Below are 144,179 nucleotides of genomic sequence, written 5' to 3' on the forward strand. Positions count from 1 at the left end.
CATGGGTTCTAAAAATTACGCTAATCACAATGGTGCGGACAATTCTAGTTTCTGAAACCTCTACGGTCTTCAATTTTCAAATTATAATAGTAAGTTGGACATATTTTCCTACGGTAAACAGATATAGTTTCAAAAACATGAATAATCACATAATTACTACTAAAAATCATATTAAGCATATAATCACAATCATAATTAAGTTCAATTAGCATATCACGGGACAAGGTTATCACAATCTTCCCCCATTTAGGAAGTTTGGTCCTCCAAACTTATTTTACCTTCCTCCGAAAACAAATGTGGATAGCATAGTCGTATCTCATCCTCTTTTTCCAATGTGGCGTCCTTCCCATAGTGCTCTTTCCATTCTACCTTCACCATTGGGATGGACTTGTTTATCAACTGTTTCACTTGCCGATTAATGATTCGTTTTGGCCATTCTGCATATTTCATATTTTCATCGAGAGCTATCCGGTGGCAATCAATCACATGAAATGGGTCTCGAAGATAACCTCTCAACATTGATACATGAAATACATTATGCATTTGTTCGAATCCTAGTGACAAAGCAACCCTATAAGTAACTAGACCAAGTCTTTCCAGAATTTGAAACGGTCCAATGTAGCGAGGTGAAAATTTGCCTTTCTTACCGAAACTCAACTAGCCTTTCATCGAAATCACACGAATAAACACATGGTCGCCAATCTCATACTCAAGAGGTTTCTTTCGAACATCTGCATAATTCTTTTGCCGGCTCTGTGCTGTCTTGAGCCTTTATTGGATTATTTTAATCTTTTCCGAAGTGTCTTACACAATTTTGGGTCCAAGTAAGGCCCTATTCCCGACCTCCGTCCAACAGATTAGTGATCTACACTTTCTTCCATATAAAACTTCGCATGGTGCCATACCGATGCTGGAGTGGAAGCTGTTATTGTTTACAAGCTCTGCTAATGGCAAATAGTCCTCCAAACTCCCTTGAAAATCTAAAGCATACATTATGAGCATGTCCTCCAAGGTCTGTATGGTCCATTCTGATTGCCCGTCTGTTTGTGGATGGAATGCAATACTGAATTTCAATTCTGTTCCCATAGCTCTTTGCAAACTTTTCCACAATCTAGATACAAATTTTGGATCTCTATCCGAGACAATGGACACCGGAACCCCATGTAGGCGAACAATCTCATCAACATATGTAGTAGCTAGTCTATAAGCATCAAATGTAGTTCTAACAGGCAGAAAATGTGTAGATTTAGTCAGCCTATCAACTATAACCCAAATAGAATCCATACCTTAAGGAGTTCGAGGTAGACTAACAACGAAATCCATAGTCACATGCTCCTACTTCCATTCCGGAATAGGGAGATGTTACAGTAGACTGCCTGGTTTTTTGTGTTTAGCTTTAATTTGCTAACATTGAAGGCATTTAGACACATACTCTGCAATTTCGTTCTTCATTTTGAGCCACCAATAGCTTTATTTCAAGTCCCGATACATTTTGTTATTACCCGGATGCATAGCAAATACTGACTTGTGGGCTTCATCAAAAATTATTTTCTTTAGTTCTGAAATGTTTAGGACACACATTCGATTTTGAAATCTCAACACATCACCGTCGATGCTAAATTTTGATTTTGAATTTGCTTCAAACTCATCAATTATCTTCTTGAGGAACTTATCCTCTTTTTGTCTTTGCTTGACTGCATTAATTATTGCTGGCTCAGCTGAAATGGCGGCCACCAATCTAGTTTGTTCACGTAACACGACTTCAATCTCGTTTCTCTCAAAGTCTAGCAAAATTCCCTTCTGTTCAGTAAGTAAGCAAGCTAAATTCCCCGTCGATTTCCTGTTCAAGGCATCAGCAACCGTATTGGCTTTCCCAGGGTGATACTGGATTTGAAGATTATAATATTTTATCAATTCAAGCCATCTTCTCTGTCGCATATTTAGCTCTTTTTATGTAAAGAAGTACTTCAAACTTTTGTGATCCGTATAGATTTCTCATTTTTCCCATATAAGTAATGCTGCTAGATTTCCAAAGCAAATACAATTGTTGCCAATTTTAAGTCATGTGTTGGGTAGTTCTTCTTATATGGCCTCAATTGCCAGGAGGCAAAAGCAATTACTCGCCCATTCTGCATTAAGACACAACCCAAACCTTTATAAGAAGCATCACTATATATCTCAAAGTTTTCCATACCTGAGGGCAATGTCAAAACTGGTGCAGTGGTTAGTCTCGTCTTCAACTCTTGAAAGGCAGTTTCCCTCTCATTAGTCCACTCAAATGGTTGTCCTTTGCGTGTCAGTTGGGTAAATGGTACAACTATTTTCAAAAAATCCTTCACAAATCTTCTGTAGTACCCAGTTAAGCCCATGAAACTACAGACCTCTGTTACAATCGTCGGTGTAGGCCAATTCACAATTGCCTCTATTTTCTGGGGGTCTACCGAAATTCTATTTCTGTTGATCACATGCCCTAAGAAAATAACTTCATCCAACCAAAATTCACATTTCTTTAATTTAGCAAATAATTTATTCTCTCTAAATGTTTGCAAGACGATTCTCAAATGTTGTTCATGTTCAAGTCTATTCTTCAAATATATCAGGATATCATCAATAAAGACTACAACAAATTCATCGAGGTAAGTCTTAAAAATTTGGTTCATAAGATCCATAAATGCTACATGGGCATTAGTTACTCCAAATGGCATAACAAGAAATTCATAATGACCATACCTCATTTTGAATGCGGTTTTCTTAACATCTTTTGCCTTTACCTTTAATTGGTGGTACCTAGATCTCAAATCAATTTCAAAAAATACTTGTGATCCCTACAACTGATCAAACAAGTCATCAATACGGGGTCAGGGATATTTATTCTTTATCGTTACCTTGTTCAGTTCACGGTAGTCAATACATAGGCGTAAGCATCCATCCTTCTTTTATCACAAATAATACTGGTGCACCCCATGGTGAAATACTTGGTCGAATAAATCCTTTGTCAAGCAAGTCTTGCAGTTGTTATTTCAATTCTTTCATTTTAGCAGTAGCCATTCTGTAAGGGGTTTTAGAAATAGGCTGAGTGCCTGGCACAACTTAAACTCTATCTCTCTGTCAACCAATTCCCCTGGCAATTCATCTGGGAATACATCTGAAAACTCGTTAACAATAGGGATACTATTCAATCCTACGTTCATAGATTGTTCAGATAACACACAACACAAATAACCCTGGCACCCTTTCCTGATCAATTTATATACTTTCATTGCAAATATCAAATAAGGTGGAGGCACTACCCCATTACCCACAAACACAATTTATTCCTGCCCCGGTGGTCTAAATACAACCCTTTTTATTACACAATCAATGGTGGCACAATATTTAGTTAGCCAGTCCATGGCCAGGATTACATTAAAATGTCTAAAGTCCAAGAGTAATAAATCTACATTGAAGGTAGTATTCCCAATACGTATATCACAAAATCGACATACAGATGTACACAACACAGATTCCTCGGATGGAGCAGATACACATAACAAATATGGAAATGATTCTAAAGGTCTACTCATTCTAGATACAAATGCATAAGTTACGAAAAAGTGTGTTGATCCGGAGTTAATTAATACGAAAGCATCCTGATTGCATATAGAGATAGTACCTGAGACAACTGCTTCTGTGTTCCGTGCATCGCTTAGAACCAGCGCAAAGACTCTCATTTGCCTCACAGTATCTACGGTGGTAATAGGCCTTGTAGTGTTTCCTGGTTTTGGGATTGATGCGGTTAAGCTAGTAACTAACTTCCCACTGCTTTGATTACAATCCCTGGCCATGTGCCCTGTTTTACCACACTTAAAACAGGCCCCTGATATATGGTAACAAGCCCCACGATGCCTTTTCCCACACTGATTACACATTACGGATATATCTCTAGAAGAATTCAAAGTACTTGAGGAGCCCGTATTCTGCTTCTTTGAAAAGAAGCCTTGCCTTATACTACTTTTCCAATCAATTGATGATTTGGCCTGTCTGGCTATATTAGCTTCTGATATTATGGCCCGGTTTAACACTTCAATATAGGTTTCCAAATTGAGTACATTCACTTTCTCTAAGCTATCATCCTGAAGTCCTCTTTCAAAATGCCTCACTTTCTTATAGTCGATATCGACCATATGTGGTGCAAATCTAGCCAATTCAGTAAACTTGGCCTCATACTCAGCTACGGTCATGCTATCTTGCTTGAGTCCCATGAATTCTGACACTTTCCTGTCACGAACGCATTGTGGAAAGTATTTGTCATAGAAAATTTCCAAAAATCGTGCCCAACCAATATCGTTATTGCTCTCATGCATTAGCATCCACCATCTTCTTGTCTCATCTTTGAGAGTAAAAATGGCTAGCAATACTTTCCGTATCTCTAGACAAGGGAACACTTCAAATAACTTTTTTATTCCAAGGACCCATGCTTCTGCCTTCAATGGATCCAATCCCCCAGGAAACTGTGGCGGTTTCATTTTCTTAAACTCTTTGGTGAGAGCTATTGTTCGGTCATGATTCTGTAGGTCTGGTATAGGAGGTGCCGGAGGTGGAAGTGGAGGGTGTGGCTTTTGCCATTGTTGTTGCCTCAATATTTCTGCCATATCCTGTATCAACCTTTCCATCCTGTCCATTCTAGCAGTAGAGAACTTCTCTATTTCAACACCTCTTGTTCTCACCATTATCTGATTAGACTTGCATTATTCTTTATACAAAAATGTTCACAAGTATGCATATTCAAAAGAGCATATGTATTCAAATAATTCACAATGCAAGTAAATCACAAAACATATAATACATAGTCACTTATTTCAAAATATTTAAGCATATTTTCAATATCTTCAAGTTCATACTTATCACATGAATCCATTCTAGTTCTTTTCTAATTGTTTACTGCTTATTTGGACAAGTGTGTGAGTTATTAACTCGTGTTCTGATACCACTCTGTCATGACCCAAACCCGTCCCTATAAGTTAAGGTTATAACCGGCTAGTAATTAAGGGATTACCTACGGCCTCAAAACAAATTAGACATATTTTATAACGACAATGGGGCCGAATGGAAGCAGACTTAAAAAAATTTTCCGATGAGCTGCGTTTACATGATAAAGCAAACATTCCATAATAACTCACACATATATACAAAATTAATATCTTATATGTCCAGGAACTTTCAAACATACAGTCAGCCAAACAAAAAGCTTATGTACATGGTGATCCAACATATTTACTAAGATAACAAAGAGAAAACAAAAGAAACAAAACAAGTCTCATGTGTGAGATGTTCGGGCTGACTCCACAAAAACTTAACTTCTCTCATGTCTCTCACTGAGGCTGGGATTGGTCATCTCTTTGCTCACCTACACACATATAAATGAGAGTAAGCGATAGCCCAGTGAATAATATCAAAATAAAGAAGTCACGTGAACGAAATTGTAGCAGATATAACAAATGACCATAGGCACATTTATATTTCTATCTAATACATCAAACGGCCTCAGGTCCAAACCTATTAAACGGCCTCAGGCCCAATTTGATTATGTCAAACGGCCTTTGGCCCATTCATTCACGTCAAACGGCCTTTGGCCTGTTCATTCACGTCAAATGGCCTTTGGCCCGTTCGTTCATGTCAAACGACCTTTGGCCTATTCGTTCATGTTAAACGGCCTTTGGCCCAATTTGTTCTCATGTTTGCATTTATGTGTATCTCATACTCATGATCATGATCATATTTGTATTCAATTAGTCTTATGCAAAAGACTAACAGTTAAACTATTCATCCATAATTCAAGATACAAATCCACAAGGCTTATATAGTAGTAACGTTCGGAAAATAACGTACTTGAACATATCTTTACTAAGATATTACTCGAAATGATTTGTCGAATGATTTGCCCTTGCGCTTGACCCTACATATATCATAAACATAATGGGTCACAAGCGATTCAATCCATTCTTAATTTATATATTCCTCTTAGACCTCTTTTTTATCTTGTTAGTCTATTTACAATGTTTAATGTATGCCTAAGAGTGCTTAGAAATGAAAGAGAACGAAAAACAAAACACAAAACCACTTTTCAAAGTTTCTGAAACAGGGTTCTCCGCTCGAGTGCAGTTTCGGTCGCCCGAGCGGACCCCTTTGGTCTACAAAAGTGCTGGTTGCCTCATTTTTGCACTCGAGTGTGACTTTGGACGCTCGAGCTGAGAGTCAAAAATATGACTGGGCGCTCGAGCGTAACTCCTTTCGCTCAAGCGGATATCAATGTTTGCAAAACTTTTGGGAGCTAACATTTTACGCTCAAGCGGTGATTTTCCTGCTCGAGCAGACTCAACGAATTTTGGAATTTCCAAAACTGTATTTGAAACTCAAACTTGATGTTGAAAGGCCCAAAACTCATGTTTTTGGTACAAAAGTATGGAAAGACATTATGTAACACAAGAACATAAGTAATTTGGAATCGATTGTCTAAAATCATGATCCATCTCTCAAATCATTTCAAATCCTTCTTGTCAATTTCAAGACTCAAATAATCAAGCTCCCTATTTGCATGAATCATGCATGGTAAATTATCGACTTTAATTCCATTTCAAAGGGTACAAGTGGTATTTAAAATCATAAAGCTTAACAAAATTATGCATGCATGTGAAATTTGGTTTTTAATTCTTCATGTTCAACATGCCTCACGCTTGATTATGCAAATTCATGGCAATTCTATGCATGCATGTGCATATAGACCTCAAATTCATCATAATCAACTCAATTCTTGCTCTTAATTGTGCATCTTGCTTGAATTCACTTATTTATGGATTTAAACTCACGAAGTTGAGTTCAATCACTCACCTAGAGGCTCCAATCTTCCCAATTATAGTTAAACTTTGTGTTAATCTACTTGGCTCTCAAATTCTCTTGCAAAATCTTCCATGTTGGCCTCTTTCTCTCTCTAAATTTGGTTCACTCTCTCTCTAGAGTGCCTATTTTAGATTTTGGAGCTCAAGCCCAAAATGAGTATAAGTGTAAGGGGGCCCTTATATATGTTTTCCTTAATCAAGTTGATTAAGGCTAAGTAATCATCCTTAATTAATCGGTTCAATCTAATTATTTTGATACAAATCAATTTCTAATTAAATTTCACCATAGGTTCTAAAAATTACGCTAATTACAATGGTGCAGACAATTCTAGTTTCTGAAACCTCTACGGTCTTCAATTTTCAAATTATAACAGTAAGTTGGACAGATTTTCTTACGGTGAACATATATAGTATCAAAAACATGAAAAATCACATCATTACTACTAAAAATCATATTAAACATATAATCACAATCATAATTAAGATCAATTAGCATATCATGGGATAGGGTTATCACACGCCCATTTTTGTCAAATTGAGCACCAATCTTCTAGGGTAGAACAGAATAGAATCTAAGGTGAAAAGATTTCCACTATGCAACAGAAGCATTCTGGCAGTAGGACAACGGGCTTTTCGGGTGGAAATTAGCGCATGCATGAGCATCCCTCGCTCCCCAGGGCTAATTAGTTAATTTAGTTACTCTATTTCATGTTGTATTCATGTTCTAATTAATGCTAATTCGTACTTAATTAGTTAGATGTAACTAATTAGCTAGAATAGTTCATTAGTTGGTTTTGTAATAGCTAGCTAGAATAGTTAGTTTATTCGGTTTGTAATAATTAGTTAATTTGTTGTTGTAATAGCTAATTAGTTTAGCTAGTTAGTTCATTCGAACCCTCCCGTGCAGGGGCAAACAATGTAATAATGTGTATGTCTTTCAATCCCACGTTTTTCTCCCTTTTATTTACCTGCTTATGATGGTTAGTTTAAGGCATCATGTTTTGTTTAACATCCCTTATGCCTTGCATCCACTTGTATTGCATGCATTAAGGCTCAGTTCATCATTCTAACTTGTATTGTTAGTTTATGCTTCTTTGATACGTGCTTAGACCACATGCTATCAAATTGATTCACATGTTATGTTAAGTAGCCGAGCCTATTTAGATTGCGTATCGCATGCGTTGCATTAGTCATATTGCATAGTTAGTGAGAGGGTAATTTATGATCTGGGGTTGGGCCGAGATATTGACCGATCAGGTTGAGAGCCCAGCAGCGCACTGGGCCGAGATGATCCACTGTTCGCCCAGAGAAGGGGAGCCAAAACTTGGGCCGGCCAGAGTTTGGATCGAGCGTGTGCCACCCCGGACCGTACAGAAATTGCTCGGCCGGGAAGCGACCGGTCAGACCGGGATGTTCGGTCCGAGGATGGTCGAAGCCAGGCATGCTGAGAGACCGGCGCCCGGAAAGGCGCGGTCAGCCGAGGTAGTTGATTGACCGGCAAGAAGGCCGATCAAAGTAAGTATCCGGGCTAGGCTCGGCCGGGATGCCACTTAGCCCGGTCCTCCGTTTGTTTATCCGGATAGGCGCTTAAGGTATGAAGCATGGTACGACCGAGGTAGGGCAGCTCGGCTGCCGAGCTCCAGCTGTGCTGACAGGCAGTTGAGGGCAGGTGATGAATGGCATGGCTTATGCTGACAGATGGGATAGCAGAGCCACGTGTCAGGAGATGACAGGGAGTGGATATGGGGCTCAGAAGGTATATAAGCATGTCTGCGCCCCCCATACGGAATACACGAACACATCTGTAAGGATTTCTTACACTCAAACACTCTCTCCCTTCTCTCTATTCCCTCTAAGGTGTGTGCTAACTTGACCGTCGGAGGGTTTTTCCGGCCACACACCGCCGGGTAGCTCACCATTACTTGCTCGCAGGTGATCGGACATCGACGGAGCTCGGAAGAAAGGAATACGGGCACGCCGGAATATTTGCTCCCCGTACAGTTAGGATCATGCATTTTTCTAACGTTGTCATCTTTTTGGGCTTGGAGTACTAGGTGAGCCTTTACTTGCTTTAGCATATTACATTGTATGTTAGTGTTGTCATGTCTAGAATGCTTGCCATGAGACTAACTGCTTAAATGGTAAATTGATTGAATGCCTTAGGATGAAGGCTATTTGCTTAACTTGGAATAATTTGAGTAATGTTCATATGCGATCACTTTTTTCAAGTGGTACGTATTCGAAACAATTTTTCAAACAAAACATGAATCAAATGTTCCAACTTTGGCAAATTAGTCTATACTTGTGTGCGCATCACATAGTAAAATTAGTCTAATAATCAAAACAAGAGCATATAATGTAGATACGATTCATATCATGAGCGGGGGTGCTCAATTCATGACCTTCCTCTCTCGTACCTAAGTTCCCGAGCTGAGACAATCTTGGTGATGACGGACACGTGGCCTTTGGCACGAGTCATAGGTTTCCTAAATTTCCTAAAAATATTTAGGTGGCGACTCTGTATTTGGCAAAGCAGTCCATTTTTGACAATTTAATTCAAAATCGATTTTCTAAAATATTTGCCAAATTTAGACTCTTTGGTGTTTATCTATTTCACATTGCACTTGTGAGATCAGATTCAGAACCACGAGAGTTCGATATTGTAGGGCTTATTCGTCTTCCAAGAGGGAGCATGAAAAGTCGAGCTACACACGCCTCTCTTCCTCTCAGTCAATCAAATTTTACAAATCCCGAGGAATTCCTCTCTCTTTGTTTTCACCACAATTTTGGAAATAATTTGAAAAACTTTGGTCAATGCAATGATTTAAAGGCACATAAAAGTATGTGGAAATTACTGTCGTTTCATTTAGAATTTCTGGCTCCATGATTGAAATAGACTCAAAAGAAAGAGTTAGAAAAAAAACAAAAACAAGATAGTGATGTCCGAGTTAACACTTCCGAAATCACCAAACTCTGACGCAACAAGACTGACTCAACACGACTCAACACCCAGTTCAAAAAGTAAAATAACCAACATTCTCAAATTACTAAACTCAGTTTGTGCCATCCACCATCCCCGGAGTAAAATGAGCGCCATCAGCAGGTGGTTCATCCTCAATCACAGCTCGAGTCACATTATCTCCCAAATTCACTAATCCAGCGCCGATAGACTTTGTTGGACTTGGTGAGGCGATGACTTTGTTGTCAATCAGATCTTGAACTTTATGGCAAATGTGAAAACAACGGTCAGTGTTATGGCCGAGTTACTGATGGAAGACGCAATACTTGGTAGCATCAGGCCTGGCTGGAAGGCGGTCAGGGAGAGGTTGAGAGCCAAGGGATTTGAGATAGCCTTGTCCTATAAGGATTTGGAGAGCTTTGGACAAGGTCATGTAAAGGGAATTGAAGGTGCGACAACCAGCCCTTGAAGGATTGACAGAGGGGTTGGTAAGTGTTACCTGGGTTTGGAGATCTCTTATAAGTGTAGGATTGGAGCTGAAAGGGGTGTTTTTGGAAAGGCATCCCTTTTCATGGCTTACCTCCTGGTTCAAAATGCCCCCAACCTGAGCGACAAAAGTGTCATCTACAGTTTTTGCAACAACTGCAAGCACTTGTTGTTTGTTCAACCCTTTGACCTTTAAAGTCTAAATAGCCCACCAAAGATGTGCATAGGGATCAATACTTGCCCCAGCCTTATTCTTACCACTTGCTTCAGCTTTACTGAGGGATTGGATGACTAGGCAAGGCCCATTCATTGTTGACATGTCATCACTCAGGCTCAAGATAGCTTCGAGTTGGCCCTTTTCCAATGGTAGTTCGCTCAAAGATTAGGGAGCTTTTTTACGTGAAATTTCTGGCATGTGATGTAGTCGATGATAGAGCCAAAATCCCAAAGGCTAAATCTACCACAATTCTTTGAAGATTTGCAATCATGCTCAATAGCTCAGAAGTAGTGGGCTCGGCTATTGGTGCCTGCGATGTATTTGATAGGGTTTGAGATGATTGGGGTTCAAGTGCATCCATTATACACAAGTTTGTGCTTTATGGAATGAACACCTCAGGCTTGGGTAAATGGGCTGGAGTGATATATATGTTGAGGTTAAAGGTGGTTGGCAGCGTATGGTATGGAGGTAATGGGTTAGTGGTGGCCTAAGGTCTTTTCGGTGGAGTTATGATTTCTTCGTCAATAAGATCTTGAATCTTATGACGGAGGCGAATGCAACGGTTTGTGTCATGACCGTGTTGTTGATGATAAGCATAGTGTTTAGTGGGGTCATGTCTTCGTGGAAGAGGATTTGGAACGGGTCGGGGTTCTAGGAGCTCTAGGTGCCCCTTTTCTAGCAGTGTTTTTAAGGCTTGAGAGAGAGCCATATAAAGAGGTTAGAAATTTCAAGCTTGGGGGCGAATTGAAGTGGTTGGCTTTAGGCTATTACTAGTATGGGAGAGTGTTTACTTCTGAGCATTTTGCAGCTGTGCTACTACTGGTAGTAGCATTGGAACTGCGAACAACATTCTTCCTCATAGGCTCATTACCCTCCACAACGATCCCTTGTCTGATGGCATCCTCGATTTGAACCTCGATTTCATAGAGGTCTTTAAAGTTGAATATCATGTTCTGCAATATCCCAGCTTGTTGAGCTGTATCTTACTGGAGCGAATCTACTAATTACTAAAAACGGATCAGTAAATCCTCTAGTTTTATCAAAGGTTGAGCCATGATAGGAGTAGATGGTTGTGCTTAGGATGAACTGAACAAAGTTGATCTAATTGGCGACTACGAGAACCAATGAACCCTGTCTAGCCTTCCTTCGTCTGGCCACTGGTGATGGCAAAAAAAACACTAGCTGCCCCTGAACATAAATCTTCAACCTGACAAAGACTATCGACACGAGTCCAGAGTACTTGGGGGATATCAGAGCCTTTTGAAGCTATGGTTCCAAAACTACCTTGAAAAAGAGAAAAGAAACAGCACCTCAGTCTCAATTTCACTAGAACGGATATGATCATAGTTGAAGGATTGTAATCCTCACTGAATGCTACCTTACGAACCGAAATCAACTGTACCACTGATACGAAGCACCCCTTGTACATGTTTCACTGTAAAGCACATACCAGGTAAAGAGAGCCAAAACACCCCTATGACGGGGTAAGGTTACCCTATCCTAGCTTTGGCATGATCTAGGGTTTCGCTATTTCAAGCAAGTAGTTTCACAAAATCCTGCATACGGGTGAGCATTCTGTTCTTAGTTGGAACAGTCACTATGGCTTCACTATATGCAGCTAGGCTGATTGGTCAAAAGGGCGTAGCTTGACTTTTCATGCCCCCTTTTCAAAGGCGAATAGCCCTACAGTTCAAACTCCACTTATGGTTCTGAATCTGATTTCACAAATGCAATGTGAAATAGTGAAAATACAAAAAGAGTCCAAATCTGACAATTCTTTTTGAAAAATCAATGTTTGAATCAAATGTCAAAAATGGACTGTTTTGCCAAATTACAGAGTCGCCACCTAAATATTTTTGAAAAATTTAGAAAACCCCGAGACTTGTGCCAAAGGCCAGTAGTCCATCATCACCAAAGTGTCTCGGCTCGGGAGAAGAAGGTCATGAATTGAGCACCCCACTCGGCCTATCAAAGATCGGCCTCTACTAATCATGATGTGTTTTTTATTTACATTATATACTCTTGTTCTGGTTTTATTAGCTATTTTTACTATGTGATGCACACACGAGGTATAGACTAGTTTGTAAGAATTGGAACACTTGATCTCATGTTTTACTTCGAAATTGTTTTATGTACCACTTGAAAAAGTGGGCTAAAATGGACATTAATCAAGCCATCCCAATTTAAACAACTAGCCTTAATACATAGGCATTCAAACAATTATATCATTTAAGCAATTAGCCTCATGGTATTTATGCTTTGGATTTGGCAACACAAACATTCGATGCAAGATGCTAAAACATAGAATTTATTCAAGTAGTACTCCAAGCCAAAATATAGAAAAATAATTAGAAAAATATGCATGCTCCTAATTAATGCAATATGACTAATGCAACGCACACATTATGTATTTTTATAGGCTCGGCCATGAGCATGGCATATGATTGCGTTCAAGACATGCGAGAGAGCACGTATTCAAGTAATGAGTTTGAACAATTTGATATTGGGTTAGCATGATGAGTCGAGCCTTGGATGCATGCAAGACAATGGATGCAAAGCATAAGAATACTAATGAAACGTGATGCCCTATACTAACCATCGTAAGCGAATAAGTAAAAGGGAGAAAGATGTGGCGTTGGAAGACATACAACTTATTACAACATTGCCCTCGCACAAGAGGGTGCGAATCAAAGCCCAAAAGTCTGAATTAAACTAATTATTACAAAACCGAATGAATAAATAAACGAGGCTAATTAACTAGCAAACTATGCTATTACTATAGGGATAACTTTGATAAATAAACTAACTCTCTAAGCTAAGTAATTACAATAATTAAAAAGGGACAATAATAATAATTACAACACTTAATAATTAATGAGACTAATTACAATACACAATATTAAATTAATTACAGCAACAATCATAATACAAGCGAGGATGCGCAAGAATTGCATGTATGCATATGCACAATGTTCAAGAACAACTCTGTCTACCTTAGGCTTGCTCTATTTCACCTCAGCCACTGCCTTCTGTTTTTTTGCAAAAATACACTGCTGACCAAACATTGAGGACCGACCGGCCCTCAATAAAGCTCGGTCGGGCCTAAAGAAGGCCAACTGTGCCTTAATTTTGTGCAAAACTCTGTTTTGTGTATTTAAATGAAAACAGTGCAGACGGAGTGATTTGGACTCTGTTTGTCCCTCTCACACTTCTCTGTCATGGGAAAGCCTCGAGAGAAGGTTAGAATTGTTTCGAAAACCATCAATGAGCAAATTGATTGTTTCTTGATTTCGATGCACAATTTTGGCCAAAAATCAATGAATATAATGAACAACAACCCCCCTCCCTCCTATCATAGAGTAAACTCAAAGAGGGAGGTAGAGACGCTTCAAAGTTCATCAAAACATTATGAGTTGACGTATGATGACCCTTGACACGATGGACTCGGTATAACGTTCGGCCGAACCCAAGCAATATACCTCATTTTTTTTATGTGGGTTGGTTCATTTTAGTAATTTTCTTAGTCCATTCCATTCTTTAGTCCATTTGTCCAAAGTGATAATTAAGTCCACTAAATGAGAAGCGTGTCAAACGAGAAGTGATTCTCAACATGAAATAGAAACTATGCCGTTGGCGATGAACCTCCGTAGAGATTAAGCCATTAAGCATAGATTTCTAGCTTATGTTTTGAACAACCGTCAACCGATTGAAACAACTCTCAAATTAAAGAAATGGATGATAGGTTGATTATTAAAATGAGGCTCTTAACATAGAAATTAAATTAAAAAAAAAAGGCTAGGACAACATGCAACAAGCTATATATGCGAACTTATGAGACAACAAACAAACTAATCAAAGTATGAACTAATTAAATAAATTAAAACAGTCCTAAAATAACCCTTAAAGTGTAAAAAATAGTAGCTAAAACCATGTTAAAAGAGCACAAAAAAGATAGGCAAAAACAAAAAGATACAAAGCTAGTAAACAAAGTTAAGGAGTGGTGGCTAACCCCTCCACTTTTGGGACTTCTAAACCATATCTTAGCCTCTAAAAATAGTCCAAAAACTACCCCAAAACAATGGCTAAAATCAGAGAAATAAGTGGGAAACACAAGGATATAAGCATGGAATAAGGTTCAAGAAAGGGTAGTTAACCCCTCCACCTTTGGTGGCTCTTAAATCACAAGTTTCAGCCCACAAAATAATCCCAAAACAGTGTACAAAGCATGGAAAAGAGTAAAAGAGAAATAAGGAAGAAGATGCAAAAATTATGCCTCTTGAAAGAAAGGATGCTTGTAGTTAAACAATCTTGATTCCAATCACCCTCAAGTTTCTGAAATTTAGGTTTGAAACTTCAACAAAAGCTTCAAGAACAAACTCTAATGGTGCATGTATTGTGTATGTATAGCTAAAGAAGGTTTGAAGGTCAAGAAAGCTTTTGTAAGGAAGTTATGTCTAAGCTTCTATAAATATCTTCTAGAACAATTCTCTAACCTCTAGGTTCTAAAAGTATGCCTTGAATTCTCTATAAGAAAGCTTCAAATCCAAGCTTTAATGGTGTATAAAGGGTGAAAGTTGATTTGAAGAACAAAAGAAGTTTGAAGGTTCAAGAGCTCTCATCAATGGCTAACCTTTTTGGAAAGTTTTTCTCATCTTAAAATCTGAAGTAGGAGGTCCTCTTTGTAGAGTTTGAGCAAAAAAGATCATAAATATCTTCAAACAAAGATATTTGTTCAATTCCCACCTCAAAACCCACGGTCGGGGCTAAAAACACATTGCCGGGCCTAAAAAGCAACCCAAGAAAAGTTTTCATTGAGGCCTGGTTGGGCCTCAATGAGGCACAATCAGTTCTAAATAGACCCCAGCCGGGCCTTAAAAATTTTCATTCAAGCCCGACTTCAAACGGGTATATCTCTCTCATCCAGACTCGGTTTTAGGTGATTCTTGAGTCTAAATTGAAGCCCCGGAAGTCTAATTACCAATGGTAGTGTCCTTACATCTAAATTATAAGTGTTCAAAGAGATATGCCTATTTTAGTAAAGGTTGCTCATTTCTATCTTAATCAAATAGATGCCTAATTCTCCGAACTAGTTTTCCTCCCTCCCCTCTTATTTTCTTCAACTCCAAGCCTCTACATAAGATGTTTTACATATTTTTTTCAAAGAGTTCACCTCCCTTTCATGTATCTCCACTTTGTCCTTACTCGGTTTACCGAAAAGTGCAATGTTTTAAACAAAATACGAGTCTCGGAATATCATAGAAGCATTTGGAAAAATATTTTGAAATGAGGGTTTTAAGGTCTAAAATAATTTGGTCAAAATGGGGAGCAAGGTTTGGGATTAGAGCTTGAATCCAAATTTCTTCGCTGAAGATTCGAACGATTGCACAGTGTAACTTTCATCATTGGGTGTTCGGAATAAAGCGCCCAAGTCTTAGGGGCAATTAAAAATGGGGTGTCTACAAACGGGTACCTCGGCAAGATCACCTAATATACTTCTCACACCTGACACCGAGAATTGAAAGGAGGATCAAGCGGTACGACAGTAATCCAGATCCGAGGGTTGTGTTTCCAACATGGCAGAGCCCACGATCGACCAGCCTTTTGGCGGGCTTTTTGGGCAAGCCTCCTGCAAGCCGTCCAAAAATAGCAAATAGAAAACATAGTGACTTAGAGTAACAATGTAGATGCAAATGCAAAGAACATATATCAGTAAATAAAAATCACATCATGAAGTCCAAGTCTAGTTCCCTAATTTCCCTAACGAAGTCGCCAGAAACTATAGCTGGCTTTTCGTGCTCCTCGGAGGGATTTAGTCTCCTTGGATGCGGCAGTCTTACAGTTCGGATTCTCATGGTTCTGAATCTAGTTCCACAAGTGCAATGTGAAACAAAAAAACACAAAAGAGTCTAAATCTGACAAATCTTTGGAAAATCAATTTTTAATCAAAAAATGCCAAAAATAGACCACATTGTCAGATTTCAAAGTCGCCACCTAAATATTTTTAGAAAATTTAGGAAACCCGTGACTCGTGCCAAAGGCCACTTGTCTGTCATCGCCAAAGTGTCTCGGCTCGGGAACTTAGGTATGAGAAGGGAAGGTCATGAATTGAGCACCCCACTCATTCGATCAAAGATCGGCCTCTACTAATCATGATGTGATTCTTATTTACAGTATATGCTCTTGTTCCAATTATTAAGCTATCTTACTATGTATGTCACGACCCGACCCCAAGGCTTAGGGTTGGAAATCGCAACTTACTAACTCATTCTATTTGTAGTAAATTAAACTGCGCAAGCGGAAATAAAAAAATAATTAAACAGGAAATTAGTCCATTTTACTATTTTAATAAGAGAAAATACATTTATAGGGCTTTTATCATTTTATTATTCAGTGACCGGCCCCGAGTAGAACAAAAGCGAGCAAAAAAAAAAAAAGAAAGACAAAATAGTAGTTCAACATCAATCCACGTGCGAGTTCCATTTCGTGAGGTTATGGGTTTCCTCTACATCTCGTCACCTGAAAGATTAACAGCTATTAGCACACAGCAGAGTGAGAAACATTATGCCAAGAATATAGAAAATACAAAATAACCATGGATAGTTAGTTAAGCCAAAACATTTACATAACTCAATTTGGTAAATAAATCATTAAAGTGGCAGAAACTGAAATACGAAAATTATATGAATAAATAACCATAACCACGATACAGAATAGAACAGAACAGAGGTTACAGAAGTGACAATCAGAAAAGAGGTCAATGGATCCATGACAAACAGAAGACCACAAAGTAGTCAAACAAAGGCCAATGGTTATTTAAGTCTCCCAAGGCGTGGGACTGCTGTGGTGGTACTTACAAAACATAATTATTTATAAGGTCATAGTCAAATATTCTTTAAAATTTAAACAAACATATCTTTTGGTTTCATTTAAACAAATAGAGTTCATAAATTAATCCACGTAACTGAAATATTTCTAAAACATAACTTGAATTAATATAACTTATAAAATATAACTTGTATAAAATAAATTATGGTAAGTCAAAACATACGTAAAATATATTATGGTACCTCAAGGTATAATATAACTCACCTTAATATTGATCTTTAGCCTTACTTTACTATCACAACCTTCCTACTATAAAATTTCTTACTTTCAGTACTTACGTGCCTCTCTTTCTTTTTTCCTTTCTTTTTTTTTTCCTTCCACAGATTTGATCCACTCCTCTCTATTTATAGGGAGGTACGAACATCATTAGCCAATACGTGGCTAATCTCGAATCCTCCTTTGGATTTGCTTCATAACTCACCTGGAATTGCTCATTATAACCATAGATTAATACTTATCTTAATAAATATTTAAGATAATTACACTTTGGCCCAGTTTCCTAATATGACTATATAAACAAATTAATCCATAATTAAATTATACTTTATCGTATACCAACAGAAAATTAATTATTTATTTTACTACCATACTCACTATTATTATTGTTGTTATTGTTATCAATATTATTATTTATTTACTCTTACTTTTATATTTATTTATCTACTATCTTTAACTTTAATTTGGCCCAACTAGTATTATAATTTTATATTTCTGTTAATTTGGCCCCAAATAATAATCTCTAGTTAATCTCATATTTGATAACCCAATGCCAAATTAGATTCTGTATTTATTATTATGTATTTAATAATATATTATCACATACACTTACAATTATATGTATAACTATAAGTTTTTATGTGATATTTAATTAAACGTCAGGGTGTCACAATATAAGGAACACAAGGCACACAAGTATAGACTATTTCGCTCATTTTGGAATACTTTGATTTCATGTTTCTTTAAAAATTGTTTTGAATATGTGTTTCTTGAAAAAGTAAGCTCACATTTACATTAATCAAATTATCCTAACTTAAGCGAACTAGCCTCCATCCACAAGCATTCAAGAGGTATATCAATTAAGCACTTAGTGTCATAGTAAACATGCTCAACATGCCAACAATCGCACGCATGTAATATACTAAAGCGAAAAAATGCTTACCCTAAATCTCCGAAGCGAGCCAAAAGAAAGAAAATAGTTAGAAAAAATACATGATCCTAAACAATGCAACATGACTAATGCGAAATTCAAAGCATGCGACAAAACACGTATTCGAGTAAGTAATTTGAAATTAACATTGATTAGTATGATGAGCCGAACCCTCGTGCATGCAAAACGAATGGATGCGAGTCATGGAAAATACTAAGGAAAAAATGATGCTATACAATCACGGTAAGCATGTAAATAAAAGAGAGAAAGATATGGGGGTTGGAAGACATACACAAATTATTAAATATTTGTCCTTGCGCGAGAGGGTCCGAATAAATGTCCTAATTAAACTAACTATTACAACACCAAATTAATTAACTAGCTATTACAAGTTCTGAATGAAGCTACTAATTAAGTACAACACACTACTATTAGCATTACTTTAACGGACCACAGGAAGTGAAGAATCGCACATGCATGAACGAGAATATCCATCCGAAAATTCCTCTGTTTTGCTATCAGAAACTATTCTGTTCGCAGTTAGAAAATAATTTTGTTTTTACCCCAGCTTTTGCTCTGTTCTGTCATGAAAATGACATTTCTTGTATAAAATAGAGTGGTCGGCCAGCCACTGTTTTGAGGGTCTGCCCTGTTGCTACATAAATGAAACAAAGCAAAAACAGAGTGTTTCTAGGAGGTGTTTGTCCATTTTGTTGCCTCTCTCTAGCATGAAACTGATCCAGGGAAGAGTAGGGTCGATTCACAAACCATCGATTGTCTTAAAGTTATTGCATGATGATTTATGAATCGATAGGAAAAAGGTTCAATAAATGAAAATAAAAGACTAACAAAACCTCCTCCCTATCATAGAGTTCCCTCAAGAGAAGTGGTAGACATTGATTCTTGCCTCATTATCATCACTAAAGAGTATGAAATGACTCAAGACTCAATGGGTTCAATATAACGTCCGATTGAACCCAATTCAATTTTATTATCTTGTGTCTCTTTTAGTCTAATTTTATTAGCCCTTTTTATTACATTTTCATTCTTTAATAATTTTGTCCAAAAGTGATAATTACATCCACTAATGAAGACAAGTTTCAAACAAGGAAGTTGCACTTAGCATGAGAGAGATGTAATGCCCTAGTAATGAGTCTCCGAAGAGATTAAACCATTAAGCATGGAAGGTCTCTTTCTCATGCCTTGAACAACAATCAATTGTTTGAAACGACTCTTAAAAAAAAAAAAAAAAAAAAAAAAAAACCAAGAAACGAGGGAGGTTGCATGTATGAAAAATTATGAAATAAAAGCTATCAACTCAAATAGATTGGTGTCTAAGGCTTAAACCACCAAACCTATGAGGACTTACAACAACACAAGCCTAATATGCAAAGCATAAACTAAGTAAACACATCAAAACAGTCCCAAAATTAGTAAAATAGTGTTGAAAATTATCTTGGAAAAGCTAAAAAAAGTAAGCAAAAAAAAAAAAAGATAATTAAAGCTACTATGCAAGCCTAAGGAATGGTGGCTAACCCCTCCACTTTTTGAACCTTAAAATCACATATTTTAGCCTCTGAAAACTCTGAAAATCAGTGGCCAAAAGTTGAGAAACAAGTGGAAAGCACAAGGATAAAAGCTTATGGAATAAGGTTCAAAGAAATGTGGTTAACCCCTTCACCTTTGGTAGCTTTAAATCACAAGTTTCAGCCCACCAAAATAGTCTAAAAACAATATGACAATAGCAAGAAAAGATAAGAAAGAAGTAGTGTAAAGATGGCGAATGTTATACCTCTTGAAGAGGAGTTACTCTTTTGTCCACAAACCACAAGGCTTTCACTCTCAAGGCTAATATTTGAGCTCAAGAACCTCAGCAAGGAGCCTCAAATTTTTGGTCTAGGAAGTGTTTGTGTAGTGTATGTGTGTTTCAAGATAGCGAGTGACAGTGTTTGGCAAGATTTTGAGCTTTGGTAAATTTTTCTAACCTAAAACCAAGAGGGACGATCAGGTATATATAGAAAAATAAGTTGCTATCTCGAAAATATCTATATTGAGCCAGCTGGTGCAGTGCATACACATGGAGAGACAGCTGGCAACAAATATATGTTCTGCCAGGAAACCTGGCCGGTCGGCCAGATAGGGGATGGCTGGCCACTTGTTGGCTAACAGGCCTCTAAGTGGTCAGACTAGAAAAAAAGTAGGTTTTGGTTCAAAGATGGTATAAGGTTCTAGGCTCTGAAACTCAAAATCGAAGCTTCTTGCTAAAGACATTGAACGTTTGTACAGCGTATTATTTCATCATCGAGTGTTCACCTTGAGGCGTCCAAGTCTTAAGGGCGGTCAAAAATGAGGTGTTTACACATATGAATTCTAGAATATAGATAAAGAAACTGTGATTTTAAAGTGTTAATTATCATTATGTAATGGTGATATTAAAGTTCATATCAAAATTACATTGCTCACAGATCACATTAAACCAATGATTATGTGTACACAACTGTAAAACAACTGACAATAATCTGAATGCTTACATTGATTTTATAATCTCTAAAAATATAACACATCAACATTGCATTAACTACAAATCATTATTTCCGTGTGTATACAAACATGAAGTATACATTTATTCACAATTAGATTATTGATGTGAATGTTAACATCACGAATAAAACATCAAATAAATTAGTTTAGTCGCATTAAGCCAATGGTTATGTGTACACAATTATAAAGCAACAAAAACCAATGTAAATATTAACATTGTTTCTGTAATAGCAAACATTCTGACAACATATATACCAGTGTATCTTATTAGGCATAATTTGAATAACTAATTCTAGTTCTTTTTTCTTATGTATTTCAATATTTACAAAATTGCAAAGGATATGAAGTTCGTATCTATTGGTAGTGGGTACGTTGATTTTGTATGTCAGGAGTTTTGTATCAGAGAAAACCATAATATTCACATTAATAATAATTTGTGATGAGCTTGTATGTTTCCAACACACGTATGATGACGTCATCAAACTTCATGCATTGGTCGATCTTAACATTCATCAATACATCAAATAATATCCAAAATGGTGTTTGCCTCTAGCAGTCCAGCTGAGCCTTTGAGAACTTGGTGCTCGTCGTCAGTTTAAGTAAGCTCATAATGTTCGATCGGTAATTGACATAGCGCATGTTGATGTGGGTGCTTCTCTTTACATGCATGTTCTCATTTTTGACATGATATTCCTTCCTCTTCCTTTTTATGCAGAATTTAGGTACAATATCTGTTTCATGAACATGCACAATAGTGAATGTCTATATGAAACATTAAATTTGGTTTCAATAGAATTGTGGGGCATACGTGCACATTGACATCACCACATCATTAGTCAGTGTGAATGTTCACATTCAACAATATTCATGAAATCGGAGATGTAAATGTCCACATTGCTAATGGGGCATAAATAGAAATGGTCACACACGTGAATGGTAATATTCACACACTTATGTAACATTGGGTGTGACTAAGTTTTGTAGAAGGGGAAACTCATTACCACTGCCAATGTTAAAGTTTACATTAACATGACATTTAAAACGATACATATTAAGACAATGGTTATATACACACATTTATAACCAGATAGCACTAATGTAAATGTTCACAATAACTACATACTACTAAACATTGTGACAATATCACCAATTCATTAGCTACAAACTACAAATTTTTGCATCCTACCCAAACATAATATTAAGTTGACAAATATGGACAACATTAAGCAGGAATGGATAATTGTCAATGGTATTTTTCACATTATATCCACATGTACACGTTAAATCACAATGTTAATGTGAAGATTGACATTAACATTGTATCATATTATACAACCACAAAAACAAGCCTTGTTTTGAATATAAGAATGATGTAGATGTTCACATTATAACTTACAAAGTACAAAAATATGACAGTATTAGCAATGCATTAACCACACACCACAATTTTTGTGGGAATCAAAATATATTATGAATATTCACAATATCATAAAACAATAGTTTTATCCATATATCACATAAAAAGTCCAAGAAGGAAGGTTTTTCATAGGTATTAGCTTGATGTGAATCTTCACAATGTAACATATAAATGAATTGATCCACAACAATCATGTAACAATTTTATGCATACCATAGTTTTTATGTGAATGTTTACATCATGGGAACAACAACAACAATTTTTTTAAAAAAAAAATCTAAAAAAAAGCAAAAACTTTAGGGGGTTTACATTCATTCAAGGATATCATCAATATCAACAACAACGTCAAGAAAGGGAAAATAGCAACAATAATATAAACATTAAAGACCAAAATCATATCAATATAATCATTGGGGTGTGTGGAAGTTCGCATTGGGACAAAAAATAGTTAGGGTTTAGGATTTATATACAAAATGAGTGAAATCACTTATATTTGGTACCCATTATGGAACAGTTGGATTGTTACTGATAATCACTGCGAAGATTTATAGCAAAAACGAAGGATGACAATGGTGATTTCGACGGCCGATGACGCAAAGAAGACGATGAAGAAGTTGAGGCGATAAAACGATGAGACGATGAGATGATTTTACAAGTATGGAATATAGGATTTTTGCAGGATTATTTTCGCTTTGCCTGGTGGTGTTCCTATATTTTCAGATTCTGTGAGTTTGAATGGCAAGAGACATTCAAAAAAATTTAGCAGGGGTGTTTTGGACAAAAAAATTAGGTATGGGACTTATTGGAATAGTCAAAAACAATTTTGGTTAGATGGAATAAAACACTTAGGAATAAGATTTATCAAAAAATTGCCCTATTAAAAATCATGTCTCTATAATAATTTGCTATATAAGAAGATATAATGAGATGAATTTGTTGTATTTACACATTTTATAAAATTTAGCTTAGAGAATATTTTAAAACTTTAAAGTATACTTATACGGTTTTTGAAACATTTTTATAAATTTAATCAATATTTATTTTAAATGAATAGTTTATATATTGATAAACTTCTACAAATATGGTAGGAGTTGGTTTGGTTATTAGTTTGTCTTAAAACAAAACCAATCCAATCCAATCCAAAATTCTATTGTGAGAGCTTGTTTGGGTATACTAAAATAGTATATTTATTATCTTTTTATCTTTTTTTAATCATATCATCTTTTTTTTTTTTTGCATATTTTTTTTATAAAAAATCAAAAAGTACACTTATTTAGATTATCCTAAGACTTTATCAACTATTAGTAAATTTCATTTTATCTCTCTCATTTATGAATTCTTACATATTGACCCCTTTAATTATGAAAATCGTACAAATACACTCATTTGGAAGATGGTCTAGAGGGGATTTGGAGAGGATGAAAGTGATAGGTTTTTATAATTTACGGAGTCTAAATGAAACGGTTCATATATGACTAAGTAAAGTGATATTTGTTGATAATTAAGGGTCTCGGTGTAATGGATGTAAAATCAGCCTGGCCCGTCTAGCGTCAAGCTCCTACCAAAATCGGTCTGGGCCAATTTCCAAAAATATAGGCCCAAGCTTCGAGTCGGGCCTCGGTTCTGGATTTGGACCAAGCTTGACTTTATATATATATATATATATATATTTCACTAAAATAGCCTGCATGTAATGTTAGATGTCGGGCAGGTCAAGCCTAGATCAGTCCTGTCGGGCTGGGTCAAGGCTAAACATACTTGACCTAGGCCCGGACCAAGGGGTCTTGGTCCAAGTTGGGCCTTTGGCCTAGTCAAACGGAGATCAAGTCGGACACGGAAGGGCCTAAGGCCCGCAAGCCAATTTTACATCCCTAGGTGCAGTTAACCAAAAAAATAAGAATAAATATAATACTCCCTCTGTTGCACAATAATAGCCCCGTTTGAGGATTTTAACTTTTTAATAGGAAATGTAATTATTATTTTGAAGTCAAGTAAAATATATTAATTTACCATATTGCCCATTTTATTCTCATTATTAAATATTTTTATAATTATTTTTAAAGGATAGTTTTGGAATTCTCTAGAGTTTTATGTTTTGACTTTTCAAAAGAGGGCTGCTATTAGCATATATCTTAATTCTTTGGACTCGCTATTTCTTTGAAACCCCACTCTAAATCCTAAATTTCAATAACATTTCTTTTAACATTCCATTTAATACTAAATTTATCCATATTCATAATATGATGACACCCAAGTGCACACCTACCTAATTTTGCATACCCTCTCCATTATGATTGAAGATGATCCCCCTCCTTCCCTCTCATGTTGAAGGACAATGACGATGATCCGTTTCTTGTAGAAGAACGAAGACAACAAAAGTCCCTCTCTTTGATTTATTCAAAATCAATTAACGACGGTGTCTATTTTGTCAAAACCATTGCATCATTGTTGTAAAATTGAGCCAAAATCACACCAAGAGTTAATTACCTAGCCATCCGACCAGTTGTCTAGCCGATCGACTGCCCAAGGGTTAGTTTAGCACTGTGTTATAGAACATAAACAATTTTGTCATCATTGTATTGCGGAATAGAAATTATTTGTTCAACATTGTATTGATGAAAATAAATGATTTTTTCAGCACTGTGTAATGTAACCGTCAATTCACTATTTTCCATTCCAATTCAATGTAACAAACAAAATAACAGACATCTGTTTTAATTCAACCACCGATTTCCAATTCAAGATTTAGGATTGTGATGAAAAGAAATACGATTAGGGTTTAGAATGGTGATGAAAAGGAATACGTTAGATTTAGATGGGTGAGCAATATGTTTAAATGAGAGAGATGAATGTATAATACTATAGAGTTTTTTTTATTTAATGAGTAGACATTTCATTAAAAATTATTTTTTAATATAATTTTACTTCAGGATATAATTGTAATATGTAAAAATAAAAAAAATAAAAAGTAAAAATTGAGGGATTGATAGAAATTATATCCTCTTTCAAAATGGACAGATATTTTGGTACATCTAAAAAAGAAAGACCAACCAAGAGCATCTCCAATGGTTTGTCATTGGAGTTGCCATTGCTATAATATAACAGTTGTGTTAAAAAATAATGCTCCAATGGTTGAATATGGCAGCTGTCAAATTTGAGAAATGCCAAAGCTTGTGTCAAATTGACACAAGCTTTGACAGCTGCCATTTGTGCCAACTCAGCAAAACCAACTGTTTTCCTCCCTCACTCCCTCCCTCCCTCCCTTCCCAGCAACTGTTTTACCATTTTTTTTTAATAAGAATTGAACAAAAAAAAAATTTCAATAATTTTTTTTTTAATTTACCCAAAATCAACAAAGGTTTTTGTTTATAGAATTAACAAAATCAACAACAATCAATAAATCATGCTCAAACAAAGCAATAAATATCAACAAAATCAACAACAATCCATAAATCGAACAAGAAAAGTGACGAAAAGGTACTTGAACAAAGAACCGAAAGTGGAGAGAGTCGGAAAAGAGTGAGAGACAGAGGAGTCTCTTCGATCGTCTATCTCTTGATGAATCGTCAATCGTCGATCTGGTGGTCCTTACTTATGCCCATTCATTGATCTCAATCGCTCCCTCTCCTTCCTTCCTTCAATCGCTCCCTCTCTCTTTTCCCCAAATGCCTTTGCGAAACCCCTAAACTCTACCCTCATTCGGTCTCCAATTCGAAGATACAGAGAAGATAGAGTCGAAAGAAAGTGAGAGACAAGAGTCTCTTCCATCGTCTATCTCCTGATGAACTGGTGATCGTCAATCTGGTGGTGATCTCACTCGCTCTCTCTCATTCCTTCCTTCATTCCTTCCTTCCTTCAATCGCTCCCTCTCTCTCATCTCCAAACTCTACCCCCATTCGGTCTCCAATTCGAAGCTAGAGAGAAAAGAGATAGGGTTTTTAAGAGATACAGAGAGTGATAGAGTGATGGGGTGTAAAATCAGAATGAGGAAAAGGAAATGAAGGAGGGCAGTGTCTTGGAATGAGAGAGAGATAGATAAGGTTTGATCACAGCCGTTAGATCTATATAATCCAACGGTAAAGGTACTCCCTTGGAATGTGTAACATGGGCCAACGGCTCTATTTCAATCTCTATTTCAATTCAAAGTCATTTTAATATTTTGTGATGAAATTTTTTTTATTTATTATTTTTGAGTATTTTTTACAATAGAATGTAATATTATTTTTGTAATGTATAATGTTGACTATTTTTTAGTATAATTTAAATTTTTCAATAAAGTATAATGAAAAAATAAATATATTTTTTGAAATGAAGGCAATAAAAAGATAAAATACATGATATTAAATGAAGATAATTTTATTATAATAAAAAGACATTAAATATATATTTTTTTCTAAATTTTCAATTTTTTTTTCATTTTTACATTTGTCTAGTTAAGAATAATATAAAAAATTATACTTTATTTATAACAATACTAATTACCATATAGTGACTACCGTCGGAGATACTTTAATAATATGGATAATGAGGGACATGGGCCTACAAAAATGGAAAATTTTATGTCGGGACGACTTTTCTGGCCATTGTTCTCCCTACTTTCCTTTCGCCGCCTTCAATTTGTGAACAGGGACAGGGACAGAGACAGAGACAGAGACAGAGAGTACTCGTTTATTAACAGTAAAATCACCAAAAATCTTCACAACCAAATTAGGGTTCTATCAACCAAATTATCGATTCTGAGTTTCAGTTCTCTGAATTTGCTGAAATATGGAAACAAAAATTTGAGGGTTTTGGCTGGGTTGATTACTATTCATGAATGAATATTGTTATATGACAAAAAGACATTGGGAATTTGAAGACTGGAGAGAGAGAGAGAGAGAGAGAGAGAGAGAGGCGATGGAGCTAAAAGGGAAATTTGTGACACAGTTTAAAGTACGACAACAGCCTCAATTGACAACTTTGCTGCTATCAAAGCGCGCCAAACGCCAATCCCTGGTTGTGCACAGCATATTTAGGTAAACCCTTGGATCCATATGTGTTTATAACAACTTTTATGCATTGAAGATGAATGGTCTGTTTATAATCTTTGACAGTATGTTTTGGCTATGAACACCATGATTGTTGAGCTGTGAATTGAATTGTGATTTTGTGAATTTTGTCTTGCAAGTCTATGGGAACAATAAATATTTGCATAAGTGAATGTGTCTGAGCTGCATGTTGTTTTCCACTCTAGAATCTTTTGCCTACTTAGAATGTTTTCAAATGTGGAGGCTCACTTTTATTACTGTTATTTACTTTTGTCAAGTTCTTGGGACTACTTTTAAATTTACAAAAATTTTCAAATAATTGGTTGTGATTCAGTCCTAATTAAGGGCATCTCCAATCCTTAACCCTTATTTTTTATTCAAATTTAAATTTGATGAAAAGGTGCTAAAAAAACCATCTCCAATCCATTCATTGATTGTTCATCAAATCAATGGGGAGACATTTTTTCATGAAATTGAGAATTCATCAAATTATAATTTGCTAAAAATTTAAAAAGATGAAACATTTGGAGATGATTGTTTTTCATCAAATTTGATGAAAATAGAAATTTGGGATAAGAGGGTTTGACAAGATTTTGATGAAAGGATTGGAATAGTTCTTATCAAATCAAATTTTTTACTCAAATTTGGAATCAAATTAGATGAAAAAATTGATGAAGTGTTGGAGATGCTCTAACGTCCCCATCAGCGGTGTTTCTGAAAATCCATTGACAACCAGAAAGCCAAAAGTGTTTTCCCTGCAAAATCTTAGGCAAACTAAAGACTAAGTCTGTGCTTCCATCCTTTTAGCTGTTTCTAGGTATTGACAATGGAGAATAGAGACTAGAGATTAGTTTTTGGTGATTGTCCCTTGACCAACAACAATGCTCTTTAATGACTTACATGATGAACTACACCGTTTTTATGTTGTTAATTTGGCTGAAATGTCCTGCCAAGCCCACCCCATTATGCAACTGATGGATAAGGCTTTTACACGAGGACTCTTGAATGAAGACGTTATATGAATGTTTCTCTTGGACTGAATAAGTAGCATTGAAATGATGCCTCTTTCTGTCAGCTTTGGATACTTGATGTTCATAGTGAATGGGATTTTTGCATCCTTCAATCCTTTAAAAAACTGTCAGGGTATTTATTTATCAAAAAAATAAAATAAAATAAATAAATAAAATAAAAAACTGTTAGGGCACAAACTTGATTTTATGACAATCGTCACAATAGTGCTCTTAGTTCATTCCAAAGTTCCAAACTGTGTCTATGATTGTACAGTCAAGGTTTATTGAGCAAATATGATGAGACTTGGGTGGAGCTAAATTGTACCTGACTACATTTTGTAATCATTCACAGTGGAGGACAAACCATTTGGCTTGGATGGCTTTCTTCTTCCTCCTCAAATGTTTTATACTTGATCCAACTACTCGGTTTTCAATTCTAACTTAATTGACCGTTATCAATGTCAGTGAAGTTAAATTCCTTTTCCCCAACCAAAGATAATGTAGAGTGTAAGGCATGGAAGACCACCTCAGTCTTATTTATTTGTAGGACTTTGGGTTGTCGCTATTCTGTGGAAAACTATCTAATGCAGGCTGCAGCACATGGAGACCTGCAGGAAAGGGAAGGAGAAGAGAAGAGAAGGAAATAGATAAACCGAGCCAATATAGTAGAGGAGAGAGAAGAGGGAAAGAGGCAAAAGAAGAGAATGGTTAAAGAACATCGGGAGGAGCAGTGCAGAGTGAGAGTGAGGTAGGCCAAGAAAAGTAAATATTTCCAAATTACGCCAATAAACTCTAACAATTCAATAAACTATATAGACAAACACAAATAAAGGACCAATCCAAAAGGAAACAAATAATAATTAAATAAAATACTAAAGTAGGAAACTAATATTAATTTCCTAATTGAACTTGAACTCCTAAGTAAGCTAAATTCTCGGTGATTGCCTCCTTCATGATCCCGTTAACTGTCCCTTTAATATTTGCTGTCATAGTTACATGCTCCTTATGCTCCATGATCATGTTATGTGAACTTAACATATGGCTGTTTATTATGTTCTTCGTCATGGACTAGGATTATCTGATTAGGGGGTCACTTCAATTAGATGACCAATATTATTACTCGTTTTCTACATTATTAGGACAACACCTTTCTACTTGCATCTCCTGTTTCGGTCAAAATTGTTACCCACCACACCAAAGTTGCTTTGTTTAGCTTGATCATGACAATCTTAAAGAAGCACATCTGAGGTCAACAACCATAGAATAACTTCTTAATCTATTCATTTCTGTGATTCTAATTGATTGACCTTTTGAGGCTTTATTTATATGAAAGGTAAAAGCTTTGGTTGCGTTTGGTTTACTTTTAGAATCGTGATTCTAATAAAAAACTTTCAGAACTATTTTCAAAATTCATAACCAAACACACAACTCAAAACTCAATTCAAAAATTATTTTCAAAACTCATAACCAAGCACACAACTTAAAACTCAATTCAAAACTTATAATCAAACTCTTTTCAAAACTCTTTTTAAACTCCATTTAAAAAATAAAATTCAAAAAAAATAATTTTTTTATTTTGTTTTTTAAAATTATTTTTTATTTTATATTTTATTTCAAAAAATATTTTGTTTATTTTTATTTTTGAAGACAAATATTTTTATTCTTTTATTTTTTCAAAAATATTTTTTGTTGTTTTTTTAAGTATTAGCCAAATAATTTGTTATGCTTTAGATATATATGGGCGATCCAAAAAATTTTAGAATTTAAAAAAAAAATTAAGGCCTAGTTTGGGAAGACTAAATAAGTGCACTTTTTGACTTTTTATGAAATATGGGTTGGGTTTGGGTTGGGTTTGAAGTGATGTGTTAGAGAGGTGATGTGACTTAAATAAGATGATGTGACTTAAATAGGATAGTGACTTTTTGACTTTTTGTCTTTTTTGCCTCATGCCAAACTTGGTCTAAATATTTAAAAAAAAGTTAAAAAATATTTAATTTTTTTTAAAAAATATTTAAAATATTTATAAAATAAAATAAAATATTTAAAGTAAAAATTTCTATACTTAAAATTAAAAAAAAATGAAATTTTCTTAAACATTTTTACATATTAAAAAAATCCAAAAAATTTAAAAATACAACTCAAATTTTTTTTCAAAACTCAAAACTCAAAACTCTTTTCAAAACTCATAACTAAACAAATCTTTTCAAGACTCAAAACACAACACCACACACAAATCATGATTCTAAAACTAAACCAAACGGAGCCTTTTTGTTCGATTATCCAATCTCTATCGCAATTCTTATACAACCTCATTGTCAAAGGGACAAAGGTGAAAAGATTGAGAAGTGAAAACAAAGAGGAAGACACAAAACCGAAGGAAATGTGGAATATGTCTTGTAGTGTTACTATTTAGTCTGTGTTTATCAATTAGAAAATTCAGTAATCTTGTATAGTAATTTAGGAACAAGTCTATATATATAAGAAAATGGGGTTGATTTGCTTCTACTCCAAAGAAGGAAATATTTGTACTTTGACTGCTAATAAAATTCTCGTCATAGTAAAGACTCCAATAAAAAAACTCAATTAATTAGTTGGAATAATGACCTATGGGCCACTATTACAGCCTACCAAAATACTGTTCTCTTAAAACTTGAACTTGATAAAACAAGAATAAAACTATGGCAACAATAAACAACTATAGAAGACATCAAATTAAGACTAAAAATGAAACAAGCATTCACTTAAGCATATTTCATGTGAAATTCCATATTTTCTCCCTTTTTGGTCACCCTCCTTAAAATTTCTGCAATGGTTGTTTTGAACAGAAAAAAGGTCAAGATCAAGAAGTTGACAGTCAAAAGTGTAATACATGATTATATTGATGCCTTTTGATTTTGTGCACGTGCCAGCAATTATGCTTGGAATGGGCCAGACAGTAGAGATTAAAATGAAGGGTGACTTATTTTCCTACAAAAAAGAGATTGATGTGAAGTTAACTAGTTTTAAGTTATATAGCTAGTATGAGAAACCTGAATATTCTCTCATCCCACTTTATTTTAATTTTTCATTCGTGTACAAATCTTCCAGGGAGACTTTTCCTGTTTCAAATTCTAGGTGGAAAACTCTTGAAGTGCATTGTGATAATAACCAAAGCATCTGGCAACCAGCTGTTTCCAAGAATGATAGCTCAAAACCGCCAGAACTCTCTTTCAACCGGTTACAACTCAGTGACCAGGAATATAATGGCCTACAAAGGCGAAATTTTGGCCGGTTTGTTGCCCGTGAAGCTGTACTAGATGAAGAATATTGGGTTGGTATTGACCGTTCTTGTGTACTTTCCATTGGAGATTTATGTCTTTTCCTTCATTTATTTTTTTGAAAGTACTTCAGTTTAGGTTCCATGTCTGACTTCACATTGCAGACAGCAGCATGGCTTCGAGCAGAAGCTCATTGGGAATCTTTATCATGTATGAGGTTAGTACCCTGCTTCCATTTTGAATTTTATACTTCTGATTCTATGAACTCACACACACTCGCTCAGACATGCAGATGTTTACACCTATGAAGCATGGATACTTCGACAAACATGTCGTACTTGTACCGGGTATTTACTGGCATATGATACTTCGTATAGTACCTCTGCATACGTATCGGGTGCACAAAACATGTACTCAAATTTTTTCTTCTTAATGTTTGGCGTACCCAGACTTACCTAGGTATATACCCATGCTGTACCGTACCTTAATCGAAACAATATTTTCTTCTACTACAGAGATAAAGACTTCTTTTTTATTTATAGTTTTATGCTTGGCATGATTTTAAAATTAAGTTATTTAATATAATGACATTTAATTTTTATTTATATCGTTACTTTTGGTATTAAATATTAATTGCAGGTTGGATCTTAACAAATTAAATCATTTAGTTAATTTTTGCATTACTCCAAATTAAAAATAAATATTTTTTTGTGAACGTAATAAGCCCAACTTGTATCCGTACCCGTACCCTACTTTTTTTAGATTTTACGGTATTGACGTACCCGTATCGTACAAGTACCCGTACCCGTGCTTCATAGGTTTACACCCAGGTACCAAATCTTACTCTATACATATAGACTTTGATTTCAGTTCAGTGTATTAATTATGACAAGTTATCATTTTCCAGGCATGTTGATAGTTATAAAAGAAAGTATGCTGAACAGGTAAGTTGTGATTGAACAGTCCTTTTATCTTTGACCTGTGGTGGGTTAAAGTGTAGGAATCACAAATTGAAAAAAATATATAAGAAACTATGGGGCTTATCATTTTAACAATTTTTGAAATATCATCCTGAACTTTTCTCTGTCCATGACTTATTTGACTTAATGAAGCTTACCAAAGACTCAAATTACAAGCATTATGGAGTTAGGAAAGTGGAGAAGACAGGCAATGTGAGCTGCAACCTCCTGCCTTGATTATAATACCCTGATCTATGAATCGGATGTAGGGTCCTTTAATTTTTAGCACCAAAATAAGGGTTTAGATTTAGGTTTAGCTATGGAAAAGTGATTATGGATGGTTGGAACAGGTTAGTTAAGGGCTTTGGAGTTCAATTTAAGAAATTTTCTTTTGGATAAAAAAGAGAAATTATAATATCATGAAGGACACCAAGGGAGCATCACCCTGTACAAAGCATCAAGGAAACAAACAAAACCCTCAAGGCAAACTATATATCCTCACCAAAATGTAACTCCCCCAAAAAAATCTATGAACAAGAAGGAAGACTCACAAAACTCTCCCTTCAACCAAAATTAAATAGCTCTCGAAATATTTAACCCCTGCCTATGTATCGGCAACTGTACATCTTTAAATGTTCTTCTATTTCTCTCTCCAAATGCACCACATTAAACACAAGGGAACACTCATCGAACCTTCTTCACTTTCTTCTGCTGACAGCCAAAGTCCCTATACTCAAAGAGATCAAACACGGTCAAGCATATCATCAACACCCACCAAACACCAAAGATGCAAAACAACATACTCACAAATCCCTTGCCACCTCACAATGAAGCAAAAGATGATGAACTGAATCCTCGAACTTTTTGCACATGCGGCTTTAATTAGGCAAGAGAAAACCTCTCCTGCCCATATTATTGGGCATGATTTGCCGATCAAGGCAATTATTTTATGCTTAACCACAGGTTATGTAAATTTGCTGCTACCTCAAAATGGACCTGCCTCTCCAAATTTCCTTTCCAAATATCCAATGAACAAACCAACATTCACATGCACCAAAAAATAAAAAGGAAAAAAAAGATCATGACACCGATCTTCATATCTTGCTAAGATTCTGGTCATTGCAGTTATATTTCATCTGTCTCTCTCTCTCTCTCTCGTGCATATTACAGGAGTTCTATGCTTTGAAGCGAAGATGTATGGGGCTGCATGGAAATTCTCTCAAGTGCTCTTGTTTTGTTGCAGTATGTCCAGTACTCTTACACAAGTGACTCATGATGAGTCTTCTGTTCTTTTTTCTTTTTACGGCTATTGATGCTTTAAATTGTTTTCAATTGCAAATTATCTTCAGTTGGTTGCCTGATGTAGTTCTTGACTTAGTCTATCAAATTGTTGTGTTCTTTAGTTTTTAAGTTCTGTTTTGTTTTTGTCTACCAAGTTTCATTGTTATGCTTCAAAATTTGTTGTAAATGATAATCTGAGGTATTTTTGTGTAAAAGAATTCATGTTACATTAAATTCCAATACTATTTTGAAGATGGCCAATGTTCTGCTTCCCTTTCTGGAAGTAACTTCTCTACTGTGACAAACTCTTCTAGTCTAGCTTAATGAAATCCATCTGCTGTCTCTTAAAAAAAACAAATTTTGCTTCAATTGAATGTTATTCACATAATATTGTGTAACAATTTTATATATGGCTTTCTTTTTTGATCACCAATAGAAGAAAAATATTGTTAAAATAGAAAATGGAAAGTGTAAAGAGAAAGTAGAGGACAAGGTATCCTTCAAAAAATAGAAGAGATTAAGGCTTCATTTGGGAACAGACTATTTTAGTAACTTTTTGGTTTTTTGACTAAAATATGAGGTAAAAAAAATTAATATGTTTGGAATGACTTTTTGATTTTTGAAGAAAAGATGTGAAAAAAGTAAAGAGAAAATGGAATCTTTGACTTTTTTGTATAGGTTATAGGCCTTTTGGTTTTTTTAGTAACTTTTTAGCTTATAGGCTAAAAGTGTTGTATGCCAAACGACGCCTAAAACGAAATTACATCTGACAGACTGCCCTACTAATAAGAAACAAAGGAAATCTTATAAGAAGCATGGACACGGACATGTTGACATGTCAATTTTCAAAAAATGCAAGACATGGCATGTGGAGGACACACAAAACATGTGGTTTTATATATTTATTATATGTTATATATATGAATATTTCATTCAAAGATTATAAAAATGCAACATAACACTAATTTCTAAAGTTTAAACGAAGAGAGATTAATAAGAATAAATCTATATATATTATCATCGTATACGCCAAGTTATTTTGTTCAAAATTATAATGTATTTCTAAGCAATGGACATGTGTGTTCTTGAAGTGTCCAAAAAATGTTTGGGTTTAAAAATAGTGACACATTTGGATGTGTGTCCAACACACAGTGAGAAGTGTCTGATGGATGTTGGTGTGAACGTGGACACAACATGGACATGCCCCTTCTTAGAAACGCCCTTGGTTCTTAGGAATTTAAAGCCGAAACTGGCACTCAAAAGGAAGTCAAATAACACAAACTATTTCTGAAACCCCACATTATCTGATTTATATTCTAAGTTTCTTGCATCTCTCTCAAGCCACAACACTCACAACACTGCACAAGCCCACAAAGCTCTTGATTTTCGTATTTAAGACAAAGCGACTAAAGGGAGTAGTGAACAATTGATCAATGGAAGATGGAATGTGCCAATTAATTATTGCCAACTGGATTAATCTCAAGCACTAAGTCATAGCCACTAAGCAGTGGGAAAAAAAAGGTGGTCAATACACTTTGCACATTACACACCACTGTGGAGACAAATAGCAACTAGGACTTCTCCTCTGAAGTCTGTACTATATCATTGTTTTGATTTTCTTATGAACTATGGATCACACAAAAACTTCAACTTTAAGGGGCACATAGGCAATCCAAATCACTCTGTGGAGCTTAAAAATAGGAATATTAGGATCATCAATTATGGAATTAAAAAGATATTTACAAGAAAAAAATTCTTGAAGACTGAATGGACCACACTTTTATCAATGGCCTCCCTTTTCAACTGAACAACGTTAAGAATAGACATCAAGGAAACTAATTCATCTTTCTCTCGATCATAAGGTTTGTACAAAAATTGAAGTCCCAAGAGACCGGAAAGGAGTAGGAAGAAACCATAGAAGTAATAGGAGCACCATGAGAACGAGATAAATGATACAACTAGAATATAAATGAGCAAAAGAATTCCCACCCCTCCAATCATCTTCCCAGATATGAACATTCTCCTCATTACCCACAATGATCCTCATATCATGTCTAGAGAAAAGAGAGTTCATGAGATATAATATAAATTTTCCAGTAGATCGAGAGTTTCCCCCATTAATTTGATGAGAGTCCCAGCCATTTTCATGAATCACATATTTACTTTTAATAACAACATGCCACAAAGAATCACACGCGAAGGGAAATCTCCATAACCATTACCAAGCAAAGTAGTATTTTTAGCAACTATATTCTCTAACTGAAGACCCTCTTTATTCAAAGCATCTGGGGTCAAAACATAAATGCATGGAGTAGAACAAGGACAAATTTTTCAAAAACAACTTGCAATTGGCAAATAAATTCAAATTAATGTGGGTTGAGGAATTTTGTTTTCCAACCACATGCATACTGTAACCCCTACATATGTGCATCAACCCAAGATGTTGCAGAAGTTTTAATACCTCACTGCTTGTTGCGTGAATTTCACTTATAGCATTTACTGCATCTTGCAAGTGCTCATATTCTAATTTATATATGGATATTTATACTTACCATCATGATGCTCTGCTGGTTTGAAGATTTGTCACTGGCATTTGTTCTTCTCAACATTCAGGTTAAGAAGGAAGATAAAAACATAAGAAGAACTGTCATAAACAGTGTTGTGGGAACTCTAGACCTTAGCATCCGGCAATTCTTGAGTGGGGAAACATACCCAGGGGTATGTAACTGATTGTATCTTAACTCATTTCTTGCAAACTTTAGAATGGCATGCTTGGTTAAGATGTAAATATTTTATAATGATTTACTTTTCTTGATCCATATCATAGATTCTTAGGGAAGATCCCAGTTGCAATGAGCATCCTAAGAAAGGTGCCAAAGGCCCTGAAGTCTCTATCTGATTCCCACATTTTGTTTCCTTATATATTAGTTATTTATGTATTTTGGGTTTCAACATATTTACCTTAAGAAAAAGGTTTTGCTTTTTGGCTTTCCCTCTTCCCTCCCTCTCGCTTTCAGAGTATAAGCAGCCTATTAGTGGGCTCCCTTGTATGGATCCTATATCACCTTGAACCCATTGGATTTTGTTTTCAGGAGGTAAAAAGACCGTCTGCTATCTTGGCAAGTCGAAAGTATGCTTATGTTGCAAATGTTTGTGTTTCAAAGTTTGCTCGGCGTCAGGCAATAGCTTCAAATATGTTATATTTGGCCATTGATGCTGCCGCCTTAGCAGGTACTAGGTTTTGACTTTCAAAAATTTAAGGGTAGTTTTCTTTTCTCCTAATGTCATTTTAATTCTCTTTTTTCTCCTTTTTGGGTATCCCAACAGGTATGAAGCAACTATTTGTTCATGTAAATGCAGACAACAAGCCTGCCCAAGAATTGTACAAAAAAACTGGCTTTAAGGTTTGGCATCTGTTCAACTCATATTTTGGTTGAAGAGACCTGAAATGTTACTAGATATTTTTAGTATCTGATTTATATTCTGTTTGGCTTTGCATGCATCACCAAGCATTCTTATTCACATGCCTTTCCGTTAAGTGTTTGAGATAAAAAAATTTTTGGCATCAGTAAGATAATCCTTTGAATGTTTTAAGTGCAAAAGAGCTATATTTGTCAATTTTTTTTTTTTTTTTTTTCCTTTTATGTTTGGTTCTCTCCTGATGGTTATCTCAGATTCTTTGCACTTTCATTTTCATATTGATTTTTTCCTTCTATAGACAGTTTATCTCTCTTGGACTCTGGATCAGTTGCCCTGCTGGTGTTGCTTTCAATATTTTCTGTCATGAGCTTTTTTTCTGTCAAAGACAATCCTAATTCTTTTGAAATACTTGTCAGAATTTTAAAGTTCATTCATCATAAATCTTCTTAAAGAATGTCAGACATAATCTCTGATGTCAAATAGAACCCTTCATACAGTTCACAACAAATAATTAAATAGAACCCTTTATATAAAATCTTCAAATTGACCTATTTGCTGCCTTAACAGACCACTAAAGGACATGTTTTGCAATGTTAAGAATTGCTATGTTTGTATAAACTACAGCCAGTTAAATTAATACCCTGTGAGAATATGAACAATAGAAGGTTCAGTAAGTTACATTTGCAGCACCTTTATGCATTAAATTGTACACTTTGTTACTATTTTTGATTTTATGTTTATGTAATCTTTCTAGTGTTTTGCAATTTCATGTGGAGATTTTCAAGAGGTCCTAAACACCTTCAAAACAAAACTGAGATTTCAATTCCTTTGCAATTGATCTTAAAATATTAAACTAATCTTAAAATTTGCCACTTCTGAGCCGGAGTTGAATATTTTCAATATTTTCTTTAAGGATGAAAAAAATAAAGTATTTACTTCTTGCAATGTAGCACTCTTATTGCGTGTTTGTGTTCAGCAGACATATATATATATATATATATTTTAATATGTATTCATGTTCGGCTATATCCTTGATGGGTTGTTCATTTCACCTTTGCAGATTATCGAAGCTGCATCATCTCCTCTGTTAGAAGATCAGAGGCTACTAATGTCCATGGAATTGTAAGTAAGATATGACCAAGTGCTGGTTCACTTCCAACATGAAGAGTGAAATTAAATTTTACTGTTTATATACACACAATATATAATACATGTGTATTCATTCTGGTATCATCCTGTTGTTTTCTGCATGTATGCTTGGCTTGTCCAGTTAAGTTGTAAGGGCATACAAATATTGTAAATCAATTATTATATAATGTATAGTTTGTGCTGTTTTCAGGATCCTTACAAAATGTAGAATGGGATTGACATTTTTTCTCTTTCAAACCAAAACAAAAAAATGATACCTACTTTCCACAAGGATTATATTCAGTTTACTACTAAAAACTGTCTAATAGATGTCAGAAGATGCACAATGATTTTCTCAGCAAATGATTCATTTATTTCTAAATATAAAGGAATGAATGTTTGATTTGATATATACTTTTAAATCTTACAAAAATAACACATTCGCACATCCACATCAAGGCAAAGGAGTCTTTTGGGTAAGCAAAGGCAAAGGAGTTCAAATCCACACACAGCACACTAGAGGGCCTAATTTCTAGAGAAATGTTGGAGACTTAAAAAGGTTCATAGCGCAACACACAATCGATGTGGAATACACTATTCTCTTTTATTTTAGTAAAAACCAGTCCCAATGCATGAGGCTCTAGCCATTATGGGGTTTGGAGAGGATTAGAAGTACATGTACACAACCTTACTGTAAGAGCTGTTTTTAGGTAACCGCTTGAGTGGTCATTTGGTTGCTCGAGCAGAGATTTGTAGCTCCCAGTATTTCGCAAGTTTGCAGGCGAGACCGCTCGAACAGTCCTTTTGCATTTTGGTACTTCGCTCAAGCAGTAGAAGTTTCGCTCGAGCGGTCATGTCAGGATAGCAGATTTAAAACTCGATCCAAATACATTTTTGACACACTTTTCTATCTCTTCTCTCTCTCTCTCTCTCTCCCCGTTTTTTCGAAAACCCTATCCTTAAAACTCGGGATTTCATCTATCAATAGAAAGAATCTATCATTGTGTCTTCATCAAAGTTGTTGCCCTTGCCAAAGGCTACGATTTGAACCGATTAGGTCGCGTTATTTCAGAAGTTCATTGCGTGGATCTTCATCTCTCCCTCCACAACTTTGAGGTAAGAATATCTTTAGCCTTGTATATTTATATTTTGATCTAAATAAGTGTGAATCTTGTGATGTATAGTACTGTGGGAGCCGAATATTGGAAGTCGTAGAGATTCCGGAGAGTCGAACTGTAGTGACCCTCACCCCCATCTTAGTCATGTTCATGTGCATTTGCACGTTTTGTTTTGTTCAGCTTGCATTTGTAGTTTTCAACTTGTTTTGCCTTAAGTAAGGTTTCCGTCTTATTTTGTGCTTATGTAATTTGGCTTGCGTATTGTTTGTGTGTTCCGCCTCTTGCCCGGCGTGTAGCTGAGGTCTTGTTAAGCCTAGGTTGCACCTTTGAACCTCTTACACTTAGTACTATCTTGGAACCACTTTGTTTGACCTCCACCTCCACCTCCACCTCCACCCTGACATATTGACCGAGATGTCATCATCTAGGTCAAGGTGTACTCCATCGAGGCTGAGATATGAATCATCTAAGCCGAGATGTTACCATCTAGACATCCTTGATCCTTGCACCTAGTGGTCTTGTTCTGGACCGGTATAACCTAGGCCGAGATGTGGCACGTCTAGGCCAAGGTGTGGCACATTTAGACCATGCGTTATCCATCCCTGCCGAGATCATTGGGACCCCTCTTGCCGAAGCTCTGTCCTTAGCCGAGATCATTACCTGCCGGAGTGCTAATGCCACCTTGTTTGTTGAACACACTTTGTCATAATCTTGTCTTTTCACTCAGTCACCTTTTTGAGAAGAGCCAACCAGCCGATGCCACGTGTTCCAGCAGAGGGTTAAGTTAGTGAGTTGTTGAGAAACACATCATTTTGTATCATATCCTTGTCTTTTAGAGAGAGAGACTCTAGGAAGAGAAGAAGGAGTTCTTAGAGAGGGAATAGATTTCCAAGCTTGATCTTCACACCTTGAGCCGTTAGATTCGTGTCTTGATGTTAGAATCTTGATCTACTCTTGTTGTTCTTATTGTTCATCTAGCTGCATTGCATGATCGAGCATGATTTGTAAGCCATGTATTGATTTAAAGTTTGGTTTTAGAAAGAGAAAGTGATATTCATGTGTTCTTGAATAAAAGCCTTGTTTGATCCGAATGCTTGCATCAAGATTCATGTTTTTGTGTTTGTTTTCATAAAATCTTCAAGTATGGGTACCCAGGTCCATGTTTTCGAACTCATCACATGAAATTCCAGATTTCGTAATAACAAGTTGTGATTAAGTATTCATGTTTTTCATGTTCTTCATGTTCTTCAGCAGAGGGAAATCCAGATTTTTCCGACTTCATTTCCTTGAATGTGGCCATCGGGACCACACCTTGGTAAGAAGGTGTGGGACCTCGGCCTAGACCTGGTTGGTGCCCATTATGTTTTCCGAGATGAGAAGCAGTGTTTTGTTTTGGTCCGACTTAGTTTTGAAGGAATGCCGAGATCATTTGCATTCATGTAAAGCTTGTTTGAGAGTGCATTCAATAGACTTTGCCATGTGTTTGTAGGACTTGGACTCTTGCTTTGACCCCAACGTTCGAAGAACTATGTGAGTGGTATTTTTAATAAAGCTATGTTATGACATTTGATAAAGCTTTGCCTTTCTTGTTTTGGAGAAGTATTTGTTAAGCATGAATGACTATTCTTATTTTGTGTATCAAGTATTAGCTTTGATTTTGACAACATTCTTGACAAGTCCGTACGTGCTAAGGGACTATAAGCATTTGTAGCACAAGTCCGTACGTGCTAAGGGACTATAAGCATTTGTAGCACAAGTTCGTACGTGCTAGGGGACTCTAAACTTTTGTAGCACCTTTGTTAATGCCATCCCTTGTACTATATTGATGCTAGTAAGCATCCCTTGAAGTTTTGAAGACTTGTTAGATGGACTTGGTTCATCACTTGATTTCGTATTAGTTATGCTATGTATTGTATTGTTTAGAAAAGAGACCTCGGATATCATTCATGCAAACTCCTTTATTGATTATATCATTCACTGAGTATCCAAGCTCACTCTCTCTCTATATATATAGGTGATGAGTAGGACGGCGGTGATGCCTAGATACGTTTGGCATGATGTTTTGGATTCGTACTTTTGATAGCATCTTGAAGACTATGCTTCTTGGCTTGTGACTTATTGTATTTTGCATATGTCGGCTTGAGAAGCCTTTTGATCAAGATGTATTATGTATTTATTCATTTGTATTCAAGTTGTAAGACCTCGATATGATGTATGCCATTCATTTGATTTATGCACGGCTCTTATGGACTAATCAGAATTAAATTATTGCTTCCGCACATGTAAGCCCCATATGTATACTCTGTTTGTGTGTGAATCTTTCCAAGTTGGCCCTTGGCAATCTCGAATTACTGGCCATCATGGCACCATTCTACTAGGGGCGGAATGGGATCGTGACAGATTGGTATCAGAGCCCGAGTTTCTTATAGTACGTTATTCACACACTTTGAGTCATAAAGAGCTTAGGATTTCCCTTAGAAAGATATTAGGATTTGCATCATATTGCTTACTACTTGACAAGATGTGCATCATCTCGGCATAACTATTTGTTATTTGCATACGTGTTATTCGTTCATTTTGTTTTAAAGTCATATTTTGCATACTCTTAGCATCATGAGAAGGGGTAGACCTCCAGTTGGCCGAGATCATTCTGAAGACAGATTAGACAGACTAGAAAGGTTGGTCGAAGGTTTGGTCCGCGAGTTGATACAGCCTAGGCCACAGGATGCTAGTACTACCTCTACCCAGGCTGAGCAGACAAACAGCCGACATACAGTCCCACCTCCACCTCCACCTCCTCCAGTGCCGCAAGTGCCTCCACAGCAAGCCTTATATGGAGACGGCACCATAGCCTTGATCAGAGAGTTCAAAAAGATGAAACCGTCGAGGTTCCAAGGGGGTATAGAGCCGATGAAAGCCGAAGCATGGGTCTTGGAAATGGAGAAGTTGTTTGAGATTTTTCCCAGTACTGATGCTCAGAAGGTGTCATTGGCAGTATTCACGTTAGATGACGACGCACGAAGATGGTGGATAATGGTCCGAAAAGGTAACCCAGGTTTGACTTGGGCTAGATTTTTGGAGTTGTTCTACAGCAAGCATTTCCCCCTTAGTGTCCGAGACCGCAAGACCACAGAGTTCCAGACTTTGACACAAGGCAACAAGACGGTGGCGGAATACGACCGTGCTTTTACCGAGTTGGCAAGATATGCGCCCCATATGGTCGATGACGAATATAGAAAAGCTAGGAAGTTTGAAAGTGGGCTACGTGGATTGATACAGGATCGAGTTAACATGCTTAACATGCCGACTTACGCCGGAGTGTTGGACAAAGCCATCCTAGCAGAAGCTAACCTAAACCGATACCAGAGATCAGGAGAGAACCAGAAGAAGAGACAGAATTACGACAATCGTCGATGATCATTTGATGCTAGGAAGAAGACGAGCATAGGCAGTTCAAGCAACTCAAATCAGGGAGGAGATACTAAGCCGACGTGTGTGTAGACACCCCATTTTGACCGGCCCTAAGACTTGGGCGCTTTCTTTTGATTACTCAATGATGAAAACAGGAATATGCTATCTCACAAAATTCTCAGTAAAAAGATGGAATATAAACTTTAATCTTAGTCTTACACCTGTTTTTGCCAAATTATTTTAGACTCCTTCTCCATTTTCTTTCCTTTTATTATGTATTATATGTATATATATATATATACTATGTTATATTATTATATAATATTTTATTAAATTTATTCAGTACCCTGGTTTCACCCACGCACCATACTTTTGTATATATATAATATTATATTATATAAGGGTATTATTCCTCCTTTGAAAAAAAATTCATTACACTCCCATCGTGCGTCTTTTTGTTTTCTGTGCCTTTAGACCCGCTTTGGTCAAATTATGTTGCATATTTCGCCTACTAAAATATATTTTATTAGTCCATGTATTTTAATTTTACGTATTTGTGTGTTTTTATATATTTTTCTGGGTATTTGTACATGTATTTATGCTAATAATCTATTTTATATATTATTATATTGTAAAGTGTATAGTAATTTTACTGTGCAATGCACAGTAAAATCACTGTGCATCTTTTGAAATCAACTCCTTCCACCACCGTTTCTTCTTTTGTCCTTTTCTTACAATTATTTTCTATAAAAGGGGGAAGATCAGAGAAGGAAGGAAGAATTTTTTTGGCAGGGGAGAAATCAGGAGAGTCAAAAAAATTGGGAGAGAGAATAAAAAAAAATGGGGATTGGTGCGAGGGAATATTGAGAGAAAAAGAATCAGAAAGAAGGAACTGTTAAAGTTGTAATTCCAAATTTTAACTGAGAATTGAGAACACATTCCACAGACTTGAGGGTAATCAAAAGAAAGTTTGTGAATCAGAAAATTCATCATGTCCCCGAAAGGTGAGTTTTTGCAAACTTTCATTTAATTTCAAAATGTGATATAATTTGTTTAAGTACTTTATTTATTGTTTTTCATAATATTTTTTTTTTCGCTTTAAATGGTCGGTTGAACCACCTAATTTTACTACTTTATCTGCTGTAATTTACGGTTGTATATAAACTGCTGTAATTTACATAAAATGTTGTAGTTTACTATTTATAAATTGTTGTAATTTTATCGCTTTAAATGGTCGGTTGAACCACCTAATTTTATTACTTTATCTGCTGTAATTTACGGTTGTATATAAACTGTTGTAATTTACATAAAATGTTGTAGTTTACTATTTATAAATTGTTGTAATTTTATCACTTTAAATGGTTGGTCGAACCACCTAATTTGTTAAAAGATGTGACCCCGCCAAATGAATAGTGATCGGTGGTGAATAGTAACCTCCGACGGTAAATAGTAACTTCCGGCGGTGAATAGTAACCCCGACGATGAATAGTACCTCCGGCGATGAATAGTAACAGCGGATGAAAAAAATGCCTGGTAAGATGAATAACGATCAAGAAAGGTGAATAGTAATTGTCGTGATGAATAGTAACTTCCGGCAGTGAATAGTATCTCGGGATGAATAGTGCTCCCGCAAAAATAAGTTTTCCCGAACAGAACGGAGCAGTCTTCCTACGTCAAGCAAAATATTTTCCGGCGCACATAAAGTTTCTTTATTTTATTTTATTTTATTTTTGAGAGTTTGTGAGGTTTTTATTTTGTTGTAATATTCCTTTCTCTCTCTCTTATCTGGTTTGTAATAATTTATTCAGAGCGTTGTAATAATTCCCCGCCCCGCTTCTTTCTATCCCGTTCTTTTACTTGCTTTCTTTATTTGTACATAAACATCATATTTATTTTTCATCATAGTTATGCTTCGCATCCATGTTTCATGCATCTTGATTCGGCTAAGTTTGCATTTGTGGATTTAATCAATTCCTATGTGACTATGTGCGCTACCTCATGTTCTTGAGATGATTCACATATCATATTTTAGAGGCTGAATCTTTAGTTGCATCTCATGAGTGAATTGCATTAGGATTTTGTATATAAGATCATGCATGTTTTACTAACTTTGTTTTGTAGCTTGTTCGCGGGTCGTCAAACATGTAAGTTTTTATGCTTTAGCATCCCGTTTGTGTATGTTTTTCTTACTATGTTTAAGCATCCTACCATGTGGCTATTTGCTTATGTGATATAATTGTATGAATGCCAGTGGATGGAGGTTGTGTCACTTAATTTGAAATGATATTGATTTTCATGTTTGTAAACTCAATTTATTTGAGTTATACATTTTCAAAACTCTTTCAAAACTACATGAAATCAAGTTGTTCCAAAATGGGTGACATAGTCTATACTTGTATGCTTCACATAGTAAATTTTAGGATTTATTAACTAATCAGAACATGAACATATAAATAAAATAAAATTCATATCATGGTTAGTAAAGGCCGATCTTTGATCGGGTGGGCGGGGGTGCTCATTATTGACCTTCCCCTCTCATACCTAAGGTTCCGAGCCAAGCATCCTTGGTAACGACGAACAGTGGCCTTGGCACGAGTCATGGGTTTCCTAATTTTCCCAAAATAAATATTAGGTGGCGACTCTGAGATCTGATGACGCAGTCCATTTTTGACAAAATTGTAATAAAATGGATTTTCAATAAAAGTTGCCAAATCTGGACTCTCATCTATGTTTCACATTGCACTCGTGAGAATAGATCAAAGAGATCTCAGGGGTCCGAACTGTTTAACGCGCACGGGTACCCCCTGGGCATGTTACAGTTTCTGGCGACTCTGCTGGGGATTTTATGAAACCTTGACTCGAACTCCATGATATGACCTTTATTTTCAATTATATGTTCATTGCATTGCATTCATTGGTGCACTTCAAGTTCTTGTGTTGCCCAGATACTGGTGGGAGCACAGGTAAGCTTTTTGTGACACTACACCTATTTTACGATACTTTAGAGGCCTTGTGTTGTAACCTTTTGAGATTTGTCAAAAGGGTAGCTTTGCTATGTAGCCCTGCTATCTAGCTTTGCTATCTAAGGTTCTCAGACTCCGAAGAGAGGCTATTTGACTCTTCTGATTTCCTGGGATCTTTATTGGTTATGACCCAAAGGGCTCTTTGGTAACGTCACCTTGGCTTCAACCCGTAAAGTAGAGCCAACCTTGTACATATAGTGAGCTATAGTATCTTTCAAATTAAGACAGAATGCTTTCCCATTTCTAGGATGTATGATACCACTTGTGTGAATAGTGAAACCCTAGATCATTCCAAGCTAGGACAGGATAACCCTACCCTCTTTAGGGGTGTTTGTTCTCTTTCCTGCTTTATGTGTAATGTATTGGATCTACACAGGGGTTCTCAAATTCGAATTAGTGGCTCAGGCTGTTCAGTTTAGCACCATTACTTCAAAATCAAAAAAAATAACAAAAACATAAAATCAAAAAAAAAAAAAAAAAAAATTTTTTTTTGTTAAAAAAAAAAAAAATGTCGATATCCCACAAAGTCGACCATCTCTGTGATTGGGGAGTGACCACCTGTTGATTGCATGAGCTTTATTTTGAATGTTGTGGCTGGCCCACATTTTGACTAGCAATTTATTTTGAATGTTGTGGCTGGTCCACACTTTGACTAGCAAAATTGAGAATGGTTTTATTCTGAGTTCTGAATTGAGTAAGTTTGTAGAGTTAGAGTCAGGCTCGAGTCAGCCTAATGAGTCAGAGTCTGTTGATTTCGATAGTGCTAACCTAGACATTTATGTCCTGTCTAGGTCCTCTTTGTCATTTTCTTTTGAGTATGTTGTCAAAAGTCTGTTGCCATTGCTGAGTCATAGTCTCTTTTCAATAAACAGAAAAATAAAAAAACAAAATGCCATAGAGTCTCTGTGCCTTAATTCATTGCATTGACCAAAGTTTTTCAAAACTTTTTCCAAAACTCTGATGAAAACAAAGAGGAAGAATTTCCTCGGGATTTGCAAATTTTGATCAATTGAGAAGAAGAGATGTGTGCTAAGCCTTTGATGAATAAAATCATTTTTGTTAAAGTGGGTACTGAGAAAGATCCTGGCTTGGTCCAAATTGGTTCTATCTTGTCTTCGCAAGAGTACGAGTGATTAGTCACTTTGTGAAAAGATTTCAAAAAACTATTTTTGTGTGGTCCTACAAAGACATGCCTGGAATTGATTATACAGCATAGGATCCCTCTTGACTCGAGGTCCGACCTCCTTAGCTCCTTAGCTTTCAAACCTTAATTCGAAGTATTCAATGATCATTCAAAGTGTAAGGCTTGCGTAGCCGAATTGGAAATATCCCTTGAATTAGGGGCCATGATGTGATTCAAATGGAAGCAGCCCTTCAACTAGGGGCAAGAAGGTTGAATGTGATTCAGATTTGAAACAGCCCTTGAACTGGGGGCAAAAGTATGAGGCTTGCATAGCTGAAATGGAGGTAGCCCTTGAACTAGGGGCAATAAGGTACCACCCTTGAGAGGCTCGCTGGGCCGAAAACCCAAAAGGGCGACCTAAGCAAAAGTTAGAGCACAAAAAAAAATAAATAAATAAAAAAAAGAAGGAAAAATAAAAAGAAAAATGAAAAGCTCGCAAGGTTGAAAACCCGAAAGGGCGGCTTTGGCAAAAGTTAGAGCGTAAAATGAGAGTGTCAATACCCGAGTGAACCTTAGCCAAAACTATGTAGGGCCTGTGATTCAGATTGGAAACAGCCCTTGAACCAGGGGCAAGAAGGTCAGATGTGATTTAAGATTTGAAGCAGTCCTTGAACTAGGGACAAAAGGTTGGATGTGATCAAAGAGTTAAAACTGAATCGTTTCCCAATGAAGACCACCCATAAAGGCAAAACCCAGAATTTGAGAGAATGAATTTTATTACACTAGGGGCAAATTCAGACCCAATTAGCCTAGTTCCTACATCATCATATCTACTGGTCAAGTGTAGCAGTCATTGGCCTAGAGATTTCACACCCAATCAACATGGACAAGCTAAAATAAAAGTACCATCCTTGAGAGGCTCGTTGGGTTGAAAACCTGGAAGGGCGACCCAAGCAGAATTTAGAGCAGAAAAAAAAAAAAATCAAAAAAATAAAAAAATAATGAAAAACAAAAAAAAAGAAATGAACAAAATGAAAAAAAATAGAAAAATGAAAAAATGAAAAGCTCGCAAGGTTGAAAACCCGAAAGGGCGGCTTTGGCAAAAGTTAGAGCACAAAAGGAGAGTGTCAATACCCGAGTGACCCTTAGCCGGAACTACGATGGCCTGATTCCTATCTTGAGGATACGTAGGTAGCTTCATCTTGAAGTTCGGCCCTAATAATTTTTCAACTCATTCATCTCGTCCATGTTTGCTTGGTGTGTCTTTAGTCGACTTGGTTGTCCTATCCGTGTTTGATTGGTGTATCTTCGTTCTGCTCAGTTCAATTGGTTTGATTTAACTTGGTTCAGTTCGGTTCGATTCGATTTGGCGGTTCGGTTCGGTCTGGTCCAGTTTTGCTCGACTTCATTCGGTTCGGATTGGCTTGGTTCAGATATCACCTTTGATTATCTGGTTTGGGACTATGCACCCCAATGGTTGATTCCATGTTAGTTGAGTAGTGGCCATTTGCAAAAATAGGTTTTGATTAATTTGAATGAATCTGACTAATTTTTCTCAAAAATTGTTCCATTTTTTGCAAAACTTAGACCATTCTTTGGATTTGAAAAGGGAAAATTTACAGTGCTCACAGTTTAGCTTACATGATTTTAAACAGAAAATGGAATAAGTATGCTAATCTAACTGTCATGTTGATCAAAACATTTTTATGAAAAAAAATAAATAAATAAAAATTTCAAGGAAATGAATTAGGGACATAGTCGAGTTAGAGATTCTGTCTTCTCCACCACTCGAGTCAACTCGTCGGTGTATATGAGTGTGTATTCATACCAGTCAAGGAATTCATACCAGTCAGTGTATATAAGTGTGTATTCATACCAGTTAGTGTATTCATACCAATCAGGGTATTCATACCAGTCAGTATATATAAGTGTGTTCCTTTCATACCAGTCAGTATATTTATACCAGTCGGTGTATTCATACCAGTCAGTGTATATAAGTGTGTTCCTTTCATACCAGTCAGTTTATTTATACCAGTCGGTGTATTCATACCAGTCAGTGTATATAAGTGTGTTCCTTTCATACCAGTCAGTTTATTTATACCAGTCGGTGTATTCATACCAGTCAGTGTATATAAGTGTGTTTGGATTTTTTTTTTTTGCTTCGTTTTTCTTTCATTAAGTCATTCTTTGATTCAGGTCAGTATAGAATCAATGTTCAATTCAGAGTTCAAAATTCAATCACTCTCAAATTCAATCAAACAAAAATGTTTTCAAGTTCAAAGTGATATGCCAGTTACGCCATCGATGTGCAAAAATTAAACTGATTTTATTGCAGTCAGGGGAGGACATCCCCGATCACAGAGACACAAAACAAAACAAAACAAAAAACAAAAACAAAAACAAAACACAAAAAAAAAAAAAAAAAAAAAACAAAAAACAAAAAAAAAAAAAAAAGAAAAAAAAGAGAGAGTAGCATTTTCTCAGTTTTCCGGCAGTAACCCGGCGGCGAAGATTGCAACCGGCTTCATTTGCACACAACTTTGTTGCCTGACTTTACCGTCAGCTGCCTCGCTTCATCTTTACTCCTTCGAAGCTTTTGAAGACTCTGCCTCAGCCTTGGCAGAGTTTCCAAAGGAGATTATTCCCCGCCGGCCATCAAATTGGTTGTGCGAAGAAACTCCGAATCGAGTCACGGAGGTCGTCAGTCGTTTCAATTCTTTGTTCTGCTTTTTCAGCACACCAATTTCTACCCGAGCGTCTTTGTACATACGTTGGAGGAGGGAGAGTTGTGCATTTAACCGATGTACCTCACACAGCCTGTTCTGCAGCCGACGGGACAAGTTGGAGACCGCTGTCACGGTCTCTACACATGACCTCAGCGTATACGAGTTTGCCTCGATGTCAGACTGTGCCGCCATGATTTGATCAACTGACATCGCTGGAAAGTTGAAAACAGGGGAAGGAGGAGGAGCCCGTGGTTGAGGTTCAGGGGAGTCAGAATTGGTCATCTCTATCGTGGACTCGTTCAGGTCTGGAAAAAGAGTGAGAGAACCATGTGAAGAGGCCATGACAGAGGAGAGTAATGCAAAAGAAAGAGGTTGCAAAGTGGTGGCAGAGAAAGTTTGCAGGCTTTGGCTCTGCTTCTCTCTCGCAGGCCTCAACTTAAGAAGAGAGCGAAGGAGAGGACAAAGAGGGAAGAAGGCTGAGATGATCATTGACAATCGGGGCACGATTGGATAGCCTGTCGATCAGGCGCCGCGATTGTTGAAATCGTGTGCCAGACACAACGCTCGAAGAAGATGACGGAAGAGAGAGTGAGACAAAAACAGAGAGAGAGGCGGGAGAATTGTATATTTATACATATATGTATACGTATTGTATATCTATGTATTATATATATTTGTTTGAACGTTTTGGTCACAAGAGTGGCTTAGGTTTAGTGGTCTAATTCGATGTTTGAAGGATGAAAGGCTGAGCCCGAGGTCAGGGGTTCGAATCCCATAACAAATGTTTCTTTTGTTTTCTTTTGGTTATATATATATATATATATATATGTCTCGTATACCTACATATATATATATATATATATATTTGTTTGCATATTTTGTCACAAGAGTGGTTTGGTTCAGTGGTTCGGTTCAGTGGTTGAGGACTAGGAAACTAAGCTTAAGATCAGAGGGTCGAACCCCCGTATCCATGCATTTTGTGTTTATCCTTTCTTTTTGTGTGTTTTGCGTACGCACGCTGTCATATACCGTATATATCTATGTATATATCCGTATGTCTTTGTATATGTCTGTACATATCTGTATATTTATATATCCGTATATGTATATATGTATACCGTATGTACATATCTGTGTGTATTTTTGTCTGTATATGAATATATGTATACCGTATATGCATGTCTGTGTATATTGTCGTATTTGTATGTACTTTGTCTATACATGGTATATGTATATGGTATTTGGTTCGAACATACAATTCCTTCTTTCATTCTGTGCATCTATCGCACAATAATCTCACTTCATGCACCTATCACATAAATCATCAAATTCAATCGCCCTGTCTTGGGCATCGCACTGTCTTGTGCATCATCAAATTCAATCGCCCTGTCTTGGGCATCGCACTGTCTTGTGCATCCAATTCAATCGCACTATCTTGTGCATCCCTACATCGCACTATCTTGTGCACCCCCCACTCGCATTGTCTTGTGCAATTTCAATTTAATCGCGCTATCTTGCGCATCACACCATCTTGTGCACTCCCTATGTCTAGGAGACCTTAAATCCTCTAAAGGTGCAATTCCTTTGGTGTTTGTCGTGCCCGAATGACTTCAGATGGTCTGGTATAGCCACCTGCCTGTGATTGCAATGAGTTCCTAGGAGACCAACTGCGACGGTGGAAACTAGAGTTCGAATGGCGATGCCTAGAACGCAAAAGGTTTGGAATTTCCGAGACTAAAGTCTGGTTTAAATACCCAGGGGTGTATCCCCGGCTTGAAATCTGTATGGCAGCCCCATAGGTTGAGGCAGCGTGTATGCGCCTCAATTCTGGATACTGAACCAACCTAGTCTGTCACCCCATTGGAGAATAGGGAAAGTTGTGAATATGATCAGGAAGAAAAGCAGCATCGGTGGCTTCTACATGTAGAGGTTACCCCTTGTCATTCTACCATACCTTCTTCCACTTGCGTGAGACGCGTTTGGATTTCGAATCCACCTTTACTCCTTTCACGTGAAACGTGATGTTTACATGGTTAAAACCTTCCCCCTCTCCGTATAAAATACGGATAGGTACGCCTGTTGGTTACACCATTATCATTCTCGTTGGTTAAAACCTTCCCTCTCTTCGTATAAAATACGTTGAGATACGCCTGTTGGTTACACCATTGTCATTTTCTACTTGGTTAAAACCTTCCCCCTCTCCGTATAAAATACGGATAGGTACGCCTGTTGGTTACACCATTATCATTCTCGTTGGTTAAAACCTTCCCTCTCTTCGTATAAAATACGTTGAGATACGCCTGTTGGTTACACCATTGTCATTTTCTACTTGGTTAAAACCTTCCCCCTCTCCGTATAAAATACGGATAGGTACGCCTGTTGGTTACACCATTATCATTCTCGTTGGTTAAAACCTTCCCTCTCTTCGTATAAAATACGTTGAGATACGCCTGTTGGTTACACCATTGTCATTTTCTCTGGTTAAAACCTTCCCCCTCTCCGTATAAAATACGGATAGGTACGCCTGTTGGTTACACCATTATCATTCTCGTTGGTTAAAACTTTCCCTCTCTTCGTATAAAATACGTTGAGATACGCCTGTTGGTTACACCATTATCATTTTCTTTGGTTAAAACCTTCCCTCTCTCCGTATAAAATACGTTGAGATACGCCTGTTGGTTATACCATTGTTGTTCTACTTGGTTAAAACCTTCCCCCTCTCCGTATAAAATACGGTTAGGTACGCCTGTTGGTTACACCATTGTCATTTTCTCTGGTTAAAACCTTCCCTCTCTCCGTATAAAATACGTTGAGATACGCCTGTTGGTTACACCATTGTCATTTTCTCTGGTTAAAACCTTCCCTCTCTCCGTATAAAATACGTTGAGATACGCCTGTTGGTTATACCATTGTTGTTCTACTTGGTTAAAACCTTCCCCCTCTCCGTATAAAATACGGTTAGGTACGCCTGTTGGTTACACCATTGTCATTTTCTCTGGTTAAAACCTTCCCTCTCTTCGTATAAAATACGTTGAGATACGCCTGTTGGTTACACCATTGTCATTTTCTACTTGGTTAATACCTTCTTCCTCTCCGTATGAGATTGTTGGTTATACCGCCATTCCTCCTATCCCGTGAAACGCATTGGGATTGCAAGTTTACTCGGTTAAAATTATGTTGTGACACATTTGTATGTGATCTTGTGGCACATTTAATGCAATGCACCCCCTGTTATGTTTCATATCATTTGCACAAAGCTTGCCTTTTCATTGTTGTCATCTTCATATCTTTATCATCACTCCATGGCATTGTATTGCATTGCATAATCATGAATTTTCAAACAACTGGCTTCGCGAAGCGTGTAAGTCCAACCTTCAAACTGCATTTTGAGCATGTCACTTCCATTCTGCCCCTGAACTACGCTGGTTTGATTCCTTGCAAAAGGATACGTAGGCAACCTTCGGGTTCAACCACCTGCATTGCATCTTGTTTGCTTGCCCAAGTCTTACGGCCTTGTCAAAAGGGTCGTCTTTGGGCTTTGACATTCACTCACGTCATGAAATGACTTTGAGCTCTGTCAAAGAGGGGCAACTGTAGACACCCCATTTTGACCGGCCCTAAGACTTGGGCGCTTTCTTTTGATTACTCAATGATGAAAACAGGAATATGCTATCTCACAAAATTCTCAGTAAAAAGATGGAATATAAACTTTAATCTTAGTCTTACACCTGTTTTTGCCAAATTATTTTAGACTCCTTCTCCATTTTCTTTCCTTTTATTATGTATTATATGTATATATATATATATATACTATGTTATATTATTATATAATATTTTATTAAATTTATTCAGTACCCTGGTTTCACCCACGCACCATACTTTTGTATATATATAATATTATATTATATAAGGGTATTATTCCTCCTTTGAAAAAAAATTCATTACACTCCCATCGTGCGTCTTTTTGTTTTCTGTGCCTTTAGACCCGCTTTGGTCAAATTATGTTGCATATTTCGCCTACTAAAATATATTTTATTAGTCCATGTATTTTAATTTTACGTATTTGTGTGTTTTTATATATTTTTCTGGGTATTTGTACATGTATTTATGCTAATAATCTATTTTATATATTATTATATTGTAAAGTGTATAGTAATTTTACTGTGCAATGCACAGTAAAATCACTGTGCATCTTTTGAAATCAACTCCTTCCACCACCGTTTCTTCTTTTGTCCTTTTCTTACAATTATTTTCTATAAAAGGGGGAAGATCAGAGAAGGAAGGAAGAATTTTTTTGGCAGGGGAGAAATCAGGAGAGTCAAAAAAATTGGGAGAGAGAATAAAAAAAAATGGGGATTGGTGCGAGGGAATATTGAGAGAAAAAGAATCAGAAAGAAGGAACTGTTAAAGTTGTAATTCCAAATTTTAACTGAGAATTGAGAACACATTCCACAGACTTGAGGGTAATCAAAAGAAAGTTTGTGAATCAGAAAATTCATCATGTCCCCGAAAGGTGAGTTTTTGCAAACTTTCATTTAATTTCAAAATGTGATATAATTTGTTTAAGTACTTTATTTATTGTTTTTCATAATATTTTTTTTTTCGCTTTAAATGGTCGGTTGAACCACCTAATTTTACTACTTTATCTGCTGTAATTTACGGTTGTATATAAACTGCTGTAATTTACATAAAATGTTGTAGTTTACTATTTATAAATTGTTGTAATTTTATCGCTTTAAATGGTCGGTTGAACCACCTAATTTTATTACTTTATCTGCTGTAATTTACGGTTGTATATAAACTGTTGTAATTTACATAAAATGTTGTAGTTTACTATTTATAAATTGTTGTAATTTTATCACTTTAAATGGTTGGTCGAACCACCTAATTTGTTAAAAGATGTGACCCCGCCAAATGAATAGTGATCGGTGGTGAATAGTAACCTCCGACGGTAAATAGTAACTTCCGGCGGTGAATAGTAACCCCGACGATGAATAGTACCTCCGGCGATGAATAGTACCTCCGGCGATGAATAGTAACAGCGGATGAAAAAAATGCCTGGTAAGATGAATAACGATCAAGAAAGGTGAATAGTAATTGTCGTGATGAATAGTAACTTCCGGCAGTGAATAGTATCTCGGGATGAATAGTGCTCCCGCAAAAATAAGTTTTCCCGAACAGAACGGAGCAGTCTTCCTACGTCAAGCAAAATATTTTCCGGCGCACATAAAGTTTCTTTATTTTATTTTATTTTATTTTATTTTTGAGAGTTTGTGAGGTTTTTATTTTGTTGTAATATTCCTTTCTCTCTCTCTTATCTGGTTTGTAATAATTTATTCAGAGCGTTGTAATAATTCCCCGCCCCGCTTCTTTCTATCCCGTTCTTTTACTTGCTTTCTTTATTTGTACATAAACATCATATTTATTTTTCATCATAGTTATGCTTCGCATCCATGTTTCATGCATCTTGATTCGGCTAAGTTTGCATTTGTGGATTTAATCAATTCCTATGTGACTATGTGCGCTACCTCATGTTCTTGAGATGATTCACATATCATATTTTAGAGGCTGAATCTTTAGTTGCATCTCATGAGTGAATTGCATTAGGATTTTGTATATAAGATCATGCATGTTTTACTAACTTTGTTTTGTAGCTTGTTCGCGGGTCGTCAAACATGTAAGTTTTTATGCTTTAGCATCCCGTTTGTGTATGTTTTTCTTACTATGTTTAAGCATCCTACCATGTGGCTATTTGCTTATGTGATATAATTGTATGAATGCCAGTGGATGGAGGTTGTGTCACTTAATTTGAAATGATATTGATTTTCATGTTTGTAAACTCAATTTATTTGAGTTATACATTTTCAAAACTCTTTCAAAACTACATGAAATCAAGTTGTTCCAAAATGGGTGACATAGTCTATACTTGTATGCTTCACATAGTAAATTTTAGGATTTATTAACTAATCAGAACATGAACATATAAATAAAATAAAATTCATATCATGGTTAGTAAAGGCCGATCTTTGATCGGGTGGGCGGGGGTGCTCATTATTGACCTTCCCCTCTCATACCTAAGGTTCCGAGCCAAGCATCCTTGGTAACGACGAACAGTGGCCTTGGCACGAGTCATGGGTTTCCTAATTTTCCCAAAATAAATATTAGGTGGCGACTCTGAGATCTGATGACGCAGTCCATTTTTGACAAAATTGTAATAAAATGGATTTTCAATAAAAGTTGCCAAATCTGGACTCTCATCTATATTTCACATTGCACTCGTGAGAATAGATCAAAGAGATCTCAGGGGTCCGAACTGTTTAACGCGCACGGGTACCCCCTGGGCATGTTACAGTGTGCAAGTTGTGGAAAGCCGCATTTCGGAGTTTGCCGTTGGGCATCAGGAGCTTGTTTTGAATGTGGTGAAATAGGTCATTGTGTGAAAGACTGTCCGATAGCAAAGGCAAATGATGGCAAGAAGGATGGGAACACTTCCAGCTCTGCACAGAAAAACAACGTTGGAAGAGCGCAGGCGAGGTAGGACAGAGTTTTTGCATTAGTACCAAGAGACACTCAGAGTGCCGAGACAGTAGTGTCAGGTACCCTTCCAATTTGCTCTCAAGATGCATACATATTGATTGATTCGGGTTCTAAGCATTCATTTGTATCTACTAAATTTGCTGAGAAGTTAAATAGAGAATTGGAACCCCTAGGTTATATGTTATCTGTGTCTACTCCGTTTAGAAGAATTATGACTGTTGCATCCATTTATAGAGCATGCGATGTTGTGATTGAGAATTTTGAATTACTAGTTGATTTGATGCCGTTGGACATAGCTCATTTTGATGTTATATTTGAAATGGATTGGTTAGTAGAAAATCATGCATCCATTAATTGTGTTTCCAAAAGCGTCGTGTTGAAACCCCCAAACCAAGTTGAGGTTACATTTCGGGGTAAAGGAGTAGTACCCCCGCCCTACTTGATCTCATCCATGAAAGCTTGTAAGTTGATCCAAAAAGGGTGTCAAGGTTATCTGTGTAATGTACTAAGTGATCTAAACGGAAACGTTGAAATTGCCGACATCCCAGTTGTCAATGAATTCCCCGACGTCTTTTCAAATGATTTGCCTGGCCACTTAGTCGAAAGAGAAATAGAATTTACCGTTGACGTCACATCGGGAACCCAGCCTATCTCTAAAAGACCCTATAGAATGGCCCTCGCCGAGCTTAAGGAATTGAAGCTTCAACTACAAGAATTGTTGGATTAGGGATTTATTAGGCCGAGCACTTCACCATGGAGAGCACCAATTCTCTTTGTCAAGAAAAAGGATGGCACACTTCGTCTTTGTATCGACTACCGAGGACTGAACAAGGTAACCATTAAGAATAAGTATCCATTGCCGAGGATTGATGATCTGCTTGACCAATTACAATGAGCACGAGTCTTTTCCAAAATTGATCTCAGGTCGGGCTCCCATCAGCTCAAGGTTAAAGCCGAAGATGTTGAGAAGACTACTTTTCGGATAAGGTATGGCCACTACGAATTTTTGGTGATGCCTTTTGGAGTGACTAATGCTCCTGCAGCATTCATGGATTTGATGAACAGAGTCTTTAAACCTCACCTGGACGAATTTGTAGTTGTCTTCATCGACGATATATTGATCTATTCCAGGAGTGAAGTTGAGCACGAGAAGTATCTAAGACTTGCCTTGCAGATTTTGAGGGATAGGAAGTTGTACGCCAAGCTTAGCAAGTGTGAGTTTTGGCTTTCCAGCATTTCATTTTTGGGACATGTGATTAATGAAGAGGGTATCTCCGTTGATCCAAGTAAGATTGAAGCCGTTGTGAATTGGCCGACCCGACCAATGTGTCCGAGGTTCGTAGTTTTCTGGGTTTGGCCAGTTATTTCAGAAAGTTTGTGAAGGATTTTTCGAAGATTTCAATACATTTGACGCAACTAACTCAGAAATGGGTGGCGTATGAATGGACCGAGGATAGGGAATCAGCCTTCCAGGAGCTAAAGATGAGGTTAGTCACAGCACCAGTTCTTTTACTGCCGACAGGTAATGAGGAGTTTCAGATTTATAGTGATGCATCACATAAGGGTTTGGGTTGTGTGTTAATGCAAGAGGGTAAAGTCATAGCATATGCATCTCACCAATTGAAACCCCATGAGAAGAACTATCCCACCCATGATCTAGAATTAGTAGTCGTAGTATTTGCTTTGAAGATTTGGCGTCATTACTTGTATGGAGCTTCTTGTCAAATTTTCACAGATCACAAGAGTTTGAAGTATTTGTTCACTCAGAAAGAACTGAATATGAGATAGAGAAGATGACTTGAGTTATTGAAGGATTACGACATGCAGATTTAATATGATCCGGGTAAAGCAAACTCAGTGGCCGACGTGTTAAGCAGGAAGTTAGTTGGGAGTTCAGCTTATTTGTCAATGATTTCAGTGGAGCCGACTATCATTGAGGAAGTAAAGACCAGGCAGATGGAAGACAGATTCTTCAGGAAGGTGATTGATGAGATTGTCGCTAAGCCGAGGTCAGGGTATACTATTGAAAATCAGGAACTCAAGTTTAAAGGAAGGTTGTGCGTAGCCGACGTCCCAGAGTTAAAAAGGAAGATTTTGCAGGAAGCCCATGGTTCCTGATTTGTAGTACATCCAGGGAACACCAAGATGTATCAAGATGTGAAGCAGACTTTTTGGTGGCCAAAAATGAAAAGAGAAATAGCCGAGTTTGTATCTCAGTGCCTATATTGTCAGCAAGTAAAAGCAGAGCATCAGAGACCAGCAGGACTTCTTCAACCTTTGTTGATTCCCGATGGAAATGGGAGCACATCTCTATAGATTTTGTGATTGGGTTGCCGAGGGCATAGAGGGGTATGGATTTAATTTGGGTTGTGGTCGATAGATTAACTAAGTCAGCACACTTCTTGCCTGTTAAGACTACCTTTAATGCCGATCAACTCGCTTTGTTGTATATGAATGAGATTGTTAGACTTCATGGAGTGTCGATGTCCATTGTGTCAGACCGAGATCCGAAGTTCATTTCTAGATTTTGGCGGAGTCTACAAGGAGCTTTGGGAACAGAGTTGAAATTTAGCACAGCTTTTCATCCCCAGACCGATGGGCAAACAGAGAGAATAATTCAGACGCTTGAAGATATGCTCAGACTATGTGTATTGGACTTCAAGGGAAGTTGGGAAGTGCATCTACCATTAGTAGAATTCGCTTACAACAACAGCAGATCGCCGATATGTTGGACCGAAGTAGGAGACAAAGCTTTAATCGGTCCCGAACTGATCCAAGTGACAACCGAAAAGATTAAACTTATCCGACAAAGAATTAGGACTGCTCAGAGTCGACAAAAGAGTTACGCCGACCAGAGAAGAAGAGAGTTAGAATTTGAAGTTGGGGATCATGTATTCCTGAAGATTTCGCCGATGAAGGGAGTTTCAAGATTTGGGAAGAAAGGTAAGTTAGCACCTCGTTATATTGGACCGTTTGAAATCCTCGAAAAAGTTAACCCAATTGCTTACAGGCTTGCTTTGCCACCAGAACTAAGTCAAGTCCACAATGTGTTTCACATTTCGATGTTGAGGAAGTATATTCAGGATCCATTGCATGCGATTGATCATTCCGGGATTGTGGTTAACAAAGATTTGGGTTATGAGGAGAAGCCAATGAGAATTATCGATAGACAAGTGAAGCAGTTGAGGAACAAGTCGATACCGATGGTGAAGGTTGAATGGAAAGAACATTATGGCAAAGATGCTACATGGGAAATGGAAGAAGAAATGAAATTCCGACATCCAGAATTGTTTTCAGAGCAAGGTAACTTAAGTTTGGGGACCAAACTTCTTTAAGGAGGGTAGGCTGTAGTGACCCTCACCCCCATCTTAGTCATGTTCATGTGCATTTGCACGTTTTGTTTTGTTCAGCTTGAATTTGTAGATTTCAACTTATTTTGCCTTAAGTAAGGTTTCCGTCTTGTTTTGTGCTTATGTAATTTGGCTTGCGTATTGTTTGTGTGTTCCGCCTCTTGTCCGGTGTGTAACCGAGGTCTTGTTAAGCCTAGGTCGCACCTTTGAACCTCTTACACTTAGTACTATCTTGGAACCAATTTGTTTGACCTGCACCTCTACCTCCATCCTGACATATTGGCCGAGATGTCATCATCTAGGTCGAGGTATACTCCACCGAGGCCGAGATATGAATCATTTAAGCCGAGATGTTACCATCTAGACATCCTTGATCCTTGCACCTAGTGGTCTTGTTCTGGACCAATATAACCTAGGCCGAGATGTGGCACATCTAGGCCAAGGTGTGACACATTCGGACCATGCGTTATCCATCCCTGCCGAGATCATTGGGACCCCTCTTGCCGAAGCTTTGTCCTTAGCCGAGATCATTACCTGCCGGAGTGCCTATGCCACCTTGTTTGTTGAACACACTTTGTCATAATCTTGTCTTTTCACTCAATCACCTTTTTTAGAAGAGTCAACCAGACAATGCCACGTGTCCCAGCAGAGGGTTAAGTTAGTGAGTTGTTGAGAAACACATCATTTTGTGTCATATCCTTGTCTTTTAGAGAGAGAGGCTCTAGGAAGAGAAGGAGGAGTTCTTAGAGAGGGAATAGATTTCCAAGCTTGATCTTCACACCTTGAGCCGTTAGATTCGTGTCTTGAGGTTAGAATCTTGATCTACTCTTGTTGTTCTTATTGTTCATCTAGTTGCATTGCATGATCGAGCACGATTTGTAAGCCATGCATTGATTTAAAGTTTGGTTTTAGAAAGAGAAAGTGATATTCATGTGTTCTTAAATAAAAGTCTTGTTTGATCCGAAAACTTGCACCAAGATTCATGTTTTTGTGTTTGTTTTCATAAGATCTTCAAGTATGGGTACCCAGGTCCATGTTTTCGAACTCATCTCATGAAATCCCAGATTTCGTAATAACAAGTTGTGATTAAGCATTCATGTTTTTCATGTTCTTCAGCAAAGGAAAACCCAGATTTTCCCGACTTCATTTCCTTAAATGTGGCCATCGGGACCACACCTCGGCAAGGAGGTGTGGGACCTCGGCCTAGACCTAGTTGGTGCCCATTATGTTTTCCGAGATGAGAAATAGTGTTTTGTTTTGGTCCGATTTAGTTTTGAAGGAATGCCAAGATCATTTGTATTCATGTAAAGCTTGTTTGAGAGTGCATTCAATAGACTTTGCCATGTGTTTGTAGGACTTGGACTCTTGCTTTGACCCCAACGTTCGAAGAACTATGTGAGTGGTATTTTTAATAAAGCTATGTTATGACATTTGATAAAGCTTTGCCTTGCTTGTTTTGGAAAAGTATTTGTTATGCATGAATGACTATCCTTATTTTATGTATCAAGTATTAACTTTGATTTTGACAACATTCTTGACAAGTTCGTACGTGCTAAGGGACTATAAGCATTTGTAGCACAAGTCCGTACGTGCTAAGGGACTTTAAGCATTTGTAGCACAAGTCCGTACGTGCTAAGGGACTATAAGCATTTGTAACACAAGTCCGTACGTGCTAGGGGACTCTAAACTTTTATAGCACCTTTGTTAATGTCATCCCTTGTACTATATTGATGCTAGTAAGCATCCCTTGAAGTTTTGAAGACTTGTTAGATGGACTTGGTTCATCCCTTGATTTCGTATTAGTTATGCTATGTATTGTATTGTTTAGAAAAGAGACCTCGGATATCATTCATGCAAACTCCTTTATTGATTATATCATTCACTGAGTATCCAAGCTCACCCTCTCTATATATATGTAGGTGATGAGTAGGACGGCAGTGACGCCTAGATGCGTTTGGCATGATGTTTTGGATTCGTACTTTTGATAGCATCTTGAAGACTATGCTTCTTGGCTTGTGACTCATTGTATTTTGCATATGTCAGCTTGAGAAGTCTTTTGATCAAGATGTATTATGTACTTATTCATTTGTATTCAAGTTGTAAGACCTCGATATGATGTATGCCATTCATTTGATTTATGCACGGCTCTTATAGACTAATCAGAATTAAATTATTGCTTCCGCACATGTAAGCCCCATATGTATACTCTGTTTGTGTGTAAATCTTTCCAAGTTGGCCCTTGGCAATCTCGGATTGCTGGCCATCATGGCACCATTCTACTAGGGGCGGAATGGGGTCGTGACACGAACATTGAAGAATCAAGATTCGAAACATTCGGCCATTGCCACGGAAGGTCGGACCCAACCTTATTCGGCTAGATAGTCGATTAAGCAAGGGGGCGAGCAAAGATCGGTTTATTACAAAATATGCCGAATAGAAGGTTGGATTTGGAACTAATCCCGAGGCCCAAAGAAGAAAAGATATAAATAGAAGAGACATCAGCCAGAAAGAGATATGTGATAATTGTGGTGTTTAACTTAGAATACAAGTAATCTAGAACGAGAGTCTGACTTGTCCGTCGGAGTGCTAATTCCGGCACCCCCGACCGAAGTATTTACTTCCTTTCAGGTGTCTATCGGTGGATCACGAGCGTCCCCCAGGATCAAAAGAGTATTTCCTAAAACCGCCATCCCCACAATTGGCGCCGTCTGTGGGAATACTAAAGCATATCCATGGCAGACATGACAGAGGATCCTCTAATAGTCACTGATGAAAACACGCAGGTAGACGTTTTCACTCCAACAAACACGCACGGACCGGAGCTTCTCCTAGTAAGACGCGTTTTGAACTTCGCCTCACCTTCGACTCCAGAACATGAGGCAATGCAAGCGATCATAGAGCAGGCAAAGCAAAATGAGCAGAGGTTGGAAAACTTGATCGATGAGAACGAGCGCCTCCGTCAGGATTTGGCTTTGGAGGTAGCAAAATCCAAACAAGCCGTGCCCCAAAATCCCGAGCAACCTTTGAAAGCAGGTGATCGACGACCTCGAGCCCGGCTTCAAGGCACCGATAGTAGCTTTGGCTTATTATCCCCGGATCCCAAGAAAAATGGATGATCTAAAGTTTTCAGTTCCTCCGGAGAAAGTCCGCATATGAAGTGGGCCCCCTCATTGTACACCAGGCCATCAGAAGCGGTGGCACCTCCCAACTCGACAAAAAAGGATAGGCGGTGTGAATGTCGCGAAGATCACGATCGTGATAGTAGCTGTGCCATGAAAGACCTTCAGGAGTTGGTCCGAGATGTTCAGCCCCAGCACCATGCCCAAACGTGCGCAACCAGACCAATTGTACTTCGACGGGAATCACCTCCACTTGCAGTCATCCATATGATATACAGCTTGCCAACGCCCTCAGCCGCGCATACAATTCGAACATACCCTGCATCCCAGAAGTAACTCACGCCGGCAAAACGGCCGCATGAAGCTCCGAGTATTGCCTTTGACGATTCTGATCTTATCGGCATAACAGTCCCCCACATTGATCCACTGGTCATTGAACTACGTGCCAACTGATTTACTATCGAACGCGTTCTCATAGACTAGGGAAGTACTTCTGAGGTTATGTATTACAAGACCTTCATCAAACTTGACTTAAACGAATCAAACTTGTCTCCGGCCCCTTATCCATTATTCGGCTTCAACGCAAATTCAGAATATCCATTGGGGAAAATCATACTACCCGTCTAAGCAGGCTCCCGAACAATGGATGTGGAATTCTTGGTCGTCAGGCTGCCTTCGCCGTACAATCTCATCATGGGACGAACTTGGTTGCATACTATACGGGCTGTCCCGAGCACCTATCATCAGCTTTTGCGCTTCCCGACAGAATATGGCATCGAGCAGATCCGTGGTTCCCAACAATCAGCACAAGTATGCTATCTCCTCTCCGGAAAGACGCCAAAGGATTTGCAAGTTAATTCCATCGAGGTGCTGGATCGTGAAAGCCTCGACGATGTCGGGCGGCTCCCGAATGAGAAAGCCACAGAAGACTTAGACCGAATTGAGATTGACGGCAATCCAGAGAGATTCTTCATGGTCGGCACCTCCCTGAATCAAACCGACAGACAGCAGCTAGTATCCTTCCTGCTCGATAATCTTGATGTATTTGCATGGACTCCATATGAAATGTTGGGCGTCCACCCAACTGTTTCCGAGCATCGTTTGAATGTTGACCCTAAGTGCAAACCGATCATGCAGAAAAGCCGGCGATTTGCCGCAGAGCACACTACCGCCGTGATTGAAGAGGTTGACCGGCTGCTTGATGCAGGGGCAATCAGGGAAGTTACCTACCCCACATGGCTCTCTAATACTGTAGTTGTGAAGAAGAAGAACGGTACATGGCGAGTCTGCGTTGATTTCACGGATCTAAACAAAGCCTGCCCCAAAGACTGTTTTCCTCTCCCAAGAATAGACCAACTGGTAGATGCTACAGCACGCCATCAGCGCATGAGTTTCCTCGATGCTTACCGAGGCTACCATCAAATTGTCATGCATCCGGAGGACCAGGAAAAAACTGCATTCCTCACCCCAAGAGAAACCTACTGCTATAAGGTTATGCCTTTTGGGCTGAAGAACGCCGGGGCAACCTACCAGAGACTAGTCACCACCATGTTCAAAAAGCAACTCGATCGCACAATGGAAGTGTACATTGACGATATGGTGGTCAAGTCAAAGGTAAAGCAGAATCATATAGCCGATCTTGAAGAAACATTCGACATCATACGCAAATATGGAATGAAGCTGAACACTTCCAAATGTACCTTTGGAATCGGCTTTGGCAAATTCTTGGGATATATCATCAATCACCGAGGAATCATAGCTAACCCAAGGCAGATCACAGCAATCCTGGAGCTCAGCTCCCCCCGATCAGTAAAAGAGGTGCAAAAGTTAATGGGGATGGTCGTCGCGCTCAACAGGTTCATCAGTCGTTCCACAGATCGCTGCCGACAATTCTTTCATACACCACGGTAGGGCAAGGCTTTTGAATGGTCCTCCGAATGCGAAGCCACTTTCAACGGCCTTAAGACATACCTCCGCTCAGTACCACTCTTGGCAACGCCCTCTCTTGGTGACACGCTCATTATGTATCTGGCAATTTTCGACCGGGCCGTCAGCGCCGTGCTAATAAAGGAAGAGCTGGAAGAGCAACGGTCGGTGTATTATGTGAGCAAGGCAATGGTTGATGCCAAAACACGCTACCTTTCGCTGGAAAAGTTCATCCTAGCCCTAGTCATGGCGGCGAGGAAACTGATGCATTACTTCCAGAGTCATAGTATTGGGGTGCTAACAGACTATTCCCTCCGATCTGTACTATGCAGTGCAAAAGCTTCCGGACGTGTTTCAAAGTGGGCTCTGGAACTTGGCCAATACGATGTTCAATTTCTACCCAGAACCTCAATCAAAGGGCAGGTGCTTGCCGACTTTGTCGTCGAATTCACTGGTGTCCTGACCGACTTCAAGCCTGACGAAATTCGACCGAAGCTGAGTTGGAGGATTTATGTTGGGGATATTTGGCAGTTGTATTGCGATGGGTCGTCCAATCAGTGGGGCAGTGGAGCCGAAGTTGTCATCATGTCTCCTAACGGCGCAATAATTGAGCAGGCCGTTAAGGTTGGCTTCGAAGCATCAAATATCGAAGCCAAATACGAAGCCCTCCTAGGCGGTTTACGGAATGTGCATGTTCTTGGCGCTCAGCGTTTGCTTGTGTTTTGTGATTCAAAACTGGTGATCAACCAGCTAAAGGGGGAATACGCTGCAAGGAACGACCGCGGCAAGGAACCACCGCATGGCGGCCTACATGAAAACGGCCAATACCTTGTTGGCAAAATTCGACCATCATGAGTTGAACCAGATAACACGTGATCAGAACACCCATGCAGACGCCTTGGCTTGCCTAGCCTCCGCCATCAACTCAGAGATTAAACGGACTATCGAAGTAAGTTTCATCCTAGAGCCAAGCATTGGCCCTTCGGAAGAAGTCCAGATTAACGTTATAGAATTTGACCCAAGCTGGATGGATCCCATTGCTGCTTTCCTGTCTTCTAACCAACTCCCAGAGGAGAAGAAAGAAGCACACAAGTTGCGAAACAAAGCCATGAGATACTACTTAGATTCGCAAGGAGGGCTCTATAAAAAATCCCTCTCTGTCCCATATTTGGAATGCGTGCACCCAGACAAAGTCGAGGAGCTTCTGACTGAGATACATGAGGGCAGTTGTGGTGCCCATTCTGGCGGGCATTCTTTGGCCCATCGAGCTATAATGCAGGGGTATTATTGGCCGACAATGAGAGCGGACGCCGAGTGTTATGCGAAAAAGTGTGAACAGTGCCAGAAGTTCTCCCCACTAACCCATTTGCCCGCAAAAGAGCTGAATTCTATTACCAATCCCTGGCCGTTCGCCTAGTGGGGGCTCGATATCATAGGACCATTGTCGAGGGCCCTAGGAATAAGCGATACTTGATCGTCGCAACAGATTACTTCACAAAATGGGTCGAAGCGGAGGCATTAACACACATTCGAGACGTTGATGTTAAACGCTTTGTGTGGAGGAACATCATAACACGATTCGGCATTTCAAGAGCCCTTATTTCAGACAACGGCACTCAATTTGATTGTGGTGTTTACCAAAAACTGTGCGACAAATATGGTATCCGGCCGTATTTTTCTATGCCGGCTTACCTCAAAAGCAATGATCAGGCCGAAGTTTCGAACAAATCCATCTTGGACGGCATCAAGAAAAGGCTGGAGAAAGCCAAAGGCAAATAGGTCGAAGAATTGTCGAGTGTATTGTGGGCTCATCGAACAACACCGAGGAGATCAACTGGAGAAACTCCGTTTGCCCTATGCTTTGGCAACCAGGCGATCTTACCCCTGGAGATCGGCCTCCCAACCCTGAAGTCGCAAGTTTTTGATACAGGCCGAAACGACATGATGCTGGCTTTGGATTTGATTCTAATCGAAGAACGAAGAGACCGCGCCCTTGCGTCCAAGGCACGGTACCAGCAATAGTTGGCGAAATCATACAATCAACGAGTTCAGCTACACCGCTACACACAAGGAGAATTGGTCCTGAAGAAGGTGCTTCCAGCCGACAGGAAGTCGGCTGATGGAAAACTTGGTCCAAACTGGAACGGCCCCTATCAAATAGATTCCATCGCAGGAACAGGGGCATATCGGCTGAAAGATATGACAGGAAGGAGTCTTCCAAGGCCTTGGAACTCGACCCACTTGCGAAAGTTTTATCATTAAACCTGACCTGTAGGGAATGATTTTAGTGTTAAACGATTCGCCATGTACAAATTCCACTTTTGTAATACGAGGATTCTAGTCGAAAATTGTTCTAAAAGTGTTCCGAAAAAGCTTCCAAATTCGGAGCGCCCTTCGTGGATATCACGATCGACCACTCAAAGTCTCCGGATTCGGAGCCCCTTCGGCGCATGACGCTGTTGGGCAGAAAAAGCCTCTGGATTGGGAGCGCCCTTCGTGGATATCACGATCGGCCACTGAAAGCCTCCGGATTCGGAGCCCCTTCGGCACATGACGCCGTTGGGCCGAAAAAGCCTCCGAATTCGGAGCGCCCTTCGTAGATATCACGATCGGCCAATCAAAGTCTCCGGATTCGGAGCCCCTTCGGCACATGACGCCGTTGGGCCGAAAAAGCCTTCAGATTCAGAGCGCCCTTCGTGGATATCACGATCGGCCACTCAAAGCTTCCAGATTCGGAGCACTTTTCGTGGATATCACGATCGGCCAATCAAAGTCTCCGGATTCGGAGCGCTCTTCGTGGATATCACGATCGACCACTCAAAGTCTCCGGATTCAGAGCCCCTTCGGCGCATGACGCCATTGGGCCAAAAAAGCCTCTGGATTCGGAGCGCCCTTCGTAGATATCACGATCGGCCACTCAAAGTTTCCGAATTCAGAGCGCCCTTCGTGGATATTGCGATCGGCCAATCAAAGTCTTCGGATTCGGAGCGCCCTTTGTGGATATCACAATCGGCCACTCAAAGTCTCCGGATTCGGAGCCCCTTCGACGCATGACGTCGTCCTAGCCTAAGCCTGGAGCCGAATAAATACCTAAAGAAAATGCCGGATTCGGAGTCTTATCAACACCGTTTTTGGGCAATGTAACAAGCATACTGAATAAATATTTAGTGACGTGCTCCATTTGGACGAGCCGGCTAAAACCGTTTATTCAAACAATCTCTGTCCAACAAAGCACAAAACATGCAAACATATATACGCCAAAGAATTACATAATTATGCAATTTGACAAGTAATTATAAGGCAACAGGAATATTAACAACATAGCATCTTATTCATCTGACAAGTAATTACATAATTTTTGACGCAATCCGCGCCTGAACATTACAACGAATATTTTTATGCAGCCTCCCCTCATCGTCGCTCTTTTCGACCTCAAAGGCGGAAAAGGGAAAATGATTACGTCGGTACCGCAGCAACGCCGAATCGACACCCTTTGCTTGAAGAGCCTCTGCGGCCTGAAGTGTCGCGATCCAACCGTGCTTAAATCTCCAATTCTCGCATCGGCAGACCTCCTCTGCAAGCTTCTCCTTCATTTTGTCGATCCCAACCTTCCGACCCGCATGAAAGCCTTGCTCATAACCTTTGGATCTCACATTTTCTACGGCAAACATGCTAGCCGTGTCTCGATCGGCAATGGCATGACTCAATAGCAGTTGGGTCACCCTTTCGTCCACGATTGGATTAGATCGACCCGCCACGTGCAGCTCGGCGGCTTTAGCCATCCTAAGCTCATTAAGTTCGCGCTCGGCTTTCTCCACCCGAACCTCCGAACTGCGGACCCTTTCGTCCATCTTCTCTATCTCCCGTCGTGCGGCGTGCAGGTGCATGCCAACTTCGTGAGCGGTGTACAGCCCCTTCACCGCCCCGTGGATTCCAGCTCGAAAGACGTCGAAATCTTGTCAGCCAACCATCGACTGCTGCACCTCCAGTGGAAAAATCTGTCGAGCAAATTCGACCGCCACCACTGGGTCCCTGATAATGGAGTCCGCCTCCGTCATCGGTCTGTTCCCTACGAAAACTGCGAAACTCAACGGTCGCGGTTGCGGAGAGCTTCCCCGTTGCTATTTCTCCTTTTGGGGTGATCTGTTTCGACGACTTGGAGTCTGACGTTTTTCCCGTTCGTTGGACGCCCCACTTCCCGCACGAGTGGCTTCTCTGCCGCGATTCATCGCAGTATCAAGCTCAGCCAAAGTTTGACCTTCGCCTCTGCTGTTAAAGAAAACTCTATTTGCCATTCGCGATAAGTTGCCTTGAAAACACAGTAAGCGAAGTTACTGGCGCAAACAGCCACCCCCCATTTATTTCTAATCCTTGCAGCGCCCCCGAGGCAATTTCATTAACGCTACTCTCCAAACGAACTATCTAAATGGAAATTTTTGATCAATGCCTTTGAAGTTCATACACTGGCTGGGGCACGGGCAGATTTATTAATCTAGCCGGCCGCGTACCCTGACCTCATGCCGATCGATATGTGCCGCAGCCAGTTCGTTCATTCAATTTTTGGCTTTTAAAACGGCCTAACTATCTAAACGGCAATTTTTGATCAATGCCTTCAAAGTTCATGCACTGGCTGGGACAAGGGCAGATTTATTAATCTAGCCGGCCGCGTACCCTAGCCTCATGCCGATCGATATGTGCCGCAGCCAGTTCATTCAATTTTTGCCTTTTAAAACGGCCTAACTATCTAAACGGCAATTTTTGATCACTGCCTTCGAAGTTCATGCACTGGCTGGGGTAAGAGCAGATTTATTAATTTAGCTGGCCGCATACCTTGGCTTCATGCCGATTGATATGTGCCGCATCCAGTGCATTCATTCAATTTTTGGCTTTTAAAACGGCCTATCTAAACAGCAATTTTTTATCAATGCCTTCGAAGTTCATGCACTGGCTGGGGCAAAGACAGATTTATTAATCTAGCCGGCCGCGTACCCTGGCCTCATGCCGATCGATATGTGCCGCAACCAGTTCATTCAATTTTTGCCTTTTAAAACGGCCTAACTATCTAAACGGCAATTTTTGATCAATGCCTTTGAAGTTGATGCACTGGTTGGGGTAAGGGCAGATTTATTAATCTAACCGGCTGCGTACCCTGGCCTCATGACGATCGATATGTGCCGCAGCCAGATCATTCACCACTTTTTGGCTTTTAAAACGGCCTAACTATCTAAACGTCAATTTTTGATCAATGCCTTTGAAGTTCATGCACTGGCTGGGGCAAGGACAGATTTATTAATCTAGCCGGCCGCGTACCCTGACCTCATGCCGATCGATATGTGCCGTAGCCAGTTCATTCACCAATTTTTGGCTTTTAAAACGTCCTAATCATTTAGTCGGCAATTATACAACATTTGACCCAAAGCAATTCCATTCATCACTAACAGCAAGGTACAAAATGAATTTTCATTAAGTAAATTGGGCACAAATTGTAACCATTTTACATACGAAAATTACTAAGCAAAAAACTGTAAAAAGCTGAAAAATACACGCAAATCCTAAAACAAAAAACAAGCGCCTTTGAAATCAGCCATCGGAATCAGACTCCAGCGGCTCAATATCCACTTGCTCATATGGAATTGGCGCAGCCAAAGACACATTAGCGGCAGCAAGGGCTTTGAGCCAGCCGTGTTTAAAGCCCTGATTCTCAAACTTCGGGACTTCGTCTATGTATTCATCATAAGCAGATTTTTTCCCGGCATCAAATGCGCTGGAAGCCTTCAGGTCAACTGTTTCCTTCGCCGCCTTCATCTCTTCCAACTCATCCTTCAATTTAGAATTCGCCTCCTAGGCCAATTTAAGCACGGCGTCACTCGCATGCGCCCTCTCCTCGGCAACCGATCTCAAGTCTTCAGCATTACGGGCTCTCTCCAACTCGGCCTCGGCACGAGCGCCCTCGATCTGCGCCCTACTCCTTTGGTCCTCAACCTTCGCTTGTAAACAGCCAATTTGCTCCACGGCATCATGATAGCGACGACCCATGTCTGCTATCCTTCCGACGGTCTGCAAAACAGGAAGTTAAAACCAAAATAATGTGTAAGGAGAAAAGACAGAGTCAAGATATGTACCAAAATAGCCGATTGCGCGGCCAACGCGATTGCAACCAGGTCCAGCTCCGCCCGAAAAGTCTCCTCATCAGCAGGCAGTGAAACAGACGTCGCCAAACTAAGTGCAACCGCTGGATCTTTGATTACCGAAGCATCGGAGAAGATCGGCGTATTTTTCATCTTCGGCTGAATAACAAAAGGTACAAACACATCCGATTCCTCCAAACGAGGCCGTTTGTCGACGCGATCTTTTTCTGAGCCGACCTCGACATCAGTAGGGCACTTTCCACCCTTTGCTCAGCTTCTACACTAGCCTGCACCGAGGGTTCCGTTTCGGTGCTTCCTCCTTTTGCCGTCACTTCCTCAATAACGGGCAGGGAGGACTGAGACTGAGACTGAGACTGAGATTCGATAACCCGAATCTCCTCCGCCCTTCGCCGCGCAGCTAGCCTTTCCGCGTTCGCTTTCTTGGCAAGCATAGTGAGGCTCAGCCCAGCCATATCATCAGGGTACGCGCCGGGAAGATCCTTCAGACCCTGAAAAATATCGTCAAGTGAACGGTCCTCTCGACCCGAAGTGTACGGATTATCAGTCGAATTGAGGCCGACTTCCTCAAATGCTAATTTCAAAGCGTCGTCAACCTCTGTTTTGGCTTCGTCTGATTCGGCGGCCTCAGCTACTTCCGATCGCTTCGAATCTGATTCCTTGCAGCCGACTTGCCTCAAATTTTTGAAGTCAGTCAAGATACGGGCGACAAGAAACTCCTCACCGATCGGAATTGCGATATTTTCCGCTGCCGAAAAGGTCGTATAAGTCGGCTCATAGCGGAGCAGAACGTGGGCCGCCCTCCCCTACTTCTGAAGAGTCCGTCGGCCGAAATACTTGAGCGTAGTCTTGATTTCTGAAAGGACGACGTCGTCAGTTGAGGTCAAGATTTTCTTCAAATCGTTCCCTGCAAAAGCAAAACCATAAGGCCCAAAAAATGAAGCTTTATAAATTTAACAAATGAATAGAAGATGATACTCGGCCACCTGGTTCGCCCCTCCGTCTAGGAATACGATCAAGGCGATCCTCGCCTTCGCCGAATTCCCAGTTTCCTTGGACGATGACCATAACATCATCGACTCGCTTCCTAGAGCTGGAAAGCATAGTCACTAGTTGATGGTCGGTGTCTTTGGCTCTAAGGAAATAACGCTCGTGCCGACCAGAAGACTTGGCCAAGGCGTAGCAATGCCGAATAGCGGAGATGCCAAGGTTAAGCCCAAGGCGATGGTTTAGTGCGACTGTTATCCCAGATAGGCAACCCAAGAGGGGGGGTGAATTGGGTTACTAAAAATTTCACAATATTAAAAATAACACAATATTCAGAATTTTAATAAATAAAGAAAAACAGAATAATAATTATCAATATAAAAGTAGAAGAGATAGAGAGAGAAAATCAAACACTGCGATTTATAGTGGTTCGGCACGCCCGGCCTACGTCCACTCCCCAAGGAACCTCCTTGAGAATTTCTTTACTATCAATTGAATAAATACACCACCAAGCTTGTGGATTTGGCACAGGACTTACTCTTATCTATTGAGCCTCACTCAACAATAAATGCCTTACCCTTACAAAATCTCTCACAAAAATAAGGAATAAGAATAAGTGGTAATTGAACCCACTTTTACAATAATTCTCTCACAAAGAGTAGATATGAAAGTGTAAGAACAAAAATTAGACTTAGATCTGAAAGTGAAAGAGCAGAATACTCAGAATTTTGGAGCTCACAGAAATATTTTCTCTTCAAGTTCTTGATTTTTTCTCCACATCCAACACCTCTATTTATACACAAAAATACACCCGTTGGACACTCCTTGCTGACGTCATGGCTTACATAAGCACGCTCCTGACGTCATGGCTTACATAAGCACGCTCCTGATGTCATCGCTTACATAAGCAGGCTCTTGATGTCATTGCTTACATAAGCACACTCCTTAAATTTAAATAGTCAGCAAATGATAAGAATTAAAAAGATAAAAATAAGATTGATTTTTTCTTCTTGTTTTTTTTCAAACATGGAGCCACCGTTTTTGTAGACAATTTAATACAAAGTTCACAACTTTCAAACAAACAAATAATTTTCTCCATCTAGTTTATAATATATATATATATATATACATATATACATAACTCCATCTTTTTCTTCTTGTTTGATTATAATATAATATAATCAATGTAGTGTAAAAAATTTAATAGCGCACGTGATGTATTCTGCATATAATGTTATATAAGTTCTAATCAAAATTTTGCAAACAGAAAAATCTCTATAAATAATATTTATGATGGATCTGAAAATATATGTCATCTTTAAAATATTGTATATGTTGTAAAGATTTTAAACTAAATGTATTTTACCACTCCATATTAATTTTGTCAAAATAAGACAACCCATAAATATCAAATTTGTCAAAATAATACAACCAATCAATCATTTTTGTCAAAATAATATAATTAATCAATTTGTCAAAAGATGAATAGTAATTAACCCTATTTTTCAAAAAGTGAATAGTAAAGTTTTTGAAAATATTTAAAATAATCATTTTTGTCAAAATAATATAATTAATCGATTTGTCAAAAGATGAATAGTAATTAACCCTATTTTTCAAAAAGTGAATAGTAAAATTTTTGAAAATATTTAAAATAATATTTAACATATATATTTTAAAAAGATAATATTATTTTATTTAAATAATATTTAACAAATATATATATTTTAAAAAGATAATAATTTGTGTCAAATAATATGTATATTAACTAATATATTTTAGACATCATCAAAATTAAATAATATGATTAACAATCTCCCCCTTTTTGATGATGGCAATATTTGTATGGATTTGACACAAAATAAATTTGACAAAATATTTGACAACCCTGCGACATATAATTTTCAAAATCATATTTTTTCTCCCCCTTTGACATCATCAAAATAAAGATGAAGATAAGAAACAAACACAGTGGATACAATAATCTGGGTGGCCAAAAATAAAATAAGGGGCCGGCTGTCTTGTCGGAATCATTGTGGGGATTTTGGAGCATCTCGAGCGCAGGAAGTATGGACAAACAAAAGATTTGAGCAGAGATAGCAGATATGCATCGAGGAATGGAGCAATGGAGTGTATAAAAAGTGACACAGATTAGAGGCAAAGATACAAAATCATCAAGTGTTTTGAGAGAAAAATTTGTTTTAGCTTCTTTTGTAATCATGTCATTCCTTACCTTGGCTATCAATGAGTCGGACCTGCATGAGGTGCCTGTAATGCAGGCAAATGAGAGAGTACCAGTGACGCAGGCACATGCTATGCCTGTAAATGAGGGTTCTAGTGGTATTGGCAATCGAAATGATTTCGATGCTATTAATCACACTATGGCTCTTAGTACACAGGCCATGACTGCAGTTTCCAATATGGCGCGACGATTACAAGCAAGAGTACAAGAAAATCAGCAATGGAGAGATGAGGTGTGCTTGTTAAAACAGCAAGTAGTGAATATGTGTAAGGAGAAGAAAGAGCTAAAAAGAAAAAATGCACAGTTGGAGAATGCAGTGCAGTATTATGCAACGATGATAATGCCAAGACTCACAGAAATCGAAAATAGAGAGAGGCATGTAACAGAGGCTCATGAAAAATTGTTGAGAGAAGTGAAAAAGAAAAAATCTGTGAAACCTTCTGAAAATTTACCTGTAATCGAGTAATATTTTTCTTTTTCTGAAATAAAATTGTGAGCATTTCTTCCTTTATTTATTTATTATTATTATTTTTTTTTAAAAAAAAATTTTGACTTTGCACAAAAAAATTGTTTGTTGGTGCAGATAAGGAGTATGGCAGATAAGAAAAAAAAATGTATATATATACTCCCCCTAAAATTATGCACAGAATATACACATGCCCCTTTTTTTTATATATATATATATTTTTTTATAATGATTGTTAATCTCAAAATATGAGTCTCCCCCTGAGTTAATGCACTAGAAATTTCATAAAATTGAAGAAATAAATTACCAATCTATGACACTAAAGGCCCTTAAGATCTGGCCATAAACAACTACACCAAGTGCACTAGCCAAAAAGGAGAAAATAAAAATAAAAACAAATACTTCAATCAAGGTAGAAGCAACCAATATTAAATCTAAGAAAATTTGGAGCACATATAACAAGTAAAAAAAATACAACACAGTGCAACAAAAATTTTAACATGTTGATCGGTGATAACCTTGATGAACGGAAGAAATTGAGACGATTGGGTAGATCGGTGACGAATTTTTGTAGATCGGCAATGGATCTTGATGGATCAGTCACGGATCTTGATGGATCGGTGATGGAACTTGATGAATCGGTGAAGATGGTGATGCAGATTTCGGGTGGAGAAGTGATGGAGTTTGGAAGATTAGTGAGGGATTTGGATGGATGGTGATAGTGATGAAAGTGATCGATGATTTTGTGGATGGTGGAGTTGGTTGTAGGCTATGGTGAGGGTGGAGATGGAGTCGGCTAAGGGTAGAGGAAGAAGGGGAGAGCGAGACAGCAAGAGAAGGAGAAAAGGAGAGAGTAAGGGAGAGAGTGGGTGAGAGATAGAGACGGAACGGAAGAGAGAGAGAGAGAGAAAAATTATATATATAAATATATGTATATTATTATTATGGTTATTATTTTTTATAATAATAATTATTATTACAATATTTATTTTATTTAATTATTAAAAAATTATTTTTAATATAAACATTATATTGGAGTATTCATCATACCAAGTTCTGTTCTAATATAACAAAATTGTTCTTCATTTAGAGGCTTGGTAAATATGTCAGCTAATTGACAATTTGTAGGCACAAATTCGAGTTCAATGTCACCTTTGAGTACATGATCTCTCAGAAAATGATGCCTTATTTCAATGTGTTTAGTGCGTGAGTGCTGAATAGGATTTTTTGAAAGGTTAATGGCACTTGTGTTGTCACATTTTATAGGAATATGATCATAGTGAAGTCCAAAATCTTGAAGTTGTTGTTTCATCCAAAGCAATTGTGCACAACACCCAGCGGCGGCAATGTATTCTGCTTCAGCAGTTGACAAAGCCACTGAGTTTTGTTTTTTGCAAAACCAAGAGGTGAGTGAGTGTCCAAGAAAATGACAAGTGCCACTAGTGCTTTTTCGGTCAAGTCTACATCCCGCAAAGTCGGCATCTGAGTAACCAAAAAGTTCAAAGGTGGTTCCCTTAGGATACCATAATCCCAAATTTTGAGTGCCGACAAGATATCTGAAAATGCGTTTGACTGCGATGATGTGTGACTCTTTCGGTGCGGATTGAAAACGTGCACACATACAAACAGTAAACATTATGTCGGGCCTACTTGCAGTAAGATAAAGTAAAGAACCAATCATACCTCGATATTTCTTCTCATCTACGGGTTTACCTTGCTCATCTTTGTCGATTTTTATCGATGTGCTCATTGGAGTTGCTGCAGGCTTTGATGATTCCATTTCAAACCTTTTGAGTAGATCTTTGATATATTTCGTTTGATTTAAATGGATTCCATCATTAGCTTGTTTAATTTGTAGACCAAGGAAGTAATTTAATTCCCCCATCATACTCATTTCAAACTCACCCTGCATGTCTTTAGCAAACTCTTTGCACAAATTTTCATTAGTAGCACCAAAAATGATATCATCAACATAAATTTGAACGATTAGCATATCTTCCTTTTTGATTTTTATAAAAAGTGTTGTATCAATTTTTCCTCTACAAAAACCTTTGTCAAGTAGAAAATTACTCAATCTTTCATACCATGCTCTAGGAGCTTGTTTCAAGCCATATAAGGCTTTTGAAAGTTTGAAAACATGATCCGGGTATTTATGATTTTCAAAACCGGGAGGTTGTTCAACATAGACTTCCTCCGAAATGTACCCATTTAAAAAAGCACTTTTAACATCCATTTGATATAATTTAAAATCTTTAAAACACGCAAAAGCAAGTAACATTCTAATAGCTTCAAGTCTAGCAACTGGTGCAAAAGTTTCATCAAAATCAATTCCCTCTTCTTGATTATAGCCTTGAGCTACTAATCTAGCTTTATTTCTAGTAACAACTCCAGATTCGTCCATTTTATTTCGAAAAACCCATTTTGTACCAATAACGGGATAATCCTTAGGTCGAGGGGTCAAAAACCAAACTTCATTTCTTTCAAATTGATTTAATTCTTCTTGCATTGCTAAAATCCAGTTTTCATCATTTTCAGCTTCTAAAAATGATTTTGGTTCAATTTGTGAAACAAATGCCAAGTTACCACAAATATTTCTAACAGAGGAACGGGTTTTTATACCTTCTGCCGCATCACCTATGATGAGGTCTTTGGGGTGGCCATGAGCATACTTCCATTCTTTTGGTAGATTTGAGTCATTTTCTGGAAGAGCATATATTTCTTGAAGTTTCTCCATTGTCATTTCTTCGTCATGTTCGCGTAATGGATTTTCTTCATTTTCCTTTTTATAAATGCTCTCCATGCTTGGTTGATTTTCTACAATATCATTACTTAAAAGATTCTTGGAAATAATATCGTTAGATTCATCAAAAACAACATGCACAGATTCTTCAACAAGTAGAGTTCTTTTATTAAATACTCTATAAGCTTTACTAGACATAGAATAACCAAGAAATATAGCTTCATCTGATTTAGCATCAAATTTTCCTAAATTATCTTTATTGTTATTTAATACAAAGCATTTACAACCAAAAGCACGCAAGTGACTAATATTAGGTTTTCTACCTTTCCAAAGTTCGTAAGGAGTTTTCTTAAGAATAGGTCTAATCATGGCACGGTTTATAACATAGCATGCAGTGTTTACAGCTTCCGCCCAAAAATATTTAGGCAAATTATTTTCACAAAGCATAGTACGAGCCATTTCTTCAAGAGTTCTATTTTTTCTTTCAACCACACCGTTTTGTTGAGGAGTCCTAGGGGCTGAGAAATTATGATCTATTCCTAAGTCATCACAAAACTTAATAAAATCATCATTTTCAAATTCTCTACCATGGTCACTTCTAATACTACAAATATTAAGATTTTTCTCATTTTGAATTCTTTTACAAAGTTTTGAGAAATTATAAAAAGCTTCATTTTTGTGTGCTAAAAATAATACCCATGTATATCTAGTGTAATCATCAACACAAACAAGGGCATAAGATTTTCCTCCTAAACTTAATGTTCTAGATGGTCCGAATAGATCAATATGCAAGAGTTGAAGCGGTCTAGTAGTTGAAACGATATTTTTGGATTTAAAAGAAATTCTAGTTTGTTTTCCAAATTGACATGCATCACAAAGTTTATCTTTTTCAAAAACAATTTTTGGTAAACCTATGACTAACTCATTTTTTGAAAGCTTGGAAATTAAATCAAAATGAGCATGTCCTAATCTTCTATGCCAAAGCCAACCATTATCATTTATAGCAGATAAACATTTAATGTTGAAATGAGAAGATAAATCATGTAAATCAAACACATATACATTCTCATGTCTATAACCTACAAATAAAGTTTTGTTTTCTAAGGTATTTTCAATAGTGCAATGAGTTTTCTCAAAAATAACTCTATAACCTTTATCACATAATTGACTAATACTAAGCAAGTTATATTTTAAACCTTCAACAAATAAAACATTTTCAATAATAGGAGAGGGATTTTTACCAATACTTCCTACACCAATGATTTTACCCTTGCTATTGTCGCCAAAAGTCACATATCCGCCATCCTTTGGTTGGAGTGTGGCGAACATAGCTTTATTTCCAATCATGTGTCTCGAACATGCACTGTCGAGATACCATCTATCGTTACTGGATTTTGTCTTGAAACATACCTACAAAAATTTGATTTCTCTATTGGTACCCATTTTTTCTTGGGTCCATAAAAGTTAGAATTTGATACCCTTGAGATATCCTTAGGAACCCACATCTTTTTTATTTTAGCAAAAGGATTTCTTTTAATAGGACATGAAGGTGAAATATGACCTTTTGTTCCACAAAAATGACATGTGAGATGAGAGTGATTAGAGGATGCATATACAAAACCATTTTTGGCAGTTTTTACTTTTGAAAAAGGTTTATATCCAATTCCGGCTCTACCAAAAGTACGGTTTTGGTTTTTAAGAATTTTATTTAAAGTCTCTCTATCTTGAGTGAACTTTGAAAGAGTAGTTTTCAAGTCTTCAATATTTTCTTTCAAAATAATTTGCTCATTTTTTAAAGACTCGTTTTCTTTTTGCAATACAACTAAATGTTTTTCAGAAATTGAAGACTCTTTTTGAGTTAAAATCTCATTTTCCTTTTTCATTTTCATGGCTTCATTTTCTAAAACATTTATCTTGGAAGTCAATGATTCATTTTCTTTTGATAAACTTGAAATTATTTTCTTTTGACAATTATTTTTCAAACTAAGTTTCTTAAATTCTGCATGTAATTCATCAAAAGCTAATTGTAATTCATCAAATGTAAAGGATTCGTCATTTACCTCATTTTCATTTCCAAGTGCCATTAAACATAGGTTAGCAACCTCGTTTTTGCAAACTTCGGTTTCTGTGTCGCTTTCATCACTATCTTCTCCCCATGCTGCAATCATAGCTTTCTTTTTGTCCTTCTTGAATTTTTTTCTTAAGTTCTGGACATTCTGATTTGTAGTGTCCAGGTTTGTTGCATTCATAGCAGGTTACTTCAGATTTTTTGTGATTTTCTCCTCTTTGAAAATCCCTGTTGTTGAAGTCTTTTCTGAAAAAATTTCGTACACCTTGTTCTTTCTCACAAACCTTTGGAACTTTCTAGTAATGAATGCCATTTCCTCATCCTCATCTGAATCATCTTCCTTATCCTCTTGATGTTTCGAGGTGGATTTGAAAGCTATTCCTTTCTTCTTGTTGTTGTCCTCCTCTTCCTTTCCTTCTTGCATTATGAGCTCATGAGTTAAGAGAGATCCCATTAACTCATCTAGACTTAGCTTTGATAAATCCTTGGCTTCTGTAATGGCAATGACTTTTGTCTCCCAACTTTTTGGTAATGACCTAAGCACTTTTCTTACAATTTCAGCATTAGTATATATTTTGCCAAGAGAAGTTAAACCATTAATAATATCAGTAAAACGAGTAAACATTTGAGGAATAGTTTCATCAGGCTTCATTTTAAAAAGTTCATAATTATGGACTAGCAAACTGACTCTAGATTCTTTAACTTGTTCGGTTCCCTCATGAGTCACTATAAGCTTGTCCCAAATTTCTTTAGCGGTTTTACATGTGGAAATTCTATTGAACTCGTTGGCATCTAAAGCACAGTACAACATGTTTGTAGCTTTGACATTAATTTGGGCCATTCTAGTATCTGATTCATCCCACTCATCTTCAGGTTTTGGTACCCTAAGTCCATCTATAGTTTTGGTAGGAATTTTTGGACCATTACAAATAATTTTCCAACATTCATAATCATTAGATTGAATATGTATGGTCATCCTAGTTTTCCAATAGCTAAAATTTGTGCCGCTAAATAGAGGTGGCCTATTAGATGCTTGTCCCTCGGGTAAGGAATAACTAGGGGTTGTCATAATCTACTCTGAGACGGTTAAGTCACAAAAACTAGAGTCTAGGCTCTGATACCAATTGTTATCCCAGATAGGCAACCCAAGAGGGGGGGTGAATTGGGTTACTAAAAATTTCACAATATTAAAAATAACACAATATTCAGAATTTTAATAAATAAAGAAAAACAGAATAATAATTATCAATATAAAAGTAGAAGAGATAGAGAGAGAAAATCAAACACTGCGATTTATAGTGGTTCGGCACGCCAGGCCTACGTCCACTCCCCAAGGAACCTCCTTGAGAATTTCTTTACTATCAATTGAATAAATACACCACCAAGCTTGTGGATTTGGCACAGGACTTACTCTTATCTATTGAGCCTCACTCAACAATAAATGCCTTACCCTTACAAAATCTCTCACAAAAATAAGGAATAAGAATAAGTGGTAATTGAACCCACTTTTACAATAATTCTCTCACAAAGAGTAGATATGAAAGTGTAAGAACAAAAATTAGACTTAGATCTGAAAGTGAAAGAGCAGAATACTCAGAATTTTGGAGCTCACAGAAATATTTTCTCTTCAAGTTCTTGATTTTTTCTCCACATCCAACACCTCTATTTATACACAAAAATATACCCGTTGGACACTCCTTGCTGACGTCATGGCTTACATAAGCACGCTCCTGACGTCATGGCTTACATAAGCACGCTCCTGATGTCATCGCTTACATAAGCAGGCTCTTGATGTCATTGCTTACATAAGCACACTCCTTAAATTTAAATAGTCAGCAAATGATAAGAATTAAAAAGATAAAAATAAGATTGATTTTTTCTTCTTGTTTTTTTTCAAACATGGAGCCACCGTTTTTGTAGACAATTTAATACAAAGTTCACAACTTTCAAACAAACAAATAATTTTCTCCATCTAGTTTATAATATATATATATATATATATATATATATATACATATATAAATAACTCCATCTTTTTCTTCTTGTTTGATTATAATATAATATAATCAATGTAGTGTAAAAAATTTAATAGCGCACGTGATGTATTCTGCATATAATGTTATATAAGTTCCAATCAAAATTTTGCAAACAGAAAAATCTCTATAAATAATATTTATGATGGATCTGAAAATATATGTCATCTTTAAAATATTGTATATGTTGTAAAGATTTTAAACTAAATGTATTTTACCACTCCATATTAATTTTGTCAAAATAAGACAACCCATAAATATCAAATTTGTCAAAATAATACAACCAATCAATCATTTTTGTCAAAATAATATAATTAATCAATTTGTCAAAAGATGAATAGTAATTAACCCTATTTTTCAAAAAGTGAATAGTAAAGTTTTTGAAAATATTTAAAATAATCATTTTTGTCAAAATAATATAATTAATCGATTTGTCAAAAGATGAATAGTAATTAACCCTATTTTTCAAAAAGTGAATAGTAAAGTTTTTGAAAATATTTAAAATAATATTTAACATATATATTTTAAAAAGATAATATTATTTTATTTAAATAATATTTAACAAATATATATATTTTAAAAAGATAATAATTTGTGTCAAATAATATGTATATTAACTAATATATTTTAGACATCATCAAAATTAAATAATATGATTAACAGCGACAATCCCCATCATAATCCTAAAGAAATTGACGTTAGGCTACGAAGGGATTAACTCCCAATGGCAAAGCACGGCCCTAAGGAGTGGGTGAAGGGGGAAATGGACCCCGCCGTCTGCAATTGATAGAAGAGGGAAGACGATGGTGTTTTCATCAACCCTCTCCATATCAAGGGTTTCGTCTTCCACAAAAGACAGACAGACGTCATCAGGGACGGAAAAATGACGTCGGAAGCCAGAAATTTGATCCGGTGAGAGATTTTTTAAATGTTTCGCCATTCTCCCCAGCCAATATGATTATACTAAGCCAAAAAACAAAGCAAGGAAGGAGAGAACTTACAAGTGGCGAAGGAGGTAGAGAAGAGTAGGAGGTCGCAGAGGTAGTTCGGAAGGCAATCCAGCGACGGGCGTCTAAAAGCATGTATCTATTTGAAAAGACATCGAAATTTTAAATCACAATAAATGAGAGTGTACGAAAAGGCGGGAAGTTGAAATGATAACCGAGAAGCGTATGGACAGAATTCGCGTTGGAATACGATCAGCCACCAAATTTCGGCTCTGACTCTTCGAGTTCAAAGCCAAACACTCCAGCTAACTGCCGCTAGTGGAGTGCTTGGAGGGAAATTGTGGGGGCCGAATATTGGAAGTCGTAGAGATTCCAGAGAGACGAACATTGAAGAATTAAGATTCAAAACATTCGGCCATTGCCACGGAAGCTCGGACCCAACCTTATTCGGCTAGATAGTTGATTAAGCAAAGGGGCGAGTGAAGATCGGTTTATTACAAAATATGCCGAATAGGAGGTTGGATTTGGAACTAATCCCGAGGCCCAAAGAAGAAAAGATATAAATAGAAGAGACATCAGCCAGAAAGAGATATGTGATAATTGTGGTGTTTAACTTAGAATACAAGTAATCTAGAACGAGAGTCTGACTTGTCCGTCGAAGTGCTAATTCCGGCACCCCCGACCGGAGTGTTTACTTCTTTTCAGGTGCCTATCAGTGGATCGCGAGCGTTCCGCAGGATCAGAAGAGTATTTCCTAAAACCACTTCCCCACAAGTACTATAGAGATGAGTGAGATATATATATATATATATATATATATATATGTGGGTGGGTTTTGTGCAATAAAGTATTTATTTGAGAAATTGATGATGGATTATGCTTTCAACTATGAAATAGGAAATAAATGTACTTGAATCAAAGAAAGGAAATATTGGTGTGGAAAAATCCCAAATTTTATATGAACCCTAAGGGATTATTCATGAAATTGATGAGATTGATGATCGATGGTTTAAATTTAAGAATCCTTGTGATTGTGGATGTTGTGTGAAAATGTAAATGTTATGATATGTGTATGAGATTTTTTTTGGGTAAGTAAAATGTGTTTGAGATGCCCACTTGCCCGGTTCATGTGAGGACGACGAATGTGGGGTTGTGTTTGAGGTGCCCACTTGCTTGGTCTGCATGAGAGCGGCGAATGTAGGAATGTTGTGAGGCGTCCACTGGCCGATTCGTGTGAGGACGACGAAAGTGGAAAGGTTTGAGGTGTTTGCATGCCATCCGTATGATGACGAAAAAAAGTGTGGAGGTTGATTGTGAGTTGTATTTTGTTCAATTAAACTTATAATACAAATGAACATTGGGCATACATATAAAGGTCATTCATGTTTAAATCAATTGTCTATATACTCGGTTAAAGTTATTCTCTACTGGGCAAAATTACTCATTCCTATTTTTTTTCACTAACATTTCAGGTAATAAAGAGCCCTAAACCCGTTTATGAAGGAAAAGAAGATAAGGATATTTCTTTTCCTTTTTGTTGAAAAAGCCTAACCTTTTGTGAAAACTTAATGTTGTAATGAAATGATGAAACTCTTTTTCTACTTTTATTTTGAGCTTTGTAATTTTGTATTAATGTCCCAATGTAACTAGTAAGCTAGAAGGGCAATGTAATTGTTTTATAATTTTCTCTAACTCACTGAACAGGGAGATGTATTGTTGGAATTGTTTTGTATGTAAAATCTACAGTTCAATGAGAAAGAGAAATATTTGAATGAAATTGTACTGTGAGTATATGTGTAGAAAGTATATTTTAACTGTTCTATGTACATGATAATTGGTGGGGTGTTACACTTACCCCCACATATGGAGAGGTTTATGTAGTTTGAACCCATCATGACCAGGTTAATAGTAATATCACACAGTTGCGCACGCACACACACAAAGGCCAAAACAAATTTGAAAGTGAAATGCAGCACACCCAAATGGTTTAAACTGGCTCACAAGTCTAACTATAGTCTGAAGGAGCCTCAATGTGATGGAGACTCATGAGGCTTTATTGACTGGGAGAGGTAATTAGAGAGGTGGATGATTTTGGAGCATGTTAAAGTTGTTGCTACCTGATTGTTTCGTGCCCCCCTTGTTATTATTGTTGTTGTGTAGTTGACATTTGATAACTTGGACCATATTTTGTTAGAAAAAATCCGGAATGATCTCAAGGTGGTCATGAAAGAAATTCATAATCCCCAGCTTCACTCAAAACTGGTATTTCTTCAATGTTTCTACTATTTTTTTTCTCTTCTGATTGGGGTTAATTCTTGCAGGCTATCATCTATCATTTTCTTGAATCACATTTTGCCCATTTCATCTTCTCCACCAAAAAGAAAAAAGTGATGGATCTGTTTTTGTGCTCCGAGGTGAAAGTTATATCATTCTTTGAACAATATCCAATGGACCATATTGGTTTTGTTTTTTCTATAATAACGTCATCTTACAATATTTCTATGTCATAATGAAAAATACAGTGTATTTTACACGAACAGTATATTTTACTCAGGTAGACAAGGGGTCTTGGAGTAGTCTAAGTGCACGGAAAATTTTTCGAGAATGAGAAACAAATATGTGATAAATGATTTATCTATGTCCCATTGTATGAAAACCTTTCGTGTTCATATCACAATTGGGAGTTTAGTTTTAAGCATAATATCCAAAGAACGTGTTTCATTAGCAATATTAATAGTAAGGGGATTAACAATCTATGATATTAATGTATGATTGGTTATTCAGTTTGATTTGTGAGATACAAAAATTTCCTCTTGTCCACTTTTGTTTTGCAATATATATAGAAATATATAATCCCAATTATATGTATATTTTGCATTATTAGTTGTAGGATAAAAAATCTAATAACTTTGTTAGATAGAATGGGGAATTGGGGATGTTGTTGCGCCGGTTGCGTAGCAGCATCTGTTGTGCTGTGAAATGGGTCTATTTCAGAGCTTATTTTGATAATTCAAATAGTTCACATTTTAGCACACATCAAGTAGAACATGCCTGTAAAAAATCAAGATGATACTCGGCCACCTGGTTTCCTTGAGGTCAAGATTTTCTTCAAATCGTTCCCTGCAAAAGCAAAATCATAAGGCCCCAAAAATGAAGCTTTATAAATTTAACAAATGAATAGAAGATGATACTCGGCCACCTAGTTCGCCCCTCCGTCTAGGAATACGATCAAGGTGATCCTCGCCTTCGCCGAATTCCTAGTTTCCTTGGACGACAACCATAACATCATCGACTCGCTTTCCAGAACTGGAAAGCATAGTCACTAGTTGATGGTCGGTGTCTTTGGCTCTAAGGAAATAACGCTCGTGCCGACCAGAAGACTTGGCCAAGGCGTAGTAATGCCGAATAGCGGAGATGCCAAGGTTAAGCCCAAGGCGATGGTTTAGTGCAACAATCCCCATCATAATCCTAAAGAAATTGACGTTGGGCTGCGAAGGGATTAACTCCCAATGGCAAAGCACGGCCCTAAGGAGTGGGTAAAAGGGGAAACGGACCCCGCCCTCTGCAATTGATAGAAGAGGGAAGACGGTGGTGTTTTCATCAACCCTCTCCATATCAAGGGTTCCGTCTGCTACAAAAGACAAACGAACGTCATCAGGGACGAAAAAATGGCGTCGGAAACCAGAAATTTGATCCGGTGAGAGGAGATCTTTTAAATGTTTCGCCATTCTCCCCTGCCAATATGATTATACTAAGCCAAAAAACAAAGCAAGGAAGGAGAGAACTTACAAATGGCGAAGGAGGTAGAGAAGAGTAGGAGGTCGCAGAGGTAGTTCACAAGGCAATCCAGCGACGGGCGTCTAAAAGCATGTATCTATTTGAAAAGACATCGAAATTTTAAATCACAATAAATGAGAGTGTACGAAGAGGCGGGAAGTTGAAATGATAACCGAGAAGCGTGTGGACAGAATTCGCGTTGGAATACGATCAGCCGCCAAATTTGGCTCTGACTCTTCGAGTTCAAAGCCAAACACTCCAGCCAACTACCGCTAGTGGAGTGCTTGGGGAGCAATTGTGGGGGCCGAATATTGGAAGTCGTAGAGATTCCAGAGAGTCGAACATTGAAGAATCAAGATTCGAAACATTCAGCCATTGCCACGGAAGCTCGGACCCAACCTTATTCGGCTAGATAGTCGATTAAGCAAGGGGACGAGTGAAGATCGGTTTATTACAAATTATGCCGAATAGGAGGTTGGATTTGGAACTAATCCCGAGACCCAAAGAAGAAAAGATATAAATAGAAGAGACATCAGCTAGAAAGAGGTATGTGATAATTGTAGTGTTTAACTTAGAATACAAGTAATCTAGAACGAGAGTCTAACTTGTCCGTCAGAGTGCTAATTCCGGCACCCCCGACCGGAGTGTTTACTTCCTTTCAGGTGCCTATCGGTGGATCGCGAGCGTCCCCCAGGATCAGAAGAGTATTTCCTAAAACCACTTCCCCACAAGTACTATAGAGATGAGTGAGATATATATATATATATATGGGTGGGTTTTGTGCAATAAAGTATTTATTTGAGAAATTGATGATGGATTATGCTTTCAACTATGAAATAGGAAATAAATGTGCTTGAATCAAAGAAAGGAAATATTAGTGTGGAAAAATCCCAAATTTTATATGAACCCTAAGGGATTATTCATGAAATTGATGACGTTGATGATCGATGGTTTAAATTTAAGAATCCTTGTGATTGTGGATGTTGTGTGAAAATGTAAATGTTATGATATGTGTATGAGATTTTTTTTGGGTAAGTAAAATGTGTTTGAGATGCCCACTTGCCCGGTTCATGTGAGGACGACGAATGTGGGGTTGTGTTTGAGGTGCCCACTTGCTTGGTCTGCATGAGAGCGGCGAATGTAGGAATGTTGTGAGGCGTCCACTGGCCGATTCGTATGAGGACGACGAAAGTGGAAAGGTTTGAGGCGTTTGCATGCCATCCGTATGATGACGAAAAAAAGTGTGGAGGTTGATTGTGAGTTGTATTTTGTCCAATTAAACTTATAATACAAATGAACATTGGGCATACATATAAAGGTCATTCATGTTTAAATCAATTGTCTATATTCTCGGTTAAAGTTATTCTCTACTGGGCAAAATTACTCATTCCTATTTTTTTTCACTAACATTTCAGGTAATGAAGAGCCCTAAACCCGTTTATGAAGGAAAAGAAGATAAGGATATTTCTTTTCCTTTTTGTTGAAAAAGCCTAACCTTTTGTGAAAACTTAATGTTGTAATGAAATGATGAAACTCTTTTTCTACTTTTATTTTGAGCTTTGTAATTTTGTATTAATGTCCCAATGTAACTAGTAAGCTAGAAAGGCAATGTAATTGTTTTATAATTTTCTCTAACTCACTGAACAGGGAGATGTATTGTTGGAATTGTTTTGTATGTAAAATCTACAGTTCAATGAGAAAGAGAAATATTTGAATGAAATTGTATTGTGAGTATATGTGTAGAAAGTATATTTTAACTGTTCTATGTACATGATAATTGGTGGGGTGTTACACTTACCCCCACATATGGAGAGGTTTATGTAGTTTGAACCCATGATGACCAGGTTAATAGTAATATCACACAGTTGCGCACGCACACACACAAAGGCCAAAACAAATTTGAAAGTGAAATGCATCACACCCAAATGGTTTAAACTGGCTCACAAGTCTAACTATGGTCTGAAGGAGCCTCAATGTGATGGAGACTCATGAGGCTTTATTGACTGGGAGAGGTAATTAGAGAGGTGGATGATTTTGGAGCATGTTAAAGTTGTTGCTACCTGATTGTTTCGTGCCCCCCTTGTTGTTGTTGTTGTTGTTGCTGTTGTTGCTGCGTAGTTGACATTTGATAACTTGGACCATATTTTGTTAGAAAAAATCCGGAATGATGAAAGAAATTCATAATCCCCAGCTTCACTCAAAACTGGTATTTCTTCAATGTTTCTACTTTTTTTTTCCCTTCTTATTGGGGTTAATTCTTGCAGGCTATCATCTATCATTTTCTTGAATCACATTTTGCCCATTTCATCTTCTCCACCAAAAAGAAAAAAGTGATGGATCTGTTTTTGTGCTCCGAGGTGCAAGTTATATCATTCTTTGAACAATATCCAATGGACCATATTGGTTTTGTTTTTTCTATAATAACGTCATCTTACAATATTTCTATGTCATAATGAAAAATACAGTGTATTTTACACGAACAGTATATTTTACTCAGGTAGACAAGGGGTCTTGGAGTAGTCTAAGTGCACGGAAAATTTTTAGAGAATGAGAAACAAATATGTGATAAATGATTTATCTATGTCCCATTGTATGAAAACCTTTCGTGTTCATATCACAATTGAGAGTTTAGTTTTAAGCATAATATCCAAAGAACGTGTTTCATTAGCAATATTAATAGTAAGGGGATTAACAATCTATGATATTAATGTATGATTGGTTATTCAGTTTGATTTGTGAGATACAAAAATTTCCTCTTGTCCACTTTTGTTTTGCAATATATATAGAAATATATAATCCCAATTATATGTATATTTTGCATTATTAGTTGTAGGATAAAAAATCTAATAACTTTGTTAGATAGAATGGGGAATTGGGGATGTTGCGCCGGCTGCGTAGCAACATCTGTTGTGCTGTGAAATGGGTCTATTTCGGGGCCTATTTTGATAATTCAAATAGTTCACATTTTAGCACACATCAAGTAGAACATGTCTGTAAAAAATCAAGTTAATCGAATATCATTTTCTCATTCATCGACTCACATTTGTATCTACAAAAATAAATAATAATTGTAATTTAAAGTACTAAAATGAATACAAATATGAGTGGATGAATGGGCAAACATTATCCGATTAACTTGATTTTTTTCAGACATGTTATACTTAATGTATTCTAAAATGTGAACGGTTTGGATTACTCCCTCCGTCCCAAAATAATGGTCCCTTTTGGGGAATCCAACTTTTTTTGGTAGTACAATTATTGTATTTGGAAAAAGTTAATTTTCCAAAATTACCCTTTTGATAGTACATTTTTTGGGAATATCAATGTCATAATTGTACTTTTTACATTGTTTATTAATTTAAAAGAAGGGCAAAATAGGAAATTCACATTATTTTTGTACTTGATTTTTGAAGAGGGACTAATATTTTGGGACAATGAAAAATGGAATAAGGGACTAATTTTTTGGGACGGAGGGAGTATCAAAATGGATCCCGAAATAGGCCCATTTTGCCGCACAACAGATGTTGCGCAAACTGCGCAGTAGCATCCCCAAATTTGATAAAATGGTCATCGAAATCTAATTCGAATAATAAATTGGAATATGAGTCTCATAGATTAATAATTTTAATTCTATGCTATAGTCTGTCCAATCAAACTAGCCTAGAGGTTACTAATATGAGAGAGTTAGAAATACTAAGCACTTAAATTTGGAAATTGACTGAAAATATTCTTAATTTCATTTCAGAGAGACATCAATGTAATTTCCATTTTCATCACAACTAAAATCTTTATCCTATAATTTTGTATTTACAATTTAGTTCTTTAATATTTAAACATTGGAATACAAAAAAAAAAAAAAGTTTAAAACTTTAATTTTCAATTTTAACAAACGACTCTTAAGAAAAACTCCGAAGAAAAATCTCCAGGACTAATTAGTAGGTCACATGATAAGGGTAATTTTATTTGTACAAAAGAAAATCTTAGCATACACTATCTATATCATTCAGATGTAAAATTTTAGACAAATGTAAAATGTTCGGACATAAATTTTAGAACAAAAAATAATTGTTTGGACTTAAACAGTTAAACGGAATGTATATTGAATAATTTATTTTTTTTTAGAAATTTATAACCGAACATTTAATTTTTCTTCTAAAATTTATATCCGAATGACTAAAAATTTTTTGTATTGAGATATTTTGTGACATGTGAATTGAATTTCCAACATGATAATCACGTGCCAAATTTCCATCTAATTTAACAACAATTTATTGAAGGATCGAATCATAAGGGCAATTTTGAGGTTAAGATAATTGAAAATTGAGAGATTGAAAAAAATATTAAAATAAAAGTAAAAAATAAGATTTATTCATTACTTGCTTCTTTTATTTTGAAAGAGAAACTGGGCTTCTTTCACTCATGCTTTTTGCCTTTGTTCATTTCTTGTTTTTTTAATTTTGTCACATAAAATAATTTATAAATATGATAAAATTCCTGGTTACCTATTTTATCTAGAAAAATGCTTGGGAGCACTAATTAGTGCTCCCACTAATTAGGTGGCAATGGTCCCGCTATTAATGATGTGATGTTTTGGTCTTGGAATTGTATTTTTTTTTTTTTTTTTACTTTTTTAATGCATTAGTGCTATTAGTGGTGATGTTTTTAGTGGGATGAATCATTGTTGTTTTATCTATGTTCAGTCAAATGGATTTAGCTATTTGCTTTTCTGCTTTCTATAATATTATTATTAGTATTAATAAAATGATGTTGCAATTATAATTTATATGTGCTCTAGCCTTGTCATCACAATAAATATGTAAAAACCTATCAATTGTGTTATTAATATGTAAAAAATAAAAGGCATATTTCTCTCTTTTTTTAATTATAATCAATCATTATTATTATTGTTGATTTTGTTTAGAAAGATTATAAGGTAGTTATATTAAAATGGAAGTAAGCATCCTACCGAACAAGAAAAAAGAAAAATAACAAAGTTCCAAAGAGCCAAACAAAAAACCTTGAACAAATTACAAAAGCCTCCAAAAAAAATTAGTTGTGGTTCTGAAAAAACCACTAATCTTATCACAACTGTTGTTTGGAAGAAAAAGAAAAAAACAAAAAAAAAGATCTGCATTAAAACAAAGCTCAAATCTACTGTCACCGTCATCTTTGTCAACGTTGCCTTCTAAAATTCAGTTACCGTCACAAGCCAAAATTGAAGAAGAGCACCCATAACAGTAAGGGAGGAGGATTGAGAAAAAATGAAACAATTATGAGTATTGAAAAGCCAAAAAATCTATTTAAAAAATCGAGAAAGTTCTCAAACTCCTCTTTCTAGGCAAACCATAATTATTAAAACACTTCTATCCCAACCCCTCTGTACATTTATAGTATCTTTGAACTTTTTAACTTCTCCTTGTATGCTTTAGAGTGATGTTTGACATTGTTTGTGGGCTTCGCGGCTCTAACAGGAGTGGGTGACAACGGGTGGGCTTCGACGGGAATGGGCTCCAGCGGAAGATATTTGATCTGTTGCGTTGCTCTACGTGAGAAGTTGAGTTAGAGAGAACTGAAATCAATTTGGCTTGTGAGCTGTGCCAAGTATCTCTCAAGGATTTTTGAAGATATAATAAATATTATTTAGTGTGTGCAAAATAGCAAAATAAATTTCAAATTTTAAAATGAAATGTCCAAAGTATAAGGGTGTTCAACTAAACTTCTGGATGCATATTAAGCCATCCGAGCTGCTATTTGCACATCATACAATAAAAATAAAAAATAAAAATAATAATAATAATAAATTAGTTACAATTCTATCCCTCAAACAAATTATATTATCAAGGACAAACATACCTCACCATCATCAACCACCACCGTCTACCGCTTAAAACCCTAACCCTAGTTGCAGCATTGCCTCTGTCCCACCAGCCCCAAACAGTGATTTGCTCCCACCCCTCTCCACTCTTACGCCTCCCCTAGTCGTAATGGGAATACATTTGAGGATCTCGGTGCTTGTGAAAGGATAGCAGTGGGTTGCAATGGTGGTCTGAGGTAGCTGGGTTGCAGTAGTGGGTCTGTGGAATAAAGAGTTAGGGAAAGGAGTGACTGGGAAGAGATGGGCAGTGGCTGTGGGGCAATGTGGCTAGGGAGGTAGCAACAAGAGTGGGAGGTGGCAATGGGAACATGGCGGCAACAGCCCCAAAGATGACGACAGTGGATGGTGGCTTTAAGACTAAGGTTAGGGGAAGAATATGAAAAGTCCTATGAAACTTGCTGGTGTGAATTCAAATATATATATATATATATACACATGCACACACAAAATTAAAACTGTGGTGTGAACCGAGTAATGGTGGGATGAAAAAATAGGTGGTCTACAAACAGATGCTCCCTACACACGCGGACACGGAGAGCATATAAAACAACAAAATAACCAATGCATCACTCAAAAATATAAAAAGCAAAATAAGAACAAAAACTACCCAGATTAGCTTATGCAAGCCCCTGTCCAAGCCTGGGGAGAGAAAAGGACCTGCATTCCAAACTCCACTTTTGCTACATGAAGAATACAGATCTAACAAACAAAATATTTATTAACTTATAAACAAAAGAAAGGAAATATCCAACAGCAATAACTAAAACTCGTCCCAAAAAAAAGTCTGAAAGATCCAACATTTCTATAAATTATTCAATCAGGTAAGGTGAAGAAAATTTACATGATCTATTTTGCTCGTCATAAATAGAAGACGAAAAAATCAAAGGAAAATTTGTGTTTACTTTTGGGGACTCACCCCCTATATCCAAAGGTCATGCAACCATCGGATTTGTTCTCAATTTCACATTAAAAATAACTGTCTATTGTACAATTTATCAGAGCATGGGACCTGCAAATCACCACGCGGAGAGAAAAAAAGAATTTTCAAACCAAGCCCTGTTAAGAAAAAAGAAAAATAGAGAATTAGTAACACAACAAAATGGGTGCTCAAAGCTGGACATTTAAATAAATAAATAAATCTACAACTCACCAATAAAAAGAATTCCTGAAGCAACGGCACACTTCTAAAGCAGAACACTTCATTGCTAAAATTTGTCCCGCTATGCTATGCATGCCTTGCAGCAACTGAGACTACTCACATGGGCAAAAATGTTTCTCAGCTTTCTTCAATTTACAAGTATAAACCAACTGGGCAGTAAAGACAACAGATCTCTGAATCTTTCCAGGAATTGAATTCTTCAAGACGGGGGGTTCCAAACAGTTCTCTATTGTTGCAGCATATACTCCCAGAAACCAATGTCCAACTAATCTAATCAGAGTCTGAGTCAATAGAAAGATAAAATCGTTTTACAGTACGTCGCTGGCGAGGAAATGGGCTATCGGATCTTTCCCTGCTTGTCTTGCCAGATCTGTTGTCATTCATTCCAAGAAGCAAAGAAGCTGCATAAAGTGTTAGTGTGAAGGAAGTTAAACTAAATTAGGCCTCCAAGTATACTATGAAAAGATATTACGAATTAGCGAAAAAGGAAAAAAATACAACACTAAAATTCCATATTTGATGGGCTCATCAGAACGGGAATAAAAAGTTGGCATCAAATCGAATCCTCCCTTATAAGATCCTAGCTTTATAAATATGTAAAGAATATCGTGGGCGGAAAAATCTACCAATAATAGTTACTAACCAAAATGGCCAGTTTATATCAGATCTGACATACAAACAATCTAAGTTACACGGACTCGGGAACGAGTATCGGGTGCATGTCAGAGCATCAGACTTTCATAAACTTAAGTCCTAAGATATTTGGATATGTATCCAAAAATAGGATACGGGTACGGGGACTCATTATAGACATATATGTTACATATTATACAATATTCTTAGATAAGATGTAAATTATGTAGAAATTTACTTGAAATTAAGTCAGATTTAGAAAAAATGTGAAGTTTCTTTCTTTCATCTATGTTGAGATTATAAATGTTTCTTTTTTAGCAAATTTGAGCCTCTTATTCTTCAAACATTTTGAAAAGTTGGAGGATCCAAGTGTCTAAAAATTGCATACAAGTGTCGGACCATATCACATACCCTTCCTTACCCTTGTCATATCCAATGGATACAAATACTTTGGGGGAAATAGAAGAGTCCATGTAACAAAGCAAACAATAAACCATTCATTTCAAGGTTCAACTCAACATTGTCAGTTTCCTATTTTCCATTTACAAAAACCAGAAAACAAGTTTTTTAAAAATAAATAAATAAATAAAACAGAAAATTTGTTTGGTGTGCAAACGTGTTTTCAAAACCAATGAAAACAAAAACAAATAACCATGTTTGGTGAGTTGCCAGGCTTGGTGGCCTGAATGTTGCCGGCTGTCGCGAGGTGATTGTAAGGACACCGAAAGGTGGCCAGCCAACTAGTTTCTGGAGTGTCACTGGAATGGAGATCTAGCCAGAGGTCGGAGTGAAATTGTTTTGAAAACAAGTAAAAACACATTTTTTTCATTTCAAAAATCTTGGAATCAATTCCCACTTATTTGAAACCAAAACAATACACCAAACAAGTTTTCGTTCCCAAATTTCAAAAAAAAAAATGAATAGGGAAAGAGAAAACAGGGAACGGAAGCATTACCAAACGACGCCATGTTGCTGACGCAAGCACATTTTTCTCAAAAGTGCAGCCAAAATATACCATTTCAAAGAACTAATGAGCACACGCATGAAAAAAAGAATGGAAGGAAGAAAGAAAAGAAAAGCAAAAGCCAAAAAACGACACATACCAGTGTCTGTCAAAGAATCCATGGGCCTTTCCTTGGATTGTAATTGCTGCTGTGACTTTACTCCATTTGCAGCCGCAGATTGACCACTAGTGCCACCACCCCCAAGTCGGAGAGAAACCCAATCCTCAGACTCATCAGGTTGATCTCTCAAATTAGGCTGCATCAAGGCATCAGAAGGCCTTGTAGGAAGAAATAATTGAAGAGGGGGATCATCGCCACCAAATGGCAGTGGATTATTAATTAATCTATCATTTAAATCAGCATTTGAATGATCAATCGAAGACTCAGGGACAGGACCAGCGGACCCCATGGCAGGCTCTAGAGTAAATGAGTAGTCATTCATGGAAGTAGGACAGTTAATGGAACCATGCTGCAAATCGAGTAAGGCATCCGAGACATCCGCATCTGAACCAAATAACTGGAAACTGGGACCCGCTTGACTTCCAGGAGGTAAAGACCAGATTGGCATCCCAAATTCATCATCATTAGTATTGAAAAGACCGAGGCATGAACTAGCACCGGTACCAAGAGCAGGTTCTTCAGGATATGGATCAGGAATTCCATGTTGGGGAAGTGGGAATGCAACCCCATTAGTATCAGTTTGATTGTTCTTGTAGACAGAAGAAATCAGGATGTCGTTCTCTTCCTCCGAATCACTGAGAACAATGACTTCTGCATTGGCTAATGGTGTAGAATTGTGGTTGGTAAATCCATAAGTAGGGTCAATATTCAGAGACATTGAATCGAGTTCAATCCCATTGTTGGTCGAAAAATCAAAATTTCCGCCACCATCCTGATTGACACTAGCATCATCACCATCCCTGCCACTTCCCGTTGCGCTACTGCTCATTGGGATAACATTGTGACCATTGTTTTCAAACTTTTCTAATCTATTACCGGAAGAAAGAGCATGCAAATCTTCGGGTTTACTGACTTCCCATAAACCATTCCGGTTCTTCCTGATTCCGAGTTTCAAATTGGCATGACCTTCAGAAACACCTTCTTGTTTGACGTGCTTGAACGCTTCTAATCTAGATTTAACTTCTTCATTCATAGGGGCACAAAGAGTGCCATCAGGGAAGTGCCACATCCCAAGATCACCAAGCTCCCTATGATCACTTTCCGCCTTTGCACGCCAAGAACCATCAGGCTTCACCTCAATGTCTGCCACGTCTTCTCCAGAATTCCGCATCTGTATCACAAAATTACAACAAAGCATAAGCCCTATGTACCAAAAGATCAACGATGGACTTGATTAAATTTTCCGTAGGTGATACCTTAGATGTAATGCGATTGAAATATGGGTCAATGATGATATTCTCCAGACAGTAATTCTTGAGACAAATGGGGCACTGCCACTGCAGCAGACAAAGAGCTTGCTAAGATATAAAAACATGACTAAAAGAGAAGGAAAAAAAAAAAAAAGAAGGAAAAATCTCACATACATTCCAATAAGAATACCAATATACATATAGAACATATTGTTAGATGCTTGCCTTTCTAGATCGTTGGTTCATTTCCACAAAAACTTCAAGGTCAAAACAGCCCATGTGGAGACAAGGTTTGAATCTTCCAGCAACCTTCATTCTTAAGCCACTCATCTACAGCATATATGTGCAGGGGGGAGAAAATCCCAAAAATAATTATCTCCATATCACAATAAAAAAATAGAAGCTTCAACACCGATGCCATAAATGCATTAATTAATAATGCCTTGACCTCACTAGTGGTCTCATGTAATCAAGGTATAACATAAATAAAAACATACTACATTGCCGACACAAAGCACAGATATACAGATTGATATCAACCTAGATACCAATTGAACTACAATCCCAGGGAAATAAGGGATACTGCAGAATATTGGGTTCTTTTTATTCCTCCTTATCAGTTATTTCTGAAAGACAAAGGGTTGTAGGAAGCATGACACTTCAAAATGGGTGCTGCGTCAGTGTCCAACACGTAGTGGAGCACAAATATACAGATTAATATCACACTAGAATCTCGATACCAATTGAACTACAATCCCAAGGAAATGAGGGATACAGCAGAAAATTGGATACTTTTTTATTCCTTCGTACCAGGTATGTCTGAAAGACCAAGGGTTGTATAGGAAGCACAGACACTTCAAAATGGGTGTCATACTAGTGTCCACACGTATTTGAGACTAACGTGCCACGAACACGCATGTCTACATGTCAGACATGCCACGTGAAGTGTCATTTGTTTTGCAAGAAACATTGGGGACACTTCATGAACACGTGTCCTGTGTTGGCTTACTTTTGTTTGTTAGGTTACAGTTCATGCCCACTCGTCAAGAACCCCCACCCGCCTTGAGTGGCAATTCTTCCTGTCAAAACCTCCTTCAACTGATTCAACTTCAAGTGATTCAGTCACTAAGAAAGTCATATGCCTCTCCTACAATCCGAGACATTTCCTTTGAATAGAGGCGCATACTAACTTGCTTCTCTCATACCACCGTACTAAATACCGGTTTCCACCTATTTTATTTGCCTTTGTCGATTGCCTATTTGCACTTTGAAGTCCTTATTCTCAATTGCAAGAGGAAGACCAACTGCTCTTATCCAACAGCTTCTATTTGCAGAACAGCTATAGCGTAACTACCGCGATTTGCTTACATGCTTGTTATAAGAATTCCTTATTCTCTTTGATACTCCCTATGGATTCTTTATTCTGGGCTAGGTAACCAAGTCAGTATTCTAGCGGAGCTCTTGAAGGGGGGTGGGGGGGGAAGACTAAACGTGTAATAAAAAGGCTTATCTATATCGTTTGTCCCCCCTGAAGCACCGCGACCGTTGCGACAGGTAAACTGTTTGAGAGCCTTGCATGAGTTTCGCGAGAACGACAAGAGAGAGCGATTGAGAGACTTAATTACAACTGTTAGAGATTCGCATTAGCATACTCGATATCGAACAGATCAATTGCAAGGGAGATCTAGATTGAATAAAGACGATCAATTTATGTGGAAAGTAGAAAAAAGTAAAAATACACCTATATATGCATTGATGTCTTTTTATATCTTTGTGCCAAAAATTCATATTCATATATATAGGCTATAGCAAATAAAAATATAAAAAATAATAATAATAATAATAATTTTTTGTCGTTTTCCTGTCTTGTTTGTATCTTAATTTTTTCAAAACGTCTGTCTTTTGTCTATGTCCATGCCCGTGCTTCTCAAGAAAAAAAACATATTAATGGCAACTCATTCAAAATTCTACTCTATTTGGGAAGTATTAAGATGTTAATTCACTACAGATTTAAACATGTAAAATTAAGCATTCTCACCACACCTACACTCATTTTATGAATGTGCTGATTCCTAATTACCCCGCATTTTGTCATGTAAAGCATTGTTGGCCTTATAACTTGTTTTATAAAAAATTTCCATTGACGAATATCACACTAGATAGTGGTGTCACTGTTTTTTAAGAAAAAAAATTCATTAATTGCAACGAATTCAAAGTTCTACTTACTTTTGGGAAGTATTTAATAAGATGTTTAATTCACTATGTAAAATTAAAGAGTAAAATTATGTATTCTCAACTTAGCTACACATTTTATAAACGTTTCCCATGCAATAACGTTTGTGTTTATAATTTTCTATTTATGTTTACAAAGATTTTGAATTTTCTAAACAAAACCTTGCTTGGAGTTTATTTTCATTTCAAAAATATTAAAAAGAATTTACAAAATTTACTAAATTCTTTTTAAAAAAATTAAATTCATTTTGAAAACAAGTTTTTACTCCTTCCTCCCACCCTCTCCGGCCACCACCCACAATGCCCATTACCACTGCATGCCACCTGCAATCTGCTTTGGCCACCACCTCCCTGACAACCACCTTCAACCACCACCAACCCGCCTCCCGCTGATTGAAACCTCTTCAACCACTTCTTGTTTTCAAAATGAGTTTTTGAATCACATGTAGCAAATATGTTTTTTGTTTTCATATTCATTCCCAAAAAAAAAAAATGTTTAATGTTTTCTGTGAACAAAAACAGTAAAATGTAAATATTGCCAAACAATATCTTACTGTTTAGCATTTATGTTACAAAAAATTTGAAAACCATTAACAAAAACTTGTTTGCTTCCTGTTTTTGTCTGTAAAAAATATAAACTATTTACAAAATTTACTAAATTCTATATACAAAAAAATGTAATCTTTTTTTGTAAACAAGTTCACATTCCTTCCTTCCTCCCACCCACCCCCACCCCCACCCCCCTCTGGCCACAATACTACCATCAGCACAGCCAGCCAACCACCACCGTCCACCACCATCAGCAACCCCCCTCCTACCACCACCGGCAGCCACTACCTCCGGGGGAGTCCCTCCACCCCCTCAGGCCACCCCATTAGCTTTCAAAACAAGTTTTTGAAAACATGTGACCCAAATCTTTCGTTTTCATTTTTACCAAAAATAAATATAAACATGTTTAATGTTTTCTATAAACAATAAAGAATAAATTGTAACCATTACCAAATAGCATTACCAAAAAGTTAAGTGTACCTTTCAGTAAAGAGCAAAAAGTTACAAACACAAATACAGAAAAGAATGTCTGCATTGACAAACACAAAACTACTTACAGGACAACGTAAGTTGACAGGAATAAAATCAGCAACAATTTCCAGATCACTGTCACTATCAGCATTCTCCATTTCAGTTCCACCACCAACACAACGGCGAACACGAGAAAGAGCCTCTTCAAATTGTTCATCATCTGACTCCTTGGGTATCAAGTTGAGAATCTAGACAACAAAATAAAAACAAAATAAACAAAAATCAAGTAAATATTTTATTTTAATTTTTTTGGCAGCTGTGTGTTTAGGAAAAAAAAGGCAATGAATCTTTGGAATCCAGTTAGTGCACATTTCTTCTGTGATCATAGGTTCCTAAAATGTTCATAAAAACAAACACAAAAAATAAAAACAAAAATATTTAAAAGATAATTATTCAGACACAATTATAACAAATACTACCTCCCAAACTACACAAAATTAGATCCAAAATAATCGCGAGAACTATCACAGAGGCAAAACATTTCAATCAACTGATTCATAATTAAATACTAGCAAGGTAAATCCTGTACTATTAACAAAAATCCATAGAAAACAGACAAAACAGTATTTTTTTTTAGGTACATCGGAAAATAAGACAAAACAGTATTACAATTATATCCAGCATTACATCAGAAAACCATAGAGAACAAACAGGACAGTACGTAGCAATTAATTTAGATGGCAACAAGTAACTGTAACAATGATATGTTAACTTTATTACCTCCATTTTTATTGAGATTTATGAATATAAACACATGCTTGCAAGACCATAATGAAGGTCAGTTTATAAGAATTCCTCTACCGGTATAAACAGATGCAAACTAACTACAGAAAAAATGTAGAGACACTGCAAAACTCTTCAAATGCAAATTTAACCACAAAAAGAACTTGTAAACACCAACAAGATTATTAAACAGAACAAACAGTAAAACAATCCCAGGGAGTGATAACAATACACAGCAATCAACAGCATCTAGATTGCATTTCCTATTTCAAGCCATAACTGAAAGAACTTGATGTCATACACAAAAGACAGACTCATAATTATCTCATGTCTTAATATTGAAAGAGTTCAAAATACCTGCTGGACAGTACGTCGCTTCACAATTCTGACCCCCAAACTAAACACTCGAGAATCACATCCTGTTAAGGAAATTTTATTAATTCCGTCTCTGGTGAATGGTGTGATCTGGCAAAACAATAAGAAGTAAGCTAAGACCAGTAATAGTTAAGGCTATTAAAAACGCCAGCATCCAGCTAACTGAAGAAAAGTAGTAAAAACATTTATGCATAAAAAAAATCACAAGTAAATCTATTTCCTCAGAAATATTTAGGCATGAAATAATTCAACAGAATGATTGGCAGCTTAACAAAGGGGAATAACTCACAACAGGGCCATCATCACGACCATTAGCCCCTAGCAATTGCGTGCCAGGTCTATTAATTGCCCGCACCAGCACACCTGTAAGGCCATAGACAAACAAAAACAAAAAAGGACGAGAACAGCTTGTGATTATCCTGTACAAAACCAGACAAAAAAACCACAAAATTTCTATATATGTGAGTGTTTATGAAGATCATAACATCCAAAGCACATACGGTTGTTTGATAGAGTGATTGTTGGAAAACCTCAATCTGTCAAGGATCAAAACTATGGGCTCAAGTCTATAAGTTCTTGTGCTAAATTTTGAAGATTCCCTCCGTCAAGATATAGAGGCTACTCTAAGGTGGAGGTGGACCATGAAAAGGGAGCAGTGGTACCCTAGGCTGAGCTGTTCAGTGAGGTGCTTAGTGGGAAGGATGGCATCAAGTCCCATTGAAAAAGCACTGGGTGTGTGCAATGCCCACCAAAGCAGTGTCAACATCAACTGCTACATTCAGAGAGAATTTATAATTTGGGACAAAGGGTTCAATTGCTAGCTAATTGGGATTACAAGTGGTACAAGGTGAAGGAAACTGTATAACTATTTTGCTGCATTCTGAAATCTCTGGAGGACAATAGAGCCAGCTCTGCTGTACTTTTTGGATTGTACAATAGGCTATACCATATGCCTTTGTTATGACCCAAAGTAATCTTGGTTATGAATCAAAGCGTATTGGTTGGGGACTCCAAGTGCAAAGTTGCCAACTCAGCAGAGTATGCAAAGAACTACATTAAATGTTTGATGTGCAGGATAAATTTTGACAGCTTAACAATTTTTACAACTGCAGTTTCTTAATTTTTTTAATAGAAATTATTTTATTTTAGAGAAAATATCACAGCAATAGAGTTTCCAACCTTCCACCTGCAGGCAACACAAAATTTAATTACTGAAGCAAAATTAGCATAGCGTACCATTGACCTGTAGGTCGGCATACAGTGGCCACTGCATCCTAAATGTAACCTTGTCATTGAGAAGCATACACCAAGCCTGTATCATAATTATGCATAAATCATTAATATATCTAAGCCGCTGATAGGAAACCTTTTATCATGAGCTAGTGTAATAAAATCAACCTACTTGAACGTCATACTCTTGTTTCAACAACAAGTCCTTGTCTGCCCTTGTAAGTTGAAATGTTTTCTCAATGCTCTGCGTCGGGTTGGTACTGAATTTTTTGGGGGGAATAAAAAAGGAAAAAAATTAATCATGACGACTACAAATAAATACATACATCCAAATCATGCACTAACCCATCTGTTGGAACACTTGTAGTAGTCAACTTAACAGGATACAAAGGATTTGCCACAGTCATCCAAAAGCTGCATAAAAACAAATAACAAGATTCAAAAACTTCTCGAGTATATTAGGTGGGCTTTAGGAGAGTGGGATACATTGAACCACCCAGACAAGTATTTAAGTTACAATGATCCAGATTTAAGAATGTTCAAATGTTCACAGCTGGCTTGACAATTGGTTCAAATTAACCCAAACAATCTGCTATCAAAATCTTACGACTCATGCATGTATCAATACAAATTGATGGACACAATTTAATTCACCTTTTACGATTCATGCATTTCTTGAAACTATCAAATGCGACATATTCTGATTCATTTTTCTCTCTTTTTTTCTGAATGTTTGAATACAACTTCTAAGAGTATTTATTGCGAAAATAACCAATACTTTGCATGATTTGTTGTTATTTTTGTGATCAAAGGGTTTAATTGGATCCCATAAGATCAAACCCAACAGATTCTTAACCATTTTTCTCTTTTTTTTTGTCCCTGGCAAAACGTCAAAATAAATCTTCTAAAGATGTTTAAGACGAAAGCAATAAATTATCTGTTGTTATTTTAGTGAAACAAACATAGTTTAGCATGACATGGATCAACTTAGTCAGATCCGAGAGTTCCACAACTTTTTTTTGAATAATAAGCCTACTTAAAGTGTTCTAGGTTTTAAAATACAACATTCAAACTTAATCTTTCTTCTTATTCTACTCTATTTAGAGCAATGTTACATGGACTTGGGTACATGTGTTGGGCATGGATATGTGTCCAAGTATCTTATTCATTTAATTCCTATGTCCAAAAGCACAAGGACGAGACAAAATATTCATATTTTTTAAAAAAAATATTCATATTTTTTTAATATACTTCTTTTATTTTCTAAGTTAAACTAGTGTTGACAAGATACTATAGAGTATATCATTGCATAATTTAATGATAAACTCAAATTACGAAATATGTTAGACACATATCCCACCCTGACCCAAGTGTAGAGTTAGACACGAGCATACATTAGCATGGTACATGTAACATAGATTTAGGATTCCTGTCATTTTTAATAGTTTGTACCGAATCTTACGATTTTCGATTCAATTCAATTCATGATTAATCAAATTAGGATTCCGATTCACCATACAATTCTCAATTTACAATATCAAAATTAAGTTTTTTAACTTCTGTTTAATGCTGGGAAAAAAAATCGCATATTATTTATAATAACAGGCTTTAAAGCAATATCAAAATTGGAGGAAATATACAAATGAGACAATTTAATGCAAGTTCAAAAAATAGTTGCCAAGTCAAGATTTATTATATAATAATAATGGTCCAGTTATTTATGTAAGGGGTAATACTATGATACACACCCTTTTGTGGGATTGATTCCCACAAATGCCATAACTTAATCCTATGGGAGTCATAACTAAAAATAAATTGAGTTATAACCAAACACAACATCACATAACGTATAACCAAAGAACTCTTGGATCATAACCAAAATAATGTCATAACCAACATCACAATGAGTCATAACTAACACCACAATGTGTATAACCAAGTCCTAACCAATACCTCAATAAGTCATAACCAAAGACTACAAAGGTCGTAACTGGGTGCATATGTACCATAGAATTTTCCTTATGTAAGATCATGACCAACAAATCGAACTGAAGAATCACAGATGAGCTAAATTTTTAATAAAACTAAACTGTACTGAAAGATTGTACTAACCAAGCATACTTGCTAAATATAAAAATGGCCTAAAAGCAATAGCAAACTCAAATTACAGAAAAACCACAGTATGATTCTTTTCAAAGACTAACTAAATCAATGGCATGCTGATGAGAGAGAGAGAGAGAGAGAGAGAGAGAGAGAGAGATAGAGAGAGTCCATAAGTAGGATGAAGGTTGAAGAAGAAAATGTAACATAATACCAGTACAACACTACTTATCAAATTAAATAAATAAATAAATAGTAATAGCATTAAGAAAACATTTATGTTCTCAAAACAACCAAACCCCATCTGGAAAAATATAATGTTACCAACAATACCAATCATAGCAAACTTACATGCAGAAAACTTAAACATGCATCCACATACAGTCCAAAACATTAAAAAATATATATTTAAAAATTAAAATTTTAAAAATAAAGGAAAAATGACTGGCATTACATACGGATCAGCTCTACTGAGTCTACAGAGTTCACAATAGAAAATATCAGGAGGAGCAGGTAGAACACCCTCCATAGGTTTCTCTGGAATAATAACACAACCAATATGCTGCCACACCTGGCACCTCGGATCCTCACACTGCACAATAAACAAACAAGTAAAATTTAAAGTGTGTGCAATGCACTAAAGCAACCAATATGTACAAGGATGGGATGATAGCATATTTGTAAATTCTTCTGTCAATAAAGCACATTGAAATGGTCATATCTCAACAAGGCATTTATGGCATTTGTGGATCTTTAAATATTCTATGCAACACTCCAAGGAATTGAAAGAGTAAAATCTTCTTGTTGAAGAAACCAGTTAGCGTCTATTTCGTCTTTGTGGAGGAATTTAGGAGATAGCTAAGAAGCACGGACACGGATACAAATGCGGACATGGACATAGATGCAAACATGGGAATTTCAAAAAAAAAGAAGACACGGACATGGCGGGGACACGACAATAAAATATATTTTCATATATTTTTATTTGCTACCTAGAATAGATTAATATTATATCAACAAACAATCAATATTAACACAAAACGAACTCTAATTCTATATTTTTTGTAATAAAAATATACAAAAAAAAAAAAAAAACACTTGTAAATTAACATTTACAGTTTATATATTTTTTTATGCATGATCTATTAGGCATTTAAACCTAAGAAAAAAATAATAAACATTCAACATTCATCAAAAACACCAAAGAAAATCGGAGAAAAGACAAGTTGTCATGTCCCTAGTGTGTCCCCAAAGTGTCCCCAACGTGTCCTCTGAAAGTAAATTAATTAAATAAGGGAACATGCCATGTGACGTGACCCATACGTGTCCCCGCCGTGTCTGTGTGCCTGACACTGCTAGTCGTTTTGAAGTGTCAGTGCTTCATAGGGAGACAGTTTAAGGAGAATAATCCATAAATTAATGTCGGTAGTGGAGAAAGCAAATTGGTGTTGTTTTGAAGCAATTTATTAATTGGAAGTGAATGCTTGCGGATTGTATTAGGTATTTGGGACTTTCCTTTTGTACTAATTCTTTCTTTTTCTTTTGGTTGTATAAGGGTTGTAGCCCCTCAATAAATTCTCTAAGACTCCATTTGTTTAGAAAGAAACGGATGATAGAAAGTGAAGTGAAAGAAAGGAAAAAGAAACGAAAATTTATTTTCTTTCATGCATTTGAATAGATGGAAAATTTTGCAAAAAAATGATGGGAAAAAATGTAATCACCGCATAACATGGAGTTGTGGAGAGAAGCATGGATAAAGAGGGAAACAAAATAAGCATTGTAAAGTGTTGTGAGAAAAAATAAATTTCCCTATATATTTTGCGAGAAATCGTAAGCTTAATTAACATGTTAATTTGAGTCGTACATGAAACTTTAGTTTCCAGTACTTTCTAAGACTCTATCTAAACAAACACATAAAAAAATAAAAAATAAAAAATAAAAAAAAATGTATATTCTTTTTCTTTACTTTCCTGTATTCTCTATCTAACCAAACTGAGCCTAATACAATTTCTTTTTGTTGCTGATAAAAAATAAAAATAAAAAAGCGCTAAGAAACCAATCTATCAAATCTAATACAAAAGTGGAGAAAGAAAGTGAATCTCATTCACTTGGTGCCCTGGCAGTTGTAGGTCAATATATTAAATATACCCACAACCCAACCAAAGGGTCACAAACGGTGGAGACAGGAGAATAAAAGAATATGTTGTGATCATGATACATGAATGAGCTTGCTAGAGAAAAGTCACAATGCATCTATAACTACTAATGCTCGAGAAAATCCATTGTCAAAAGGCCATATAACTATTAATTATGTCCCCCACTAGATACTCAAGCAAGTAACTCTCATAATGACATACAGTGTCATAAACAATTCATGCATTGCATTACATTTGAGGAGGAAATCAAGAACAAAAAGTAAAAAATCAGAACTAAGAAAACTAAACCCAGCCACATGCTTATGGGAATTCAGAAGTAATACTACTTCTAACCTTCAAAATCAACCTTCATAAACATACAAGAGCCGCAAGCTCGAGGGATGGAGAACTGGGCAGCGGGGGAGATGGAGAAAGGGGGAAACGATGTGAGATATACAAACTTATATAGGAAAGAAAGTTGAGACATTCATATGACCTTAATCATTGAATCAGCTTGCAATGAACTTCCACATAGACAACGGATTTTATCCGTTGGATAAGAATCTTCAATTTCCTCCTTGAGCCTCACATTACTGCTATCTGATGCAGCTTGTCCTTTCGAAGCTAAATCAGGAGCTCCAGAAACCTTCATTTTCCTGGGGGAAAAAATGTTATGCATGTTCACGAGGTAACCAAATAAATTTTGAGCCAATATATGACATTATGGAATGAGAAAATGTTCGGCAACCATAGCAAGAAGTTCAATTTTATATCAAAACAACAGTGTATGGATCAAGAGGTAAGATCTTTAAAAAAGGAATTTTCCATAACTTACGATTTAATGCAAATGTAAGAATGTGATAAAATAAGAACAAACCTGAAAGTGTCATCTACTAGTTTTGCTACTTCATGCTTCCCAACAGCATTTTTCTTTGCCCACATACCAGAAACTGCAAAAAAGATGAGCAATTTGCTATTGGTCAGAGAAAATTGTTGTATCCAACATGCACCTTTAATTGTCACCCAAACAAAGTAGAATACTAGAAATATAGTAGTTAAGCCCACAAATAACACAACCCAGAGATAACAAAGCACAAACCAATCAAATCTTGAATACACATTTGCACTACTATACCAACCGTGGGGGGAAGAAGTGCTCATCCTTGGAGGTTTTTTAAAAGCTTGGATTTGGAATATAAGGGAGCATCATAAATACATAAGTTCCATGAAATTACACTACAGAACATAACTACAATCTGCATTACCAATTTATGAACTAGATTGCTTCCCTTTTTCTCACCTTGTATTATAAGTTATTCCCTAAATGTACACACTTAAGTTTATTGGAAAACAACAATATAGGACGTTAAAATTACAAGTGTTCATGATGAAAGCATGAAATGTAACTTTTTCCCAATACAACACAAGATCGCTACTAAACTTAAAAGATAGAAGGAAACCTAGGAAACAAAAAATAAGAAATAAAAATTGCATCAAATAAGTTGTGAAAATTATTATTTCAAAATCATTCCAGTGTGTTATTTCGATTGGCATGGAAACAGAAAGGGTAAGTTACAATGACACCCCCTGAGATTTCTGCTTAATACAGATTCCCCCCTCACGTTTGAAAAATTACATTCCCCTCTTTGAGGCTTGTAATCTCATTACAAATTGCCCCTGGATTGTTGATGCCATGTCCTAAAAAAATTTCAATTACCATTTTGCCCTTTTTCCTACAATTTATTCTTCCTATCATCATGACTACATTCTACAACTTTTCATCATTAAATTCTACCTGAACATATTCTTATTGAACAATGATATACAAACATAAATTTTATATAAAATTTTCAAACACAATGATATAGCTTAATGGTGACCCTTAGTTGCACGAAGCGGAAGCGGAAGCGGGAGCGGGAGCGGGGGCGGGAGTGGGAGCGAGAGCGTGGAAACGTGAGCATTTTTTAGGTTGGGAGCGCTTCAAGGAGCGGTAATATATATATATATATATATATATATTAATACACATTAGAATTTTTTTTATAAATGTTTTTATTTTAATACACATTAAATATTTTATTTATTTATTATATTTTTTAAATAATGTGTTATTGTTGACTTATTATTTTTATTTTAATTGATATATATTATAAATAAATAATTACAATAAATGAGGAATAATAAATTATGTTAAAATAAATAAAAAGAAATGTTAGATATTTTGTTTTATAATTTTTTTATTATATATGATTTAATTAGATTTCTTTTAAATAATTAGATGATTTATTTTATTCATTATTTATTAAAAAGGTAAGAAATAATAGTTTACAAAAATTATTATTATATATGATATTTTAAGAAATAACAATTAGAAATTTTATTATATATATTATATATGATAAATTATACATATTTTTGAAAATGACTTTATCATGTATAATATAATACATATGTATATATATTATTATATATATATTATATATATGATGAATTAAACATAGAGACGGAGAGAGAGAGAGAGAGAACAACGAACAGAGAGATGAAGAGGGAGAGAAGCAGAGACGAAGAAAAAGAGAGAAGCACAGAGACGAAAACAGAGCCGAAGACGATCGAGAGAGTGACGAAGATGATCGAAGAGCTCAGAGACGAAGATGATCGTGAGAGGAGTTTGACGAAGGCAATCAAAGCCCTACCCTCAGCACTGGTCCACTGTAAGTTCTCTCAACAACCCTTCTTCTTTCTCCTCTCATGTCGACGTCGAAGGCTAGGGTTTCTCTCTCTCTCTCTCTCTCTCTCTCTCTCTCTCTCTCTCCCCTTTACGATCCCATCTTGGACTGAATCGCGTTTCTTTCTCAAACAGAAACGTGATTCTTACACGTTTCTTTCTAGGAAACGCGGAATCGCGATTCTTACTCAGAATCGCCTAAGAATCGCCACCTAGTTGCACGATTTCTACAACTAAGTGGTGACCTTCTACTTTAAAACAAAACACCCACAAACATGATTTATATTTACAACAATATCCCTATCACAACATTTTTACAATATTTTCTTGTATAAGTTTTTATATATGAATAGAATTTTTCATTTTTATTTCCACCATCATTTTTTTTTCTCGTCTATTCACCCACATTTATTACAGTATTACCAAACATCGTCATTTACATTATTACAGTATTACTGAATTTTTATATTTTTTTCATTTTTTTGTATTTGGCGAATTTAAAATAAAAATCACAAAATATTATACTTTTCAAATATATCTAAATTAGGTATATCTAAAAAAAATTTAAAAAAAAATTTGCTTAAAATATTTTTTAAAAAAAATCAGTAAAAATAAAAATTTTAAAAAAAAAAGAAAAAAAATTCAATTTTTTGTGCAAGGTTAAACCAAAGAAGATGATTGTTATTTCTCTTAAAATAACATGAACAAAATATCAACATTATTTTATTATTTTATATATGTATAAAGGCTAAGAGACAAATATGTCATTTTAATTTGATAGGAGAGCAAGTATAATTCTTCAAACGTGAGGGGGGGATCTGTATTAAACAGAAACCTCAAGGGATGTCAGTGTAATTTATCCAAACAGAAATATTTCGTAACTAAATAAAGAACTTGAAAATATCAAAGTTTTTAAAGGTGAATGCATAATGTGAGGCGTTTTACTCCTCATGAGGAGAGGCGTATGCCTTGAGACATTGAGGTGTAAGCATTTCAAATTTTGAAATTTTGTATTTAGTAGACAATTTAAATATTTTAAATTAATAAATAAATACATCAAAATTACTTTTTTATGTTTAAATCATCTACTAGACTAAGTTTAACAAGAACCTAAGACAAACTCTTCATATGCATACTCCTCGCATGCATATATGTAAAAGGCATACACAACGCACCTAAGGCGCATGTCTTAGACTGGATGCGCAAGCCTTTGTGGAGTAAATCCTAAAAATCAAATCCTTTAGGCGTTTTGCCTTAGCCTTGCCTCAAAGCAAGCATTGAGATGAGTCTCAGTAAAACCTTTTAAAACTTTGGAAAATATATAGAAATATTCAGAAAAATAAAATTAAGATCTATCTAAACTTATAAAATTAAAATAATTTGACTAATTTATAATTAAAATAATTTGACTAATATTGATCTTAACGAAGTCATTCACTTAAAAGAACAAGTGTAAAATACAAAGATCATTGTTACTAAGAACCACCAAAATTTGTTAAAAATTTTCAAATAATTTAATTCTATTAAACATGAGTGCAAATGAACAAGAAAGTGTGTAAGATTCCAACAAATAAGGTCTAAAAATTCAATTAGATAGTAGTAATAATGATAGTATTATCGTATTACTGAATTACTAATAATAATATTTATTAGCTATGAAGTAGGGACACCTCTCTGAAAGCAGCGTATGGGTGTCCGACACGTGTCGGACACGGACACGAACACGGATACGCGTCAGACACGTGGTGGACACGTGTCTGACACTCTATGGAAGGTGTCCCTTTTTTTTTTTTTTTTGAATTTTTTTGCAATCGGACACATTCAGAGACACGCTTGGACACGTTCGGGACACGATTCTGAACAAAAACCCTAGCTTGTTGGCAAACACAGAGAGAAGAGAAAAAAGGCAAAGAAGAACCTTGAACATGTTGAAGCTCAGGAGGGTGAAGTTGAAGCCCTAGATCGAAGTATGTCCTTCTTTGCATCGTTTTTCTTCTTCTTTCACCACTTCGAAGGTCGTCTCTCTCTGTGTGCTTTTCATCTCTCCGTCGTAGTTCGTCACTCTCCCTCTCTCGCAGTTCGTCTCTCTCTCTCTGTTTTTCGTCGTCTCCCCCTCTCTGCTTTCATCTCATCTCTCTGTCTCTCCCTTTTTATTTATTTTTTTCCTTCCCTTCTCATGAAAGACTCTCACTCCCTTTTTATTTATTTATTTCTTTTTATTCTCATGAAAGATTGAAAATACTCTTTTTTTATAACAAAAACCCTACTTTTTTATTTATTTATACTTGAGATCCCCCCCTCTTTTTTAATTTTAATTTTTTAATTTTTTTAATTTTCTTAGAGAAGAAAGGGGTGACAAAAGGCTACATTGACGTGATTAGAGACATGTATGAAGGGGTGGTGACCACTATTAGATCGCCAGCTGGAGAAACAAATGAATTTCCTATCACTGTAGGGTTACACCAAGGATCTACCTTAAGTTCTTATCTTTTTGCTTTAGTTATGGACGAGTTGACGATAAATATTCAGGATGACGTGCCATGGTGTATGCTGTTTGCAGACGATATTGTGTTAGTGGATGAGACTAGAGAAGGAGTTAACACAAAGTTGGAGATTTGGAGAAAAACTCTTGAATCTAAAGGATTTCGGATAAGCAGAACTAAGACAGAGTACATGGAGTGTAAATTTAGTAACAGTAACAATGAAAGCAGAGGAGAAGTGAAGATTGAGAACCAAGAACTGCCTAAGAGTGAACATTTTCGTTATTTAGGGTCGATTATCACAATAGCGGGAGAGATTGATGCAGATGTGGCCCATAGGATTAAGGCAGGATGGTATAAGTGGAGAAGTGCGTCTGGGGTATTGTGCGATAAACGAATACCCATTAGACTAAAAGGTAAGTTCTATAGAACGGCTATTAGACCAGCTATGTTGTATGGGACGGAGTGTTGGGCAACCAAGAAACAACATGTAGATAAGATGAGTGTGGCTGAGATGAGAATGCTAAGGTGGATGTGTGGTAAGACTAGACAGGACAGGATTAGAAATGAGTGTATTCGGGAATGGGTAGGAATAGCACCGATAGAAGATAAGTTGAGAGAGAATCGTTTGAGATGGTTTGGTCATATTCAACGGAGACCAACAGAGGCAGTAGTGAAGAGATGCGATACTGTAATAATAGATGGAAGTGTTAGGGGACGGGGTAGGCCTAGATTAACGTTGACTAGCGTTATAAATAGAGATATGAATCTACTTAATTTGACTAATGAAATGGCCTTTGATAGGGCCGCGTGGAGAAGAAGGATTCATGTAGCCGACCCCATTTGATGGGACTTAAGGCTTGGTTTGGTTTGGTTTGGTTTGGTTATATATATTGAACGTGTCCCCAGCGTGTCGTGTCCCCCCGTTTTTTGAAATTTTGCATGACCACGTGTCCGTGTCGTGTCCCGTGTCAGTGCTTCATAGTTTATTAGGATAAATAACATTGACCTCCTTTGAGAATTATGGTAATACTAGACACCTCCCCTGTGGTTTCTGAAATGACACTGGCCTGTTGTCAGATTTGTGGAGCAAATGTTGTTAATAGAGTGGCCTTTCACTATATTACTCTTTTCAGTTCATTAAAAATGTTTTTCTCCAAAGTCAACATAATCCACAACAAAATTGTTATAACCAATAATATTTTGCCACATCATCATTCAATCAAACAATTATACACCCTACCAAACTGTATCATCACCACTCCCTCCAACCACATTGCTCTGAACCACCTCCACTCGCCCAAACCACCAGTCCCTTCAACCCCCACCAAGAATCCCTCCTCTACAGCCCCAAACAACCACCCACATGGCTACCACCAAAGCCATCATCATTGGTTAAACCCCAGAGTCTTGTACCACCTCCACTGCCCAAACAGTCATACTTGATTAACACACAGAGGACTTGTAACAAGAATATATCCATCATATTTGAAGGGAGGGAAAAAAAGAAAAGGAGAGAAATAGAACCAGTTACCTCGTTCATCAGAAAGAATGGCTAATATCCGGTCTACAAGGTCCTACATAATCAATTATACACAAATCAGACCTAATATGCTTTTGTCATAATCCAACTAAAAAGCCCAATAAAGATTTAATGAAGATTAGAACAGACATACTCAACACACAGACAAAAATCAACTCATATGATGAGGTTAGAACTTCAATTTTGCTAATGAAAGGACAAATAAGCCTAAAGCTAAGTTTTTTCTACAAATAATCAAATAATATTCTGGCAGCTTGCCTCATGATAAACACATACAATAGATGGGGAGTTTTACTCAACTCCAAGCAAGCATAATGCAAAATCAACAAATTCTAGTCACACTGGCATATGAACAAATACCCATACAAGCTGTCACAAGTTAAGAAATGCGAAGTTACATTCATGAAGCTGAAAATGGCAAAGAGACAGGGTGAGGAGGTTAACAGGACAAAGGGAGGAGGGAATTTACCAAATGAAAGCTTGAATGTTATTGACAAACAATTTTCAACACTGAACAAATGGCTAATTAAATTACAAAAGATAAATTGCAAGCACACACATATGTAACCCCTAGAATGGTTGACAAATAAGAAAACTGGGACGTGAGATTTTCCCAAAACTAGAGGGCAAACTTCAGGTTCTCTGACATGCTTACATCAACAATGGAAATCCAAAATTCATCTCTTTTCAAGTGTTTTTTTTTTTTTTTTTCAAAATGCAAATGAAGTCAAATGAAACTTCATTAAGAGTTGAGCAAGAACAGAAGATAAGCATAAAACAATGTGCTGGAATCATTAGGCTTCCAGCCAATACTCTTTTAAGTTCACAAGATATCAACAACTAGTAGGTCATTCATGAAACTAAACCCACAAGCAATATAAGCAATATTCCAGATATCAAACCTGCTTCTTTCCTTGCTTTGAAAGACCCAGTTGATTGAGAACATCCTTGAGCTCCTTTATTCGAAATTCTGCCAATTTTCCCTATGAGAGAGAAGGGATGTCATCACAAACTCATTGCAGCAAAAAGCAGACGAAGTCTTCATACATCATACATGACAATAATACAAAAACTAGCTACCATGAGAACGACCAAAAAAAATGTGATAATTGAGGAAATATTATGACCAGAAGAAAGAATCAAATGAAAAGAGAAGGCATGCTATAGTTTTCTGCAATATAACACTCGTACCATTTCTGAACTTCAAATTGAACCTTAGCCCACCATTTGCTTGTAAGCAACCTTAGTGCCTTACTTCCCTTAGTAAGCCTAGTCTTGGATTACAATCATTATATTGTAATTGAGAATGTAAATTCCAAAAGGATAATTGAGAAATGAAGACCATTTCCAAATGTCTGTTAGGGAAAATGGTACCAGTTAACCAACGCAAGCATGCGATCCAGAACTAATGTGGGGAATAATCCCACTGAACACCATAACAATTTCATGCTAAAACAAATCACATCAGAATGGCTGCACTGATACTAAGGGCAAGGAACTAGATTTGGTGAATCAATGATTCTAGGTTGGCAACAAGAATAAGAACTGCAACATAACATGTTTATCTTCTATTAAGGACAAGACAAAAAATTGGTGATTCAATAATTTAGGTTATCAATCTCTAAACTTCATAACTACTCACTGCTATTACTTTTGGTAACTTTGAAAAGAAAAAGGAAAACAAATTAACGTGTTTTGATACAGCAGGGTAGTGAGAACATAATGCCGATCATCAACTTCAATATAAAATGCACTAGGAAACCTTGAATGAATATGAAATTTTGGAACCCAAAGGTAAGAGATAACTCCAAAGTACAGACAAATCTAGCAATTAAAACTACTTTGGTTTTCTAGCCAGTAGCCTATGTATAAGCACAAAAAAATATTTAAATAAAAAAAATGCGAGAATCTCCTAAAAATGATCTAATTATTATGCTGGCCCACAACTCAAATTTGACAATCAAAACACTAAAGAGAACAAACTGCTGCATACTTAGAAGAACAAAAATGAATACAGCAACCATAATTGGCACAGGCAATTTGCACTACATCGTGCATTAACACATTTTCTTTGCGAAACATGGATGTAGTTTTTCTATGAAAAATGCATATTAGTTTCCCAAAAGAAGTTTCCTATCTAGCTTGCTTTACATTCCAACACCACGACTTAATTGAGAGGAAGAAAAAAAAAATTTAAAAATATTCATTATTGTCATCAAACTAAAATGCTTTTGGTTAAAACTAACCAAGTATCTGAGCTATCATCTTCACTTCCCATTTGGTTTCTAGACATTCATTATGCAACAAAATCCTAGATTAGGCTAATTTCAACCAACAAAACAATTTTTAAAAAATACACATAGTGAAGAAATTCAGAACACACTTCACCAGCACACCAGATGTCATCATACTCAACAACAGCATCAACAAAAATACTGAATGAAATATTTGCCACAGAAAATTAACATGCCACAATATGGGCATGTCAATATGATTAATGAGCTGGTTCAATATAAAAATAATATGTGAAATTTGCATAATTGAACATGTTCAATATATAGACATTCTAAATAAAACACTGATCTTTTATCATGGAATTAAATTAAAATACTTACTAAATCATACTTCTTTTCTTCTACAGATGATTAACAGAAGCCCAATTGGGATGTAATCAAAATCATCATATACATATACATAATTCAAAACTAATGCAGAAAATGAAAATACCTTGCAACTAGTTATCAAATCCATGTCTGTCCTCATAATCAAAAGATAAACCCTCAGTTCTCGAACGCCGCAAAATCAACAAGCACAGCCATCCACGCAGCCCATGTTTGCCTCCAATTAACGACCGATCAAAGTTCTAATCACAATCATAAAACACTAAAAACACAGTTAATCGAATTACAATTAAGTATATAAATACATCATTCATATAAATTAAAACCCCAATCACCACAAATACAAGCATAAACAAATAAATATACATATGAGAATAAGTTCTTACAATTGTGAATTCGATTGATTGAAGGAGATTGAAGAAGCAGAAGGACGATTTGGCGATGAAATGAGGGTATTTAGCGACTCCACTTTGGTTTCTCTCTCCTCCCTCTCTCTCTCTCTCTCTCTCTGGTTTGGGTTTTTTTTTTTATTTAAATTATTTTGACCGAAACCAGCCTGAAGCTATCCTCCCCAAAGTTCCGGACTTTAATCCATTATGCAATCCGGTTTATTGTTTTCAAACAAATCCGGGTTTGGATTCTCTGTTGTCACGTGTACACTGTGGTGAAAAATGGTCCGACGATGGTTACGATTTGTGAGCGCCCCAAATGAAAAAGATAGATAAATTACAATTTCCCCCCTAAATTTTATTGTTTTTATGTTTTGGTTAAACATTTATAATTTTTTTTTAATTTACTCTCAAAACTAAAATTATAAAACCCATAACTTGAAACCTAAAATTCAAAATCCAAACTCAAAGACAAAATCCAAAATTCCAAATATTAACCATTGTCTGCAAATTTACCAACAAACTTCCATCACCTTTTAAATATTTGTATTTACCTCCAACATTCGCTGCATTTTTTATTGTCATCGTCTTTTAATGCCTTCATTTCACCGTCTTACTCTTATACCACGAACTCTTTTCACAGACACACAAACTCTTCTACCAACATAACACCACACCAAAAAATTCATATTTTTTATTTTGGGTTTTAGGTTTGAATTTTGTGTTTTGGTCATAAAATTTTAAGATAATGTTTTTTTATTTCTTCATCTAAAATTAGACCAAAGTCGATTTTGAAAATTTTAAAAAAAAAAATTGCAAAAATTAGAAGCTAAAGTAAGGTAAAAAAAATTTAAGGGTCAAAGTAAAAAAAGTAAAATCTAAGATGGCAAGGTTGTTTTGTAAAACATGTGGCTGCCAACTTAACATTTTCCATCCAAAATTTGTCAAAAATTGATTCTGAAAGTAAATTTTAAAAAAACACAATTTTATGGTCAAATTGAGAAAATATTAATTTAATAATCAAAGTAAAAAAATTATAAAACTTAGAGGGGTAAATGAATTTACCCTTAAAATTTTGATGTGGTTGTATGATTGAAAGAGTGCGTAAGGAAAAGTTAGGTAGTAATTTAAAAAGTTACTGGAAAATAAAATAATGTGATGTTAGTTATTTTTAAAATGAAAAAATATAGCCATGTCAATCGTATTTGAAGTTTTATTTGAGATCTCAAACCAAGGCCTTTATATTTGAAAAATTAAAGAATACCTTTAAATAGAAGTGGATGCATTTCACTGTTTTTTTACTTTTATGTTGTTTCATAAAATAAAAAATTATTGTTGATACTAAAATATGAAAAAACATATCGATGGAGGCAAAAGGAAGTAATTCGAAGGCAGAAGACATCATTCAAATCCATTCATAGCACTTGTGACATTAGGAGTAGCAATAGCAGTTAGGTTAATTTCTTAGGAGTATTTCATCTATAATTAGTTCTTAGTTTGTAATCACTTTGTTGCTTTTGTTTTTGCTTATTATAATCAAGTGACAAGTTCAATTCTATCTTGAAGTCCTTATCGGTCTGTGTTTGTTTATAATCACACAATTGCTTCTAAAGAAGTCATTGAATCTATCAAGGTATAAAACTTAATCACTTTGCTTGATTTTTATCTCTATTTTTGTGAGTTTTTGAGTTTTCTGTTAATTGACCTCTATTGATCTATCTACTCTAAAAGAAATTTATTAGCAATTCAAAGATCCACGATACAGCTTATGTTTGTCATGTGATTTACGTAGATGGTGAAAAAATGATTAAAATCGTAAGGTAATAAATATAGATTCATTTATTAACTTTATTAATTTTTCTTATTGTAAAATGAAATTTCATTTTTAATGCATTTTGATATACATAATTACTAATTAAGTTTGCAATCAATTTTGTTTTTTCAATTGATAATTGTTGGAAAAAATGGTTTTTATGGTGCCTTTAATGTAAAATTAAAGTAGGTCCCAGCCATTGATTGAGGTGGGATTAAATGAGTCTAGATTCTTTGTAAAAAAGTCTTTACACCATAAAAAAAAATGATGAAAAATCATTGAGAATTGAATGAGAAATTGTCTCATACATATGGCCTCATGAATGAAGTATTTGGAATTGTATATAACTACCAATCCTACATTGATTGTAGAGGAAAGCTTTGATGCGTATTTAAATCTCAAGATTACGAGAAGGACATAAGCCCTTTAGGGCATCCAAATTTTCCGAAGGAATGGAGTTATGGATGCTTCAAGGATGGGCTTGCACCAAGACTATGGTCCAAGTTAGTTATGGAAAAATCGCCACATGCGAGTACGTCACCCGCCAGCCCAAACCGGGCCGGGCTGGGTCCATGATCCACGGGTCGTGGGTCGGGGATCGTGGATCTTAGTTCTTGGATCTTGGGACTTGGGCTTGTGTAGCTAGCTTTTCATGTTTCTCGCAAGGGTTTAGTTTCCTCGAATACGATAGCCCTACGGTTCGGACTCCCGTGGTTTTGAATCTGAATTTGCAAGTACAATGTGAAATACATAAACACAAATGAGTCCAAATCCGGTAATTCTTCTGAAAAATTGATTGTGAATCAAAAATGCCAAAAATGGACTGAATTGCCAGATTTTAGAGTCGCCGCCTAAATATTTTTGAGAAATTTAGAAAACTCGTGACTCATACCAAAGGCCACTTTTCTGTCATCACCAAATTGTCTCGGCTGAGGAACTTAGGTATGAGAGGGGAAGGTCATGAATTGAGCACCCCACTCACCCGATCAAAAATTGGTCTCTACTAATCACGATGTGACTTTTATGAACATTATATGCTCCTGTTCTGATTACTATGCTAACTTACTATGTGAGGCACACAAGTATAGACTAAGTCACTCATTTTGGAATGCTTTGATTTCATGCTTTGTTTAAAAATAGTTTTGAATATGTGCAACTTGAAAAAGTAAGCTCATATATGCATTAATCAAATCATCCCAATTTGAGCAAATTAGCATTCATTCACAGACATTCAAACAAGTATATCAAATAAGCACTTTGCCTCATTGTAAACATACTTGACATGGTAACACTAACACATACAACATGCTAAAATAAGAAATGCTCACCTAGTACTCCAAGACAAGCCAAAGAAAACTGAAATAATTAGAAAAATTCATAATTCTAAATAATACAACATGATTAATGCAACGCATACAGCATGCAAGTAATAAGCTCGGCTACTAGCATGGCATGTGAGTCAATTCAAGACATACGACAAAGCACGTATTCGAGTAAAGAATTTGAAATTGACATTGAGTAATATGATGAGCCGAACCTTATGCGTGCAAACATGGCTATGTACACATGGAAAATGCTAAGGAAAACATGATACTATACAACCACGATAAGCTAAAAAATAAAAAGGAGAAAAAAATAGGGGTTGGAAGACATACACAAATTATTACATATTTGCCGTCACACAAGAGGGTCCGAATGAATGTCTTAATTAACTAACTATTACAATACCAAAATTTAACTAACTATTCTAACTAATTATTACAAATTGAACAAATCTAATTACACGGAATTAATTAACTAAGTAATCTAGCTATTACAAGCCCAAAGGATTTAACTATTTGATGAACAACACACTACTATTAAGCATAATTTAACGGGCCACGAGGAAAAAAGAACCGCTCATGCATAAATGCAAATTTCCTCTTGAAAATGCCTTCGTTTTGCTGCCAAAACTGTTATGTTTTGCAGTCAGAAAAATAATCTATTTTAGTCCCAGCCTCTACTCTATTCTGCCATGAAAATGATACTATTGATCTAAAATGAGATGGTCGGGCAACCTTGAAAAGTGGTCGGCCGTATAATGAGGTGGCCGGCCGGCCACTAGTTTTTGCCATTGTCCTGCTGCAATAGACATGAAACAGAGCACAAACAGAGTATGTTCAGGGGATGTTTGTTCACCCTGCCTCTCTTTATCATCAAACAAATCAAATGAGAGGTAAAGTCGATTTGCAAATCATCAATCAACGCAAACTTATTGTGTGATGATCTATGACTTGAGGGACAAAGTCTCAATAAATGATAATGAAAAATCAACAAAAACCTCTTCCCTATCATGGAATTGATCAAGGGAAATAGTAGACCTTAAATCTTGACCCATTATCATCACTAAAGAATATGAAATGGTTCAAGACTCAATGGGTTCAACTAACTTCCAATTGAACCCAATCCATTTTTATTATCCTGTTACCTTTTTTAATCCAATTTTATTGCATCTTTTAATTACATTTTCATTCTTTACTCATTTTGGTCTAAAAATGAGAATTAAGTCCACCAAATAGAGAGAAGTGTCAAACAAGAAGTTGTTTTTGGCATGAGAGAAATGTAATGCCTTGATAATGAACCTCCAAAGAGATTAAAATCATTAAGCATAGAAGGGTCTTTTCCTCAAGCTTAAACAACACTCGTTTAAAACAACTCTCAAACAAATAAAACCAAGAAAGGAGAGAGAGTGTAGAGATGATTATGCAAGTGTGAACATAAGTATGGAAAGCATAAAAGAAATGTTATCAACTCAAATAGGTTAGTGTCTAATTTCTAAACCACCAAACATATGAAGACCACTACACTACATGCATACTATACAAAGCATAAATGAAATAAATACACAAAAATAGTCTTAAAGACAGTTAAAACAGTGCTGAAATTATCATGGAAAAGCTAGAAAAAATGAACTACAATAATAGAGAAATGAAGCTAGTAAGCAAACCTAAGGAGGGATGGCTAACCCCTTCGCTTTTTGAACCTCAGAACCACTTTTTTGTCCTCTGAAAAACTTTGAAAAACAGTGGTAGAAAGCTAGAAAATAGATGGGAAACACAAGGGTAAAAGCGTGGAAAATAAGGTTCAAAGAATGGTGGTTAACCCTTTTACCTCGGATAGCTTTAAGCCATAAGTTTTAGCCCATAAAAACAATGAAAAAACTGTGTAAAAACAATAAGTAAATATAGGGAAGAAGTAGTGTAAAGAAGCTAGAAGTTATACCTCTTGAAGTGGAGTAACACGTTGATTCACAAACCAACAAATTCTTATCCTCAAGTGCTAAAATTTAAGCTCAAGAACCTCAGTGAGAAGCCCTAAAAATTTGGTTTAAGGAGTATAGGTAGGATGTATATAGGTTGCAAGATATATATATATATATATATATATAGAGAGAGAGAGAGAGAGAGAAATTTTCAAGAATTTGAACTCTTGAAATTTTTTCTAACCTAAAAACATAAGGTATGGCTCTCTATATATAGAACAACCGGTTAATATCTCGGAAATATCTGTATTGAGCCAACTGGTGCAGTGCATGCACATGAGGGGACAGCTAGCAATGAATATTTGTTCTATCGAAACACCTGGTCGGTCGGCCAGGTGGGGGACGACCGACCACTAATTTCTGTCCAGTTGGCCACCTTTTGGCCTGCAGGCCTCTGAGTGGTCAGGCTTGAAAAAAAAAATCTATTTTGGTCCAAAAGTGGTGCAAGGTTTGTAGGTTTCTGAGACTCAAAATCGAGGCTTCCCACTGAGGAAATTGAATGTTTGTACAGCATAATTTTCATCATTGGGTGATCAATCTAAAGAGTCCAAGTCTCACGGGCGATAAAAAATGAGGTGTCTACAGTTGCCCCTTTTTGACAGAGCTCAAAGTCATGAAATGGCGTGAGTGAATGTCAAAGCACAGAGATGACCCATTTTGACAAGGTCGTAAGACTTGGGCAAACAATCAAGACATAAATGCAATTGGTTGAAACTAAGGGTTGCCTACGTGTCCTTTTGCAAGGAATCAAGCCAGCATAGTTCAGGAGCAGAATGCGAGATAAGAAATAATGCGAAACAATAGTTGAGAATACGAACAAGCATACTGCTCGAAAATTATGAAGATGAGATTCAATACAATGCAACAATGAAATCAATAAATGAGAAACAATTTTAACTATGCTTCCACGTATAAGAAACAATCCAAGCCACACTTCTGCACAGAATGTTTAACAAGAGACAAGCCAGACTACACTTCCATATAGAAAGGTGAGAGACAATCCTAACCACACTTCCGCATAGAGAGCAACAAAAATAACCCAAACTACACTACCGCGTAGAGAAGAACAAAAACAACCCAAACTACACTACCATGTAGAGAGGTGATCCTAACTACACTTCCGCGTAGAGTGGACACAAGAACAACCAAACTACATTACCCCGTAGAAAGGTGATCCTAACTACACTTCCGTGTAGAGAGGACACAAGAACAAGCAAACTACACTACCGCGTAGAGAGGTGATCCTAACTACACTTTCGTGTAAATATGATACAAGAACAACCAAACTACACTACCACGTATAATGGTGATCCTAACTACATTTTCGCGTAGAGAGGACACAAGAACAACCAAACTGCACTACCGTGCAGAGAGGTGATCTTAACTACACTTCCGCGTAAAGAGGATAATAGAAAGCAATCTTAACTACACTTCCGCGTAGAAAGGAACAGAACAACCCAAACTACACTACCGCATAGAGGGGTACAAAAACGAACCAAGCTACACTTCCGCGTAGCAAGGTAACAAAAACAACCAAGCTACACTTCCGCGTAGCGAGATACAAGAATAACCAAGCTACACTTCCGCATAGTGAGATACAAGAATAACCAAGCTACACTTCCGCGTAGCGAGGTTAAGGGGAGAAAACCCAAATCACACTCACGTGACAAGGGTGGATACAAGAACGGAAAAGCACGACGCACATAAATGCGACACAATTATAATGGATGTGAGTATAATGACGATGCATGCTTTATGCAACCAAGATAGGTATGCGAGTTACGATGTAATGCATGTTCTATGCAACATAATAGGTATGCAAAATTGAAAAGATAAGTAGAAAGTGGTGTCCAAAGACACCCTGCAACGATCTTCGACTTACCGCTCAGGGGCTCCTCAAAATGCTCAAAAAGGATACAATTCGCTCTGACTTGAGATCAGGACACATTCATGCACCGAAGAAACAATGGGAATTGAAACGGTGTAACTAGAACACGATTTCGAGATCTTCAGAATCCAAACCAACTTCAAATACCTCAATTCTTCTCCCCAAGATGAAAACAGGATCTTTTATACGCATATTGGACAAGAGGGTAGCAAAAACCAGCTCTGGACCACAAAAAGGACCGGCCGGCCACAAAAAGGGAATGACCGACTAAAAGGTGGACGGTCGGCCACCCGTAGCCATTTCGGGGGCATTTTGGGGTTTTTGGCTCGGGTCTCCTTTAAAACAACACCTAAGCCTCATTTTCACACACTACTCTATCCGAAAACTCTCTCTCTAGGTGTTTTCTCTCTCTAGATTCGCTTTTTATACATGTTTTCCAACGTCCCATGCAAACTTTATTCGTGAATCACCTTTAGCCCTCTTCACTTTGGACCGATTGGATTTTGTTTTCGTTAATTTTTTTTTGGGTTTTCATTACTTTGGGCTTATTTCCCTAGGGTTTTTCTTGGGTTTCGCACATTTTCTTGGGTTTTGACTTTTTCTCTCATTTTCTCTCTCTTAGGGTTGACTTTTGGGGTTTTCCCTATTTTTTCCCCCTCATTTTCCCCATTTTTCACCACCTTTCCACATAGCGGATGATATCCCACAAGACAGCGCCCCTCCTGAGGTACCCGTACTTCTACCTGTCGCAGAGGTGGAGGAGCCGATAATTGATGAGGCCGACAAAGCGACGGAGGACATTGCTGCACACTTTGAGGCAGAGGATGTCTTTCTTCCTAGGTCTAAGCCCGAGCTACTGCCACTAAGGTTGAGGCCATTCGACCCGGCCACTTACCACCTACGGACCCATACGATGGCCCCTGGAGGCATGCTACGATTTGAGGACTTTGTTGGCGGCATACCTGAGGATGTTTTGTTGAAGAGCGAGCCTTCTACCTTTTTCACGACGCTGTTGAGGTATAAACTTTACTTTTATGCATTTTGCTAATTTTGCCATTTCATTACCGCCTTTCATTACTGTATTTCATTCTATTACACAACTGATACTTTCCTGTTTTACCAATACAGGATGATGACCGCTCCTGTAGAGGATATGGGGCGGTGATAGTAAAGGACTAGTATCATGAGCTCCTCGCTGGGATCTATGATCTTGTTGATGAGGCGGGTTTCAACCTCTTCTACTCCAGACTTCCACGATTGTTGGCCAGCCGGGCCTTGCTTAGAGCCTTGGTGGAGAGGTGGTGGGACACCACCAACTCCTTCCACTTATTTTCCACCGGGAAAATAATGGTGACCCCTTATGATTTTTTGATGATCATCGACTTGAAAGTATGGGGTGATCTGATCCTTTTTGACATGGACATGGGTCGATGAGATGCAGGATGGACATATCTGCTTGGGGCACGCCCTTCACTAGACAGACTGGCTATGGTGCGCTACAGCTAGTTTTACGATCGCTTCCACAAGAGCCAGCTAAAGACACAAGAAGAGGTGAAGCAATATACACGAGGGTTCTTGATCTATCTCCTCGGTACCACCTTGTTTGTGAACACATAGAATACCGTAGGGTTGTACCTGTTGAGTGCCCTTGTGACATTGCCCCGGGTCCGGTTCTATGACTTGGGTGGCACTGGCCTTGTCAACTTATACAGCTATATGAGCTTCGGTTCTCGCAAGAAGGGGAACAAGGTTGGAGGCTACTACAGAGCCTAGGAGGTACACACTATACTTTCTTTTAATTTATGTTTGCTTATTATGCTTTCTGCTTTCCATTTTTTGCCTTTATTTCTGTTTATACCTGTGCTTTTGGCTTTGCACTTTCTGTCCTTTATCACTGTTTATACATGTGCTTATGTAACTGATTTCTTCTTACAGCTATGGGTTTATGCCTATTTCCCTACCCTAGTCTCAGTGCCCGAAAACGAGATAGCACCAGCCGTACCTTACTCTCGACGGTACAATGGTATATGTCGCCGCAGGCGCTGCGATAACATGACTTTCTCCTACTACCGCCGATATTTTGACGTAGTGGTGGCTCGTTAGGTAATCCGAAACCTATATTCACTTCTACTTCGTTTCCATTACTACTCTAATCCATACTCTAACAATTGACAGCAACTAATAACTTGTGAATTCTCAATTTGCAAATCACATGGCAGCCTTAGGCGATGATGGCGGCTGGGATACGGGACCAGTATGTCGGATCATAGGCTACTTCTCGATATCGAATCTTGCTGGAGGGTCTATTCTGTCGGACTTGGTATCTAGACGAGAGGTTCGTGCGTCAGACCCTAGGCCTGCCTGCTCCAGCCATTCCTACTCCGCCTCTGGTGTCCATGAGGACAACTGATAGCCTCCTAGTTGAGGCTATCGTTCAGTACATGGCGGGGATAGATGCCGATTTCTTCAGAGGGGACGCAAACTACACGACCTTCATCAGGACTCATCTCATGCTGCCCTTGACTGGAGTTCGAGCGGGCGATGTTGTAGGTGCCCCTTTGGCTGGAGAGGCTGCTCATGAGGCCGAGGCTGATATTACTCCTAGTGTGCGTGCAATCAGTTGGCCAGCGATTCCTACCACGATTCCCTGCTGGCAGCAAAGCAGGAAGGCCTATCAGATCCCGATAGAGCCACTGGAGGTGGAGCATAGATATGTCAGGGCTCCGGGTGCACCGCAGGTATGGACCGCGCTTTACAGCTTACATCCGGCATTTCCCTTTTTTAGACACTGATTGTTCAAATTCACTTGCAAGTGTCTACGGAGTACAAGAACGGTCTTCTCCAGTTGATTGCCTCTCTAGTTCACATGGTGTGGAAAAAAGAGATATTGCTAGCTCTCTATGGTATCCAGGTATTCTCCCTTCTTCTCATGCATTGCATTGCTTACCCGTACTGTTCTGCACCTCACTGTACCGACATGTCATACTCACATTGATATGCGATACTCACACTGTATACTGACATGCATCCTAATATTGCCTCACACTGCACTTATACTGAATTTGTCTTCTACATCATACTCATATTTGCATACTACACTCTGCAACATACTCATACTGTACCTAATACTCTAATGCCTGTTTTTTAGATTCCACCTGTGCCGATGGCACCAGCGGCACCGGTGACACATTCTCCAACGGCAGGGAGGAGAGGTAGACAGGCTCCAGCACGCAGTTGGGATGGGCGTCGAGGTCGGGACAGAGGTAGAGGTGCTCGGGGTCAAAACAACGAGTCCGAGACAGAGGAGACCTCCTCTTCCTCAGAGCTGATTTTGAGTAAAGACAACGCTGAGACTAGCGGCACTGAGAAGGCTGTGAGCAAGCACTCTGAGTCTGAGAGCGAGAACCATAATGCTAGCACGGGGTCAAAAAGCGAGGAAAATGCCGAGACCGGCTCTGAGTTGGGGAGTGAAGATAGCGATGCTAGCTTTGCTTCAAAGTTTCATTCTTCTGATGTTAGCGACGCTGACGGAGACAGTGCCCCTAAGTCCCCTCCGAGGAAGAGGACGAAGAGGACCTCTCGGGCTTGATATGATCGACGCAAATTGTAACAAGCCCGCGGGGGACCTCGCTACAGCTCGGACTCGACTTTTTGTAGTCACGGTTCTAAATCTGAACCAAAGAGTCCAAATCCGGCAAATCGTTTTAAGAAAATAGATTTTTGAAAGAAGTGCCAAACATGGACTGCTTTGCCAGATACAGAGTCGCCACCTAAATATTTTATTTTAGGAAATTTAGGAAACCCTGACTCGGTGCCAAAAGGCCACGTGTCCGTCATCACCAAAGTTGCCTCGGCTCGGGAACTTGGGTACGATTGGGGAAGGTCACTTCGTGAGCACCCCCGCTCGCCCGGTCATAGACCGGCCTCTACTAACCATGATATCAATTTTTGAAAACATTGTATGTTCTTATTCCGGTTATTAGCCTAGGTTACTATGTGATGCTCGCAGCATATAAATATAGACTGGGTCGTCCGAATTGGAACAAAACATTTCATGCTTGTTTATTTGAAAATGGTTTGATGGTGCTACCCGCAGGTAGGCTAAGACACGGATTTGCCACCCTCAGGTGGGCTTTTGGAAAAGATGGTTTTGCCACTATCTAGTGGGCTTAAAAACAAACATTTGATGAATTGTCCCAATTCAAGTAACCCAACCTTCACCCACAGGCATTCAGGCAGTTATATCACATAAGCACATAGCCTCATGGTAAGCATGCTATTCATGGCATTCACTCACACGCATGCAAGGATGCTAAAGCATAGAACTTACCGAGTACTCCAAGCCAAAACAAAAACTGTATTAGAAATCATGCATGACCCTAAGTATACAGAAATGCCTAATGCAACACATGCAAAATGCAACTATAGCAGGCTCGGCTGTCCTAAGATGGTATATGAAATGCTACAACTATCATGTATTCAATTTAGAATCGAAAGTACAATGCAGTTAGTATGATGCGCCGAGCCCGGTGCATGCGATACAGATGAATGAATGCAAACATGCTGTCATACTGTATGCTAATTTAAATATGCCCTGATCTAACCATCATAAGCGGATAAATAAAAGGGAGAAAGACGTGGGGTTGGAAGACATACAACACACGCACGCACACTTATTACAGCTGTGCCCTCACTCGGAGGGTCCGAATAAATATACAGTCCAAATATTACAGTCCCGAATAAAGAATATTACAGTCCAAAATATTACAAAATCCTAATTAATTAACAAATTAACTAAGAAAGCAAATAAAACTGGCGTGCAAGCCAGGGACTGCCTTGCTTCTGGTGGATGATGCATGTCCGGACTGTCTTGCGCGGAAATCCACCGGAATGCCCCAATTAGCCTCTGTTTACACCTGTTCTTGGAATGCGTGCCAAGCCCCCCAAAGGTTGCTGATTCTTCATTTTGCTGCAACAGAGAGCAGGAAAGGGGCATAGCAATGTATTTGCACAGATATATGCATGTCTCGATCCTCGTGCCACCAATCACGCATACCGAGGCATGATGGCCGAGGAGTCGAAATGCACAACTCAATATAGGATGAATGCACATGAAACTACAGCTAAAACCTGACTCCATCATGGATAATCCGGAGTGTCGGTGACTGGGGAATTGAGACACATTCCGTCACTCGGAGTACGAAATGTACCTCGTTTCCCGTGCCCGGGCTAACTCCTATCCCGGATACGATGCGATATGCATGACATGCATGAAATGCAACTAAGATACAATCCTAACATACACAATGCTATGGAAATGACATGCCTCGAAATACGTGCACACGGGCGCACAAACCGAGAAAATGACAGAATGCAATCTAGGATTCAACCTAGTATGCACTAGGCTATGAAAATGAGATGCCTCGAAATGCGTGCACACGGGCACGCAAACCGAGATACCTCAAAATACGTGCACACAGGCACGCAAACCGAGAAAATGCAGAATATGATGAAAATGAGATACCTCGAAATGCGTGCACACGGGCACGCAAACCGAGAAAATGACATGTCTCGAAATACATGCACGCGGACACGCAAACTGAGGCGATGATATGTGTCTCGAAATACGTGCACACGGGCACGTAAACTGAGGCGATGATATGTGTCTCGAAATACATGCACGCGGGCACGCAAACCGAGGCGATGATATGTGTCTCGAAATACGTGCACGCGGGCACGTAAACCGAGGCGATGATATGTGCTATGTAATGAAAATGAGATGCCTCGAAATACGTGCACACGGGCACGCATACCGAGGTAATGATGAAATGCTATGAAAATGACAAGGAAATAACAAATGGGCTTATACTAACATGAGTGAGCCTCAGCCACACTCACATAGGATGTCGGCGGGTAAAAATGGAGTGCCTCAAAATGCGTGCACACGGGCACACAAACCGAGGCGATGATATGTGTCTCGAAATACGTGCACGCGGGCACACAAACCGAGGTAATGGTAAAATGCTGTGAAAATGAGGTGCCTCGAAATGCGTGCACACGGGCACGCAGACCGAGGCAATGGTAAAATGCTGTGAAAATGAGGTGCCTCGAAATGCGTGCACACTGGCACGCAAACTGAGGCAATGGTAAAATGCTATAAAAATGAGGTGCCTCGAAATGCGTACACACTGGCACGCAAACCGAGGCAATGGTAAAATGCTGTAAAAATGAGGTGCCTCGAAATGCGTGCACACTGGCACGCAAACCGAGGCAATGACGGAATGCAATGAAATGACATGGAAATGACAAATGGGCTTATACCAACATGAGTGAGCCTCAGCCACACTCACATAGGATGCCTGCGGATAAAAATAGAGTGCCTCGAAATGCGTGCACACGGGCACGCAAACCGAGGCGGTGACAGAATACAATGAAATGACATGGAAATGACAAATGGGCTTATACCAACATGAGTGAGCCTCAGCCACACTCACATAGGATGCCTGCGGATAAAAATGGAGTGCCTCAAAATGCGTGCACACGGGCACGCAAACCGAGGCAATGACAAAATGCGATGTAATGACATGGAAACATGATATGGGCTTATACTAACATGAGTGAGCCTCAGCCACACTCACATAGGATGCCGGTGAATAAAAATGGGGTGCCTCGAAATGCGTGCACACGGGCACGCAAACCGAGGCAATGGCAGAATGCGATGCAATGACATAGAAATGACAAATGGGCTTATACCAACATGAGTGAGCCTCAGCCACACTCACATAGGATGCCGGTGAATGAAAACTGGAGTGCCTCGAAATGCGTGCACACGGGCACGCAAACCGAGGCAATGGCAGAATGCGATGTAATGACATGGAAACATGATATGGGCTTATACCAACATGAGTGAGCCTCAGCCACACTCACATAGGATGCCGGCGGGTAAAAATGAAGTGCCTCGAAATGCGTGCACACGGGCACGCAAACCGAGGCAATGGTATACGCAATGCAAATGACATGGAAATGACAAATGGGCTTATACCAACATGAGTGAGCCTCAGCCACACTCACATAGGATGCCGGCGGATAAAAATGAAGTGCCTCGAAATGCGTGCACACGGGCACGCAAACCGAGGCAATGGCATACGCAATGCAAATGACATGGAAATGACAAATGGGCTTATACCAACATGAGTGAGCCTCAACCACACTCACATAGGATGCCGTCGGATAAAAAGAAGTGCCTCGAAATGCGTGCACACGGGCACGCAAACTGAGACAATGATGAAATGCAATGAAATATGGCAAAAATTATATGCAAGCATGCTAATAGAATTTCAGCAACAAAATACGGGGGAAAACAGTCCCGAAATGAAGCGAAATGACATGAAATGCAAGGAAATGCCCCGAAATGCAACATAAGGCACCCGAAATGGCCTATAGCTATGCCAAACATGCACAATATGGACATGCAATGCAAAGACAGAAGCTAGACAGTCCCAAAAGATGCACTTTCACAGTTATGAACATGGCCAAACAGCAAGTATAGGTATGGCAAAAATAGCATGCAAGAATAGGGGCCAAAAGAGGGGTAATGAAGCAAGTGGTATAAGCAAAACCCAAACTGAAAAATTTCCTTCTACAACACTGAAGATGGACCAAAAATATGAACATTCACAGTATATGGCAGCCTCAAAATCAGTATACAAACATGATAGAAATGTGATGCAAAATAAGGCTCAACAATGGCTATAACATGAAGTATACAAAATATTCACCAAACAGAAAAAAGTGTGAATGAAACATGAAGTATAGGCCAAAATAAGACCACTTTAAGTTCGGACCAAGGTCCAAAAACAGAAGCAAAGAGGGTTGCCAATTTATGCAAAAATGGGGCCAAATAAGGGATATAACTACAAGTGACACATGGAGACACCAAACAATGTTGAGCCCTTCTCCAATGTTGAAGAGGGGCTCAAAATAAGCCTCATATCAGTTTATAACATGCTCAAAAACAGATTTCTCATGGGCCAAAAATAGCATGCAAAATCATGACACATAAGAGGATCAATGAAGCAAGTGTATTATGGAGGACTCAAACAAGGTTGAGCCCTTCATGAAAAGTGAAGATGAGATCAAAAGAGGGCCCTTTTAAGTTAGGGCCGGAGCTTGAAACAAAAAGCAAATGGGGCTTAGAAATAGATCAAGAAAAAGGGTCAAAAGGGTAAAAGTGTTACTTACCCTTGAAGATTCAAACTTTTGTTGCTTCTTGGATGGATTTGCAGCTTCTTTAGCCTTCAAGAATCCTTCCTTGTTGCTGGAAATGAGATGGTGGTGGTAGAGCTTGGTGGTGTAGAAGGAATGATGGTTAGGGGCTTAGGGTTTTTTGAAGAATTGAGAAGGAAGAAGATGGAGTTGGCTATGGAAGCTTGAAGGAGAATTTTTCTAACCCCTCTAATGCATGTTGGCAGCTGGTTATATGGACCAAAAGGAGGGTGTAAAGGTGGGGCATAAAGGAGAGCAAAATTCCCCCAAAAGGGTCCCCCCGGATGTAGATATTTTTGGGAGAAAACCAAGGCACAGCTGGAATGCACTCAACCTGAAGAAGCAGGCCGGCCTATCACTTTTGTTGCAGGTGGCCGGCCGGCCACTTAACATAGCCGGCCGGCTAGGTCAAAGAAAAAAAAAGGCCGGCCGGACAGAAAAAATGGCCGGTCACCCTTTAGGATGAAGCCCAAGAAGTTAGCTTTCCAATGGCGCAAACCTTGCATTAAAATTCCTCCTGTAGAAAAAGTTATGCCCCTTTCCGTGAAGCCGCGCAGATTCAGTCCAAGCGGACTTCAACCAACCACATCTCTCCCCCCCGGACTTGGAATTGGGAGATTCTTGAGTGCAAAATGAAGCCCCGGAAGTAAGCTTTCCAATGGTGGTGGCCTCATATCTTAATTCCTCTTGTGCAAAGAGTTACGCCCGTTTCGGTGAAGCCGCGCAGCTTTTTCTCCTTCCCGGATTCATGCTGAAACACTTTTGACCAAAAAGAAGTTGGCTTTTCGGCAAAATTACTAGCCTCCCACCAACTTTTGGTGTCCTCTCATGTGTGTAGATCACATATATGTGGTTTGGGGTTGGCAACAGTGACTCCAGGGTGTTCAACATTGCATTTGAAGAGGAGGGGCAAAAATGGAAAGAAAAATTAATGGCCGGCCATAAACTTTTAGGGTCCTCCCAAGTGTGTACATCACAGATATGTGGTTCAAAGTTCAAGAAAGTGGGCCCAAGGTGTTCAACATTGGCCCGGAAGAGGAGGGGCAAAAATGGAAATAACAATTAATGGCCGGCCATGACTTTTTTGGGTCCTCCAAGGTGTGTAGATCACAGTTATGTGGTTGAAAGTTGGCAACACTACCCCTAGGGTGTTCAACATTAGCCTGGAAGTTGGAAAAACGGGCGCCGGGAGGCTCCGGAGGAGAGATAACTGGTTGCTGCAACAATTACTAGCCTCCCACCCTCCAGTGACCTTCCTGGTGATAAAACAGAGGTACCTGCCAAAAATGAACGAAAACCGATGCAAAACGAATGTTCGGGGGCCAAAACACGCAGTTCGGGGCCCCGGAAACTGCCCGTTAAACACCGAAAGTGGCGTTCGGCCACGAAGTGGGTTTCTCAGACCCCAGTGTCCCTCAAAAGGGAGAAAATAAGATGTATGCCAAAAATCAGAGCAAACGGAGATGGTTAGGCGGTCCCGAACCGAGGCACACGGCCTGACGGCTCCGAAAACCGGGAACCGGACTCCGAAATGGGCAAAATGGCCTACGGCCACCAAATGTAGCCTACGGACATTGAGAGATGGTCTACGGGACCTCTCCCTCCCCTTAGGAAAAGAAACAGAGAAAATCGAGTCTGGTTCGCAAACCGAGGCAAGGCACCGAAGAAGGTCCGGAAGTCCGGAGGCGGGGCTCGCAGCCGCGACTCTGAAACTTCTGAACGAGCACATTATGCAATATCACCAAGTACTCAACTGGTGACGTCTGAGTCTCAAGGTCGGTCAAAAATGGGGTGTCTACACAAATTTTTGTACTATTTTGCTTATTTTCTTTTGTTTTGGTAGCTTAGCACTTGTATAGCTTCAGATAGGTCTTTACTTTTGTTTTTGAAAAACTTGTATTCACTCTTTTGTAAAAAGTATGATCAGGGTAAAACCCTGTAATTTTGTGAAAGGAGTTTTGTTTTACATCATGAGCATGGCACTACACTTGCATAAAACAAAAATGGAACTGAATTTGAAACTGAAAACGCTTAAAATAAAAAATACAACTCGATAAATAGAAAACAAAGTAAAAACAACCTAAACACAACTATTTACACTTGCTAAAAACAAAAGACTCAAAAAAAGACCTCAAAGCACAAAGACCGGAACAAAACCACACTACCCAGCTGCCAAGCCAACAAAAGTAGTCGTCCAGCTATCAAAGGGGACGGCCGGCCAAAAGAGGTGGTCGGCAGGCCAGGTGTTGTAGCTGGACAGCTGGCTGATAGCTGACATCCACTCACACAACCTTATCCTCTATAAAAGGTCTTCCACCGCTGCTTCTTCGACATAAGCTCATTTTTGCTGCTGTTTCTTTTAAAAATGGAGATATTCCTTGCTGAGAAGCTCAAGGATTGGATAGCTACTTTGGACGGCGCAGAGAAGGTAAATTTCTAAGGTTTCGGCATAAACACATTTTTTTCATTGAGTTGTACTTCACTTTGTTTTCCGTTCCTGCATGCCTCAGTCTAATGTTGGGACTCAGTTATGCATGTATTTTGCTTCGGAGCGTAAGAAATGTGTCTAACTTTTGAAGAGTTTCAAGCATTACTGGAATCCCGGCGCGATGAGGAGATCATGCCCTAACCCCGTTTTGGCCATACATAGGCTTTGGAACGGATATGTAGGCTTACTTTGCACGGGGCTCGATCCTTGGCTCATGACAGGGAGCTAGATATACCCGGCTTGATTCATCAGTTTTTGATATCAGCGACAGAGGTGACCTTCTCTGGCGAGGTTATCAACCACATGCCCTCTGTTTATGTATGCTTGTGCACTTTCTTCTTGCCCCTAGTTGCGGTGCAGCCAGCATTAGGTTTATCGAAGTGACCCAATGCCTGAAAGAGGGTAAGAGCTGCATTGGTTTGGCATTGGCCAAAACCCTAATGGGTTTGGATGCTTTTCATTGGCGAGAGACTACTTGGTTCGTGAGGAGCCCACTATTTCTCCAAGTATTGTTTCTTACCATTTTTTATTTATGATTCTCACATCACTCAAGCACTCATTCTCTATTTTTCTATCAAGCCCCTTACTGCGGCTAACATTGTCTGGCGTTGCCCCTGGCTTAACTTGATTGAGATGAGCTACAGCATGTCCTGACAGCTGGGTATACAGTTGATTGGCCTCACGTATTACGTGTTCTATTTCTCTTTCCGATTCAGACGCCAATTTGGACATGATCAGACCCGTCTGGAGGAAGGGTGTGGAATACCCGGCTCCATTCCTAATTCGTGCTTCAAACCTGACTCAGTACCTCACTACTTGGAGGACAAGACAGCTTCTGGACCCTGTGGTTAGCTTCAATTATGCCCTTTCCAGTGAGTGATTAACTTGGCTTGAGGACGAAGCACAGTTTGGGACAACTTTGGCTGTAGAGACTTCCGTAAGCACGAGCAGAGAACGTCGGACCACCTGACTTATCTATGCCCCTAGTTTATTACTTTGACTTTTCTTTTCAAGTTTTATGATGTAAAAGTAACTTTGACTTAAATCAGAGAGTTGGAGAATGTACTTGTGTTGAAATCAATGGAATTAAGGTTGTGAACACTAAAAATTTTCCTTTTTGGTCTCAAAATGATCTAAGTTATAAAAAGCAAAATTTTGAGAAAATCAATTCATTAAAACTTTTCAAAACAATTTTCGAAAACGGTCACCACCTGACACACACGGAATCAACTTGCAAGATGTACAACCCCAAATTAGAAGATTATAACTACCTGCTACTGCATTCACCGTCATTACTCTTCATTCCAACTGGCCCTAATGAAGATTACACAACCAAGCACAAATGATGGACAAAGATGGCTTGATTAGACAAATGGATAGGACAATTGAATCGAAGATGGTCATGGCAGAACTTCGGGATGAAGTTGCCTATGTATCCCTGTAGACATACCCGAACGCCCCGGGAGGACGAGTCCCGTTCTGTTCGTTTTGGGCTCGCTACAGTTCAGGACTCTCAAATTGTCACGGTCCTTAATCTGAACCAAAGAGTCCAAATCCGACAAATCATTTTGAGAAAAAACAGATTTTTGAAAGAAGTGCCAAACATGGACTACTTTGCCAGATACAGAGTCGCCATCTAAATATTTTATTTTGGGAAATTTAGGAAACCCTGACTCGGTGCCAAAGGCCACGTATCCGTCATCACCAAAGTTGCCTCGGCTCGGGAACTTGGGTACGATTGGGGAAGGTCAGCTATGAGCACCCCCTCTCGCCCGATCCGAAGATCGGCCTCTACTAACCGTGATATCCGTTTTTGAAAACGTTATGTGTTCTTATTTCGGTTATTAGCCTAGAATTACTATGTTATGCGCACAGCAAACAAGTATAGACCAAATTGCTTAAATTGGAACAAAACATTGCATGTTTGTTTTGAAAATGGTTTGCTACTCGCAAGTAGGCTAAAATGCAAGTTTTGCCACCCTCAAGTGAGCTTTAGAAAAGATGGTTTTGCCACTATCTAGTGGGCTTAAAACTCACAGTTTTAATACATTATTCCAATTTAGGTAATTCAACCTCCACCCACAGGCATTCAAGCAGTTATATCACATAAGCAAGTAGCCTCATGGTAAGCATGCTGTCATGGCAACACTCACACGCATACAAGGATTCTAAAACATAAATGCTCACCGAGTACTCCAAGCCAAAACAGAAACTAGTAAGTAATAATATGCATGATCCTAGTTCATGTTAAGATGGCTAATGCAACACATGCAAGATGCAGCTACAATGGGCTCGGCTAATCTATGGATGACATATGATGATGCTACAACTAACACGTATTCAACTTGGAATTGAAATACAATGCAGTTAGTATGATGCGCCGAGCCCGGTGCATGTAAGACAAATGTATGGATGCACGCATGCTATCATACTGTATGCTAATTGAAACATGCCCTAGGCTAACCATCAAAAGTTAGTAAATAAAAGGGAAGAAAGACGTGGGGTTGGGAGACATACACACACTCATGCACGCTTATTATACAATTGCCCTCGCTTGGAGGGTCCGAATAAATATTACAAACCACCTAATTAATTAACTCTCAAGCTAAATAATTAATTACAAAAATTTCTAATTAATTAACAAATTATATGCAGAAGAAAGGTGGTCGCAGCCCCGCCCCGAGGTGCGCGGATGATGTATGCTTGACTCGTCTCGCCCGAAAATTCGTTGCCATAGCACTGTTGCCTCTGGTTGCACTGCCCTGCTCCTTTGAAAATTCTCACAAGCCACAAGGATGCTTATATGGACACTGGGGAGCATCACCGACCGAGTGGGAACATCATCGGCCAAAGGGGATGGTCACCGGCCACTGATCAAGCTTATCGGCCACAAATTATTGATCGGTCGGCACTCCTGGTAGTCGACTGGCCAAAATTTCCTGCAGAACCTGCAGTTGACAGCAGCAGAGGGCAAGCAGTGTATGGCATGGAATTTTTTTGAGCAAATGTGAGCATGGACACACTCCCTATCATGCAAGGGACTCAAGGGAGCATGACCCTCAACCCTCGGGCCATCAATTACGCATTTCGACGCATGATGGCCTAAGAGGCCAAGTTTGCAATTCAATGTAAATGAATGCAACAAAAGAGATGAGTGCCAACACCCTATCATATTGAAGTCAAGGGCATTGGCTACCGAGGGTTGAGATATATTTCGTCACTTGGGGTACGAACACTCCTCACCCCTCAAGTTTGGTTTGACACCCCAAACCAAATAATGCAATGTATGTATACAAGCTTGGCTCAAAGATGCAACATGAGGCTAAGATGCAAAACATGCTAAATGTGATGCAAGCTAAACATGCAAATGTACAATGCTAGGCATGTAAGATGCAATGCAATGCAATCAAACATGTAAGCTAAGACATGAAATGCAACTAGCCAATAATATGCAAGCATGCAAGTATGATACAATGCAAACATGAAACCAATGCAACATGATCATGCAATGGTGGACCTAAGACACAAAGGGCAGACCTGAACCCACTCCCAAAACAGTAACCAAAAATGCCAAAAAGGATGGATAAATGTTCACGCAAACATGCATACTAATAAGCCCAAAACAAAGAGCATTCTACTACAACTACCCCAAACACTCATGACATGCATCATGCAACCAAAAACAGAGTTTTAATGTACCAAAATAAGTCCCAAAACCCACTGTTATGGCAACTCAAAGCCTAAAACACATAGGCATGTACAATGCTCATTTCAAGGCACAACAAAACAACTCCCCTAAAGCATGAAAGAGATGATGAGTGTATGCATACAAGCATGATTTATGGACTGAAACATGGTCCCTAATGATTCCAAATCATGAGAATAAGCTAGGCTAAGCATGCTAGAGACCCACATGCTCAAGGCTCACAAGCCAAAATGCAAAGAGGCTACCCTAAACATGGCAAATATGACTAAAACAGCCCCCAACAGTCCTTGAGCATGGCAAAATAATGCTAAGACCTTCATGGAGTTAAGCTAGAGCATGCAAGAATCATGGCCTAAATGCATGGCTTACTTCTAGGCAAAATGGAGGAATGCAAGGCAAGTATACTATGCATGTAAGGGACCACAAATCTGACAAAAAACAGAGGCAATAAGTGACCAAATAACATCCAAAAACTTCTGAAATTGGGCCAAATACAACCAAGCATACATGCTACCCTTATGAGCCAAAAATGAGGGCAAAAGAGAGATAAAGGGAGAGGGGTGTCCCTCCCCTATGAAAGACCTCAAAACCTCTTCTTTACCACTGAAAATCCACTGGATTTCAGTGGTGAGAAGGCTAATACTCAAAGGTAACCAAAGCTTAGCAAAGAGAGCACCAAAAGGGCCAAACAACGCCTAAGAGGGGAAGATCGACCCCCAACACCAAAACAACCTTAATGAAGTATCTTAAGCATGCAAATACAAGACTTTTTTCAGTTATACACAAAGTCTAAAACAATGAGCAAGATAGGCAAAAGTCTAGTGCAAGATTGGGGAATCTAAAGTAAAAGAGTTACCCTTGAAGAACCCTTGATGAACAGCAAGTGCAGCCTTCTTCTTTTGATCAAAACCAGTCCAAAACCTCAAGAACAAACCCTCAAAGCCTCTCAAATTCGAAGTATGGTGTAGTAGTGTGTGTTTGTGTGCAAAACTAAGGATAAAATACACCTTAAGGCCCTCAAACACACACAAATGATGAGAGAGAGGGAGATATAGAGAGAGAAGGTATATCTCAGATGTATATATGTATATCCCTCTGGTATTTTTTGCTCAACCCAATCAAAAGAGAAGGGGGGTCTCTTATATAAACAATGGAAAGCTTTGAAGCTTCTCAAAGAAGCTAAACAAAAAAGGGGTCAAAGGGGGCAAGGCTTCCTGAGGAAGCTAGGACAGCTGGCAAGCTTCTTGAGGAAGCTTTGGCCAAGGGTCAAGCTTCCTCAAGAAGCTTTGACCAAAAGGGTGTAAAAAGGGCAAAACAGCCACATGTATGCCCCGGGGTAGGTTTGGTGCATTCCAGCTGGCACAGCTGGCATGCACCATGCCTGAAAAGGGTAAAAAGGTGCTACCGGCCAGAAAAGGAGGTCACCGGCCAAACAGATGGCCGGCCGGCCATACTGAGTGCCGACCGGCCAATGGTATAATTCACCAATGGCCGGTAGCCTCAAAACATAGCCGGTGGCCTCAAACCAAGGCTGGTGGGTGTCAGGGGTAGCTAACAAGCTACTTTCTACCCTCATAAGCAAAAAACACAAGTGTTTGGTGCAAAACCAAACACAGAACAGATCGAGTTGAGAGATCCTGAGGCAAGGCGTGTAGCCGAGACCTCCGGGAACTCAAAACGAAGCACATACATGAGTAATCATCGAGTGTTCGAACGGTGACGTCCAAGTCTTGAGGACGGTCAAAAATAGGGTCTCTACAATCCCAAAGATGGGAATCAGGCCTTACGTAGTTCAGTTTTTGTTCACTCAAATATTAACTCTCTTCTTTTGCGCTCTAACTTTTGCCAAAGTTGCCCTTCCGAGTTTTCGACCTTGCAAGCTCTGTTTTTCTTCGTTTTTAATTTTTTATGCTCTAACTTTTGCCTAGGTCGCCCTTCCGGGTTTTCGGCCTAGCGAGCCTCTCAGGGGTAGTATTTTTTCAACTTGTCCATATTAATCGGTTGTGAGAACGGCAGGCCATCTAGGTCCATAAGAATAATTGCCCCTTTTGACTAGATAGATTTAATGATGTAAAGGCCAGTCCAATTGAGTCGGAACTTGCCCCTAGGGTCTTGGATAGGAGCTCGGTTGTCCTTAAGCACCATATCTCATTCTTTGATATTTCTGAACTTAACCTTCTTGTTAAAAGCCCTAGCAATTCTACGCTGGTATCCCTGGATGTGATACAATGCCTTCAAATTTCTCTCGTCAAACAACATCAATTCTTCGAATCTACTCTGCTGCCAATCCGCCTCCACTATTTGACACTCAACCATAATTCTCAACGACAATACTTTGATCTCAATTGGTAGAACAACTTTTATCCCTTATACTAGAGAATAGGGGGTCACCCCTGTGGATGTTCGAATTGACGTTCGATAACCCCAGAGTGCAAAAAGCAGTTTATCCAGCCAGTCCTTGTAGGTCTCCACCATCTTTCGCAGGATGTTCTTGACGTTCTTATTGGCGGCCTCAATAGCTCCGTTGGTCTGTGGCCTATATGTTGATGACTTGTGAAATGCCACATTGTATTTCTCAAGAAAATCCACCACCTCTTTCTTGAAGTGCGAACCATTGTCTGAAACAATCTCATTCGGAACCCCATACCTTCAGATAATGTTGTTTCTAATAAACTTGGCCACATGCGACGCTTTCAACACAGAACAGGACTGAGCTTCTACCCACTTAGTAAAATAGTCAATCGCCATCAAGATGACTTGTGTCCATTTGAACCCTTCGACAAGACTGCACCAATAACGTCGATTCCCCAGACTAAGAACGGCCATGGTGAAGTCATGTTATAGAGTTTTGACGGCAAGATATTTATGCGATTGGCATGGATTTGACATTTGTGGTATCGCCGAACAAAGCTAATATAATCATCATCCATAGTTGACCAATAATAGCCTTGTCCAAGAATCTTCCTGGCCAACATCACACCGTTCATATGTGCTCTACACTCTCTTCCGTTGATGGCCTCCATGAAACACTTCAGCTTTTCTTCTTCAACGTAGAGCTTGTGCATTCCCAGATGACCTCTCTTATATAGCTTGTTTTCGCAGATGATGAACTGGACGGCCAAATTCCATATTCCCCATTTATCCTTAGCATTTACCCCTGGTGGATACGTATCCTTTTCCAAAAAATTCCAAATGTCGTAATACCAGAGGTTTTTGTCTTGAACCTTATCTATTGCGGCGATGGTTTCATAGGTAAGCGTATACTGTCGTTCAATGATGATTGTATATATTTCCTCTTCTACCTGCAAAATGTCTTTATATAGGAACGCGTACTCTATTGCTTCATTCTTTCTACTGGGTGATCTGCCTGGAATTCTACTATAGCTCTCCCTTTAACTGATTTGTGCGTGACATACTTGAGGTCAAACTTGGAGAGAAGAAACAATCAACGACTTAGCCTATTCGTAAGTGTTGGTTTCTCAAAGAGATATTTAATGGGATCTAATCTCAAAACCCGGATTACAGGGTGAGCTAACAGGTAGTGCCTCAACTTCCTGGTACCCCATACCAAGGCTAAACAAGCTTTCTCTGAGGGAGTGTAGCGGGTCTCATAGTCCAACATCTTCTTACTCAAATAATAGATGGCCCTTTCCGCCTTGTCTTCAAATTCTTGAGCTAGCATGCACCCCATGGTTGAATCCGTTACCGACAAATACAGAATCAAAGGCTTCCCTGGCTTTGGCGGCGACAACATAGGTGGGTTCTAAAGGTACTGCTTGACCTGTTCGAAAGCAAACTGACATCGATCATCCCATCAGAACTTCTTGCCCTTTTTTAGAAGACCAAATAATGGTTCACAAGTCAAGGTCAATTTGGAAATAAACCGTTTTATGAATTGCACTTTGCCCAGAAAGTCGCGCACCTCCTTTTCAGTCCTTGGTGGTGGTGGTATTTCTAAGATGGCCTTGATTTTGGAAGGATCTACTTCAATTCCCCTCTGTGTGATAAAAAATCCAAGCATTTTTCCTGTCGTCACGCCAAAGGTGCATTTTTGTGGGTTTAACCTCAACCTGTATTCCCTAATTCGTTGAAATTTTTTTTCCAGTACGGTGTAATGGCTTTCTTGCTCTTTGGACTTGACAATCATACCATCCACATACAACCTCAACCTCTTTGTGAATCATGTCAAGCAAAATGGTGGTCACAGCCCTTTGATATATGGCCCCAACATTTTTCAACCCAAAAGGCATGACTCGGTAACAGTAAGTACCCCTTGACATGGTGAATACAGTCTGTTCTCTGTCCTCTGGTGTCATCAGAATTTGATTGTATCCGGAAAACCCATCCATGAACGATAGCAATGCATGACCTGCGGTGAAGTATACTAACTCATTAATATACGACAATGGAAAGTCATCTTTCGGACTAGCTCTGTTCAGGTCCCGAAAGTCGACACAAACCTGGATTCTACCGTCTTTCTTCGGAACTAGGATAATATTGGCCAACCAGGTCGGATACTTGGACACTAACAAGAATCCTGCATCAATCTGCTTGGTGACCTCTTCCTTGATTTTCAGTGCCCAATCCAGACGAACTCTGCATAGTTTCTGTTTGACTGGTTGAGCCTTAGGATTAAGAGGGATTCGATGCTATACAATCTCAGGGTCGATTCCAGGCATGTCTTCATAGGACCATGCGAAAACATCTTTGAAATTTTTTAATAAAGCGATTAAACATTCACGTTCCTCCAAAAACAACGTAGACCTGATTTGGACCAAGCGTGGATCCTTCTCAGTACCCACATTAATGGCAATGATTTCATCAATACAGGGCTTAGCATACCTCACATCCTCTCAATTAATCAAGTTTTCAAAGTCAAGGGAATTTCTTCCTCTTCGTTTTCATTAAAATTCTAAAAATCTTGGTCAACGCAATAAATCAGTGGCACAAAGAAGTACACAGAATCTGCAATGTTCTCATTCATAAGTTTCGGCTTTGGTTACAACAGACTCAAAAGAAAAGGAAAAAGAGGACCTTGATAGGACCTTGGCATCCGAGTTACCACCCTTGGGAATGCCAGAGTAAGACTCTCTGGACTGACTTGAATCTGATTTCGACCCTATAGACTCAGTGGAATTAGATTCCAGCTCATCACCCGATTCAGAACTGGAAAGAAAACTTTTTTCCAACTGCCAAGTAAGACGCGGTGCCCTTGATGTATCCAGAATACCACTAGTTGGGTCCACACCAGGTTTTTTCCCGATCATGGAAACAATGAAGTTATCCTCCAAGTTCTCCTTGTCGGTTGCAAGATCTGTCAAGAGATCGACCAGTGTTGCCCCTACGTCAACCTCACTGTTGTCTGAGTCATCTTCTTTACTCTGGCCAGTGTTGATGGTTGGTTCAGCCCTTTCTTCATCGTTGTCTTGCAACTGATGGTCAAAGAACATCTCGAATCTAAGGATACGTTTTTTTGAGAAATCCACCCAAGGCTCAAGAAAGCCATAAAAGGGGAAATCCTCTCATTCTCTAACAAAAAGGCCATTTAATGTCCCCCGGATTGGCCTGTGGACGAGCTCATAATGCTTCCCAGCTCTTTTGGCCCTGGCTCTGTCCCTCATTTTTTCTCATTTTCTTCTCCAGTCCTCCTTAGTGGGCTCATAGCCCAATCCAAAAGTATACAGGTTGTGTGGCACCTCTGCTAGTGCTGCAATACCTTTCCGCCTGCTCCTTCTGAGCCCCATCCCTAGAATATGCCGCTGCTTATTCATGAAGTAGATGGACTGGGCACTAACATACATGCCTTCATCCGCGGCTAGGATTGTCTGCACTACTTGAGCTTCTACTAGAGTGAATCCTAAGAGGAATACATCCCCATCGCCATGATTGATTTCTAGTAATGGTGTAGTCACCTCTAGCAGTGGATAGATGGATAAGTTCCCAAAAACGGTTGTTACTCCTTCCTCATGAGGATACTTCAGTATTTGATGGAGGATGGAGGACACAACCTTCACGTGATGTAACCAAGGCCTCTCTAATAGCAGGTTAAAGGTAGCTGGCACATCCAGCACGTGGAATTCGATCTCTTGCTCGGATGGGCCCACTTAGACTCGCACTTTTACTGTCCCCAAAACTTCCTTGCTTGTGTTGTCATACGCTCGTATCACCTGGGTCATGGGAACGAAGTCTGCCGGTTTAAGGCCTATCGCATAGACTGGGAAGGACAAACATTAATGGCAGAACTGGTGTCCACCAACATCACTGGCACCCACTTCTCTCTGTACTCCATGGATACATATAATGGCTTGCTGTAAGCTGATCCTTCCAATGGTAGCCCTTTGTCAGAGAAAGTGAGCATTGGCTTGGCACCACTTAGAAAGTCCAGGCCCCACAAGTTGCTCGGGCGTAATATCAATGGACAATTTACCTTTATCCATTGTCGACAATACTGTCTGTCGGTGCACCCGTGAAGCCATAAGGAGTCCTTAGATAGAGATATCAGCTTGGATCTTCTTGAGCTACTTCAAAACTAGCTTCTCTTCCAACTTCTTCTCCTTCTTCTTCTCGACCTCCCGATCCTTTCTTGATGGCTCTACCTGATCCCGGTGTAGAGGTTTGAAATACCGTCCACTCTAGGTAACATGGTCTATTTCCTCAAACTACCATGGTATTATCTGGGATGCAGTCTTCCTAGTTTTC

The 144,179-nt window shown here is 37.9% G+C and overlaps 3 protein-coding genes and 1 long non-coding RNA gene across 37 annotated transcripts; 1 reads left to right on the top strand and 3 right to left on the bottom strand.

The window, feature by feature from the left end:
• Positions 1-1,470: 1,470 nt before the first annotated feature.
• Positions 1,471-4,709, bottom strand: LOC145814083 (uncharacterized). Its single transcript, XM_082910608.1, has 4 exons — positions 3,653-4,709; positions 3,081-3,181; positions 2,043-2,129; positions 1,471-1,884 (listed from the first exon to the last, which is right to left on the bottom strand). The coding sequence occupies exons 1-4, from the start codon at positions 4,707-4,709 to the stop codon at positions 1,471-1,473; spliced, it is 1,659 nt and encodes a 552-aa protein (XP_082766734.1).
• Positions 4,710-27,070: 22,361 nt separating this feature from the next.
• Positions 27,071-88,065, top strand: LOC114274144 (GCN5-related N-acetyltransferase 6, chloroplastic). 33 transcript variants are annotated; one of them, XM_082911147.1, is made up of 11 exons: positions 27,071-27,542; positions 31,390-31,518; positions 31,652-31,878; positions 31,986-32,038; positions 32,729-32,765; positions 33,951-34,022; positions 36,675-36,779; positions 37,154-37,292; positions 37,389-37,465; positions 38,542-38,603; positions 84,041-84,345. In XM_082911147.1, exons 3-11 carry the CDS (start codon positions 31,861-31,863, stop codon positions 84,042-84,044), a joined length of 567 nt encoding a protein of 188 aa, XP_082767273.1. In that variant the 5' UTR covers positions 27,071-27,542; positions 31,390-31,518; positions 31,652-31,860; the 3' UTR covers positions 84,045-84,345. The 33 variants fall into 33 exon arrangements, 28 of the variants coding, with proteins under 28 accessions (XP_082767273.1, XP_028072473.1, XP_028072413.1 ...); XM_028216672.2 differs by lacking the exon at positions 84,041-84,345 and adding an exon at positions 40,979-41,301; XM_028216612.2 differs by lacking the exon at positions 84,041-84,345 and adding an exon at positions 40,979-41,301 and having other exon boundaries at positions 31,652-31,874; positions 31,955-32,038.
• LOC145814364 (uncharacterized) lies at positions 70,387-72,839 on the bottom strand. Its single transcript, XR_014357663.1, has 2 exons — positions 71,065-72,839; positions 70,387-70,999 (listed from the first exon to the last, which is right to left on the bottom strand). It is a non-coding gene; the product is annotated as an uncharacterized LOC145814364 (long non-coding RNA).
• Positions 88,066-92,999: 4,934 nt separating the features above from the next.
• On the bottom strand, positions 93,000-116,172 carry LOC114274755 (E3 SUMO-protein ligase SIZ1). Of its 2 annotated transcripts, none has more exons than XM_028216758.2 (18): positions 116,017-116,172; positions 115,737-115,872; positions 113,912-113,992; positions 113,001-113,043; positions 107,139-107,211; positions 106,758-106,917; positions 104,585-104,718; positions 102,372-102,440; positions 102,199-102,286; positions 102,033-102,108; positions 101,086-101,159; positions 100,779-100,886; positions 99,725-99,886; positions 96,612-96,716; positions 96,393-96,473; positions 95,116-96,307; positions 93,371-93,780; positions 93,000-93,276 (listed from the first exon to the last, which is right to left on the bottom strand). In XM_028216758.2, the coding sequence occupies exons 2-17, from the start codon at positions 115,770-115,772 to the stop codon at positions 93,650-93,652; spliced, it is 2,613 nt and encodes an 870-aa protein (XP_028072559.2). In that variant the 5' UTR covers positions 115,773-115,872; positions 116,017-116,172; the 3' UTR covers positions 93,000-93,276; positions 93,371-93,649. The 2 variants fall into 2 exon arrangements, with proteins under 2 accessions (XP_028072559.2, XP_028072617.2); XM_028216816.2 differs by having other exon boundaries at positions 115,737-115,892; positions 116,017-116,168.
• Positions 116,173-144,179: the final 28,007 nt, after the last annotated feature.

Source organism: Camellia sinensis, unplaced genomic scaffold (genome assembly GCF_055761805.1).
Source record: "Camellia sinensis isolate YWXY unplaced genomic scaffold, ASM5576180v1 Unanchor1, whole genome shotgun sequence".
NCBI classification, from domain to species: Eukaryota; Viridiplantae; Streptophyta; class Magnoliopsida; order Ericales; family Theaceae; genus Camellia; species Camellia sinensis.

Coding starts and splice junctions, on each gene's coding strand:
- LOC145814083 (XM_082910608.1), bottom strand. CDS start 4,709: ATGGTGAGAACAAGAGGTGTTGAAATAGAGAAGTTCTCTACTGCTAGA. Junction 3,182..3,652: donor CACAGAAGCAGTTGTCTCAG/GTACTATCTCTA, acceptor CTATGAACGTAG/GATTGAATAGTATCCCTATT. Junction 2,130..3,080: donor TAGAGTTTAAGTTGTGCCAG/GCACTCAGCCTA, acceptor GTCTTAATGCAG/AATGGGCGAGTAATTGCTTT.
- LOC114274144 (XM_028216044.2), top strand. CDS start 27,340: ATGAATGAATATTGTTATATGACAAAAAGACATTGGGAATTTGAAGAC. Junction 32,766..33,950: donor AAAGAAAGTATGCTGAACAG/GTAAGTTGTGAT, acceptor TGCATATTACAG/GAGTTCTATGCTTTGAAGCG. Junction 36,780..37,153: donor GTGGGGAAACATACCCAGGG/GTATGTAACTGA, acceptor TTTTGTTTTCAG/GAGGTAAAAAGACCGTCTGC.
- LOC114274755 (XM_028216758.2), bottom strand. CDS start 115,772: ATGAGGACAGACATGGATTTGATAACTAGTTGCAAG. Junction 104,719..106,757: donor AAGCTGATTCAATGATTAAG/GTCATATGAATG, acceptor TTTATTGTGCAG/TGTGAGGATCCGAGGTGCCA. Junction 96,474..96,611: donor TGAACCAACGATCTAGAAAG/GCAAGCATCTAA, acceptor TGTCTGCTGCAG/TGGCAGTGCCCCATTTGTCT.